General features: G+C 48.1%; 1 protein-coding gene across 1 annotated transcript; it reads right to left on the bottom strand.

Annotated features, from left to right (window-relative positions):
- Positions 1-37,622: 37,622 nt before the first annotated feature.
- PTMS (parathymosin) lies at positions 37,623-100,802 on the bottom strand. Its single transcript, XM_085619836.1, has 5 exons — positions 100,431-100,802; positions 68,111-68,185; positions 67,637-67,706; positions 54,798-54,871; positions 37,623-40,551 (listed from the first exon to the last, which is right to left on the bottom strand). Exons 1-5 carry the CDS (start codon positions 100,473-100,475, stop codon positions 40,495-40,497), a joined length of 321 nt encoding a protein of 106 aa, XP_085475962.1. The 5' UTR covers positions 100,476-100,802; the 3' UTR covers positions 37,623-40,494.
- Between the last annotated feature and the right edge of the window lie 43,377 nt (positions 100,803-144,179).

Below are 144,179 nucleotides of genomic sequence, written 5' to 3'. Positions count from 1 at the left end.
CCAGCAACATGCCTGTCTACTGCAACACCAACGGAGGATGGAGGACAGACAGGCTGAGCAAGTGACGGCGTTCCAGGGGATTCACGATACACTCCGTCGGATGGCCGACAACATGGCCGACCCTCCCTGTGCCAGAAGGCGGAGAACATCACCACCCACAGGGAGGGATCAGGAGGAGGAGGAGGAAACATCCGATGGAGCATCCCAAACGTCGTCACGGCCTGCTTCTGAGGGTCCCCGCAGGAGGGCGGGTCGTCCACGGAAAAGACCGTGAGGGTCGGCGCAACATCACCATCTCCCAGGACACCTGGCCTGGCACCTGGCCCACTGGACCAACAGCATCACAGCATCAAGAGACATTCTCTGCCACATGGCCCTGCTGGTCACTGTCTGACCAATGTTGACAAAGACTGTGGCATGGACTATGAGGATTTCCAATGGCAAGGACACCAACTCCCCTACTGAACTTTGGATTCCAAACTCCCGGAAAGCCCCTCACTTTGTCCCCCCCCCCCCCCAATAATAAATCACATTATGAAGAGTAGATGCCTGCTGGTTGCATTATTACCTAACATGTGTCTAGTAAAGTCTAAACATGCCTGAGTCATCCTTTGTCTTCAACCATCCACACCCTGGGGCCTGAGTCTGGCACAGGACACATGGGTCACAGTGTATTAGGCAAGACAGACATGGAGCACCATACACACCCGTGATGGGCCCAACCAGCTGAGGGGGTGGCCGCACAACCGTGCTGACAGACACATTGAGTACAGCAACAGACATGCGCAGAGGTCAGGGATCATGTCGAGTGTCCTGGGGGGCACCCAGGTATGTGTAGACAGGTGGCAGAACCATGTCCTGCAAGCTTCAGTCCGGTGGATGCAGAGAATGGGGGCCTGGCCAACGTTGGATGCATGGGGATGGCACATGTCACAATACCCACACAGTCATGGACATCATGCCCACTACACAGTCTCAGCCCACACACACAGCTTGCAGCTTGATACATTGACACATAGCCACAATCAGGGAATACCATGCCAGACATGCTGGATGCACCGTGGCAACACACCAGCATTGACTGAGAAGAGGCACCTTGGAGGCATAGGGACACCTTTATTAGTCATGTGTTCGGGAGTGCAGAGGCAACTTGAAGTACACATGAACACATCTTGTGGAGTAACATGTGGGTCCAACACTGGCACCCCCCTTCTGCAGCACAAATGCGTGTTAGCCATGGAACTGGCACACAAGCGTCGGCTAACAGCTAAACACCCACAGCTGCTCACGGAGAGCCTGCCATACACCATAGATCCGCTGATGTGGAAGTCCCACACCATGTCAAGCCAATGCTAACCGTATGTGTCCGAGGGCAGTGTCACACACATTGATGCCATCATCACAATCCACTATCCCATCACTGATGACTGTCAACCAGTCAGACCATCTATTCAGGTGTACCCAGCTGCATGTTGTGTCCCATGCTGATGCTACATGGCTGCAGAGGAACCAAACATCGACAGGGGCTGTGTGCATACATCGTGACCAACTGCCACACCCAATACACCCTTGATGCATCCCTTACCCTATGGAGACTTCAAAACGTGTCCGTGCCTGTAACGCTGAGTCAGCCCACGATGACGTGTCCATGAGGAATAGCAGTGCCCCAACCATGCAACCAGCAGACGGCATGCGCAAGTACCTGGGCAAGAGAGACACACAAGAAGTCAGCCACAAAAAGCACAGCCACTTGCATGTGCATGTACTCGACACATGTTAGGATGACAACATGCTAGGTCACAATAATGACTGGGGAAATACAACCATCACTGGCACCATCACTCCAGTGACACACCCACACACACCTCTGACTCACGTGCCATACATGCAGGTGGACACACACATCACAACACATGCCACACGGGGACAAATGCGTGCACACTCAGACACTGGTACTCACCACTAAGCAAAGAAGTCGCGTATGAGCCGAGTCCGGATGTCCTCCTGCGGCTCCACATCCTCCACATCACTAGCCCCATTGCCAAGCCCTTCGTCCTCCACGGGTGGATGGTCCTCGTCATGTTGATCCAGGATGAGTGGCACAGCTTTCTCAACTGCCATGTTGTGCAGCATACAGCAGACCATGAAGATTTTGCAGACCTTCGCAGGGGCATATGGGAGGGCGCCGCCGGTCTTGTGGAGGCACCGAAAGCGGCTCTTCAGCATGCCAAACATCCTCTCTATCACTCGCCTTGTCCGGCCATGGGCGGTGTTGTAGCGGAGCTGGGCCGGCGTGATGGGGTTGCGGAGAGGTGTGAGCAGCCATGGCATGTTGGGATAGCCAGCGTCCCCTACATGGGAAGCACATGGACATCGTTAGAACTGGTGAAGCGGTCGTGCTGGTAGGCATTGCAAAATACAGGACAGACAGACTGTACCCACCAACAACACATGCTCTTTCGTTGCGCAGCTGCATCATCATTTCAGGCATCCTGCTACACCTCATGATGTAGGCATCGTGTGCTGATCCTGGAAAACGAGCACAGACATGTGAAATCAACATGTTGGACTGACACACCACAAGGGCATTGATGGAGTGGTAGTGCTTCCGATTGCGGTACGCTACCTCCCGTGCGTGTGGTGGTACCAAAGCTACATGTGTCCCATCTATGGACCCAATGACATGGGGCATCCCTCCCAGGGCATAGAATCCACGCTTGACCGCAGTCAACTGTTCAGGGGTTGGGAACTTGATGAAGTCATCCAGGTGAATCAACATGGCCTCTAAGAAATCATGCAGCACACGGCAGAACATGCTCTGGGACATGCCACCAACCTGAGCTATGGTATATTGAAAGGTACCCGTGGCAAGAAAATGTAGGGCTGCCATTACCTTCAGCTGGGGTGTCAGTGCCGTAGGATACCTGTGCTGCGGTTGCAGGTGTGGTGCCAGTCTCGCAGTCAACTCCAGAATCAACCGTCGCGGGAAGCGGTAGCACCGGATCCGATCATTCTCCTGCATGTCAGCCAAGTCCGGCATTGCTCGGGGAAGAGGCGGCGCTCTGCAGTAATTTGGAAGTGACAAGGAAGAGTGAGTGCACCACAACAACAAATCACTTGTACTGAGCACATGTTAATCAGTCAATACACATATGCTACATAGGGACTCAGGTCTGTGCTACATGCCCAGGACACGTATGGCTGCCAGGTGACACTCCTACCAAGGCCCAGCTACACACGGAGATTGAGAACCTCCCCATGCCATGCCATGGGAATAGCTGTGTCCCAGTGCAAGTGAACAGCCAGACGCAACACAGGAGTGACATACGCCCACACATCAGCAGAAGTAGGATGCCGATTGCAGAGACTGGCAGCGGAACACTAGAGCCACAGGTCACATGAGATTACACTAGGACAGCCCACACACCTTGCCATGAAGGTGCACATGTCATGACTCAGCACACAATCATTGTGAGGATGCAGACATGTCCTTGTCACGCTACTCCGTGTCCCATGCATACATGTGCACCTCACATCCGATACCACATGTGGCATGGTGTGCGGAACAGTGTGCCATGTCAATCTACACACAGACACATGTTGGTTGCTGCAACAGCTGCTGCCTTTGAGGGTGCTCCAACATCAACCTGATGGGAAGCCCCCACACATACATGACATAGTCACATTGTGCACCGTGGGTAGTGACAAGGCAGGTGTGGTAACCCCTGTACCGGGCATCAGGGGACACTTCCGTGTGTTGGTGTCCGTGCCATGCCAGTGACGCTCACCCCAAGGGTGCAGTACGACATGCACACATGTCAAAGGAGTCAAGGGCATGCCTGGCACACATTGCACCGTCACACAGTACACCTGTACACATCTCATCATACATCTGGTGCATTCTCCACTCAGGAGTAATGTGCCACATCACAGCCTGTCACACCTGTGCCCCACACATGTAGTACTGCCCAGACAATGCCTTGATGTCCATCCATGGACAGGTATGTCCGCCCTATTCCTACCTGTGTGCCGCCTATCACCACTGTGATGTGTAAAAACCGCCGTACTGCTGCTAAGAGAGCCTGTGTACGTTCCCAAATCACTATGGGAGTGCTGCCGTATGTGTACCCATCGTGATGGCGAGCGTACAGGCATTTGAACGGTCCGTACCACTACGAGTACGCATACGCGAGGACACCCATAGTGATAGGGCCGTACGCACGCATTTACGCTCACTATCACTTTGGGTGTACACGCGTATGCGTACTCATAGTGGTACGGGCCGTACACACGCATGTACGCTCACTATCACTAGGGGTGTCCTCGCGTATGCGTACTCGTAGTGGTACGGGCCGTACACACGCATGTACGCTCACTATCACTAGGGGTGTCCTCGCGTATGCGTACTCGTAGTGGTACGGGCCGTACACACGCATGTACGCTCACTATCACTAGGGGTGTCCTCGCGTATGCGTACTCGTATGGGTACGGGCCGTACACACGCATGTACGCTCACTATCACTACGAGTACGCATACGCGAGCAGACCCATACTGATAGTGAGCGTAGATGCGTGTGTACGGCCCGTACCACTAGGAGTACGCATACGCGAGGACACCCATAATGATAGTGAACGTAGGCACGCGTGTAGGGGCCGTTGCAGTGCATTTGGGGTGCCCTAGGGCCCCGAAACGCACCGTACCTGTGTGTGACGCTGAAAATTACATAGGGGACAAGTATTAAGGCCTACATGCATGCTGGTTGTCATGGAGACCAAGTTCAAATTTTGAAATTGTTCTGGAAGGTGCACAGCAGAAATCAGTTGGAATTCTTCTACTTTGTTGCAATGTGTTTGTGGGGATGACATCATGCAGGAGAATGAAACCGATAGAGAACCCACAGACTGCTAGGTTTGAAGGGATTGGAGGAAACATAGGATGCAAATGTGAGTGACCAATCACTCTGTACTCCTGTGCATGAGATGGGCCAGCAAGGCAGATATAAGGCAGCCAGGTCCCATGAGGGAGCACTTGCCTGCACATCTCTGTATTCCACGACCCAGCTGCTGCTACTGATTCCCTGGAACCATGTCAAGGGCTGTGGAGAGGTCACAGCCATTCACCCTGGAGGAGAACATGGCTTTGGTGGATGTGATCCTCCCACGGTACCCCATGCTGTATGGGCGACCAGGTTATCAGGTGAGTTCAGTGTCCACTGGCACAGACTGTGTCCCTTTTTTGTGACTGTGACTTCTGCAAATGTGTCCAGGTGTGACACACATGCTATGTACTGTAGGGGGGGTCCCAAGGGGGGGAATGCCTGATGTCTCCCAGCAGTGCCCTGAGACAGGAGGGGTGGGTGCAGAGTCCTCCCAGCAGTGCCCTGAGACAGGTGGGGTGGGGGCCTATCACTCCCAGCAGTGCCCTGAGACAGGTGAGGTGGGGGCCTATCACTCCCAGCAGTGCCCTGAGACAGGAGGGGTGGGGGCCTATCACTCCCAGCAGTGCCCTGAGACAGGAGGGGTGGGGGCCTATCACTCCCAGCAGTGCCCTGAGACAGGAGGGGTGGGGGCCTATCACTCCCAGCAGTGCCCTGAGAGAGGTGGGGTGGGGGCCTATCACTCCCAGCAGTGCCCAGAGACAGGAGGGGTGGGTGTGATGCACAGTGTGAGCCTGGATCATTGATTGTGTAGTTGCCCTCATTCCACCTGTTTCTTTCAATGGCACGTACTGCTTTTGGCCTTCCCCCAGAGGATCATGTCCCTATGACAAAGGTGCAATGCGTTGGATGCATACTAGGGCTTGTTGTAAACAGCGAATGTGTTCTAATCTGTGTCCCTGTGACATGTGCCAGGTGTATTGATGTAGTGTCATTTGTCCATCCTCACAGGTAGACGCCTCTGCCAAGGAGCAGATATGGCTGGACGCCGTCAGCGCCGTGAGGAGTGCGGAAGGTCGGAGGCGGCGCATGTCCCAGGTGAGGAAACGCTGGCAGGATATCCGGTGCTGGATGCGGAGGATCGCACGGGTCCTGCTGGGGGACTCACCTGAGAGCCACAAGAACCGCGGGCGCCGCCGTCTCTCCCACATCCAGAAACGTGTGCTGGCGGTGGTCTTTCCTGACTTGGACAGGCGTCTACATGACATGCAGCAGCCGGAAGGGGGTAGGTGCATGTGTGTGTTTGTTGTGTTTCACCAGCATTTGTAAGTGCAATGTTCCATGGATACACTTCCAGGGTTTATGGTGCTGTGCTGATCCTATCCCCCACAGACTTGCTGTGCTCTCCTGCCTCCCTTCCCCTCCTTGCAATGTGTTCCCTGGTCTGTGTGTAGTCGCTCCATCACAAGGTCATGTAGCCTGACACCTTCTACAAGTGTACAATGCCTGCAGCATAATGTGTGGGGGTGGTGTGTAACAGGATTTGGGACCTTACCTGTGCCCTGTACAGTTCTGGACTTGTGGGTTCCATGTCAGTTGGCACTAATGCTGAGTCCAGACATGGGAGTTAGTCTCTCAAGTGTGAGGCCTTACAGTACGCATGTCCTATGTGGTGGCCTGTGACATGATGTGCATGAGTGTGCGTTACGCATAGTGCAGGGATGTTAGCGTGTGTTGCAGTCATTCCCATTCAGGAGCATGGAGTTGTGTGGCCACTACTGTCCCCAGGGGCATTTTTTCCTAGGTATCATGTGTGTAATCCGAATATGTTGACAATCTCTGTGTCTACAGCATAGGTTGTGCTCTGTGCCATTGTCCCCTGGCACCATGTATATTGACGTGCGATGTATTACAAGTGTCCACTGTACAGCCTGACCTGATTTTCCAAGTACATACTCACGGTGGCCATTGCCTGTGTGTCTTGTAGCAATCATCTGATGATGCCCATTTGTACATGATTCTTTGGACAGGCGCACCTTGGGTATTTGGTGTGCAACCTTGATTAGTTGCATCCCATGTGTATTTCACCCAGACTAAGAGATGTAAGTGCTTCCTGTGTCTCCATAGATTTGTCTCATGTAGGGGGTGGGTGGTGCGGCCATGGCCTACATGTCAAGACCTGTCATCTCCTTGCTAGGACTGGCCAGTGTGTGATGTTTGCCTGGACATACACTCAAGGTGCAGTGTGCCAGTCAGGGTGGGCATGTTATCAGTATTACCTATGCTGCATGTGCCTCTTGTTCCTGCCTATGGTCCCTGCTCATCCCTATTTGCTGCCACACTGTGTGGTGCTGATGCAGTGCTGGATTGTCCCCAGGGCCTTGCTCCTCAGTCAAAATTCCATATCATCTCATTTGCTAGTGTGTCATGCTCTCCATAGTTATTCCATGGCTTGGTGGGTAGAGGAACTGTGTATTGCATGCCCTACATATGTACCTTGTTTTGTAGATGTAACTCTTCCTTTGTATCAGGCTATGCACTGTAACCTACGTAGATTTGACTCATGTGACATATGTATACAGGTGTATGATTACTTTCTGTCTCTTCACCCTGCCCACAGCATCGTCGGGGGACACGGAGGGAGACATGGACACAGACGGCGCGGAGGGACGGAGCACCAGTGCCAGCGGTGACATCGGGGATGGCACTTCGAGTGGGACTGAGGCGGTGGAGAGTGAACCCGGGGACCTGTCGACTGGCACAACAGAGTATGAAGCCGACGGGTCCGAGGAGGATCACTCCGAGTGGGCGGTGGCTGCACCACCATCTGACAGCAGCCCTACATCTGGCACCGCCCCCTCCATTGCCATCAGCCGCCTCCCACATGCTCGTGTCCCTTCACAGCGTGCCCGGTCCCCACATGTCTCCTTCCTGCCAGGCACCGCACCCCCTGCCCCTGTCTCCACTGCTGCCGCCAATGCTGAGTCTGTGGACATCCAGCGGCAGTTGCAGATTGGTCAGACTGCGATCCTTAATGTCCTCCATGGCCACAGCCAGGTCCTCAACAACATGGAGGCATACTTGGAGGGCATTCATTCATCGCAGGCTGACCAACGCAACTTGCTGAGGTCCATAGACTCCACACTGACTGCAGCAGTGGGTCTCCTGCAGCGCTACGTCCCACCCCCTACCCCTGCTCCTTCCACAATTCCCACTCCCATGCCTGTCCCACATACACCCAGACGTAAGCATGCACCCACCACAACAGACACAGGCACCACACCAGCAGGGAAGGTCCGCCGCACACCTCCTGACACGCACACACAGGGTGCAGTAGGCACACCCACTGGGTCGGGGGGCAAACGTGTGACACGCAGCCAGAGTGGGAGTCTGCATTCCACCCAATCCACTCCCTCCAAATCCCCTCCCCTCAGCTCTCCTGGCCACATCTCCCCAAAGACTCCTTCATGGCCGCTCTGTCCCTGAGCCCCACAGTGACGCCACCACGCAAGCGGTCAAGGAAGTCCTCGGTCAGGGTGCTTGAGTCCCCCCCCTGTCCACATCCTCCCCCAGTGGCGCTGCGACCCATCCCTCTGACCCCCCCCCCTCCTTGGGGCCTGTGGTTCCTTCGGGTGCAGGGGAGTCCCTGGAGGACCTTGCCAAGGTGTGCAGTGAGATCCTAGAATCCACCTTTGGCCCTGCCCCACCCCCTGTGGTGGAGTCCTCCATCCCTGCACCCAATTCGCCTACCCTTTGCCCTCCTGTCCCTGCGGTGCCTGTTCCTTCCCCCCCACATGATGCCCTCACCCCTGTGGAAGACGACGACTCGTAACTGTGCAGGCAAGCTAGGGGACACGCATCCCACTGTGTCCCCCATCCAGCTCGGACTCCTGGACTGCCCTATGGCCTTTGTTATGATGGGACTTACGTCATACTAGTTTTTTGCTCATGCTGAATAAAGCTATTTATTTTTTTCCCTTGGAACACTACTGCTTTGCTGGTGTTGCTGTTGGTGGGGCTGCTACATGGTTGTGGGTGTTGGTCATGTGTTGGGTGTGTGGGAAATGTAGTAGTGTGCTGCTCATAGGGGGGACCCTGGGATCAGTGTGCCTCACACGGTGTTAGCTACCTTTCTCCATTCATGTAAGCAGTTGCTGCATGGTGCAATTGTCCCAAGGTGTTTTCCTTCGTCTGTGTACCCTGACTTCTTCCCTGCAGGGTGTTCCCAATATTTAGTGCAGAGCTGTGAGTACATTAACTGGGTGTGTGACGGACTCCTTCACCTTGGCACCTGCATGCTGAGCCATTCTCCAGCTGCATCATTCGTGGCATCCTTGGTAGTCATTGTACTTGTGTATGTGGACTATTGACATGACTTCATGTGTAAATGTTTTGTTTTTGGCCCTATGCATGCGTATACTTCCATCCTCGCACACATGTGGTACATGTACTGCAGGGTCTTTGTGCACCTGACTGACATTTGTGGGCATGGTATATGTGACTACTCCACCCTTTGCGTTCCATGGGCACTGCTGGGAGGACTCTGCACCCACCCCTCCTGTGTCTGGGCACTGCTTGGAGGACTCTGCACCCACCCCTCCTGTGTCTGGGCACTGCTTGGAGGACTCTGCACCCACCCCTCCTGTGTCTGGGCACTGCTGGGAGGACTCTGCACCCACCCCTCCTGTGTCAGGGCACTGCTGGGAGTGATAGGCCCCCACCCCTCCTGTCTCAGGGCAATGCTGGGAGGACTCTGCACCCACCCCTCCTGTGTCAGGGCACTGCTGGGAGTGATAGGCCCCCACCCCTCCTGTCTCAGGGCAATGCTGGGAGGACTCTGCACCCACCCCTTCTGTCTCAGGGCACTGCTGGGAGGACTCTGCACCCACCCCTCCTGTCTCAGGGCACTGCTGGGAGTGATAGGCCCCCACCCCTCCTGTCTCAGGGCAATGCTGGGAAGACTCTGCACCCACCCCTCCTGTGTCAGGGCACTGCTGGGAGTGATAGGCCCCCACCCCTCCTGTGTCAGGGCACTGCTGGGAGTGATAGGCCCCCACCCCTCCTGTCTCAGGGCAATGCTGGGAAGACTCTGCACCCACCCCTCCTGTGTCAGGGCACTGCTGGGAGTGATAGGCCCCCACCCCTCCTGTCTCAGGGCAATGCTGGGAGGACTCTGCACCCACCCCTCCTGTCTCAGGGCACTGCTGGGAGGACTCTGCACCCACCTCTCCAATTTCACAATATGTACGCTCATGACATGCACGGATGTGGGTACGCTCCATGCATTCGAGGTGAGGCTACGGGTCGTACTTACACTGTTGGGGTGGGGGTACGCTCCATACGTACGCGGCTGCGGGTACGTGTCGTACTTACACTGTTGGGGTGGGGGTACGCTCCATGCATACGGGGTGGGGGTACGGGTCGTACATGTCCGTCCCCACGCTATGTGATGCTTGTGCGGGCCGTACCCAGGCCTTTGCCACGTGGGTACGAGCCGTCCCGCCATTGTTGGGGTGACGTGGGTGTGGGCTTAGTACGACTCGTACCCACGCTCTTCAGGCGTGGGTACGGGACGTACATGTCTGGTTGTGTTGCAGGTTCGCGTCGTGACGGACTTCCGTTGTGGCGGTCGCTGGCTTAGCTGGACACGCCCCCACCCCCTCGTAGTGACCCGGGCCTGGGAGTCAGGTATGTCCAGGGCATGTGTGCTGTGTGACTTTGGTGGGGGGTTTGTGGCCTGCCCTGGTCCTGCCCCCCCCACGCCCCCCCTTTCCCCCCTCCCTTAGTTGTTCTGACCTTCTGCGGCGTCTGCGTCGGAACCTGTAGAGGAGGTCGACTGCTATGAGGGCCGGGATGACACGTAGGTACGGGTCCATGTCTGTCCGTCGCGTACGGGTCCTCCTTGTTCGCGTCGTCCTGTGTGTCCGTCACGTACTCCTCCTTGTTCGCGTCGTCCTGTGTGTCCGTCGCGTACTGGTCCTCCTTGTTCGCGTCGTCCTGTGTGTCCGTCGCGTACTGGTCCTCCTTGTTCGCGTCGTCCTGTGTGTCCGTCGCGTACTGGTGGTCCTTGTTCGCGTCGTCCTGATTTCCCGGCAGTTTTTGGCAGCCGGAAAATATTCACCGTGCGGGATGACGTCGGTGCGAATCGTAATTCCTGGTTCGTGAATGGCAGGCTGCGAGCGTCCCGACGTCAGGTCGGCGCTTTCCCGGATCGCATTTGTAGCTTTATTTTGTTCGGTCGGGGTTTTTTACGATTCGTACGGAAATGGTGTTCCCGTGCGAATCGTAATTCCATGTTTGTATTTTTGTACGACCGGGTACGCGTCGGACGGAGAATATGCTCCGTCCGACGGTTCGTACCCGGTTTTTACAGGATCGTAATTGCCACCTTAGTATCTGAGCCCATGATTTGCAGTGTGCATGCAGTTCCTAATGCCAGGAAATAGATCACTGTGCTATATTAAAACGCTTGCAACCCATGAACTGGAAGAAACAAAACAATCCCAGTGTTAAAAGCAGTACTCCACTTTCCTATCTCAATAAAATACAAATCTGTGATCTGCGTGTTACACGATGTGCTTTGCAGCAGGCGCATTAATCCTCTCTGCTGCTATATGAGTCGATACTGTGAATGGACACAACACAACATTCTCCCAGAGCTGCATAAACCACCAGAGTCATCTTACTGCTGTTATAATGCCCTCAATATCAGACTACAGGAGGTAACCCATATACCCTGAAGAGACTAGGGCAGTCATATGTATCAAACAACAGTGTCTCGAAAGGGTGTAAATTAACGGTCAGTTACACATAGCACAATTATTTTGCTCAGAATTGGATCAAAGGAGGAGTAAAACCAGGGAGACAAATTGCTTATACAATGCAAATTGTATTTTAGTAAATATATACATTTGACATATTGGCTTCATATAATCAAACGTATGGAAGGCACTACGTTACATTTAATGATATGCAACCCGTGGGAAGCCAATGTCAAATGTATATATTTACTAAAATACAATTTGTGTTGTATAAGCAATTTGTCTCCCTGGTTTTTCTCCTCCTTTGATTCAATTCTGAGCAAAGTAATTGTGCTATGTGTAACTGACCTTTAATTTACACCCTTTTGAGACACTGTTGTTTGTTATAATGCCCTCAACATTGCTGGGCACACAATGATCTCCGCAGCAGGTGTCTTAACCCTGTAAGATATTTAAAATGCAGCCTCTGCTCTTTGTGACCAATAAGGTAATTTAGAACAGGTTTACTGTCACAAATGTCCTTCCTACCAATTTCTTTGCAGCAGATCTTTTTTTAAATAAATTCAGAAGTTGATTTTCAGCCTCTGCTTTTCAAGCTTTACTCTTCGGAACTCCACCCCCTTTACTCTGGCACACGTTTACCCCCAATGTACGGGTTCCTGTAGTACATTTGTTTCCAGTTCCAGCACTGCCTATATATGGTTAAGCCAGTGGTTTGTGCAATGTAAATAAAATATTGACATAATGTGAGAGAGTAAAACAAACTTTGAGAATAGCAAATGTGGTTTTGCACTTTTGAGAAATGTACTTATGCTTATAAGCAGCTCATGGAATGGAAATATAAAAGAGCAGGTGCTCTCTGTCAAAGAGTACCTTTTCGTACTGGTAAGTGCGAGTACTCTTGCGTTAAAACTATTGCACCTCTGCCGAGCAGGGTTGGTACTTTTCCTCTCAAATTAAAGAAGTGCACGAACTCAGGGGCATATTATCAAGAAACGGCGTTAAAATTATCGCCGCTTTAGTGGCAGAAAACTGCCGCTAAAACGGCGATAATGGGCTTGATAAGATGCCCTCGAGAATTCCCATAGAAACCCATGTTCTGGTGTCAACATGGGCTTCTCTGGGAATTCTCTGCGGCATATTATCAAGCCCATTATCACCGCTTTAGTGACAGTTTTCTGCCGCTAAAGTGGCGATAATTTTAACGCCGTGCTTGATAATGTGCCCGATAGTACCTGGCGATTTAAACCACAGCCCATAGGGCAACCCTACAAGTGCAAATATTTTGAGCCCCAAACGCGACCCCCAAAAGTGTTCTGAGCAAAGAACAGATAGTGATCACTAGATGGCAACTAGATGACAACAAGGAGTTCCTCTCCCAAGCTTTCTACCTCATAAAAATGGCATCGCAGATAATACCCTTGCACCAAGATTACCACCGTTTGTGCGATGCTGTGCTGTGTTAGCGCTCTAGTTTTCTGTTCAGTAGTTCATGACATGAGTTGTCTGTAGAGTGCCATGTTATTTATTTAATGTATTATTTTATTTTGTCCTTGTATGCAGGGTCGAAGCTTGGTCAGTAAGATTGGAAGGGGGGGACAGGAGGGCGCTGTGAGCTTCAGATTTTCCAACAATCACGCTGGTTAAAATACATTATATGAAAAGCTGGGCATGAGGGGGGCTTAAAGAGCAGTGGAAAAAGAGAGGAGTGCGGGTTGTTAGGGGGTTCCAAAAACTCAATATTTTGTCAAATAACCATTTTAAGACCTTTAAAACAGAGACAAGAGTGTGTGTGTGGTTGTGTATGTAAATATCCCAGGTGAAACCCGACAGACACCACACCATATCTGACTTAAAGGACCTCTACCCAACTATTTAACAGAGAATACAATTATTAGGGGGTGTAACACCCCAAACCCCTCTTGCAGTTACACCCTTGTTTGTATGTCAGTGCCTCAAGGTTCCATGAGGTGGATTTAGTTGGTACATTATCCAGGAGATGCGTACGAACAAAAATGATCATCACTTTGCTCAGTTTCTCCAAAAATGTTAATTCATAATCCCCTTGGAGATCAATCAGCACCTCTTCGTCTGTGAGAACAGACACTTTGTCGATTTGTTGTGACTGTAATCTTTCTGGAGGCAGGCAGGAGGTACTGCTTGGTGGTGGAACCTTGCAGGGCTATCAGGGACCAATTAGGGGCAAAGGGGCCTACCGCACACTAGCGCTGGCAATAAGGACGCAACCACTTCTTTGCTTCTCTGTGCCGCCAGTCACGTGCCCCGACGTCACCTTTATTTATACTCCCTGGTCCGCGCCCGGCCCAGGGTGTTCTCTGCAACAAAGTATGGTAGGGGCCGTGTGGCTCACTACATCCCATCTAACCAATGGGCGGACAAAATAACAAACTAAAACAAATATTTAACGTAATAAACTAACATAACAAAACAGGGTAATGTCCACAGTATCCCAGCTGCTACTCACAGTTCGTTTGTGGATTGGCACACAAAGTCTTTCAGTCTGGTGCTGGGTTGGGATTTACTTTGTAGCTGGTACCGTTGCCCTGGGCCGTGTGGGTCACTACAGTGACTAGCGTCTAGAGCAGGCTTCTTCGACGAGTAGCTCACGAGCTACGGTTAGCTCACCAGCTACCTGTTAGTAGCTCTCCCGTGTGCAGCCCAGCCCACTAAATTAGAAGATTTTGCTTGGTTGAATTAATATATGCGTCTCAAAATTAAAAGTGTGTATTCAAGATAAAAACATGTGTGTATATTCATTCACAAGCTGATGTGTGGAGAAAATTGGTCTGATTTCCAAAATATATTTAAAGCTGATATTTCCGTGATAAATCTAAAGCCGTCATGGACACCTATTACCAGTATTATTAACTTGATGCCGGAGGCATTGCAGTTTTGTTTATGGCTGTCGTGTATATACAATGTCGAGGCATTCCAAATTGATAAATCCTTTTTCACTTCAATGCAGCCAACCCTGCCCGGTGTACTGTGGTGGTCAGCGCGGCTGATCTTGAATGGGGTGGCCATCCTGTCTGGCCTGGTCACTGTAATCACACTAATAAGATGAGTAGCTCTATATTATTTTCATTGACAATATGTAGCTCTTATTACAGAAAAGGTTGGTGAATCCTGGTCTAGTGGAATAGACACGGATGTGTCCTGTTGACCCAAACCCTCTTCAGCAGTAAAGGTCATGTTATGTTCAGATGCTTTAATGCTCGTCATCCGCTGTGAAAGCAGAAAATTCACATCAATAACTCAAAAATGATTCCTCCTCTTTGGATCTCGGTTATAGCAATATTCCTAGTTTATATACTATTTTTCCTCCTTGAAAGTTAAACCTCATCAACTACTTCCAAAGGGAGCTGCATGGCCACAGGAACAGGCCCTTTATGCAATAGAGTTCAAACCCAGCCTCCCTTGTTTATGTTATGGTGTCACAAACCCACCTGCTATCCTCAGAGAAACATGCAAGATCAAAATATCTAGTCATTCCTTTAGTCCTAATCGTTTAGAGCCTACTTTTCCTGTGCTTTATGTTGCCTCTGGGTGGACATCTAGGAATTACGTTAAAAAGTTGGCAACTAAATTTGGAATTTATTCCTTTTCTGTGGTCCTTCTCAGACTGGTACATTAACCCCTTCCACGTGGGGGTAATTCTCCCGCGGTGCGGGGGGGGGGGGAGGCGGCGGTGGCGCTGTGCTTGTGACGAGCCCAGCTCGTCATGAGGCACAGTGGAGCTGTGCTCATGACGAGCTGAGCTCGTCACGACCCCGCCCACTGATTGATTTTCCCGCACAGGCGGGGAATCAACCACGCGTGGGTGGGCCGCAACGGTTATGACGAGCCCAGCTCGTCATGAGCACAGCTCCACTGTGCCTCATGACGAGCTGGGCTCGTCATGAGCGCCAAAGCGGTTAAGATTTACCGGGTCTACTCAGGGGTAAATGACACCAACCCAGCTATATGGAAGGGGGCATTCTGAAGGGGTGCACATGTCCTTAGACTCAGAGTTGAAGGACTTGCCGAGATACGGTTGAATGTACTGTGCGAGGACACTTGTTATTTAACATTTTATTGCAGGTATTTGTATGGACGGAGAATGGACAAATGGTGGATGGGCAAAGTTCCCAGGTGAGGCATCAGCAGTGCTTAATTTGTAAATGAATAAGTGCCAGGACCCAAAGCTCTGCTCAGAAGCCCAGCTGGTGCATTTAAATGCCAACTCGCTGAATACCAAAACTGTGTAGTCTTAGATTAACCTCAAGCCTCTTTGATCCACTACCAGACACCCCCTCCCCCTTTATTTCCCTCTTACCGGTATCTGCTTATTTCCTTTGCGACCGTTTTTCCATCTTTCCTCTTCCTCTGTCTTTCCACTTTGTGTGTTTTTTCCCTCTTTTACTATCAGCAAATATATGATGCAGAAAAATAAGTGCCAGTCCCCAAAAATAAGTGCTGGTGCCCCCGACATGCAAACACCAGCTCAAATTAAGCTCTGGGAATCAGGAAGGAAAAGGTTTGTGAGCTGTGCCTGAAGGTGCAGCTGTGAGTTTGAATGGAAGGGGAAGGTTGCTCCACATGTTGGTGGTGTATTTGATGGCCTGTCTTCTTCTTTTCTTGCCTCAGTGAACTTCAGTTCCATCAAGTTCTTGCTGTGGGTAAAACTGGGAAGCATCCTTCCTGGAGCAGGATTAAAGAAATCGTGAGAGAAAGGTTTTCAACCACACAAGTCCCTTGGTTTTTGTGTCTGAATTGCTTGTGAGTGACACAGATTGGGTTGAACTTGATGCACCACAGGAGGGCGGCAAGTGATGGCCCTTGACTTGAGGTGATACGGTGGTACTCGTATTGGATCGTGACCGTCCTGAACGAAAGACGAACACCTCTCGTAAGGAGTAGGAAAGCGGATCTCCTCGGTGAGGCATGGCCACTGCCTCTGAGGTTTCCAGATTCCATCATGGCCTTTACTTGTCTGGGGCCGAACCATTCAAGTGGTTCCCAGACCCATCCAAGACATCTATTGGTGTCATGCCTGAGTCCTAATAATACATATGGTTATAGATTGCATTGACTGCAGAATCATCATAGACAAGATCAGGGACATCACAGGCTGGAAGAGAACCTGCCTCTGCCTCCTCCAAAGGAAAGGGAAGCTTGTCTAGGCTAGTGTCAAGCACTTTTAAAGAGGCCCAAAGGACCGGTTAAATCCTCCTTTGAGATTCAACGTGTCCAATGGGGTCCAGACGTGTCCTGGAAGATTTGATTTTCCATTGGAATCCTCGAAGGAGGGTCATTCATCGAAGGCTTATGCTTTTGTTTAGGGTGCTCCAGGATCTACAGGGGAGGCCATACTCGGCCGCCTCAGGTGAATCTGTTTTTTGGGGGTTTTAAAAAAAAACCTTTAGGAAGCAAGGTTCCCACATGGCAGTGTGTGTAGTGAAGGGCAGACCCTCACAGAGAAGTTTTTATTTCTTATTTTGTACCCGTTCTCCCCACAAATGACGCATTGCATTTGTGCTCCCCACAATCCTCCTGAAAAGTGATGGCCTCTATAGGGCATTTGAGCAATAAAAAATATATATACTGACCCTACTTTTTGTAGCACGTGCTGCAGTGCACCTCTGGCCTCTCGTTTTCTGTCACAACAAACCTTCCCCTAGCAGCCCTGTTGCTTGTATCGATTCCTCCATTGTAAAGTGTTCCCATGCTTTGTTAGGTTTAATCTAGTAAGCTGCTCACATACATACATACATACATACATACATACATACAATGAAGCACTTATCTGGCTGCTGCTTCTGCTCTGTAGTGTGTTTTCAATGTCCATACATATATTAAAAGGATACCAGCAAGGAAGGGAAAGCCCTGAAGCAACCTTACATGGGATATCTCTGTATACATATGGTGCTGCGCAACTTTTTACTATTCATGCAAAGCAGCGCTGCACAGAATTTAGTCAGTCTGGGCCGTAGCCCAGAAATCGACATCAGGGCAGCAGAAAAACATTAGATATCCACAGGTGCACAGTGAGTGGCCCCTTCCTGCACAAAACTATAAAGCTCTTGTAAAAGCTCTGCCTTTCAGCCCGCAGACTAAAGGACAAAATCTGGACACGGCTCCTACTATATGACACTTCGATCATCAAACGAATATACATACCCACAGAGCTTTTACAACTCAAAGGACTGGATAATACTGGACCACAGTGAGATAGACCCATGGGCGGCTAATGGAGTCTAAGTCTTCGTAACTGCCAACTCCATTACACCTACCTTTCCTGCGATGCACGCCACACGGCAATATTAATCGCCCTGAAGAAGCCCTTCTTTGGGCGAAACGTGTTGGCTGTTCCCAATGAATGCAAACAAAGCATACCTGAAATAAAGCCACACAAAGACTTTCACCAACGACTTGTTATTGTTTGTTAACTTCTATACGTTGCATCTCTTTACTTGTTAGTCGTTTGTATTGCCTCTCATCCACCCTTCATACATGTTTCTATTTATGGTCAAGGGACAGCTGATCATTTGAGGTGGGCAATATTAGTACACCACGTGACTCATCCAGGTAGTGCAGTCAATCAATCAATCAAGAAAGCTTTATTTGATTGTAAGCAAACAATCATAAAAGCACAGTAGCAGCATTTCATATATATAAAAATTCATATAAAAGCTCATTTGGGCAAATTAATTGAGATTCAGTAAAAAGATAAAGCATTATTAAACTCGACAAGCTTTCCTGGAATTAAAAACATTTAAAGAAGAAACTATTGTTTTCTTTGGCACAAAACCTTTTTCTAAAAAGTAACCATCATAAAAACAGTGTATACATTGTCTAGTTGTTGTAGTGCCAAAAGGGCAGGTCGACATTGACGAAGCCCAAACCATTATAGCACGGGGACTATGCTCATTCTCCTGGCATTAGAGTAAAATTTGCAGAGAAGAATAACATGAATTGTAGTTTGCTTGGAGATATTGTCGCAGGGGCACAACTGTAGGTCTTGAGACCAGTCATTCGCTTTGGGGAAAGTAACAAGTCTATGGAAAGCTCCCAAGCGGAATCGAGTTAAAAGGAACCTGTTGTATTCTCTCTGGACCAAGGTGAGGTAGGGTTGAATATTAAAAGTAATTAAAATCAGCTGGTTGTGCAGGACAGAAGGTTTTGCAATTTCAGATGATAGTCTGACAGTGTCTAGTAGAGACAAGCCCTTTGCTTTTAGTTCCTTCCTAGTTATTTCCCCGATGGCACTGGGATTAGTGAAGTACTCTAGGTAATCAAGATCTTGTAGAAACTTTCGAACATGGCTTATCCATGGAATCCTCAGGGCCCCATCCAGTTTCAGAACATCTAGAATGATGTCTCTGTTTAATTGTGTCTCTTCCTTTGTCCAGAGTCTGTGCCATAACAGCACAGGCTCGAGTTTTATTAGATCTGAAATAAAGGAGAGGCCCAGTTCCGCGTGACAGATACATGCAGAAGTGCCGTTTGGGACAGATAAAATATATTTATATATTTTATACTCTTTGAATAGGAAGCAAGTCAACTGGCCCCCAAACCCCAGTCCCATAAACTGCCACTGAGACACATTTTGCTTTGTGTATTTTGATAAGCTCCTCAGGTGGTCTTTTATCTAGTTTTTTTGCAAAGGCTCTGAGGGCAGATGTAGTACGCAGTAATAGCAATTTTTTCGCAGACGCAGCCTGTGACCAGGAGTCATTGTGGGCAAAAAGGATGCCCAAATATGAAAATTTCTTGGTTACCCCAATCTTTTGTCCTGACACAAACATTTCTTTAGATTTTTGATGCCGGTACTGCAACGCATGAAAAAGTCTTGGAAGAATTGACTTTTAGGCCTAACTCACTCATAAATTTAGTAAAACTATCCAATACCCTCTGAAGTCCTACTTGGGTGCCTGATATCTGCATATAGGATGGCTGGGATTGGTCATCCCGCCACATGGGGAAAGTCATGGTTATCGTTTAAGAGAGCCTCTCCCAAACCGTTTATATATAAATTAAAAAGAAACAGTGCCAGGACGCAACCTTGCCTGACTCCACTTCTGATCGGGAAGGGAGACGAACGTTCACCCTGCACGCCGCAGCGCACGCCTGCATTGGCATCGCTATAAAAACGTTTAAGAAAATAAATAATCTGTGGATCAACCCCCATCACTTTTAAAATTGACCAAAGTTTGTTATGAATCACGCAATCAAATGCGGCTGTGAGGTCAACAAAAACTAAAAATAGGTTCCCCACCTTGGCCCTAGTATATTTGCCTACTAAAAGAGACAGGTTCGAACCCTGCTCGACGGGTCCTACGCCGGCTCGAAAGCCATATTGCAGGTCCGACAGAACAGAGTTCACCTCCGCCCAGTCCTGGAGGCGTTCCAGAATTAATCTGCCTGCTACTTTAGTTATAGCATCCAGTAATCGAATGGGCCTATAACATGCCGGATCTTGTCTGTCCCCCTTTTTGAAAATGGGGACAATAGTTGATTCTACCCAAGTGGGTGGGAAGATGGCTTTAGAACTAGCGTTTTGGACATGTGTCAAAAGGGGTCCCCACAAGGTAGTGTTTGATTTAAACAGATCTACTGGTACCCCGTCAGGACCAGGTGCCTTACCACCCTTACTGACAGACAGGGCCCGCTCTACTTCATCCAAGGTAAACGATAATGCATGAGCTTGGGGAAAGAAATTCAGGTTGCAAACATTCTGGGCGGAACTGTCCGTCATATCAGTGTTTCTCTCGCCCTGATATACTTTACTGAAGTGCTTAATCCATTGCTCCTCAGGTATTGCTATTTCAAGTGATGGGCCATCCTCTCTAGACAAGAAAGGGGCCCTAATAACTTTCCAGAAAGCCGCACTGTCGTTAAGCACTGACACAGAATGTAGTGCATCCCACATCTCCATCTTTATAGTGGCTTTCCTGTCCCTAATTACTTGTTTGTATGCATCTCTGGCCGCCTTTACCTCGGTCTTATTTCTTGGAATTTTATGTAGTTCCTTTTTTAAGTGGGAATAGGCTTGGGTGCACCTAGAGTCAAACCAGCCATAATGGGGGCCCTTAGTGCTTCTACATTTAGTGAGAGACTCTCTAACGGCATTGAAGATAACCTGAAATGAAGCCAAAATATCTTCTAGGGTGGCTATTTCACTCAGGCATGTCTCTATCGCTGGTTTACTTTTACCCACCACTGATTTAACCAGTGGATCTTGATCCACCATAGTCCAACGCAGAGAATACCCATTGAGACTCTTTATGGCTAGGTTATCTAGTAAATGATTGTTCTTTTATTATCTTAAACTTATGTTGGACGGTAGTGTGAACGCCAGGCAAAGAGGGAAGTGATCACTATGGGAATTATCAGACAGATAAAAAGAATGGAAAGTGTGTGCGTGGCTATTGGAAACTAGAACATAGTCAATAGTAGAGCCAAAGCCCCTACCATTGAAGGTTCAAGGCATGGGAACAGGGGTAGGGCACATTTCTTTAGCAAATCCTAGGTAGAGGGAGAAAATAAGCTCGTTGAATCGATCCTCCAAAGCTGAGTGTCAAAAATGAGATAAACACGCCCCTTCGTCATTTAGCGCTTCACATAATTTGTCCCCAGCATTCATGCATAAAGTACAGTTGAAGTCACCATCCAAAATCAACATTAAGTCTTTACTTCTGCCTACATTTTCCAGCATTTTTAACATATTATGAATCACAGCTCTCACTTTGTCCGAAGGAATATTATTGTAAAAGTTAATGACTACAATGGAGTGCATGGAATCTAAGTCCAATTTAACTAGTTGATAGTAGATATCATATGCATACAATGGTATCTTTTTGGAATTTATATTACTCGATATGTATGTGCAAAGACTGCCCTTAGCCCTACCACTCGAGCTACTAACTGCTGGCGTATGATAAGTCCTAAATTCATTCAGATGGACCACCTCCTTAATCCAGTTTTCCTGAAAACACAGGATCTCAAACTGGCTGATAAGTTCTCTCCATAGATGGTTATTTAGCTTGGAGGATATACCAGCAATGTTCCAAGAAAGAATATTGCAGAGGCCGGATTTACCACTCTCGGGATGTTTAACTGTAGCTATCCCGGTTGGATCCTCTAAAATGTAATTAGATGGTAAGGAAATATTTAGAGGATCCAAGGGTTCATCTGGTGGTATATTCTTCAGCTCTAGCTTTCTTTGAACCTCTTTATTATCGCATAAATTGGGGCGACTGTGAGAAGGGCCAGCTGTGCCCACACTGTGGGGGCCAAAACATCGCCCAGCACTATAACCTTCCACTGCAGAGTTTGTAGGTGCTCGAATTCCAGTGTCCAGTCAATCTATGTCCTCCAATGAGCGCAGAGCATCGAAGCGATTAGACACTGGAATCGGGAATCTAGGCTCCCCAAATCCCCTCGAATGGCCTCCCATGAAAGTAGTGCCTCGGGTTTCAAAAGGATTCGATGGTTTATAGAAATAGCCTAATGGTAAAATATGTATAGCACTAAAATTAAGAGGCCCGTTGTTACCCCTCTCCAGGATTGTGCGCACCAGAAGAGGTGAACTAAAAGTTAGCACAACACAATCCCCTTGGAAAGTCTTACCTGAGGGGCCAACCCAGCCATTTTAAATTCAGTGAAAAGGGAATTCCCTATGCCAGTTCTCAATCCCAAAAAGTGAAGTGACTTATTCTTTAACGCTGCCCAATGTTCAAAAGTATTGTGAGGTAAAAGAGGGACATTTGCCAAAACCACTGTATAGGGAGTGAATTCTGGAGGCAAATTTAAAATAGATGAAGGGTAATGGGGGGATTCAAGGAGATCCCTGGGTGCTGTACCTCTCTCTCTCTCTCTCTGTGCAAACCAGGCGACCTAAAAGTCGGAACTCCACTCACTATATCAGAAGAGTTACTGAGGTGTGCCGCGAAAGTTTCTTTTTGAGGGGGGGGCTGCCTAGTGCGAACTAGAATATTTGCTGTGCTTGAGTCTTTATGATTAATAGTATTCCCGCCCTGTTGTTGCTCATTTATGATGTTACTAGAACGGTCAGCCCTCGTGTCTACCTCTCTGCTGTTTAAAGCACAGGCGCTGGGTTTAGAACTATGTAGTAGTGTGGGTGAATTTGTATGACTGACAAGTTCCTCCACCTTGGCTAGCCTAGTTTCGACAATAGTTATTTTTAACAGGATGGGTTCCAATAGGGTTGTCATCATAGTTTTGAGTCTGCACCAAATGTTTCCAACTTGCAAACTGTCGGGAGGATTGTTTAACTCTTTAGAGTTAATACCAATCGTTTGGCCCTCGCTAGGTTCTCTAGACCGGTTGAGATTTCCACTGACATTCCATTTAAACCTGACCCGAGTTTGCTCTGCTTCCGGATGATCCAACTCTTCCTTTTTTATAGGCCTGAGTACTACAGTAGGGGCTATCCTGTGCTTAGCTTTTTGCCCTCTGATAGTTACTGTAGGCCTAGCAGAGCTGAGCTCTAACTCAGAGGATGACGAGGACACAATATCTACTAAAAGGTCTTCTGTAACGTGTGGTATAGAATCAGACCGGGAGAGAGATACCTCATTGTTAATCATCTCACGAGGTTCAGTAAGCACAGGCGTCATAGAGAGTCTAGTATGAGGGGGTACAGGCTCCAGTGAAAACCTCCGCTCCGTAAGTTTGATTTCATTTATGAGCACTGATTGTGCCCTCTAAAGAAAAGCGTCCAGAGTGCCTAATGCCCCTTGGCCTTTATTTACTCTTTGCTTACTCATTGTGGTGGAGTCCGTATGCAGATGAGAGTCTTGTGCCAGCACACCCAGAGAGATCACAGATTTCGGTAATCAAACCTCCAGTTCAAGGACTTCGAGGGGTAGCCCAGCTCGGCCTCTGACGGGGCCTCCCTTGGTCCGGGCTCTGTCCCGCACGCGCCCCACGCCGCGGGTGGAGAGGCAGCACTTTATGCGCGATGGACACGCCTCCCCCTCACTCGGGGCAGCTGGGAAGGGAGAGTTGTACCCTGGGAGTTGCAGTCCTCTCCCAGGGTGATGATGATGGCGCTAGAGCAAACGGGAAATCCAGGGAATCCTGAGCAGCAAACTGCCCCCACACGAGGCAGCACGAATCAGCTGTCAGGAAGGCAAAGAAAGCTGGTATTTTTCAAAAGAAGATGGAAGGTGCACTCTTTAGCCAAGTCAAACATGTGAGTAATTTATTCTGAAAATACTTCTTTTATTATCTCAGTCTTTACAACACGGCACACAGCCAACGCATTTCGTTCCCAAACGTGCCGAAAGGGAACTTCGTCAGGGCTTATTTGAATATGTACGCGTAGTAGCGGTGAATAATAATCCTATACAGATTGTACGTCAAACCCAGATTGAAGGTTGATAAATGTTTAACTTCTCTAAATAGTATCACATACAGGGCGCCACCGAAATATCAGTAGATCCTGACTGATATTCTTAATAAACAGAAGTCACGGAATGGCATAATAACCGGAGGACAACTTAGAGAGAAGTTAAATATTTATCAACCTTCAATCTGGGTTTGACGTACAATCTGTATAGGATTATTATTCATCGCTACTACGCGTACATATTCAAATAAGCCCTGACGAAGTTCCCCTTCTGGCACGTTTGGGAACGAAACACGTTGGCTGTGTGCCGTATTGTAAAGACTGAGATAATAAAAGAAGTATTTTCAGAACAAATTACTCACGTGTTTGACTTGGCTAAAGAGTGCACCTTCCATCTTCTTTTGAAAAATTCTGGCTGCAATTCGCACCCTTGAACGACGGGTGCAGGAAGAGTGTTGCACCATCGTATTATTTTTGGTAATGTGGATTGGTGGAGCTGGACCTTGGTCTGTCGTTTGTTTCTTTTGGTATTAAAGAAAGCTGGTATGAAGGCTGGTAGTGCAGTCTCCCATAACCCGACTACTTTCCTTTTTAGTAAAACAAACCTGACCAAAATCTTTGTAAATGAGTCAGGGTGTTAACGTACCTTGTTGTCCTTGCAGATGATGAAGAATCTTTCACTATAAGATTTCCTATTTTCAGAGGCAATGGTGAGCACCCCCTAGTGTAGGTTTCTACCTGGCACCTGTTGTACTCTCCTACTAGGAGAGGCGTTCAGACAGCTGTGCTTAGTAGACTTTCTCAGGGATGACCCAATAGCTGTCTGAGTTTTTCAATAGTACATGATCATAGCCCAATGTCTCAAATTCCAGAGGAGAAGGGTGGATTTAAAAAACACTTAGCTGGCAGCATGTCTTAAGCTGTTCCAAAAAATTCCCAAGCATTGTTCTCACCATCTAAAATCCCTGGAACCTTCTACCACAGTTCCAGGGCCATTAAGAGAAACGTTTGCTGTTTTTGTTTCACATTTATAACATGGAACAACTGGTCTATCCAGCCAGCTGAGTTCCTAAGTGGTCAAAGGTTTCCAGAATTTTCTAGAGCTCTGAGGTGACTGTGCTTTCTAGACATTACTGCAAGAAAAAGATTGGTTGAATCCTTTTGGAGTTCCCCAGAGCAAGCAAAGTGTTTTGAGATAAAGGTGACCCCCTTGCTTGTTTTATCTTCTGAGGGAGTTGGGTGACCCTGACCAAGTTGTTAATCGCTGTTGTGATTGCTGCACCTAGATTGAAAAGTATTGTGGGGCATATCAACAAGCGGCAGCGATAATTATCGCTGGCCGCCCTTAGCATGAGGAATTTTATCGCCGGCTATCGCAGATAATTATCGCCATGCTAGCGCTGTATTACCAATGCATAGAGCAATGGCGATAATTATTCCTGTGATAGCGATGTTTTCCATGGAACATCGCTGGTTTTCCAGCGATGTTCCATGGAAAACGGCGATATCCTTGTTGATAGGGCTGGGTGGTCTCAGCCCTATAATCCACCACCCATTGACTAACATTGTTTAGTCAAAGGAAAAGCAGGCATAAGGAAAGTAGCGATAACCAAGGTTAGCGCTACTTTTCTTATCGCTATGCTTGTTAGCGTGCCCATTGATAATTGGAGAAATGTCGGTTAGCGACATTTCTCCAGTTATTTTGGGAGGGAACGCCCACTTTGCATCTCATTAGAGATGCAAAGGTGGGCGTCACGGGAAAGGGTGCTAAGGCAAGGATTCACGCGATAGTGTGACCTTGCTGATAAAGCTTTTCGTCCAAAAACGGACGCAAAAGCGGCGACAATTTTTTATCGCCGCCTTGTTGATATGCCCCTGTGTGCGGCCAAAGGGGAGCCCGATTTCATCATTGTCAAGATCCTCTCAATTTAAGTATAAGCAAATGGGGCAAAGAACTATAATTTTAGCAGACAGCTTCCTCAACGTGTGAACTAAAGTAACAATGTTGGACATTAATTAATGCTTTCTTTAAATCTGATAGAAGACTCTATATGATAATTAGGGGCCCAAGGAATCCTTTTCTCCACTTATCCTTGCCATGTCTTGGTTTTGAGAAGGCAACTTCCTTTTTAACCAATGTGTGGCCTTAGTTCCCAGTGCCAAGCTGTTTTAAGAGTAGCAGTATAGAGGCGTGTCTGTGATACCTACAGTCAATGGTTTAGTGATGAATTGGGACGCCGGTCTTCAAACCCAGGTACCCAGGAGAGTTCAAGGCGGTAAGTAAGCATTCTAGGATCGACTTTTGTTCTGTCCTCTTAAGGCCTTGCTTTATTTTCCAATGCGCTAATCATGGTAAATTGGGCACCAGCATGATTAAACAAACAAGAGGTAACAAGGAGAGGGTAACTCAGCTTATGAGAAGGGAATGTCAAATCAAATGCATGTTCCACCACATGTTCGAGATGAACCATCAGTTGAGGTACCTAGATGTTCCAGGTTGACAATAAGTAACCAGCTAATGCAGAGAATGAGGACAAGTGTTTACCCAGAACTTGAAATCTCCTACTAAAAGTGCATGTTGCATTTAAAGGGAGGCCCTTAAATGGCAATCCATTTCCCCACATGCACAGAATGGGTAGAACCCTTTCATACATCAGGCCTAGAGTTTCTAGAAAATGTGCTGATTGTGACAGGAAATTAGCTTTGAAGCTTGGAGGCTTCACACCCTTACAAAGGTAGTAGATTTCAAAGTAAGGAAAGGAGGCTTAGCTACCAGATGTTCTAGGTCTGGAGTCAGGGATGAGTTTAGCACTTTGGTGGTTAACTTCTTTAAAAGCTAAAAGCTAAAAACACACATCCCAGAGCATGTGGAGAGTTTCCATCTTGGTATAAGACACTATTATCCGTGCCGTACTAAGGAAGTTTAATCTCAGCCAGGAAGTTTTCATTTTGATGGACCCCAGTAGACCAAGTATAAGCCCAGGACATTCTAAACATGTCTGTCTAGTGCCTGGTCATCTCTCCTGACCTGCAACCCTTATCTACAAACCCGCCCCCTTAGGCCAGTCACATACAAACATCTTAGCCAATCGGGAGTGGAGGGGAGAGCAAAGATGGGAGGGGGAATATTATTTTGGAAGGAGTGCTCTATCATTGGCCTATCTTTCTAATAGTAAGGTAGCTCTCAGCTTAGGGTCTTGGCAAGACCAGGTTCTTGGCAAGACCAGGTTAGCTTTTCACTCTTTCAGGTCAATAGAATAGGCTCAAATAAAGTGTCGACAATATTATCAATAAAGTGCCCACAGGCAATTTAGTTACTTGCAGAAATCCAGTACAAGATTACTACCCAGCAGTCCAAAGTAACCCCAGGATGAGGAAATAAATATGCCCCCCTCCTCCCACTACCCTCGGCTTCTTTCCTTTTCCTTTCCCTTCCCTTCTGTCCTCTGCTTCATCTCCTTTCCTCACTTGAGTCCAGCTTTCATCCATCCATTCATTCATTCCTTCTTTCTTCCTTCTGCCCTCCATCCTCTCTCGCTTTTTGTTGTATGCCAGGATCCCAGATCCTTTCAGAACTTGTAGAACCTAGAAGAAGGCATCCCTTTAGCAATATGGAAAGAGTGGTGAAGTCCTGGTGCCTCATTTTATCCAGTGCTCCCATTTTATCCTATTCACTTCCACATACTTGAGGTTACGTCACTAAGAAAGTTAGATCCACTCCCTCCTGGCTTCGTTCCTTGTATATGTTTGTACAGTTTCCTAGCACTGTTCGGCAATGAATTAGCTATTCATGCTAAAGTCATATATCTTAGGGCGGGGCTACGAGGCACTATCTAAACCCACAACTGTTTACACAACAAGGCAAGCCAGGGTTGCAGGACCACAGTGAAAGACAGTCCGAAGATCTTCCTTCAGCACCATGGACAGAGCCGCACAGCCCTGGTACTAAAAACAATGATCTTGGACTCTTCAGCACAGCATGACATTGCCAAGAGCTTCCTATTTAGACCTTTCCTTTTCAGAGGTGGTGAGGTCGAATATTCAAGGCTTACCACTGAAGATCAGTTGTGTAATAGCATGTTAACTTAATACAGCCCATGTATTACTGACAGTAAACCAAAATTCTTTGAGGCAAAGTATTTGTAATACTATAAATATTATTCACCTAGTATTCTGGAGTTATAGTCCATGTGTAGACACATGTTGGCAGACACACTTTATGCATTTCTATCAGTGATTAATTTGAGCCCGTAGTTTCTGGTGCTCAGCACCAACAGTTAATTGCCAACACCGGCGATTATGACAGTCTGCCACAAGGTGGCGCTGTCTGGATAATTTAGAGATGACCACAACAACAGTTAATTATGAATTCAATATAAATTAAAACTAACAATTACCTGTCGCCAAAGCCATTCTTATAGCTTTGAGGGTCTGAAATAGTCCGAATTGTCGCACTTGTAGGAGTGTGATGGTTAGTAGTTGTGTTATTACTATCATTGGCAGCACTGGCAGGGGCAATGTGTGGTGCAAGCTGCAGTGGCCTCCTGACGAGAGCCCTGGCACTTCTTTTTTTTGTTGCCAACTATACACTGTATTCTTCTCGTTGGGCAACCACAGCTCTTCGGCACAGTCCTTTGGGCCACTCAGGACAGTTCAGCAGTGTGTGGAGGGCACTTCTGCACTGAACTGCATGAGGCAGTGTCACCCTTGTGACTCCCTCACTCTTGGCAGTAGAAAAGACTCTGTGTCAGGGGTGATTGGGTGCCAGCAGGACAGACCATGCTTTTCAGGATGATATTGGCATCCATCAGTTTCAACCTGAGGCTATGGGCAACTTTGGAGCACATGGACCCACATCCTTGCAGGCACTTCTGGGTGTTCATCATCACTGCAGGCTGTACAAGAGGCAGTTTGGGATCTCAATGCCGATGGCACAGTTGGGGGAAGAGCGAGGAATGAGGAGTAGACCCCACCACCCCGGACTCTGCAGCTGATCCCAACTGCTTCTTTTCTCTCTCCCATTCTCCATTTGTAGCACTGAAGACACAGGCTTACTCGGCCTGTTGAGTAGCCCTCACCTCGCGCATGGATGTCAATTCACCAAAATGCCAAGGGGTAGCAGAAGTGACATCACACACCCTTTGACCCTAATGATATCAAAGGAAAAAAGATCATATGACTGTTGACTCTGAATCTTCCCAGGAAGAGATGTCACTTGACCTTCACCCAGATGGCATCACAATAATTTCCATAATAACTTGGTGATTAATATAAAAACACAATCCACGTTTTTGTTTTGGATACACCTACATTAAAGTGCTTACATGATTTGGGTGTTTGAGTGGCCCCATAGTTTCTTTTTTAAAAAATAGGGTCAAATAATGCATTTTATACCAACATTTTCACATAAATTTGCTAATAGGCCACGGGCTCTAAAAGGGCGCTGGTTAAATATATGCCTGGTGTGCCAAGCCAATGAAATCTGACACTCCCCATGAAAAGTTGCCATGGGTGTCCCTATATGCTAAAAATAACCTCCATTATTCGAGGGCCAGTATTATGTCATGGGCTCCGCCTATATGTCAAAGGTGCCCCCTTATGTCAACAATGAAATAAAATATGTCTGTCCCAGGGTTTTGCTATAAATGATACACATATATCATGGGTGACTCTTATGTTAAATTGTACCTCTAGTATGCTTGGGCTGCATTGTGTCACAACTGTCCCCATTCTATACAGCAGCTGCTCCGCCGCTACGGCAGAGGAGCGTCGCCCCACTGCTTTTGAGCATTGCAAAGCACGAAACATAAAATGATAATAACTGTGTTATTATCATTTTACTCTTCATGCTGCCTTGTGGGCACGGCTGCTGTGCTCTGGGAGCAGGGCAGGTGAGGAGTGGTTTGCCCACTCCTAAGTGCACAATGACTGTTTGGTCTGCCCTATTGGACCGCCCAAAACAGTCATGCTCACTTTCCCTTACAGCCTGCATGGAGAACATGCCCACCCCTCCAGCCCCTGGCTGAGAGCCATGTCACGGTGATCAGACCAATCACAATGCTGCATTGCAGCGCTGTGATTGGTCAGGGGAGCCTGGGTGCTTTCCAATCACAACGATTGGTCAGTGGGGCCTGGCTGTGCTTCCTGTTCGAAGATGAGGAGAGCAGGAGCAGAGACGCACGGCAAGGTAGGTTTAAAAAAAAATTCCACACTCAAGGCCCTCTCTGAATGACTCCCCCCTGTCCGCCACCCTGGAGCCACGCCGGTCGCCACTGCTCCTATACACCAATACCATCCTCCTTCTTGCTAACCCCGGGCAGAGACCTCCGCTCCGCCTGCGGAGTGTGCAGAGATTTGCCTTCTCCGCATTCCGCGGAGACGGCAAATCTCCGCACACTCCACAGCGGAGCAGAGTTGGCCAGCACGCCTCCACCCCCCATTATAAAAAGTAATTAAAAAATAAATGTAAAACCAATTACCGGGCATCCGGCATCCCCGGGCTGCCCTCCTCCTCTTCTTCGCCCTATTGGCAATTTCTGTGAAAACTGTGCATGCGCGCGCACCAGCGCATTTCTCGCAAGAAATGTGCATGCGCAGGCGCGCGCATGCGCAGTTCTCACAAGGATTAGCGAGACGTCAAAGAAGAGGAGGAGGGCAACCTGGGGACGCCACATGCCAGGTAAATGGTTTTAAATTAATTTTTTAATAATGTTTCATTACTTTTTATAATGGGGGGTGGAGGAGGGTGGCGTAGCGGAGCAGAGTTCCACTGAGTTTGTTTTCAACTCTGTGGACCTCCGCATAACCCCGCTACGCGCACTACGCCCGGGGTTACTTTTTGCCAAGATTCACCCCCTATGCAAAGGCTAGAATTCTGCAATGTGTGCCCCATACAAAGAAGTACTTCCAGTATGCCAGTGCCATGCTTTTGCCATGAGTGCCAGAATATTGCCCTGGGTGCCTCTATAAGCTAAGAACTACCTTTGGTATGCAAGGTCAAAGGCAGACTCAAAAGCATAAAAACTCATTCTCACTCTCATTCACTTATACTCACTCACTCACACTGATGTTCACCTATTCACTCTCACTCTATGATCCTCACTCTTGCACTCAGTCTTGCTCATTCAATGTTGCTCTCACTCGCTCTCACTCATTCTCACTCTCACTCTTTTTACTATAATTCACACATACTCCCTCACACTGACTTGCAGTCATTCTCACTCACTGTGACTCATGCATACTCCTTGACATTCACTCTCGTTTATTCTCACTCAGTGCCCATCACTGACTGTCACTTTCGCTCACATACAAACACATACTCTTACACATTAAACACTCTCACACAAACTCACTTTCAACCACAACATACCTTTAAAACATGTTTTTCTTCCCTCAGCTGCCAGAGCAGGCAGCCCGCCTCTGTGTAGGTGTACAACTTGGACCATGTCGTGTGGCACCATATTTTGTTCTGGAGTTGCTTCACTCAGGGTACAGAATGGACCTGCTGGAAATGACCTGGGCCTGGGAAGGTTAACTTAAAGATTCAGGGGCATATTTACAAGGGCATTATCGCCGCTTTAGCTGCACTTTTTGCCGCTAAAGTGGCAATAATTTCATCGCCCTATTAACAAGGCGGCGCTAACATGCATTAGCGCGTGTTAGCTGCCGTTTTTGTAACACCACGCATCTTGCCGATATTCGTCGCTAATGAGATGCAAAGTAGGCGTACCTTCCTGTAATACCATGACAAAAGAACGCGAACAGGACATCGCGTTATTTACAACGCGACCCCGGAACCACGAAGCGATGATGAAAGCTGCGCTAACCGCGGTTTACGCCGGATCCTTACGCCTGGTCAAAACTTGACTTAGGCATGTTTTGAATGGGAGGTGGATTGTTTGGTTACGTCCACACTCCCCTATTATCAAGCTTTTCATTAGCGTGTGAAATCATCGCAGTCTATCGCAGGTTTGTACATCGCCTGGGAGCAAGGCGTTGTAAATATGGCGCTAACACGGCGATGTAAACCAGTGATAGGCGTGATTTGCGATTTATAACACGAAGCGTTGATAATATCCCCCTCAGTTTGATGTGATTTCAACCCAGACAGGTACACTTGATTTTACAATTTATTCTGTCTGGAGGACAAAAGGAAAGATTATGGCAGTATGGGCAGGGAATGGGGAGGACCAGTGGCGTAGGAAGGGGAGTGCGGTTTTAAACACACATTTTTGCCATTTTGTCAAGCCGGGGGTGACAAGAAATTTTCCGCACCGGGTACCACCTGACCTTGCTACACCACGCTACGCTACAGCAACTCTGACTACCAAAAAAAGTATATTTAGCACCCTACAGCCTTACAGGCTACCCCTTCGCTTGGAGTGACCTTGACCTTTGGGAATCTCACCAATCATGTACCCAAACACAAGTCGTGCACCCCACCTACAATTGGTGAATCAGAGGGCACAGTCATGGCGGCTACACAGATTTACACAGGGGGCATTAGTAGGGCGACTCTCCACTTGGATAGAGAGGTCTGTGCCCTCTTTATCAGCAGCCACCAACCATTAGTTGTGTCATGGCAACACCCATGATAAAAGGAGTACCACTTTTAGCACTGATGGTGAGCACCAAATAAAAGCACGCAGAGCCTCTCGGCTCGACTCTCCTGCAGCAGGATTCCCAAGGGCTGAGGGTCAGGGACAATCGACCCTACTCCGGTCAGCGGTCAGCAGCTCTATCTGCTCTCCCCAGTATTTTGCAACAGCCATGCCTCTCCTGTGTCAGCTCTTCTTTGTGTACATTGAGTTCCCAACTATCTCAGAGCTGGCACATGCTCATACGTTACTGTGTGGCCTCCATGTTGACGGTACAAGTCATTACACAGCCTTCTGAAAATGGATTTCATGAAACTGAGCACAAAACAAGGTGAGAGAAACTGTACCACTTACTGGCTGACACCACTCAGGACATGTATCCCTCAGTTTCCCCACAGAGATGGGTAAAGCCCAGGCACTCATCATCATTACCATCCCTCCCTGGCTGGTATCTGCGTTGTCTACTGGTGGACGTGATGACCTCCGGCGTGAGGTAGATCTCCGTGCGTCAGCCTGGCCGGATTATGGTAATGCTCTTCTCAAATCTCTCCTGGCCCCGTCTGATCCCCGGCAGGCAAGGAACAGACAATAGGCAGGAGCTAATCCAGCTTTATTGGCGCCCTCCTTGGTAAACACTGGTATTTAAGACTCTGGTGCTGGTGCTCAGGACCTCCAGGGTTCCCAAGTGCTCCCTCCTTTGTGCCTCTGTCTGTAGATGTTGGTGTTCTTGCCCTAGAAGTTGCTCCTTTGCCCTTAGATGCTCTACTCCATGGAAGAAAACCCTGGATATAACTCACCAGAATGCTGGGGGTAGAGAAAGGGACACAACACACCCTTTGACCCAACAATGACATCACAGTGTTGACCCACTGCCCCACCAGTTGCACCTGAGCACATTTCTTTAGGCTGCTGATTGGCTGATAAAAGTGCAAGGATTGGACACACAGAAAGTGGCTCTTAGATCCCCGCTCAGTTGCTGCTGCTTCCTTAATCACGCCTGAGGCAAGGAGGTAGCAAGAGTGCTATCATATGCTACATTTACCACAATGCATCTGGGTGAACTGTGTGCTGGTATGCCAGCCAGTGTGCTCCTTCCCCCCTTTAGGGGTAGCAAGAGAAGTGCCAGGTGCACCAAAGTGCAAGCAAGGGGTAGCAGCTGCAGCCTTTGGCCTTGTCGAAATGGTATCCAGTGACCTTGTGCCAAGGGCTTTAAGAGTCACCTCCCATCGGCCAGTTCAAAGAAGTCACCGTTGAGCCCTGGACATGCAACCAATGCATGCGCCATCCCAGACCTAAACTGACCATCGCAACAAGTACAGAAGGCTCCTGCTGCTCAACAGAACTAGTCTGTTCATCCCCACAATCTCATGCACTCAAAGAAACCAGAGTCATTTTCAAGAAAGTCAGGGAAATCAGCTGTGGTCTCTCATCCAGAGCAGAATCCCATTGAGTGAAGATGAGTCTCATGGTTATTCTCCTTAGCCTGTCTACAACTGGAGCGTATGGATACGACACCGGGCGCCAGTATCCACGTACCACTAAAACTAGAGTTTCTTCCAGTCAAAGAGACCGTAACAAATTAAACTCTGTCTCCATTTATGTTACCATTGGCTCCCGGGGGAGCCCTCCCTGATTCTTCCTTCTCTGCAGCATTGACATGCTAGGCCTTGAAGCTTTGCCCTCGCCTCCGCTTTGAAGCTGAAGACACCCCTATCGAATTAATGGCTGATTCATCAGACCAGAGGAAGACTTCCTCACTTTGACTAAGGACATGAGGCAACTAAAAGAAAGTATAGGATAAAGAGAACAGAAAATCAGCTGTATTTGAACTGATGGCTGGTGTGTGACCAGTGCTTATTTTGAGCAGGTGGTTTCCAGTGTTTGACACCAGCACTTAATTGTTATCACTGGCACTTATGACAGCTTGTCACATGGTGGCGCTGTTTGTCTAAATTACAGATGAACACAACAGTTGCTTATTAATACATTCAAATTAATAATACCTGCCACTTAAGCAACTCTATTAGCTTTGGGGGCCTGGAATAGTCTGAATTGCCACACGTTTAGGTTGCGATAGGTAGTAGTTGTATTGGTTCTGTCAGTGGAGGCGCTGGCAGGATCAATGGGTGGTGCAGCCTGCAGTGGCATCCTGACTAAGGCACTGGCACTTATATTTTTACAGATTAAGCATTGTGTGTAGCCTTTGCAGGAACCTGGAACGTTCTCTTCCAATTCACTCTCCTACAGACATCAAGTTAATTTGGTCAAGTTGTCCACACACCTCCGGATCTTAGTGAAGCATGGCCTCAGAAGATGGGCACAGAATTCAGCACAATGACAAAATGAGCATGCATACAACTTAAGTTGGTTCCAGTATATCCTTGGGTATATCACACCCAACCTTCATGCATACAAAACTGGACTACACCGGGTGCTGGATGCGGCATTACCTAAATACCCGCTAAACTGCCTTCAGAAGGTGCAAATCCCTACTGGGAAATCATTGCGGATTCAGGAGAAGAGGTCCGCTTAACTTCATTATAAGATGGGAACATGGTCTTCCACCAAACATAAAAATATCTAAACGGGCATGGGTGTCGGTAGAATTGTTTCCAGCGGAGGGGGCATAATTTTAAAAAATTCAAGACCGTGCTGCCGGTATTATGCAGGCAGCGCAACCTTGACATTTTTTTTAAAGGGAAGTGAAAAATCCAGGGGGGGGAGCACCCATGTTAATGGGGCCACACATACAAACCAGTATCAAACCTCCTCTTGGGCAGCAGAGTGAGGTACTTGTTGTGTCAACAACAATCACCATCCAGGCCCCAAAACTGTGGGATAAACCACTATTCCCCTACGGGCAACTGCCCCTCCCCCAAACATATGTCCTCCAGGAAAGCCGCACAGACCACTCCATGTAGCATGATCGGCTGCCTCATTAGAAGCGGATTTACCTGGAAAAATTCAGTTCATAATGTTTGTTAACAGTGCGGTTGCAACCTTTGTTAGAAAAAAATGTCACCCATTTGTTTATGTTTTGCTGCTTTGGAACAAATCCAAGCAAAATTGTCAGGCTTTTCTTACATTTGCTCTAATATTCATTCGTAATTGATTTTCTCATGTATCACATTCTTGTTAACTGAGGGGCATATTATCAAGCACGGCGTTAAAATTATCGCCGCTGCCGCTAAAGCGGCGATAATGGGCTTGATAATATGCCTTTGAGACTTTCAATAGAAGCCCATGTTCACACCAGAACATCGGCTTCTATGGGAATTCTCAAAGACATTTTATCAAGCCCATTATCGCCGCTTTAGCGGCAGTTTTCTGCCACTAAAGCAGCGATAATTTTAACGCTGTTTCTTGATAATATGCCCCCAATTTCTTTATGTTTTTTGCCGTTTTAAGTTTGAGTCAGAAGGGAAAAATACTGGATTTTACTGCTTTTCCCAATATTTTTATCTGCCTGGACTTAAAAATACAGACCAGGCAGGCTAAAAAAAAAAAGCCAAATGGCAACTCTAGTTACAAGAAGGTCTGAGCGAATTCCTGAGCTCAGTCAGTCTCATGGAGATTACACCTTTTCCAGGAACCGCTTCAGGTGTACTGAAAAAAGCTGGGCCAGCAGGCAGTATCGAGCGCAATCCAAGAATACGTGCAAGACCTCCCGCTCACAACTGGGTCACCAGCCACGCCACAGCTTTTCTGAATGCGACAGCAACAAGTTGCAGATTCAGCAATTGTGATTGGTCGCCTTTTCAGTCACAAAAATAGATGCCTGTGTTAGAACCATTCTGATTGGCTACTGATAATAAAGCAAAAATACTGTACAGTGTAGAGAGATGCATGCAGCCAAACACCAAATCCACCCTTTTAGTAACCAACGAGCCACATAATTAAATGCATAAGGGGGCAGATTCACTTTTCGTGACGTACTGGTGGCGCAGGGGGCTCCTCTATATTTACAAGGAGAGGAAAAGCCACCCTGCGTGACTTTTCCTCTCCTCATAAATATGGCCCCTTCACACGCAGCACTTTGCGTTGAAGGGGCGTTCCATGGGTGTTGCTGTGGGTGTTCCCACGCAACACCCAAGGAACAAGACACATCTCCAGATTTACGAGAAATCGTAAATCAGGAGATGTGTATGAATACTACGCCACCCTAGAGGAGGCGTAGTGAGGCGCAACGAGGAGACATTTTTTCATTACTCCTCGTTTTTTCCTCTTTCAATGCGTGCTGCATTCTACAGCACGCATTGAAAGAGGAAAAAGCCTCTTGTGATTGTTTTTGTACAGGAAGGTGTTCTTTCCTGCACAAAAACAATCTCCACACGAAGCAGGCATCCTTGCACCATGGTGCAAGGGTGCCTACGCCTGCGCATAGCTGCAGTTTGTGCGCCAGTGCAGGGGAAGGACAGAGATGCAACATATTCTTGTAAATATGTCGCATCTCTGTGCTTTCCAAACTAACGCAGCACGGCGCAGCAAAATTACTTGCTGCACCGTGCTGCGTTACTTTGTTGTAAATTTGCCCCAAGGTATATAAAACTCGTACCCATGATGCAGCCAGAGGTCTGAAAAATTCTCTCACTGTAACCACGGATGGCTTCATTTGCGTAGGAAGGGGGGTGCGTGGGTGCGGGCCGCCCCGGGTGTCTTCACGGAGGGGGGTGACATAATGGCAAAAATATGTGTTTTAAAAACATATTTTTGCCATTTTGTCAAGTCGGGGGTGACAAGAAATTTTCCGCACCGGGTACCACCTGACCGCTACACCACTGGCTTGATTTACTACATCACTGAATGAAAGTGGGTTCTCCAATCAAATGTAAGATCTCTCAACCCAGAGCATTCCACCAGATGCCCAATCCGAATTGTTCCAATGGACTTCAAAGGCCCCACGCGCCAAATTTGATATTGCAATAAAGGCGCACTTCTTCCTGAAAACCCTTCCTGAGTAACAAGAATAGACATTGTGACAAAAAATAAAACACCAAGGCACATGCAAAGCTCTTTTTCCTTTTTTGTTTTATTTACAGTGCTGAAACAATATATATATATATGATGTATATAATATATATATATCATTACAAAATGCACCTGTGCCTGAATTTACAAAAAAGTGACGATTCAAAAGGTTTGGTCCGTTCGTTAAAAAGGGAGTCCTTCCGGTTTGCGGACGCCAGTCTACGCACGTCCCAGCTATTGTATCTGCTGGAAAAAGGGGTAGAGGGCACAGGGAGTGGTGTGAATATGGGAAATTACAACATCTTATTAAAAACACTCTTCTAATCTCGTTTAAAAATCCTGCTTGTGGAAAGGTGTGAGGGGGTGGTTCATCAAAAGGAGTGGGAGGGAAAGACAAAGATTGACAGAGTCACTCAGATTGGGGTCACTATGGTGTGATTGGAGAATATTACCTCACCAGATATATCTTTACCTACTAATGAGTGAGAATCTACATACACCTCTTGAATACAATAACACAATGAACTAATTTTCCTAAAATTAATCCACATTAGGCTGCAGTCAGCATCCTGATATAACTATTGAAAATAGAGGGCTTTACGCACGCACTTAGAAATGCTGGGGTATTAGCCCCCAAATTGCAAATGTTCCTCCATCATGATTTCTGACTACTGCAGAGCCTTTGCCAGTATTTGCCATATTGGTACGTTCAGTGAACCAGCTGGTTTCTGGATGATAAAGTAGTTTTATATCCAAGTGTCCCAAGTGTTTCTCTTGCCTTCAACATCCCTAATCATAGCCACTTGAGGCCTAAAAATAGCTTGACAAGTGGAGGACATTAGCTTTCCTATAGGTTTTGTGGAAAAGAGAAGTACTGCTGGGTTGTTTCCTGGCAGGCTATTCCTTTCGATCCAGAATGCATTAGATTCTGCTGGATCCTGTACCTGTTGGCCTCACTACAGATGATTACATCTTTGCGTACATCGAACCTAACCTCGCACAGCCATCAGGTGCACGATAGTCATTAAAAAAAAGTGAACTACACCAATGTGCTTGATGCTGCGGTGCCCACATACCAGCTAAATTGTCCCCACATGTACATATTTCTAATAGGATACACAGTGTTGGCTTCAGGAGAAGAGGCCCAATCAGCCCTATGAAGAATAGCCTTGACTCATCGAAGGGCTTGCTCACCAGACCCACAGACCGCCCAGACCTGACTTCTAGTTCTCCAACTGAAGAGTCAGAAACAATATAAAGCATTCAGTTTCTCAGTAACTTTGAAGTATCTTCAAATCTTTAAAAACCTCCTCGCCTGGGCAGGGGGCATTAGTTGGTTCTATGCCAAGGCAAGAATGATACACCCAACTGGGGTGGGTTTGTGAGTGGATCACATTTTGCACAGCTGGTTAGAGAGGCGGTGAGGAGGATGGGGGTGGCAGCTGCATGGACACCGGATTTTAATATTCACTGCATGGTCTCTTTCTCTCAGAAGAATAAGAGAAAGAAGTTAATTATTTAAGTGTGAAGCTTATTATTCTGTGGTGGTGCATGGTATGATGCAGACAGCAGCCTTACAGTAAAGGGAATTTGGTGCAAGTTCTGCAGTAATGAAAATAGTATGGGGTGGAAATAGAACATGTATACACTGGGGTGCAGCTGTACTCTTCCAGTTTAATACATTGAAGTGACAAATGTCAAAAGAAGGTGTTGGACGAGATGATCTCAAGAGAAAATATTTACACAGTTAGCCAGACCTTGGTCAGCCGCTGTGAGGGTGATATGAGGAGTCATATCAGGGGATCGGTGGGTTAGGATTTCAAGGGCTGAAGGATGGGAGTGGCGTGAGTAGGATATTCGGGGAAGGGAAGATTAAGGATGGACGGGTATGTAGAATGTAGAAGGGATGGATGCCATGAGTAGATGTTCAGTTCGGACAAGGGAGTCTGAGTAAGATATTCAAGGTCATTAGACTTAAGAGAGAGTTGGAAGCGCCCTCAGGGATAGGAGGGATTTTTGGCCTTCTAAAGACTAGCATGAGACAGGCCTTCAGCTTGGTATTAGATGGTCAGGAGGATTTGAAGGTGTTGAAAATCCTAAATCATAGAAATATTTGCAACCAGTTATCAGAAGATGCCATCTTTTTTTGGTTGAGGGGAGGAGGCCCAGATGATCTCCACAGTGTGGCTTTTGAGCCTGAAAGCCGTGTAGCTGTCTTGATTTTGTAGCCTCCTCTGTTGCGCCCCTTCCCCCTCTCTCCTGCGACTGTGCATTGTTAGGGGTCTCGCATGCCTGTCTCTCCTTCGCTGATCTGCATTCTTCACCTGCCTCTATGCACTCGGTGCTGCAGTACGCGAGTGTTGGCTTTTCTGGCTCGTATGCTTCTAGGTCCCTCTTCTGAGTTCAGTGCTGTCGAAGTCATTACATTCCCAACTTCCGCCTGCCCGCCCCTGCATGAATGTATGATGGCTGTAACATTCCATACTATTCACAAAATTAACTTCTGATCTCTCTCGTTAACAGGCTGCCCTTGCTGTGGTTCTACCCATTCCATTACAGCACAAATTATGTGTCTGGCTATCCTAAAGGGCTGCCCCTTTGTAGTGGACCAGCTGAGCTTAATCAAACTTTGAGGAGGCTGAAGGGTGGGATGATGGAAGAGGTGTGATGGGCAGGATGGGTTCACAGGTGAGAGATTTAAGCAGGGAGTGGCCTGCGGATGGAACCTACAGGAGCATGGGAAAGCGGTCTGCGGGGAGTCTGCGGATAGGACAGGTGTGGAACCCATGATGGATTTGCAAGGGTAAGAGTTTGGAGATATGGGATAGGAAGTGCTGGAGGGCTGGTGGTATTTTGTGTCAGGAGTATCTGAGAATGGGATGTGGGTGAGGACAAATATGGGATGGTCACACTGCTCAGGCATCGCTGGAGTCCCCGTTCTCTGTCTTCTGTCTTTTTGAGTCCTGTTCGTCCTGTGGAAGGAGAGAGAGAGAAAGAAGAGCATGGGTTAGAGCACACACATGGGATTCCTTGAAGTGCAGCCTCTTTACACGCCCTCCTTCACTGGGAGCTGGGAACTGACCAATGGTGGGCATTCAAGCCTGAATATGCAGTTTGGTGTGTATGGAGGGGGAATGAGTCCCACTTTACATCATGGGCAAGCAGGTGAATGTAGTGTGTTTCTGCTACTATTATAAAGGTGAATGTAAACAGTGTGGATGCTCCTGTTGAGCCCCTTAGGTGGCAGTGGTGGACTAGGCCAAGGGAGTGAGAGATAATTGACTTGTATCCCCAGGAAGGCCATAGCAGTCGTATGTACTAAGCGGGCATGGCCTGCTTGTCAACGTACCTTTACCAAGCAGAAAGATCATTGTAGCTGATGTGCAGGTACAGAATGATCTGTGAGAGTGAGGGAGTCCAATCACTAGCCTCCTATACTCTCAGAATCCAGCTTCCCCTGCAGCCCAGCAGGCACAAAGCAATGCAGATTACACAAGGTATTTACTGCCGGTGCAGAGGCTGTTTTCTGCTGGAAGGGTGCCCTTTTAACAGTACCAAAACCCCTCTGCACTGCTTTACGTCACTTTGAATCCAGGAGGCCATACTGGGGCAAATTCGTTCAAACACCCATTGGTTTTACGAATGCCTGATCTAATGAGATAGCTAGCCTAGGCCTTGCATTGAAAACTAATGCCTACTTGAAGCAGGCATAAACAAGGGGAAATATATTCATTTCTGGACAAATGAAGTATTCTATATGTGCTGCACTGCACACAACATTCTGCCTAAGAATTTGCACTGCAAGTGTGTATGCACGGTACAAACCCTATGCGAGACAGTGCACAGGCATCGTTGTACCCTGGTGTGCGGTTGTGCATCCCTCAAGGCAGCCTGATTAGAGCCCCAGCTCTGGGGTGAGAGCAACAGCAGGCAAATCTTAGTAGATACAGCCCTGTGCAGTTTTCCACATTGCCTCACACAGCACAGCAGATCTGAAGGCTGCACTGCACATAAGGATGCTTAATCTGGACCACTGACTATATCCTTGATCCCGATCCACTGCCTTTTGCTTAGGTTTGCACTATCCAAAAACAACCTACATGCATGCGCACAATGGAGTTTGTTGTGAGGGGACAGGTAGTGAGGTGGGTGCTCTGCACCCCAAACTGTGTGTAACTGAGAAAGGCCTCATCAGGGACAGGTCCCTCCCCCCGGGTAGGACAGGATCTGAGAAGGATGCCAAGAGCTGGGAAGGTGAGCACTAGTCCTCTACGTAGACTGAAGTCTACTGTGACGGATGTCTAGGTGTGGCGAAGGCTTCCTCTCATTGCGCTAGAGCCGTAAAGTCGGGAGGGAGACTCTATAGGTCTTGTTGTTTAGCTTCGGGGAGACGTATCCCCTCTCTCCTTTCTTAGGGTAGAAAGGACCTCTCCACCCTCTAAGACAGGCGAGTATTCACTATATTCCTATTTCTTTGATTTTCAGGACACTAGGCCCGAGCCACTGGCCGTGACTCTTTGGGCTGGCACAATGCCTTTCAGCAAACCCTGAGAATGAGGTAGCCCCAGACCTGACAGGTGAAGAAGTGATGAGGACCCTGGGAGAAGGACTCGACATGCAGATTACCAGCAGGACCACCCAGTGGCGAAACAAAGGCCCTCTCTGCCCCCATGGCCCCCGCAGTGCGGGGGGCCCTGAGCTCCAGGGGCCCCCCTCAGCACAGTACCCTGGCCTGAGAGCTCTTGAGTGAGTCCGGAGGGGGGCCCCTCCATGTACTTTGGAGGGGGGCCTCCTCAATTTTGTTACACCACTGGGACCACCACCTCTGGGAGGGTCATGCAGCAAATCAGTCCTCTACCCTTTGCCTGCGCATCGTGAAGGCAGGTTGGGCAGGCGCCCATCAGCTTTTCCTACAGGTAATTGTCAGAGGTGCCCAGCCCTGTGCCAGTCCCCTGAAGCTGGTATCCTAAAGGCTTGCGCTGCTTGGCAGTGAGGCCGTTGACCATTCCTCGGATTGCTGGGCATGGCGGAAGCTAGGGATACTGCAGAGACAGGTGTCAGGAGATCCTTGGGAGCCAGAGAGAGAAACGATCATTGGGAGTTCATGTGACATCCTGACCCACCTATCCTGCGCCCAGATAATCTTTGAAGCCGTTAAGGCAGGGCGCTATGAACCCTCAATGGAGCCCCGGGAGTGTTTGCCTAAAATGGGAGGTCCAGGTGGGCTTAATACCTTTGCATAGAGATCCCCTGTCCGGTGCAGGTATACAGACTGCATCCACACTTGGAATCTTCTGCGCAGATGAGTGTCTGACACATCTTCTGCCGTCGATGGCTGTTTGCGAGGGAGGTGTGCGCATACACACGCACACACTGACACACGCACATGCCTGCAGCCACACACCCATCCTCCATGCTTGGGACCATTATCCTGGTGCTATCAAATATCACAGGATGCACCATTCGACTCCTACCATAAGTAGAGGGAACTACTTCATGCACCGTGGTCCTCACACAGAGGGAAGCAGGAAGTACCAAAGAGCTGCATCTGATCCGGAAGAGGATGTGTATGCGCGCGCTCCTGCGTGCGCCTGCGCTGTCTGCAGAACCATGTGATGTCTGACATTCTAACCACTAACGTGAGGGGGGGGGGGGGGGGGGGGGGGGGGGGGGAAGGGGGAAGGTTACCATGACTGACAAAGCCAGCTTGTGTTTACATCTGTCTGTGCCTGCCTCTGGCCAGCCAGTGTTCATGCCTTCATGGCAACGTCAGTGATTGTAGCTGAGGCTGTGACTAAGTGTCTGCGTATTTGTGACTGTCTATTTGTGGGTATCCTTATCTGCCGGGCTGTTTATGCCTGTCCGGTTCTGTCTGTGCCAGGTTAGTTCAGGCAGAGGTGGAACAACAGAATTTAATTCACCACAGCTCTAAAAAGCAAGGCTGCTGGATAAGACAAGTCGGAATCATTCTGTCTACCTCGCCGCAGACTTGAGTGTCTCAGCCTGCCTGTGACTCGGTCTTAAGCTTATGTCTGTCTATGTCTGTCTCCTGGTGAGACCTCTTTCAGCCCCACTTAGACCTCGGTGTAAAGTCCAGAGTTGGCACCCTTCCTTGGGCAGGGGCTGAGGTCAGGTGGCCCCTGGATATGATCCTCTCTCTGACCACAAATCCCGAAATGGAGCCCTGGGGGTCAGGCATGACGAAGGACAGGGCGCCAAGGAACGCGCCGGTGATATGGTAATAACACGACACTAATACTACTAGTTCCCCGTCGTTACCTGGTTCTGCATTACAGGATTTCTTAAGCAGGTGAACCGAAAAAAACATACATTAATCGGGTTAACACAATTTCCTTTCTAGTGCATGGGCGTAGGAAGTGTGGGGGACGCGGGATATATCCCCCCCCAGATTTTGGAGTGGGGGGGACACGGGGGACAAGGGTGGGGGGATGAGGGGACAAAGGAATTTCCCCTCTCCCTTCTGTTATCGCAGGGCCATTAGCACGCGAAAGCGCTACCTAATGGCCCTGCACTTGACCTGCCTGGAGTCAGAGGCCACCCGCCCTCTGCCTTTTGTTATGCTGCAGGAAGGCTCAGCCGTTCTGGGAAGGGCAGAGAACGGAGAAAAAATAAACGCTGTCTCTTTTCCTTCATGGCAAGGACCGTGTCCACTACTCCTGATCTGCCTCTGGCGGCTGCCCTCCTCTCTTTATTCCTCCATCTCTTTCTGTCTCTGTCTCGCTCCTGCTTACGTGCTGATTTCAAGAGGCAGCTCTTAAGGTACTCTCTCTTGCCTCTCCTTTTCTTTATTTGCATACATGCCAACACTCCCGATTCAGGCGTGAGACTACCGATTTGAAGGCTAGTCTCCCGCCTCCCGATTCCTGCAAGCAAAAACCCGATTCCTCGGGGGTTTCAGCTGACAGGGCTTGGTATTGTGAAGCGTGCTAATTCTTCCGGCAATAGTCAGAATGGCGATGCAGGGGCTCTAGAAGGGGTGAAAGACCAACAAAGCCCCATTAACAACCGAATGGTCTTTTAAACACCTGTGAAGTACTGGGGGGGGGAGGGGTGCTGTGTGTGTGCCCAGAAGCTGTTTCAGCCCGGGCTGACGGAGGAGGGTGTATGCACTGACCGCAACCTGCCAGGCCAGTGCACAACTCTTGCATCCCCCTCTTTCTCTGCCTGCCATTGCACTCCATGCTTCTGAAAGGTGATAAAAAAAACACACGTGAATTTGCTTTCAAATGTCCGATCCTGCAGCAGCACACTACCAAAGTCCATACATGACAGAAACCTGATTGAAGGTCCCATTCTCCCGATTTTTTGGGGGATTTTTTTTTAAATCTCCCACTTTGCTCTTCTGAAATGTTGGCATGTATGTATTTGTTCCCCTGTGAAATTGATCCAAAAAAGGCTGAACACTTTGGCTGTAAATGTCCTCATTTTCTGACCGTTTTCTATTGAAAAGAAAAACCTCGGAATGGAGAGAAAAAATAGTTAAATACCTAAATAAAGCAATACAGAGTGGACAGCAGACAGGCCAGACTGTTATTTACACCCACACACATTAGCGCCACTTTACAGAGTTTGCCAGTAAAAGCGCTACTTTATTTTTATCTTCTTTCTTTGAACAACATTGTTTTCCCAGGGTGGGTAAGTGCGCCATTCCTAAAGGGACTGCAATACCTGGTTGATGGGTAGAGTGGAAACGTTTAATATGATCGTTTTCAACTTTTTAATTATTTTAGCTTATAAAATGCGGCTCTGTGTTTGGGGATGTGGTCTTTTTTAAACCAAACTGCATACATTTTGAAAGGATATAAGCAATGGACATTGAAAGGGGTCCCTTCCTGGTCCTGTAGCCATGTCTTGAACTTTTCAGGCAAAATTACTTACTGATTTCTGAATAATGAGTTTAAAACCGTTAAGGTAACCATGTTTTTTTCTGATTACAGTTCACATGTTTTGCTTATTCTTGCATTCCCTATGAGTGTTTGCTTTTTCCAGGGTGTTATTCATTTTTTTTCAGGCAGCATTTTACTGTTGTCTAGTGCATAATTTGAATTTAGTCGCAGCACAATTGAGTTGTGCTGAAGGCAGTGCGAGTTTCTCTCAGTGGGGCAGTATGGTGTTCAGTGTGGGAGAGAATGTGGCACTCTGGCCAGAGCTGCTGAATTTGGAACTGAGGGAACCATGTTCAGACCTTCATGACCAGTTCACCATACCACACTCCTGACAGATCTTATTCCGATGCTACACCTTAGAAGGCCCGATAGACCTTAGAAGCCCAGGTGTCTTAGCGCCCGCAGTTGGACCTGTCCACCACAATCCATACTGCAGTTCACTTCCAGTCTTACGGGCAGGCATATGAAGAAGCACATCCTAGATCGACAGTGAATCTGTCACTGAGGTCACAAGACCCTTGAGGCCAGTCCACCTCACCCATTGGTACCTCCATTGGCCTTTTTCCAGCACTAGCAGTGCAACTTGCCAGGGGTTGGCAATGTAGGATTTGCATGCACACCAAACTTAGGGGGTGATTATAATGGCAGTGGGACCGCCACGTCAGCCCGTCGGTGGCGGTCCCACCGCCATTGGTGACCATAATACAATGGCGGGTGGTTACCTGGCGGTCGGAAAGACCAACCATCACGCACCCGACGGGCTTCTTGAGCCCGCCAGTGTGGTGGAGGGGCTCGTGGTTCCTACAATGCTGGTGTTGCCTACCATGCACCGCAGCAGGGATTACGATGTCCCTTACCCGCCAGCTTATCAATGGCGGTTCACCTGCCATGGAAATGCTGGCGAAAGGGACATTGGGGGCCCGTAGCAGGCCCCTTTACCCCTGGCCCTCAGACATGGGTCCTGGGGGGCATCTATGATGCCCCACAACATATCACTGCACCATGTGGCAGGCACCGATATATTTAACATGTTCCTTTTTTTTTTACTTTGCGGCGGATGATGCAGCCAGCAGCACCTGCTGCAATGTAAAAGATAGGCACTGCGAACACCGTAGTGGCAGTCGCATCGTAATGCCTATCGTGGGGCCTCCACCTTGAAGGCCAGCGGTCCCATTCCCCGATTCTATGGCGGTGGTACTGAAGTCCGCCTGCCATCGTAGTCAGCCCCTAAGTTTGCATTTTATGAATATGATTCAGCGGGAAATAAATTGATGTTTGCAATTTAATTGACTTTGGTTGGCCTCTTATCTATGAGATTTCCCTGTTGAATGTGCCTTTACATTATACATTTTTGGTTGTATGAATTGATTTCATACTACACTCTCCTACAGGTATTAATTTGAGTGTCATTAGGAGTGTCTGGGACCAATTGTTTTCTTAGGAATTGTTTTCTTTACTAACCTTTGCAAAGGGCCCTAAACTTCACAGCAACACAAGTCACATTTCTTTTAGTAATTTGGGATCCGTTTGAGCTACAAAATTGTTTTGGAGGAAACCGTTAGATTATGCAGCAGATGATGTATTATGTGGCAAATATGATACAGCCATAGTTAAGTGGAAAACATTTTTCCACTTAATTTTGCCCCAACATTTTAGTTGATTAATTTGTAAGTTCCCCAAACCCAAAAGTCGAGTTTGGGCACAATTTGCATTTTAAAAGCAGGCCTATAACACAGGGCTACTTTTAAACTGACCTCAGGCTTCAGCAGTGCACACATGCAAGCGCAGCAAGGGCTGCTGGCCTCTAAACTGCCATGCCTTATTATATTCTAGGGACTTAAAAGTAGTTCTAATCCCCCTGCCCTATTATGTACTAGGGCCTTATAGGAGAGGTCATGCCAATCATAGGGGTACCCTAACCCATTGTGCACCCTAGTGTATGTAGGTGTTTTCATTGTATTTTTAAGTGCCTCTTTCAGAATAACACTGGCTGTTTAGGCAGAGGCCAGGGTCAGTCAGTCAGGTACCACCAGTAACAGTCAGCAAAAAGTTGGGGAGTGCCCAGGGCGGCTTTGCAACACTAGAGAAACACAAACTCAGAATGTAAAACATAACACCATGGTTGGGGGGTTCTCTTCAATAATCAGAATTGATTTCTATCCTAATGAACCCATTTTCCAACATTAGGATAGGGAAAGACTGGGGAAAAATCATAACGTTCTAATCTATACATTGAAGTTTTTATGCAGCTCTTTGATGACGGTTAATAGCTCACTGTTCAATGTTAGGATTTTAACTTATAAACTTCAAATACCAAAAGAATATCTCAGACAAAAGCAGTAACTCGCTGACCTATTGAATTAAAACTTTCACTAGACAAGCCTTCGATCTCTCTCAAAAAAAGAACATTAATCACCAAAGTTATCTTCACATTTTTATTGTTGCCTGAAAACTGCTGGAGACCAGGAATGCAGCAGCAGGTACTTTTCAAACCCTAATGCACTTGCAAACACGACACCCCCACCCTAAGTCAGCGGCCTTTGTTTGCTTTGTGCATTAAGATGCAAGATTCATATATATGTTTTTTTTAAACATTTGGTCTCATTACTATATGAATGTAAATAACAATAAAACATACATGCAAACTGTGACTACATGCCTGCTTTTCTCAATATTTCACTTCGAAAGTATGCGATTGTATTTGTTTAACGGGCGGTGATTTGTATAGGGTCACTGGAAAGTGCACAAGGATGTCCCTGTCCCCCCCAGAATTTAGTGTCTCCTACGCCCCTGTTCTAGTGATACATATTCTATGTCTGTCAGTCTGCCTGAGCTGCCGGAAGCGACCTTCAATGAACAGAGCCAGCGGCAGGCTCGCGCCCTTTGAGGAGTTGAAATGCTGGCGGGTCTCCACAACCGAAGCTCTTGGCAGCAAGGGTGGAGCTATAGGGAAGGGAGACCAGTTTCTATTTGAAGACGGAAGATATGCGTGGCATCTTAATCTACAGCATGAAGAGGGATGTAGCTGTTTGCAGACACAGCGCAGGGGATATTGAAACAACAGAGGGGAGGCGAGAGGCATTAGGAGTGGAGGAGCAGCGGGTTGGACAGATCAGAGATCTATGGTGAAGGGATGAGACAGGGGCATGGGGTGGTTGGTGTCCTGAAGGGACACTGGACCCGTGGAGAGTAGGAACGGCGGGTTGGGCAGATCAGAGATCTATGGTGAAGGGATGAGACAGGGGCATGGGGTGGTTGGTGTCCTGAAGGGACACTGGGCCCGTGGAGTGTTGGAGCTGCGGGTTGGACAGATCAGAGTCCTATGGTGAAGGGATGAGACAGGGGCATGGGGTGGTTGGTGCCTTGAATGGACACTGGGCCCGTGGAGTGTAGGAACAGCGGGTTGGACGGATCAGAGTCCTATGATGAAGGGATGAGACAGGGGCATGGGATGGTTGGTGCCCTGAAGGGACACTGGGCCCATGAAGTGTAGGAGCAGCAGGCTGGACAGATCAGAGTCCTATGATGAAGGGATGAGACAGGGGCATGGGGTGGTTGGTGCCTTGAATGGACACTGGGCGCGTGGAGTGTAGGAACAGCGGGTTGGACAGATCAGAGTCCTATGGTGAAGGGATGAGACAGGGGCGTGGGGTGGTTGGTGCCCTGAAGGGACACTGGGCCCGTGGAGTGTAGGAGCAGCGGGTTGGACAGATCAGAGTCCTATGGTGAAGGGATGAGACAGGGGCATAGGTTGGTTGGTACCCTGAAGGGACACTGAGCCCGTGGAGTGTAGGAGCAGCGGGTTGGACAGATCAGAGTCCTACGGTGAAGGGATGAGACAGGGGCATGGGGTGGTTGGTGTCCTGAAGGGACACTGGGCCCGTGGAGTGTAGGAACAGCGGGTTGGACAGATCAGAGTCCTATGGTGAAGGGATGAGACAGGGGCGTGGGGTGGTTGGTGCCTTGAAGGGACACTGGGCCCGTGGAGTGTAGGAGCAGCGGGTTGGACAGATCAGAGTCCTATGGTGAAGGGATGAGACAGGGGCATAGGGTGGTTGGTGCCTTGAAGGGACACTGAGCCTGTGGAGTGTAGGAGCAGCGGGTTGGACAGATCAGAGTCCTATGGTGAAGGGATGAGACAGGGGCATGGGGTGGTTGGTGCCCTGAAGGGACACTGGGCCCGTGGAGTGTAGGAGCAGTGGGTTGGACAGATCAGAGTCCTATGGTGAAGGGATGAGACAGGGGCGTGGGGTGGTTGGTGCCCTGAAGGGACACTGAGCCCGTGGAGTGTAGGAGCAGCGGGTTGGAAAGATCAGAGTCCTATGGTGAAAAGATGAGACAGGGGCGTGGGGTGGTTGGTGCCCTGAAGGGACACCGGGCCCGTGGAGTGTAGGAGCAGCGGGTTGGACAGATCAGAGTCCTATGGTGAAGGGATGAGACAGGGGCATAGGGTGGTTGGTACCCTGAAGGGACACTGAGCCCGTGGAGTGTAGGAGCAGCGGGTTGGACAGATCAGAGTCCTATGGTGAAGGGATGAGCCAGGGCATAGGGTGGTTGGTACCCTGAAGGGACACTGAGCCCGTGGAGTGTAGGAACAGCGGGTTGGACAGATCAGAGTCCTATGGTGAAGGGATGAGACAGGGGCATAGGGTGGTTGGTACCCTGAAGGGACACTGAGCCCATGGAGTGTAGGAGCAGCGGGTTGGACAGATCAGAGTCCTATGGTGAAGGGATGAGACAGGGGCATGGGGTGGTTGGTGCCTTGAATGGACACTGGGCCCGTGGAGTGTAGGAACAGCGGGTTGGACAGATCAGAGTCCTATGATGAAGGGATGAGACAGGGGCATGGGATGGTTGGTGCCCTGAAGGGACACTGGGCCCATGAAGTGTAGGAGCAGCAGGCTGGACAGATCAGAGTCCTATGATGAAGGGATGAGACAGGGGCATGGGGTGGTTGGTGCCTTGAATGGACACTGGGCGCGTGGAGTGTAGGAACAGCGGGTTGGACAGATCAGAGTCCTATGGTGAAGGGATGAGACAGGGGCGTGGGGTGGTTGGTGCCCTGAAGGGACACTGGGCCCGTGGAGTGTAGGAGCAGCGGGTTGGACAGATCAGAGTCCTATGGTGAAGGGATGAGACAGGGGCATAGGTTGGTTGGTACCCTGAAGAGACACTGAGCCCGTGGAGTGTAGGAGCAGCGGGTTGGACAGATCAGAGTCCTACGGTGAAGGGATGAGACAGGGGCATGGGGTGGTTGGTGTCCTGAAGGGACACTGGGCCCGTGGAGAGTAGGAACAGCGGGTTGGGCAGATCAGAGTCCTATGGTGAAGGGATGAGACAGGGGCATGGGGTGGTTGGTGCCTTGAATGGACACTGGGCCCGTGGAGTGTAGGAACAGCGGGTTGGACAGATCAGAGTCCTATGGTGAGGGGATGAGACAGGGGCATGGGGTGGTTGGTGCCCTGAAGGGACAGTGGGCCCGTGGAGTGTAGGAGCAGTGGGTTGGACAGATCAGAGTCCTATGGTGAAGGGATGAGACAGGGGTGTGGGGTGGTTGGTGCCCTGAAGGGACACCGGGCCCGTGGAGTGTAGGAGCAGCGGGTTGGACAGATCAGAGTCCTATGGTGAAGGGATGAGACAGGGGCATAGGGTGGTTGGTACCCTGAAGGGACACTGAGCCCGTGGAGTGTAGGAACAGCGGGTTGGACAGATCAGAGTCCTATGGTGAAGGGATGAGACAGGGGCATAGGGTGGTTGGTGCCTTGAAGGGACACTGAGCCTGTGGGGTGTAGGAGCAGCGGGTTGGACAGATCAGAGTCCTATGGTGAAGGGATGAGACAGGGGCATGGGGTGGTTGGTGCCCTGAAGGGACACTGGGCCCGTGGAGTGTAGGAGCAGTGGGTTGGACAGATCAGAGTCCTATGGTGAAGGGATGAGACAGGGGCGTGGGGTGGTTGGTGCCCTGAAGGGACACTGAGCCCGTGGAGTGTAGGAGCAGCGGGTTGGAAAGATCAGAGTCCTATGGTGAAGGGATGAGACAGGGGCGTGGGGTGGTTGGTGCCCTGAAGGGACACCGGGCCCGTGGAGTGTAGGAGCAGCGGGTTGGACAGATCAGAGTCCTATGGTGAAGGGATGAGACAGGGGCATAGGGTGGTTGGTACCCTGAAGGGACACTGAGCCCGTGGAGTGTAGGAGCAGCGGGTTGGACAGATCAGAGTCCTATGGTGAAGGAATGAGACAGGGGCATAGGGTGGTTGGTACCCTGAAGGGACACTGAGCACGTGGAGTGTAGGAGCAGCGGGTTGGACAGATCAGAGTGCCATGGTGAAGGGATGAGACAGGGGCATGGGGTGGTTGGTGCTCTGAAGGGACACTGGGCCCGTGGAGTGTAGGAGCAGTGGGTTGGACAGATCAGAGTCCAATGGTGAAGGGATGAGACAGGGGCATAGGGTGGTTGGTACCCTGAAGGGACACTGAGCCCGTGGAGTGTAGGAGCAGCGGGTTGGAAAGATCAGAGTCCTATGGTGAAGGGATGAGACAGGGGCGTGGGGTGGTTGGTGCCCTGAAGGGACACTGGGCCCGTGGAGTGTAGGAGCAGGGGGTTGGACAGATCAGAGTCCTATGGTAAAGGGATGAGACAGGGGCATAGGGTGGTTGGTACCCTGAAGGGACACTGAGCCCGTGGAGTGTAGGAGCAGCGGGTTAGAAAGGTCAGAGTCCAATGGTGAAGGGATGAGACAGGGGCATAGGGTGGTTGGTACCCTGAAGGGACACTGAGCCCATGGAGTGTAGGAGCAGTGGGTTGGACAGATCAGAGTCCTATGGTGAAGGGATGAGACAGGGGCATAGGGTGGTTGGTACCCTGAAGGGACACTGAGCCCGTGGAGTGTAGGAGCAGCGGGTTGGACAGGTCAGAGTCCTATGGTGAAGGGATGAGACAGGGGCATGGGGTGGTTGGTGTCCTGAAGGGACACTGGGCCCGTGGAGTGTTGGAACAGCAGGTTGGACAGATCAGAGTCCTATGGTGAAGGGATGAGACAGGGGCATGGGGTGGTTGGTGTTTTGAATGGACACTGAGCCCGTGGAGTGTTGGAGCAGCGGGTTGGACAGATCAGAGTCCTATGGTGAAGGGATGAGACAGGGGCATGGGGTGGTTGGTGCCCTGAAGGGACACTGGGTCCGTGGAGTGTAGGAGCAGCGGGTTGGAAAGATCAGATTCCTATGGTGAAGGGATGAGGCAGGGGCATAGGGGGGTGCCCTGAAGGGACACTGGGCCTGTGGAGTGTAGGAACAGCGGGTTGGACAGATCAGAGTCCTATGGTGAAGGGATGAGACAGGGGCATGGGGTGGTTGGTGCCCTGAAGGGACACTGGGCCCGGTGAGAGTATAGGAACAGCAGGTTGGACAGATCAGAGTCCTATGGTGAAGGGATGAGACAGGGGCATGGGGTGGTTGGTGCCCTGAAGGGACACTGGGCCCGTGGAGTGTAGGAACAGCGGGTTGGACAGATCAGAGTCCTATGGTGAAGGGATGAGACAGGGGCCTGGGGTGGTTGGTGCCCTGAAGGGACACTGGGCCCGTGGAGTGTAGGAACAGCGGGTTGGACAGATCAGAGACCTATGTTGAAGGGATGAGACAGGGGCATGGGGTGGTTGGTGCCCTGAAGGGACACTGGGCCCGTGGAGTGTAGGAGCAGCAGGTTGGACAGATCAGAGTCCTATGGTGAAGGGATGAGACAGGGGCATAGGGGAGGTGGTGCCTTGAAGGGACACTGAGCCCGTGGAGTGTAGGAGCAGCGGGTTGGACAGATCAGAGTCCTATGGTGAAGGGATGAGACAGGGGCATGGGGTGGTTGGTGCCCTGAAGGGACACTGGGCCCGTGGAGTGTAGGAACAGCGGGTAGGACAGATCAGAGTCCTATGGTGAAAGGATGAGACAGGGGCCTGGGGTGGTTGGTGCCCTGAAGGGACACTGGGCCCGTGGAGTGTAGGAACAGCGGGTTGGACAGATCAGAGTCCTATGGTGAAGGGATGAGACAGGGGCATGGGGTGGTTGGTGCCTTGAAGGGACACTGAGCCCGTGGAGTGTAGGAGCAGCGGGTTGGACAGATCAGAGTCCTATGGTGAAGGGATGAGACAGGGGCATAGGGTGGTTGGTGTCCTGAAGGGACACTGGGCCCGTGGAGTGTAGGAGCAGCGGGGTGGACAGATCAGAGTCCTATGGTGAAGGGATGAGGCAGGGGCATGAGGGGGTTGGTGCCCTGAAGGGACACTGAGCCTGTGAGGTGTAGGAGAAGCTGGTTGGACAGATCAGAGTCCTATGGTGAAGGGACGAGACAGGGGCATGGGGTGGGTGGTGTCCTGAAGGGACACTGGGCCCGTGGAGTGTAGGAGCAGCAGGTTGGACAGATCAGAGTCCTATGGTGAAGGGATGAGACAGGGGCATGGGGGGGGGTGCCCTGAAGGGACACTGGGCCCGTGGAGTGTAGGAGCAGCGGGTTGGACAGATCAGAGTACTGTCGTGAAGGGATGAGACAGGGGCGTGGGGTGGTTGGTGCCCTGAAGGGACACTGGTCCCGTGGAGTGTAGGAACAGCGGGTTGGACAGATCAGAGTCCTATGGTGAAGGGATGAGACAGGGGCATGGGGTGGTTGGTGCCCTGAAGGGACACTGGGCCCGTGGATTGTAGGAGCAGCGGGTTGGACAGATCAGAGTCCTATGGTAAAGGGATGAGACAGGGGCATGGGGTGGTTGGTGCCCTGAAGGGACACTGGTCCCGTGGAGTGTAGGAACAGCGGGTTGGACAGATCAGAGTCCTATGGTGAAGGGATGAGACAGGGGCATGGGGTGGTTGGTGCCCTGAAGGGACACTGGGCCCGTGGAGTGTAGGAGCAGCAGGTTGGACTGATCAGAGTCCTATGGTGAAGGGATGAGACAGGGGCATGGGGGAGGTGGTGCCTATAAGGGACACTGAGCCCGTGGAGTGTAGGAGCAGCGGGTTGGACAGATCAGAGTCCTATGGTGAAGGGATGAGACAGGGGCGTGGGGTGGTTGGTGCCCTGAAGGGACACTGGGCCCGTGGAGTGTAGGAGCAGTGGGTTGGACAGATCAGAGTCCTATGGTGAAGGGATGAGACAGGGGCATAGGGTGGTTGGTACCCTGAAGGGACACTGAGCCCGTGGAGTGTAGGAGAAGCTGGTTGGACAGATCAGAGTCCTATGGTGAAGGGACGAGACAGGGGCATGGGGTGGTTGGTGCCCTGAAGGGACACTGGACCTTTGGAGTGCTCAGAGCCTCATTTGAGTTTCTCACCTCGTCCTCTGCCGACCTCTTCACTGCATGACTTTCATAGTCATCTTCCTCGTCTTCTTCATCTACGTCATCATCTGAAAAAATACAAACTGAGAAGTAAGGGGACGAACTTTGGCACAGACACAGAAAAAACAAGCATTTGCAATGCAATAGGTCTCGCATTTACGAGAGTTTGAGCTATTGGCAATGCAATAGCTTAAACTCTCGCAAATGCTAGACCTATTGCATTGGAAATATTTTTTTGTTTACTAGTGCCCATGAGGCGCTTTCACATTTATGGAGGCTGCGCCACTTTTTTTTTTTTTTTTGGTACAAGCCCCCATGCCGCGGGTTCACTTTAATAGCGGCCGCACACCTTTCCTTAGACACGACAACAACAAAAATATTTGCAATAGGTCTCGCAATTGCGAGAGTTTAAGCTATTGACATTTACAATGCCAATAGCTCAAACTCAAGCTCTCCTAAATGCGAGACCTTTTGCATTGCCAAGAAGCGGCCGCCATTTTCCCGGCTGCTTGGAAAGTGAAAGCACGCATGGCACGTTGAATGTAAGGAAAGCACGTCGTGCATGCAGTAGGGCAAAACCCATTGAAGCAAATAGTGCTTACAGACTAAATAAAACACACCGTGCAGCAACAGGAGTAAAAGGGGCAGTCCTCAAGGGAGGTTTCAAACGAAGACAAGGCGGAACTAAGGAGGGACTAACAAGGCGATTAAGGACTCAGAAGCCAGCATTTACAAAGGACAATGACACAAGACAATGAAAAATATGGGCGGAGCTTTAAATCCCTAACTCAATACAGCATGCCTCGCAGAGCAGTGCATGCGCTGCCCAGGCTCGACCTAAAAAGGATGTGTGAAGAGAGGAAGCAGTGCAAGCTTCCCACACATACCACTGGTGTATCCCAAGCAGGGGTACATGCGTCTCTCACACGTAGAAATGATGAGGGCGAGGGCAGCAGCAGCCTCCTGAACTGCATTGCAACGTAATTGCATTTATTTAGCACTTACTACTCCTGATGAGGTGTTGAAGCGCTTTATTGCGAGTAGCATGCAACTCTGCGACCCAGGGTCAGTGAATAATGTAGTAAATTTGTTTTGGATAGCGGGTTTAGTATTTTGTTCTCAAAAAAATACAAACACATAAACGCACACAAACTCTAGTTTCAGTGTGGCAGCAGCTTACATGAAGAAAGGGTCCAGCAGTACCAGGCTTCATTCACACCAGGAAAAGAGGCAAAGCCAGGGCAGCAGCTAACATCCCTCACACACAAAGCATTCACAGCCCATGGAGCTGCAGTGGAAACATCCCTCGTACCAACAAGCTGCAGAGTGACACCGATGCTCTCCTCAGACACAGAGAACAGCAGACACAGCAGAAGCACCACCTTCCCTCTCACAGAGGCAAGTGCATGACAGGCAGCAGCAATGTAAGAGTCTCTCCCTCTCTCCCTCTCTCTCTCTCTCTCTCTTCCCCCGCCCCCCTGCATCCTGTCTTGTCCCCTCACCCCAGTGCAGCAGGTAAAGTGGCAGAAGGACCAGTGGTAAAAGGCCCTCTGCACTTCTGTTCTGGCTGCATTTTACAGGAGACCTAGGGTGATGGCATTTGCTTTTCATAGTATGTCCCATGACACCCTCCCTGCCCACGACAAAGGTTTCCCCAAGACAGAAACCCACAGCTTTAGAGGAACCAGAGTCGGTGGCCAGGATGTGCCTAAATTTCAAAAGCCAACAACATGCCACCGCCTTGTGACATACCAAACGATACAGATGACCATTCGCCATTCTGTGCATCATTCACAACGCTTCGTGGGGCAGAGTTCAGCTTTACCTGCCAGAGCTGACTCCAAGCTTTGTACCTTCAACAAACCTGCGGTCGAATCACAAAACATGAATGTGCCACAGCAACTTGGAACAGAAGCCACATAGCGGTGCCACCTCCCAGGTCCTTGGAAGAACCAATATCCACTCCCAGATCTAATCCAAGTCATTTGAAGTTCATGGAAAACGAAAAACTGTCCATTCGAGGAAGCTTTGGTGTATGGAAGCCAAAAAGAGAGAAAGCCGTTACTTACAAAAACCCAAGCCCACAACCCTCCCCCACCCCCTTCGGGAACCAGGGCCCAGGACACAGTATCTTACCATGGCAAAAATATCATTAGGTAGCATGGAAAGACCATCCTGAGGTGGCATGGAAAGCCCGCCCTGAGGTCGCATGGAAAGACCATCATGAGGTCGCATGAGAAGATCATCATCAAGTGTCATGGCAAGATCATCATGAGGTGCCATGCCAAGATTATTGTGAGGTAGCATGGCAAGACCATCGTGAGATGTCATGGCAAGACCATCGTGAGGTAGAATGGCAAGACCATTGTGAGGTAGCATGGCAAGACCATCGTGAGGCAGCATGGCAAGAGCATTGTGAGGTGTCATGGCAAGATCATAATGAGATGTCATGGCAAGACAATCATGAGATGTCATAGCAAGACCACAGTGAGGTGTCATGGCAAGACCATCGTGAGGTAGGATGGCAAGAGCATTGTGAGGTGTCATGGCAAGATCATAATGAGATGTCATGGCAAGACCATCATGAGATGTCATAGCAAGACCACAGTGAGGTGTCATGGCAAGACCATCGTGAGGTAGGATGGCAAGACCATCATGAGGTGTCATGGCAAGACCACAGTGAGGTGTCATGGCAAGACCATCGTGAGGTAGGATGGCAAGACCATCATGAGGTGTCATGGCAAGACCATAGTGAGGTGTCATGGCAAAACCATCGTGAGGTAGGATGGCAAGATCATCATGAGGTGTCATGGCAAGACCATTGTGTGATGTCATGGCAAGACCATCATGAGGTGTATCGTGGCAAGATCATCGTCATTGTGAGAAATCGGTGCCAGACCGACATTCACTGACCCCCAGTATGCCCACCCTTCACTGGGTCACCAATAGATATTACTCAGGAATAACACAACCAACTTCAAGAAACTCACACCGAAAAGTAACACAATAAACATATGCCATTCTCTAGTTTCTACCACTTAGAAGCCCATGATGCTTGTCGCAAATTTTCTGACTAGAGCCTGGACTAGGGGAGGGGAAAACCAGCACAGAGGGTGAGCATTGGAGTGAGGTGGAAAGAAGTGCATGAGGTACAAAGCAACATGAAGCATTGGAGAGAGTTTAGCAAAGGTGAGAAGCACACAAGCAAGACCTTACAACATGAGGGAGACACCAACACGGGACGGGGGTGGGTATTTGGCAGAGCGTGTGAAGCACATGAGGGAGAGAGCTGGAAAACACATGCACTCTCAGTGAGTGCTTAAACAAAAATAAAAAATAAATTAGTTCCCTACAAGTAAACTGTGGAAGAACAGAAACCAGCCAATCAGAGTGATGGTAAAGAGGCTACAAGCACCAGACGGACACACTGGAAAAAGAAAAGCCATTGAATGCAAATGAGAATGACATCAGGCAACCAATGGCATGCAATGGGTGGGCTGTACGCTCTTGCAACTCCTTGAAAAGACCATAATAGGCCTAAACCAATCAGTCATTTGGGCTCATCCGTTTACACAACCACTCAGTGTTTCTCTGAAGGAGTCTTTGCCGATCTTCTGGAGGAAACCTCACGTTCCCCACAAGGATACCGTCGCAGCTGCTGCCTAGACGCAGTAGTGGGGCAGGTGGGAGGGAAGGGGTGGGGGGAGTGGAATCGGGTAAAAAAAACTACTTACCTCCCGGCCGGCCAGCTGGCCGGCTGCCCCTGCCTCTCCTGTGTCCCGTCCTGTCCTCCTCCTGGCTTCTTGTGAGAAGCAGGAAGCACCCGGGCTCTCCGCATCGTTGTGATTGGTCTGAGCGCCGTGACACGGCTCTCAGCCAGGGGCTGGAGAGGTGGGTATGTTCTCCTTGCATTACAGCCTGCATGGAGAAGGGGGAAAGTGCGCATGACTGGTTTGGGTGGTCCGAGAGGGCCGACCAAACAGTCATTGCGTAAAGGAGTATTCTGCCACTCCTCCCCTACTCTGCAGCCCCGCCCCCTCACACACACTGTTGGCGATGCTCCTCCATCTTAGCAGAGGATCCGCCACTGCAAGGACACAGGCTGTGCCAGCAGCAACATCAACAGTGTGGCTGTGCCTCTGGAGGCGGTTGTCGGTCAGTGCCTCTGGAGGCGCTCTCTTGCTGTGTGCAGTCAGTGCCTCTGGAAGCGCTTTCTTGCTGTGTGCAGTCAGTGCCTCTGGAGGCACTCTCTTGCTGTGTGAAGTCAGTGCCTCTGGAGGCGCTCTCTTGCTGTGTGAAGTCAGTGCCTCTGGAGGCGCTCTCTTGGTCTGCCTTTAGAAGAGGCGAGGCACACTCAAAACAGGGTGGAGTCAGACACCGACAGTGCAGGTGTGCAGTCAGTGCCTCTGGAGGCACTCTCTTGCTGTGTGCAGTCAGTGCCTCTGGAGGCGCTCTCTTGCTGTGTGAAGTCAGTGCCTCTGGAGGCGCTTTCTTGGTCTGCCTTTAGAAGAGGCGAGGCGCACTCAAAACAGGGTGGAGTCAGACACCGACAGTGCAGGTGTGCAGTCAGTGCCTCTGGAGGCGCTCTCTTGCTGTGTGAAGTCAGTGCCTCTGGAGGCGCTCTCTTGCTGTGTGAAGTCAGTGCATCTGGAGGCGCTCTCTTGCTCTGTGCAGTCAGTGCCTATGGAGGCGCTCTCTTGCTCTGTGCAGTCAGTGCCTCTGGAGGTGCTCTCTTGCTGTGTGCAGTCAGTGCCTCAGGAGGCGCTCTCTTGCTGTGTGCAGCCAGCGCCTCTGGGGCGCTCTCTTGCTCTGTGCAGTCAGTGCCTCTGGGGGCGCTCTCTTGCTCGGTGTAGTCAGTGCCTCTGGGGGCGCTCTCCTTGTCCCTCTTTAGAAGAGGCAGGGTGCCCACGCAAGGGTGGAGTCAGACATCGGCAGAATGGAGGTGCTCTCTTGCTCTGTGCAGTCAGTGCCTCTGGAGGCACTCTTGCTCTGTGCAGTCAGTGCCTCAGGAGGCGCTCTCTTGCTGTGTGCAGTCAGTGCCTCTGGAGGGGCTCTCTTGCTCGGTGCAGTCTGTGCCTCTGGAGGCGCTCTCTTGCTGTGTGCAGTCAGTGCCTCAGGAGGCGCTCTCTTGCTGTGTGCAGTCAGTGCCTCTGGAGGCGCTCTCTTGCTGTGTGAAGTCAGTGCCTCCGGAGGCGCTCTCTTGCTGTGTGAAGTCAGTGCCTCTGGAGGCGCTCTCTTGCTGTGTGAAGTCAGTGCCTCTGGAGGCGCTCTCTTGCTGTGTGCAGTCAGTGCCTATGGAGGCGCTCTCTTGCTCTGTACAGTCAGTGCCTCTGGAGGCGCTCTCTTGCTGTGTGCAGTCAGTGCCTCTGGAGGCACTCTCTTGCTCTGTGCAGTCAGTGCCTCAGGAGGCACTCTCTTGCTCTGTGCAGTCAGTGCCCCTGGAGGCGCTCTCTTGCTCTGTGCAGTCAGTGTCTCTGGAGGGGCTCTCTTGGTCCGCCTTTAGAAGAGGTGAGGTGCCCTCAAAACAGGGTGGAGTCAGACACCAACACTGTGGGTGTGCAGTCAGTGCCTCTGGAGGTGCTCTCTTGCTGTGTGCAGTCAGTGCCTCTGGAGGCGCTCTCTTGCTGTGTGCAGTCAGTGCCTCTGGAGGCGCTCTCTTGCTGTGTGCAGTCAGTTCCTCTCGAGGCACTCTCTTGCTGTGTGAAGTCAGTGCCTCTGGAGGCGCTCTCTTGCTGTGTGAAGTCAGTGCCTCTGGAGGCGCTCTCTTGCTGTGTGAAGTCAGTGCCTCTGGAGGCGCTCTCTTGCTGTGTGAAGTCAGTGCCTCTGGAGGCACTCTCTTGCTCTGTGCAGTCAGTGCCTCAGGAGGCACTCTCTTGCTCTGTGCAGTCAGTGCCCCTGGAGGCGCTCTCTTGCTCTGTGCAGTCAGTGCCTCTGGATGCACTCTCTTGCTCTGTGCAGTCAGTGTCTCTGGAGGGGCTCTCTTGGTCCGCCTTTAGAAGAGGTGAGGTGCCCTCAAAACAGGGTGGAGTCAGACACCAACACTGTGGGTGTGCAGTCAGTGCCTCTGGAGGCGCTCTCTTGCTGTGTGCAGTCAGTGCCTCTGGAGGCGCTCTCTTGCTGTGTGCAGTCAGTGCCTCTGGAGGCGCTCTCTTGCTGTGTGCAGTCAGTTCCTCTCGAGGCACTCTCTTGCTGTGTGAAGTCAGTGCCTCTGGAGGCGCTCTCTTGCTGTGTGAAGTCAGTGCCTCTGGAGGCGCTCTCTTGCTGTGTGAAGTCAGTGCCTCAGGAGGCGCTATCTTGCTGTCTGCAGTCAGTGCCTATGGAGGCGCTCTCTTGCTGTGTGCAGTCAGTTCCTCTGGAGGCGCTCTCTTGCTATGTGAAGTCAGTGCCTCTGGAGGCGCTCTCTTGCTGTGTGAAGTCAGTGCCTCTGGAGGCGCTCTCTTGCTGTGTGAAGTCAGTGCCTCTGGAGGCGCTCTCTTGCTGTGTGAAGTCAGTGCCTCTGGAGGCGCTCTCTTGCTGTGTGAAGTCAGTGCCTCAGGAGGCGCTCTCTTGCTGTGTGCAGTCAGTGCCTATGGAGGCGCTCTCTTGCTGTGTGCAGTCAGTGCCTATGGAGGCGCTCTCTTGCTGTGTGCAGTCAGTGCATCTAGAGGTGCTCTCTTGCTGTGTGAAGTCAGTGCCTCTGGGGGCGCTCTCCTTGTCCCTCTTTAGAAGAGGTGAGGCACCCTCACAAGGGTGTAGTCAGACACCGGCAGCGTGGAGGTGCTCTCTTGGTCTGTGCACTCAGTGCCTCTGGAGGTGCTCTCTTGGTCTGTGCACTCAGTGCCTCTGGAGGTGCTCTCTTGGTCTGTGCACTCAGTGCCTCTGGAGGTGCTCTCCTTCTTAGCCTTCAGCAGAGAAGAGGCGCCCTTCACCAAGGGATGGCGTCGGAGACTGCCCTCTCCTGTGATGGGGTCTCTGGGACTCTCAGTGCCACTGACACAGAAGCTCACTGATTGTGCCAGTCACCTGGGTGGCCACTGCCAGCGCATCCTCAAAGGTCTATGTGATTGTGAGCCTCTGTCAATAATGGGATGCAGGCAGAAAGGTAAAGATGCTGCCTCGTTTCCATGGAGACATCAGACCTCCATGCAAATGGGGGCTGGCCCACATATATGGGGCCAGTGTGATTTGTGCGCCTGCGTAATGCGCGTTTCTGAATGATTTACGCAATCGTTTCTGCGGCCCCTTCAGTGATACAGAAGTGGACTTGGATGCGAGGAACAGGCGCACTTATTGATGTTCGGGCCGCAGAACTGCTGACGTGAGTTCCCCAAACACAGATCTGATAGAGAACAGGCAGGTTCAGGACAGGCTAACCTCACACATACCTCATAGAGAACAGGCAGGTTCAGGACAGGCTAACCTCACACATACCTCATAGAGAACAGGCAGGTTCAGAACAGGCTAACCTCACACATACCTCATAGAGAACAGGCAGGTTCAGGACAGACTAACCTCACACATACCTCATAGAGAACAGGCAGGTTCAGGACAGGCTAACCTCACACATACCTCATAGAGAACAGGCAGGTTCAGGACAGACTAACCTCACACATACCTCATAGAGAACAGGCAGGTTCAGGACAGACTAACCTCACACATACCTCATAGAGAACAGGCAGGTTCAGGACAGGCTAACCTCACACATACCTCATAGAGAACAGGCAGGTTCAGGACAGGCTAACCTCACACATACCTCATAGAGAACAGGCAGGTTCAGGACAGACTAACCTCACACATACCTCATAGAGAACAGGCAGGTTCAGGACAGACTAACCTCACACATACCTCATAGAGAACAGGCAGTATCAGGACAGGCTAACCTCACACATACCTCATAGAGAACAGGCAGGTTCAGGACAGACTAACCTCACACATACCTCATAGAGAACAGGCAGGTCCAGGACAGACTAACCTCACACATACCTCATAGAGAACAGGCAGGTTCAGGACAGACTAACCTCACACATACCTCATAGAGAACAGGCAGTATCAGGACAGGCTAACCTCACACATACCTCATAGAGAACAGGCAGGTTCAGGACAGACTAACCTCACACATACCTCATAGAGAACAGGCAGGTCCAGGACAGACTAACCTCACACATACCTCATAGAGAACAGGCAGGTTCAGGACAGGCTAACCTCACACATACCTCATAGAGAACAGGCAGGTTCAGGACAGGCCACCCTCTCACCCAGACATGACAGGGAACAGGCAGTAACAGGACAGGCTACTCTCACACACAGACCTGATACAGCACAGGCAGTATCAGGCAGGGACATATTTAGGATGTTGGGGCCCTGGGTCAACCGTATGAAGGGCCCCCTGTTCTTAACAGGTTGAATTTATGATCCAGTTTCAGCTCTTTCAGGCCCTCTTTGGCCAGGCCACTGACAGTGCACAGGCACGCTCATCGACATTTTAAATGAGTTTACATCTAATATTCAGGGATAATGATGTGTGTTTTCAATATTGTAGCACAGCAGCAGCTCACTAATTTTGCAAAGAGTCTCGCTGACACCCTCCCATTTCTCATTTGTGTCGTCCTGTTTTAATCTAAAAGTACCTTTTTGATGGGTGTCGCATGAAACTTAAACGAAACATTTTTCTTCAAAATGTCTGTATCACCCACACTAAAATAAATTAAAGGAAAACTGTATTTAAAACAATCTGTTTAAGAGTTACTGAAGGTCATCTGGGAAAGACTCTCTGCAGAACAGAGCTGGCTCTATGAGGGCCCCCCTGAGAGGCTGGGACCCTGGGCCAGAGCCCACTTTGTCCATGCCTTAAAACGTCTCTGGTATCAGGACAGGCTACACACACCGACCTGAAACAGTACAGGCAGTATCAGGACAGCCACACTCACACATAGATATAATAGAGAACAGGCAGAATCAGGACAGACTACACTAACACACGGATCTGACAGAGAACAGGCAAATCAGGACAGGCTACACTCACACACAGACCTGACAGAGTACAGGCACTATCAGGACAGGCTACACTCACTCACAGACCTTACAGGGAACAGGCAGAATCGGGTAGGCAACACTCTCACACAGACCTGACAGAGTTCAGGCAGTATCGGGACAGGCTGCACTCTCACACAGGCCTGACAGAGAACAGGCAGTATCGGGACAGGCTGCACTCATACACATACCTCATAGAGTACAGGCGGTATCAGGACAGGCTGCACTCTCACACAGACCTGACAGAGAACAGGCAGTATCGGGACAGGCTGCACTCACACACATACCTCATAGAGTACAGGCGGTATCAGGACAGGCTGCACTCTCACACAGACCTGATAGAGAACAGGCAGTATCAGGACAGGCTATACACAGACCTGATAGAAAGTCGCCCCCATTTACCCAACATCCACCCCCCCCCCCCCCCCCCCGGTGCTGAAAGCCAGCACAGACAAAGGACACAAATAAAATGATAAAAATTTTGTTATTATAATGTTATCATTATCCCTGCAGGCTGCGAGCCGAGGGAGGGGTGTGGCCTCCCATCCTGATGCAGCAGCACCTGGAAGGAGGGGGGGGTGGTGGGCACTGCCAAGTGCTCATGGTGGTTTGGCCAGCCCTCTGGGGCCTCTGGGGCCGGCAAAACCGTCATGCTCACTGAGCCTTTCTCCACGAGCTGCATTGTACAGCTGGGTGGAAAAACCAACACAGGCTCCCAGTCTCTGTCTGAGCGCCGAAATGAGGTGCTCAGACCTATTCCAGCACTGCTGACAGCATGTGAGCAGTGCTGGGATTGGGAGCTAAGAGCATGCACAGTGTGCAGCAGGCTCCTGACAAAGACGTGAGGATCAGGAGCAAGTGGCGGCCATCGGAGTAGGTACGCTTTATTTTCTTTATACATTTTTTTGGGTGTGTTCCCCTCCTCCCGCTCTACCACCTTGCAGTACGAGTGGCCGCTACTGGAGAACAGACAGTGTCAGGATAGGCTACCCTCTCACACAGACCTGATACAGCCCCATCAGCTGCAGTGCATGCTTCCACTGCACAAAGAACGAGTGCATCATAGAGAGCCGCCATGCAAGCTTCCCACACATAGAACAGATAAAGCAAAGGAAGCAGTAGTGCAAGCTTCCCACACACACAGAAAAGGCACTGCACAGGCAGATGCAGAACACATTTGTGCACACATTACAAATACCGCACATGCTGCTGCAGGTCAAGTTTCTTTCAGCTGTAGCACACATAGAGCACAAAAGGGATCATTGCCAGCTCTCATATCCACAGAAAAGGTACAGCACAGCAGCATCGGGATAAGCTTTTCACACATGCATTAACTACAACAAGAGTAGCTGCAGCTAATGTTTTCGTACAGAACACGTAAACATATGTACCAATGCAAGATAAGTTTCCCTTGTAGACAAAAGGTGCAGTGCACAGAGATGTAGGATGTTTCCTTACAGATAACAAGTGCAGCACATAAAGATATAGGACAAGCTTCTCTCACACAAGGAACAGGTGCGGCACATAGTGCTGCAGGACAAGCTTCTCTAGCACAGAAACCAGGGGCAGCATGTACAGCTATAGGACAGGCTTCTCACACACAAGGAACAGGTGCCGCACATAGTGCTGCAGGAGAAGCTTCTCTTGAACAGAAAACAGGGGAAGCATGTAGAAATGTAGGAGAAGCTCCAGTCATGCAGAAAATAGATGCAGCACATAGTGATGCAGGACAAGCTTCTCCCACACAGAACAGGCGCAACACATAAAAATGCAGGACAAGCTTCTCTTACGCAGAGAACAGGTGCATCGCATTGTGAAGCAGGACAAGCTTCTCTTACACAGAGAACAGGTGTAGTTCGTAGTGATGCAGTACAAGCTTCTCCCACACAGAACAGGTGCAGCACATAGAAATGCAGGAGAAGGTACTCTCACACAGAAATAGGTGCAGCACTTGGATGATGCAGGACAGGCTTCTCTCACTTAGAGAACAGATGCAGTGTGTAGGGATGCCAGACAAGATTCTCTCACACAGAGAACAGTTGCAGTACATAGAGAGCCAGTACAAACTTCTCTTACACAGAGAAAGGTTCAGCAAGTAGTGATGCAGGACAAACATCTCTCACACAGGCAACAGTTGCAGCGCATAGAGATGCAGGACAAGCTTCTCTCACGCAGAGGACAGGTGCAGCTCTTAGACATGTATAACAAGCTTTCCCTCACACACAGAACAGGTGCAGCACGTAGAGATGCAAGGCAAGCTTCTCTCACACAGAGAACAGGTGCAGCGCATAGAGATGCAGTACAAGCTTCTCTTACACAGAGAATGTTGCAGTGCGTAATGATGCAGGACAAGCTTCTCTCACACAGACAACAGGTGCAGCGTGTTGAAATGCAGGGCAAGCTTCTCTCACACAGAGAACAGGTGCAGCACATAATGATGAAGTACTAGCTTCTCTCAAACAGAGAACAGGCGCAGCATGTACAGATGTAGGTCAAGCTTCTCTCACACAGAGAACAAGCAGTGCATAGAGATGTAGGACAATCTTTTCTTAAGCGGAGAACATGTGCAGCGTCTAGAGATGCAGGATAGGCATCTCCCACACAGAGAACAGGTGCAGTGCCTAGAGACGCAGGACAAGCTTTTCTCACACGGAGAACAGGTGCAGCACTTAGAGGTGCAGGACCAGCATCTCTCACACACAGAACAAGTGCAGTGTCTAGAGGCGCAGGGCAAGCTTCTCACACGCAGAGAACAGATGCAGCACGTAAAGGTGCATGACAAGCTTCTCTCACACAGAGAACAGTTGCAGCCTCTAGTGATGCAGGACAAGCTTCTCTCACACAGAGAACAGTTGCAGCCTCTAGTGATGCAGGACAAGCTTCTCTCACACAGAGAACAGGTGCAGCACCTAGAGATGCAGGACAAGCATCTCTCCCACAGAGAACAGTTGTAGTGCATAGAGATGCAGGACAAGCTTCTCTCCCACACAGAGAACAGTTGCAGCCTCTAGTGATGCAGGACAAGCTTCTCTCACACAGAGAACAGGTGCAGCACCTAGAGATGCAGGACAAGCATCTCTCACACAGATAACAGTTGTAGTGCATAGAGATGCAGGACAAGCTTCTCTCCCACACAGAGCAGGTGCAGCACGTAGAGATGCAGGACAAGCTTTTTTCGCACACAAAACAGGTGCAGCGCATAGAGACATAAGACAAGCTTCCTTCACAAAGAGAACAGGTGCAGCACGTAGAGGTGCAGGACAAGCTTCTCTCCCACACAGAACAGGTGCAGCACGTAGAGATGCAGGACAAGCTTCTGTCACACAAAACAGGTGCAGCGCATAGAGACATAAGACAAGCTTCCTTCACAAAGAGAACAGGTACAGCACGTAGAGGCGCAGGATAAGCAACTCCTACACAGAGAACAGGTGCAGTGCCTAGAGACGCAGGACAAGCATTTCTCACACAGAGAACAGGTGCAGCGCCTAGAGATGCAGGACAAGCATTCCTCACACAGAGAACAGGTGCAGCGCGTAGAGACGCAGGACAAGCATTTCTCACACAGAGAACAGGTGCAGCACCTAGAGACACAGGACATGCTTCCTTCACAAAGACAACAAGTGCAGCGCGTAGAGGCGCAGGATAAGCAACTCCCACACAGAGAACAGGTGCAGCACCTAGAGACGCAGGACAAGCTTCCTTCACACACTTCCCACGACAGTGGTTTTTAGGTGAGGCCTGAAGGAAGGGCATGAACTACACCTCCATGCCCATTCAAGCCTTGGCCTCTCTCCCTTTTCTGCCCCACAGCAGGGCTGCCTTACCGTCTTCCTCCGGGTCATCTTCTTCCTCGTGGTGCTCTTCGTATTCGTCCTCTGCACCATTCTCCTCCTCCTGCAGAAGGACAAACAGATGCGAGCTAGCGTCAAGGGCTTGAGATGACAAACCCCAAAACATAAGAAGACGGATGGAGGTTAGAGGGTGAGCAGATGGGGCGGTATGCCAGCCAGAGAGGCTATGCAGGCGACTAGGGTAGGAACGGAGAGAACCTCTCATCGAATATGAGCTCTCCATTCAAATGGATTGTTTTGAGATTTTAGGTCCTTTATAGAGATGTGCTCAAACCCACCGCGGAAATCGTGCGCAAAATAGATTTTCGGAGGGCCCCAGAAGAGGCATGCATACACGTAGGTATTGCTACAGTCTTAGAACTACCTTTGTCGCTTTTAATTAGTGGCCCAGAGGGGTGGGGGCCCCCTTGAAGCAGGGGGTGTCTGTAGGGTGGGGGGTCTTCTCACCTCGTGGGGCAGCTGTTTCTTCTTGTCTTTCTTGCTGCTTTTGTCTGCCACCTTCTCCTTTTTCTCTTTCAGGTCCTGGATGAATGAGAGAAATATATCGTATGAGGTACAGAGTGGGGAGAGCAACAAATACATGGACAATATCCGGGTGAGATGCAAGAGAGAGAGAGAGAGGGGGTGAGGGAGAGAGAGAGAGAGACTCTGTGTGAGGTGCACAGAGCTTCAGAAAGGGTAGCAGGTAGAGAAGAATAAATAGGACAGTATTGGGGTTAGATACAAAACGTCAAAGAACAGAGGGGGAGGATAATGGTGGAGGGGGTTGTATGAGGTGCACAAAACTTCATAAAAGAAAGACAGGAAAAGAGGGATGAGAGGTGGGGTGTTGTATTAAGCATCATTCAGAGTAGGCCTGGGCGGTGAACTTTGCTCCACTCACGGAGTTTGCAGAGTTTTCACACAGTGGAGTTTTTCGTCACTCACACTCACCAGAATTAAGTTGGCGAGTGCAAGCACAGAAAATCCAATGCTAGACCACCCCCCAGCGAGATTTTTGAACGCGGGTGGTTGCGGATCGTTGCTACTCCTCATGTTGAGAAACCTTCCGTTCGCGTTGAGGAAGCTGCCACTCGAATACTCGAGCAGCAGAAAAAAGCAGCACCCTCTTGTGCTGCATATAGTGCCGTTCGCGCTGATTTTCCAGCACAGGACAAACACCCAGCACTAAACATCAGCGCGAGCAGCACAACCTAATGCACTCCTCCTCTTGTGGAACTCCACCTATAATACATATATATTGTGTGAGGTAGAAGAGGAAAAGGGATGCAATGAGGTGAGGTACTGAGCTTCACTGGCGGATAGAGCATACAGAGGGGAAGAGGCTGTGTGAGGTACAAGCAGCCACAGACAAGGGAGGATGGAGAGGGAACAGTAGAAGATGTGGGATTGGGGCAAAGTAAATCAGAATGGAGAGGGAGGAAGAAATAGTGCGAGGTACACAAGGCTGCAGAGGGTAAATGGGCCCCAAACGGGGGAAGACATTGCTCTCTGTGAAGAGGTGGGTCACACACTTGCTCTGTCCCAGGGAGGGCAGGATGCAGATGGGCAAATGGTCAGTGCCCTCTGAGGACCAGACAGGTAAAACAGCCCTCTGTGTATATCTGGGTCACACGTACCGTGTCTCACAGAGGGCAAGACAGGCATGACGGACCTCTTTGTGTATCTGGGTCACACGTACCTTGTCTCACAGAGGGCCAGACAGGCATGACTGACCTCTGTGTGTGTGTGTGTGTGTCCGGGTCACACGTACCTTGTCACACAGAGGGCCAGACAGGCATGACTGACCTATTTGTGTATCCGGGTCACAAGTACCTTGTCTCACAGAGGGTCAGACAGACATGACTGACCTCTGTGTGTGTGTGTATGTGTGTGTGTGTGTGTGTCTGAGTCACACGTACCTTTGTCTCACAGAGGGCTAGACAGGCATGACAGACCTCTGTGTCCTACCTAAATGGAACACAAGCAACCCAGGACTGGTTTGTACTGATTGGGGCTTGTCAGTCGGGTGAGGCTTAAGAGTGGCATAGTGAGCTCCGGAACCATGCCTGGGCATACCTGTCGCACTTACGGCTTCGTGATGAAGTACACAAAACAGTGACACCCCTCCCTTTGGAGCTGGGGCACAGCTTCTTTTGCCTCACAGAGGGCACAGATTCACGGGTGTGTGGTGTGGCTTTGATCAGATCATTCAGAATACAAACACATCTGGCCGGAGAGGCTGGAAGAGGCCAGGACAGAACAGAACACATGTTGCAGGAGTGGGCACATGGTGCCAGACACTGCACGTGGTGCAAGACAGGTGACATGGTACCAGACACTGCACGTGGTGCATAAGAGGTGACATGGTGCCAGACACTGCACATGGTGCAGGAGAGAACACATGGTGCAGCACAGGGTACATGGCACAGAAGAGGGTACATGGTGCAGGACAGTGCACTTGGTGTGAGACACTTTGGTGCAGGAGAGGACACATGATGCAGGACAGTGCACGTGGTGCAGAAGAGGGCACATGGTGCCAGACACTGCACGTGGTGCAGGACAGGGCACGTGGTGGAGGACACTGCATGTGGTGCAGGAGAAGGCACATGGTGCCAGACACTGCACATGGTGCAGGAGAGAACACATGGTGCAGCACAGGGTACATGGCGCAGAAGAGGGTACATGGTCCTGAACAGTGCACTTGGTGTAAGACACCGTGGTGCAGGAGAGGACACATGGTGCAGGACAGTGAACGTGGTAAAGGACAATGCACGTGGTGCAAGACACTGTATGTGGTGTAGGAGAGGGCACGTTGTGCAGAAGAGGGCACATGGTGCCAGACACTGCACGTGGTGCAGGACAGGGCACGTGGTGGAGGACACTGCACGTGGTGCAGGAGAGGGCATGTGGTGCCAGACACTGCACGTGGTGCAGGAGAGAACAAATGGTGCAGCACAGGGTACGTGGCGCAGAAGAGGGTACATGGTGCAGGACAGTGCACTTGGTGTAAGACACCGTGGTGCAGGAGAGCAAACATGGTGCAGGGCATGAAACGTGGTGCAGGACAGTGCACATGGTGCAAGACACTGTATGTGGTGTAGGAGAGGGCACGTTGTGCAGAAGAGGGCAAATGGTGTAGGACAGGCCACGTGGTGGAGGACAGTGCATGTGGTGCAGGGCAGTGCACATGGTGGCAGGACAGTGCATGTGGTGCAGAAAAGGGCACATAGTGCAGGAGAGGCCATGTGGTGCAGGAGAGGGCATGTGGTGCAGAAGAGTGCACATAGTGCAGGAGAGGGCATGTGGTGCAGGAGAGGGCATGTGGTGCAAGACACTGTATGTGGTGCAGAAGAGGGCACATGGTGCAGATGGGCACATGGTGCAGGACAGGGCACATGGTGGAGGACAGTGCACATGGTGCAGGACAGTGCACGTGGTGCAGAAGAGGGCACATAGTGCAGGAGAGGCCATGTGGTGCAGGAGAGGGCATGTGGTGCAGAAGAGTGCACATAGTGCAGGAGAGGGCATGTGGTGCAGGACAGTGCACGTGGTGCAAGAAACTGTATGTGGTGCAGAAGAGGGCACGTGGTGCAGAAGAGGGCACATGGTGCAGGAAAGGGCACATGGTGGAGGACAGTGCACATGGTGCAGGACAGTGCATGTGGTGCAGAAGAGGGCACATAGTGCAGGAGAGGGCATGTGGTGCAGGACAGTGCACGTGGTGCAAGACACTGTATGTGGTGCAGAAGAGGGCACATGGTGCAGAAGAGGGCACATGGTGCAGGACAGGGCACATGGTGGAGGACAGTGCACATGGTGCAGGACAGTGCACGTGGTGCAGAAGAGGGCACATGGTGCAGGAGAGGCCATGTGGTGCAGGAGAGGGCATGTGGTGCAGAAGAGTGCACATACTTCAGGAGAGGGCATGTGGTGCAGGACAGTGCACGTGGTGCAAGACACCGTATGTGGTGCAGAAGAGGGCATGTGGTGCAGAAGAGGGCACATGGTGCAGGACAGGGCACATGGTACAGGACAGTGCACATGGTGGAGGACAGTGCATGTGGTGCAAGACAGTGCGCGTGGTGCAAGACAGTGCGCGTGGTGCAAGACACTGTATGTGGTGTAGGAGAGGGCACATGGTACAGGACAGTGCACGTGGTGCAGGACAGGGCATGTGGTGTAGGAAAGGGCACATGGTGCAGGACAGGGCATGTGGTGCAGGACAGTGCACGTTGTGCAGGACAGGGCACATGGTGCAGGACAGAGCACATAGTGCAGGAGTGGGCATGTGGTGCCGAACAGAGTACGTGGTGCAGAGGAGGGCACGTGGTGCAGGACAGTGCACGTGGTGCAGGACAGGGCACATGGTGCAGGACAGAGCACATAGTGTAGGAGAGTGCATGTGGTGCAGGACAGTGCACGTGGTGCGGGACAGTGCACGTCGTGCAAGACATTGTATGTGGTGTAGGAGAGGGCACATGGTCCAGGACAGTGCACGTGGTGTAGGACAGGGCATGTGGTGTAGGACAAGGCACATGGTGCAGGACAGAGCATGTGGTGCAGGACAGTGCACGTTGTGCAGGACAGGGCACATGGTACAGGACAGGGCACGTGGTGGAGGACAGTGCACATGGTGCAGGACAGTGCACGTGGTGCAGAAGAGGGCACATAGTGCAGGAGAGGCCATGTGGTGCAGGAGAGGGCATGTGGTGCAGAAGAGTGCACATAGTGCAGGAGAGGGCACGTGGTGCAGGAGAGGTCACGTGGTGGAAGACAGGGCATGTGGCACAGGACAGTGCACGTGGTGCAGGACAGGGCATGTGGTGCAGGGGAGGTCATATAATGCAGGACAGGGCACGTGGTGCAGGACAGGCCATGTGGTGCAAATGAGGGCACTTGGTGGAGGAAAGGGTACGTGGTGCAGGAGAGGTCATATAGTGCAGGACAGGGTACGTCGTGCAGGAGAGGGCATATTGTGCAGGACAGGGTACATGGTGCAGGAGAGAGCATATAGTGCAGGACAGGGCACTTGGTGGAGGGGAGGACGCGTGATGCAGGACAGGTTAAATGGGGCGAGAGAGGGCACATGGTGCAGGAAAAGGCATGTGCAGCAGGACTGGGCAAAGAGTGCAGAACAGGACAGGTGGTGCAGGAGAGGGCACAGATTGCAGAACAGGACATGTGGTGCAGGACAGAGCACAGTATACGAGCGCAGGGCAGGACTGGGCCATGACCCTGATGCAGGAGAGGGCCCCTGCGGCAGGAGGTGTTGACTGTCTTTCTGCTGAAGGAAATGACTTGAACTCCCATGTAAACACTCTAGACTGCCCATGGGGTAATGGTGAGCTACCAGCTGCAGTAGAAAGGGGTCCCTGAGGAACGAGAGGGGACAGCTGAGGGGCGGGAGTGAGGAGAGAGAGGAGAAGGGAAGAGAGTGCTGCAGAGAGGTGGGAGAGGGCAAGTGCCGGAGAGAGAAGAAAGACAGGGAGAGAACTGCAGAAAAATGAGGAGACACAGAAAGGAGGGGTTAAGGTGGGAAGTGGCCAGGTAGGGGAGAAGAATGCGAGGGAAAGAACTGGCTAGAGGTGGAAGATGGAAGCAGAGAAAAGGGAAGAATGGAGGGAACTGTAGGCAAAGGCAGTGCTTAATTAGAGACGGTGGTTTCCGGTGCTCAGCACCAGCACTTAATTGTCAACACCTGCGCTTGTGACAGTCTGCCACAAGGTGGCACTGTCTGGCTAATTTAGAGATGACCACAACAGCAGGTAATTATTAATTCAAAATACATTGAAAATAGCTACAACCTGCCGCTCAGGCCATTCTTAAAGCTTTGGGAGGTGGGAATAGTCGGAGTTGTCACACTTGTAGGAGTGGGATGGTAAGTAGTTGTGTTGTTACTATTATTGGCGGAGCTGGCAGGGGCAACAGGTGGTGCAAGCTGCAGTGGCCTCGAGAGCCCTGGCACTTATTTATTTTTTACAAATTAAGCACTGGATAAAGGTAAGGGGAGAAGGTATGAGAGGAAAGAAAAGGAAGAAGTTACAATTATGGAGGTGAGAGAGAGGAAAGAATAGGTGGGAGAAGGGAGATGTAGGGGAGAGGAGAGGAGAGGAGTAGGTGGTAGAGTGGAGAAGGAGAACCTGACTGTAGAAAGGTGAGAGTGTGGAAGGAGGAAGAGAGAAAAGAGAAGACGAGGATTAGAACTTCAGAGAGATGGGAGGATGGAACGAAGAGTGGAGAGATGAAGAAGCGAAAGGAGCTAGGAGAAATAAAGGAAGGAACATAGAAAGAGAAGAAAGAGGATGGCTAGAGGGTTATTTGAAAGGAAAAGGGAGGGCAGAGTTGTCGCGACATAAGGAGCGGGGATGCGAGTGGGTTTGGAGGTGGAGAGAAGACACGGAAAAACTCCAGGAAGATGTATTCATTTCTGGCTTGCATTGGGGCAGTGGGGTTTATATAAAAGAGGCGGTTGAACACAGCAATACACAGGGATGCTAAAAGTCTGGGAAGAACCAGACCCAGGGGACGTTTGGTTTGGCCGGCACACTCTTGCCTAATTTCTGGCAGCGGTAGCAAAAAACCCGAGATTACCTTATTATGCCACATACGACGCGTAATTAAGATTTAGTTTAGGTAAAAACCTAACCATAGGAGCAGGGAACAACACGAGAAGAGACCGCGACCAGCTGTTGTTTACATCGTGCGCGATTTTGCCTTTTTTTGAGAGAGAAACGCACCTCAAAATGGACACAAGGGGGCATTCTGTGCTAAAAATAATGCAGAATGCCGGATTTACATTTTGAGTGATACAGTGTAATTTTGTGTAATTTTTTGCGGGCATTTTGCGTAAATTCTGCAAAGGAAGTTAAGCAATTAACACTCAGAGCTAGTTGAATCCCATCAAAAAAATTGACAAATTGCACAGAGTGTGGTGACGAGGAGGCGATGAACACCCTGGGAAACCAAGAAGCAAGTACACACATCCTTATGCAAGAGGCGCACGTAACTGCCGGGTATCAGCCAGTGTGGTGCCCTGGCACTGGGGCACCGGGGTAATGTGACTTATCTAAAGTTCCATTGGGGGGGGGCTCTTTTCAGCAAACACGAGGTGCAGAAAGGTGGGGTTCCGAAAAAGAGCTCTGGGGTATACTTTCACAAGCCATCTGGGGCTGGAGAGGCGCTCTCTACGGGAGGGAGGGTCTGAAGGGGCAGCTGCTAACACCCCCACTCCCTGGAAAGTGGTAATCCTGGCATAAGCTCTAAGAGGATCACCTGAAATAGACGAGGCGACTGAGCAGGTTTAGGCCTCAGTCCCCCAGTGGCCTTCTGTCCCTGTCTGACAACTCAGCTGCCCATCCCTGCCTGCTGTCCATCTGTGTCTCTGTGTGTCCTTGGGTCTGTCCGTCGTTGCCTCTTTCGCCCCATTCCTCAGCCCCTTCTGTCCCTGTCTGACAACTCAGCTGCCCATCTCTGCCTGCTGTCCATCTGTGTCTCTGTCTGTCCTTGGGTCTGTCCGTCATTGCCTCTTTCGCCCCATTCCTCAGCCCCTTCTGTCCCTGTCTGACAACTCAGCTGCCCATCTCTGCCTGCTGTCTATCTGTCTCTCTGTCTGTCCTTGCGTCTGTCCATCATTGTCTCTGTCCCCCCTTTCCTCAGCCCCTTCTGTCTCCCCCTGATAACTCACCTATCCATATCTGCCTGCTGTCTATCTGTCTCTCTGTCTGTCCTTGCGTCTGTCCGTCATTGTCTCTGTCCCCCCATTCCTCAGCCCCTTCTGTCCTGGTCCCATCTGTCCGTCTCTGTCTGCCGTCTAACCATGTCTCTGTCTGTCCTCACATGTCCATATTTGTCGCTGCACTCCCATGCGTCAGTCCCTTCTGTCTTTGTCTGACAACCCACCTGAATGTCAGTGTGTCCCTGTGTGTCTGTTGTTCCTTACACCTGTTCATCACTGCCACGGCCCTTCCAGCTGTCTGCCCCCTGCTTACTTGGTCTAACAACCCATAACTGCCTGCTCTATCACTGGCCATTCCAATCTCTTTCAGCCTGTCCTGATGTCTGTCCATCCTTGGCTCTGTCCCTTTGACTGACAGCCTCCTTTGGTCCTGGTCTGACAGTCCATTTGCCCTTCTAGATCTGCCTGCCTATGACGTGTCTGTCTGTCTGATTTTACATCTGTCCATCCCTGTTCCTTTGGGTGTCTGCTCCCTTCTGTTGTGTCTGAAAGCCCCCTACCGTTCTATGTCTGCCTGCCTCATTACACTGCCTATTCCCTTCTCTGTCTGCCTGTCCTTGCACCTACCTCTTACCCTCTCACAGCCCATCTGTCATTCTCTGTCTGACTGCCTATTACCACTGTCTATTCCTGCCTCTGTGTGTCTATCTCTGTATCCAGTCAGCTTTGTCTCTGTGCTTCCTGTTGTCAGAGCTCTCCATTCCATGTCCAATATTCACCGGCCCCTCTGTGTCTGCTTGTTCCTACCCCTGTCTTCATTGTCTCTCTTTATTCACCTGGCTGCCTGTCTCTCTCCCTGCCTGTCTCTCTCTGCCCCTGCTGCTGTTCCCCTGTCTGTCTGTGCCACTCTCTGTCTGTTCCAACGGTCGACTCTTGCGTCGTTCAATCCTCTGGCTGTCTGCCCCTCAGCGCCTGTCTCTTTCTGACCTTCGCTCTACATGCCTTTCTTTGGTGCTGTATGGTGTGTTATAATATAACGTATGTTACAAAGATTTATTTAGCACGTGTTTGGGCATTAGTATGGCTTCACAGCCATGTTGTGTTTTCATAGCTTCCTACGACGACCAATGTCATTCTGTCCTGTCCGTTTCTCGTCCATTCCTCTATGTCTATCTCGTAATCTCTCTGTTTGCCTCTGATCTGTGTTCTGTCTCTCTCTTCCTCTGTTTGTCTGTGGTTCCACATACCTGCCCTCCTTCTGTCCGTTCTTCTCCTTTGGTTTGCTGCCTGTACGTCTCTTTGCCCATATGTCACACTCTGTTGCCATCTATTCTAACCCTTTCAATGTCCCTCTGTCCATCTTCCAGTGCTTAATTTGAACCGGTGGTTTGCGCAACTCTGCACCAGCACTCAAATTCAAACGCTGGCTCTTATGGTAGTCTGCCAAATGGTGGCGCTGTTTATCTAATTTAGAGATCAGCACAACAATACTTGTTTATTAATTCAATATACATTTAAAATGGCTAAAACCTGTCGCCCAAGCCATTCTTATAGTTGTGGGGTCCTGGAATAGTCTAAAATGTTACACTTGTGGGTGTATGATGGTTAGTAGTTGTGTTGGTACTGCCCTTGGCAGCGCTGGGAGGGGCAAAGGGTAGTGCAAGCAGTAGCCTCCTCCTGACAAGGGCCCTGGCACTTCTGTATTTACAAATTAAGCACTGCCATCTTCCTTCTTGACCTTGTCTGCCTCACTGGCTGCCTGTTTGCATCTGCCCCTGTCTTTGTAGTCCTTTTCATTCCTGTCTGCCTTGATGTCTCTGTCTTCTGCACATCCTTTTTTTAATCTTTTCCCCCCTCTCTCATTTGCCCACAATCCCGCCTGTTTGTCGCTCGCTGCCTATTGGTTGCAAGCTCTTTCACCCTTCTCAACCATGAGCATTATGTAGAGTTTAGCGGAGGGGATACTCTGTCACAAACATGTAGATGTACTTTCCTCGTACTAAAAGTGCATTATAGCAAAGGACACTAGAATTATGCAGCAGGATTTGACCAAATTATGCAGTAAGAAAAGTCAAAATATACAATCTAATTTGGCATATTTTGAAGTAGTATTACTGCACTATTTTGCCATTTTTACACGTTAATACTGTACGGACACAGGTTTCACTGCATTAATATCAATTTAACACCTAAATACAGCAATCAGCAACTGAAATGTGACCTGTCTCACCATGATTAAAGGCCTTCCATACGTGTGGTATCTTGTCTAGTAACTTTTGATACATTTGAGCTGGAAACATTTTTGTTTGTTAAAATCTGCAAATTATATAGCAAATGCTGATTTATGTGGCAATGCGGCACATCCATAATAAAGTGGAAAACACATAGTGGAAAATATTGTTGACTCCCATAATTCCAGTGATCTTAATTATAGCCTATGTCAATTGTAATATGTCAGACGGGATATCTGGCATGGTTTGACGTAGTATCCCAGTACTTAATTTGCAAAAGAATGAGTGCTGGGGCGCAAAGCTTTACTCAGAAGCTTGGGGTCGGTGCTAGCTAAAGTCAAGGTGCTGAATACCAAGGCTGTGTTGTCTTGATCCACCACCGGACACTCTCTGCCTCTTTAAATTCTATTTTTTTATTCCTAATTTCTCCCTTTGTCACTGTTTTTCTGTCTTTCTCCTCCTCTTCCTTTTAACATTTTCTGTTTTTCTCTCTTTTGCTCTGGATGAAACTCTGTTGAGGAGAAGTAAGTGCTGGCCCTCAAAAATAAGTGCCGGTGAGCCCCACCAGCAAAAAACAAACAAAAAAAAAACAGCTTAAATTAAGCACTGAGTGTCCCATCTGCAAAACTCAAACAAGGCCCTGTGCCTCTTAATCCCCTCTACCTGTCTTCTCACCTCCCTTTGCCTCTTCATCTCTATCTGCATGCCTGTAACTCTTCCAGCTGGCTCCAGCTGTGCAGGCAGGATAGCTTTCCAGGGGTCAATGGCTGAATTCTCCTCTATTGTCCACATGCCCTGTAGTGCCACATGCAAAATGTACTTCAAGATCTCTAAGGGACATCACATCCCACTGATTAATAGGGGGGAGGGGATGACTGGCCTAGCAAAGGTGCCAAGCACCCTAATACAGGCTAGGAAAAAAGGGCCCACCTGTTGTACAGTAAAGACAACCATAGCTGGTGTTTATGGGTTCTCGCATTCTTGGACCCCGAGGACTCTGCACTTGTTACGCTAATGACAGCTCCCCCTATCTGCAGGCTAGGAACCTTCATGCCTTGAGGTTTAGAAGATCATTTTTAGGCTTTAGTTGCCTGTTGTTGTGTCCAATAACAATACTGACAGTGGACTTTGGGCCAGGCCACAGCTTATCATTGGTTGGTTTTTATGTCAGTCTCATTTGCTTCCTAGTGGGTGGTGTTAATTCCTCCTGTTGTGTATGTCCATCCCCTGGAGCATAGCTTAGCAGCCTTCATTGAATGAACTGTATCCTTTCATTGTTTACATTCAGGGACCTACTTTTTTCTTTTGCTTTCAGCACTCCGTTGGAGTGCATGTATCTCCCCCCCCCCCCCCCAGATCGTTTAATGGTCACGCACCCTTCCCCGTTCCCATTTCTTTCGACCTGTGGGCTCCTCTGTTACTTTCCTGCTGCTCCCTCCTCACTGCGGGCATCTGTGGCGTTGACGTATATTCCCCCCACCCTCTGGTTACCCTCACCCCACCACTTCTTGTTTTTTTAAATTTATTTCAAACATTTTATGGTTAACTTTTTGGGACAGTCTGGTAGCAGCAACTTGCTACGGGCCACGGCTTTCCCTAAATAAAAAGGTTGCCACTGTGTCATGACGTACATGTACACGTGTATTTTATGAAGAATTAGTACAGGGATGAGAGCCTTGCACCTCATCTCATTGCAAACCTGGTGGGAATACCCTAAACTATTTTAAGGAAAGGATCTGGATCCCTGCTGTTATCCAGTAACATTCATCTGCAACTCCCGACTAGCAGTCGAGTCCACCTAGGCATGACCAGACTGGCCGTAGGGGCACCGGGTGTTTCCCCGTGGCCCGGAGGGATGAGGGCTGGTTTTGTACCCGTAGGGGTGGTTTTATTACTGGGGGGTGGTTTTGCAGCAGTGCCGCAATAGCGGCCCTCTGTAAGAAAAGCAGGAGCGGAGCTTCTCACTAGCTCCCAGGGTAGGTCGGGGAGCAATCTGGCAGGGATGGTTGCTGTTCCCAGTCCGGCTGTGCACCTAGGTGGTACCTACCTGCCTTGGTGTGGACAGGTCACTACTGATGAGGCATGCTACAACAGGATGTGGGTGAGGAGACCTATCAAAATACCCTTGGATACCTTCAGTGACTTTGAAGGTAATAGAGTGACTTACCCCTCCACTGGACTGTAGCGCTCTTGGCGTGATATGTATTCTTAGAGAGGATGTGCATGGGTCCCTAGACTCTCTCTCATTGTGTGTATATATGGTAATGCCATAGAGCAGTGGGAAAGTGAGGCATTATGAGACCATAGTAGGCACATACTGGGACAAGGACATGCGGTAACAACAGAAATATAGGGGCAATTAGGTAATCTTACAACAGATGCAAAACAAAACATGCTAGAAGCATGTGAAGGGGAGCTACAAGAATGAAGACATCATCAGGGCAAAACATGCAGCACAGAGGGAAAATAATATGAGCAGGAGAAATATAGGAGTGATGACATCGCCAAGGCAAACACTGAGTATCGTAATATGATCGAGGGATCTATTTTGGACTAAGGACAGCATTACAATAAAGATACAAAAATATCATGCAGTTACGTCAGCGGAGAAGAGGTAAAACATCACAAAAGCAAAACAATATACACGAAAGCATATAGCGGTAATAACGGGGAGGAAATAGAGAAGCAAGATATGATCTGGGGAAAGTTGCAGTGCAAATGGCGAGCAGTGACCCCTGTAGGATGTAAATGGAGAAGAAATTATATCATCAGTAAAAGTATGGCTAAAAGGACAGGTAGCGACCCCGCGGGATAGAAACGGAGAAGCAATGATATCATAAGTAAAAATTTAGCACAAAGGGCAACAGTGACCCCTGTAGGATGGAAATGGAGTAGCAATGATATCATGAGTAAAAATATAGCACAATGGCCAGCAGTGACCCCTGTAGGATGGAAATGGAGTAGCAATGAAATCCCACGTAACAAGCATTGGCATAGCCAATAGGTCTTGCCTTTGGGACAGTATAAATGTTTGGTCATGCAGCTTATTATCCTGGGTGTAGTGGCATCGACAAAACACAAGAGCATGAGCTAGAAAGAAGCCGCTATGCACTGTCAGTACTTCGTTCACAATAATTTACTATGGGGATAAAGGCACAGACAGGAAGGGGCCGGGACAAAAACAGAGGCATAGATAGTCATACGGAAAGGACTGGGATAATAGAGGGACAGACCCAGAGAGAGGAACAGGCAAAAAGATGGCAGAGGGCCATAGAATGAACACGCCTTTGAGACAATAGAGCTCGTTAATAAGACTTGTTGTCAAGATTAAAGAGTATCAGGTTTGTGAATTTACGACCCGTGTTTTATGTAGGTTGTGCGCAGGAGGAACAGATTATCCGAAGCAAATAAAAGCATTCCCCAACCAAAGTCACTACATGTAAAAAGAGTGGGTAGCTGCTCCATATTGTTGTAGAGGGAGGAGTGGGGGAATGGGATGGGATAACGAAGCCAGATCCAAGAATCCGAATGGAGTGGTCCTGGTAGGAGAAATACATAATGGTTTGGAAAAAAAATATCCATAAAACTCTCACTGGATCCCAAGAGCAAGAGAGCATCCTTAATCTACAATACTTTGTGGCGCAGGCATTACACATTTATTTTACCTGAATCTTCACTCTGGGTAAATAGCTGAAATAGTAGAGTTGCTTAAAATGGGTAATTTCAATATATTTAGCAATAGCTAATGTGCCAGCCCAGCACCCCTGACTTTACGGTGGATAAACCGGACAGTCAGAAAGAAATCTGTACAAAACAGACCAATGGAATGTTTACAACCCCCTCCCCCCCCCTGATTACTTGATGAGCACATTTCGCACATTTCAAGAAGCTGTCAGTCGTCCGGCGGGAACCCGTTTGTTTTTCAAAAGATGCTCCCTCATGGCAAGAAATGGCAGGGAAGCCTCGAGCGAGGTGTGAGTCAAGCCTTTAACACACCGGAAAATACAATTTATACTGTTGAGCGTCAAATAGAAAATTGGAGGTACATCTCCAGGCTGAGGACATATGATAATAAGATTTTTTCTTTTCTTGGTATAAATGTTTGTTGGGTTTTAGAGGGTCATTTTGTGGTTTTTATGAGAATCAATTTCAGTAGTGAAAGGCCATCTATTTACCTTTTTGTTTATCAATGGGTACAAGTAAACAAAACATGAACACGAACAAAGGCGAACAAACAAAACAAGAGCACTTAAAAAAAATGAAGCGTGGGCGGCCGTAAACCTTTTTTTTATCAACTAGGTACAAGTAAATAAAACACTAACACAAGGAGAGGGAAACAAAAGGAAACACGAGCCATGAAAAAAGATGAAGCGCGGGCCGCCGCAAACCTTTTTGTTTATCAATGGCTACAAATAAACAAAACACAAACAGAAGCGAACAAAACTAAACACGAGCCGTGAAAAAAGATGAAGTGTGGACAGGCGGGTGCAAACTTTTAGTTTTTTTAATCAACTGGGTTGGCCGTAATATAAATGCTGCCCAAAACATAAAGCGCAGTGTACGGAAGTGTGTTTCACTAGTTGACGGCTCGGAGAAGATTCAGCAAGCGTGAGAGAGGGAGGCATCTCACAGAGAGTGCACGTCAGTGATTCTGAAATGGAGGGACGACCAGGAGGAACCGGGAGTGCAAAGCGAAAGCTTTAATAAAATACTAAACTGGCGGCAGCAAAAGCGGATCCGTCATGACTCTGAAAGCACACACAACACTCTACCTCCTCCAAAAAGAAAACAGACGCGAGGAGGGGCCATCTCACGCTGTATCAGGAGGACGCGCGAAGGCCATGAACGAAGTGTGATGGTCAACAAAAAGGTTCTCTTAGTGAAATCACTAGGAAGGGAACTAAACACACAAAGGAGGGACATTTAGAAAAATGCACCAATAAAAAGGATGCATTTAAGACAAGCACAACAAAGAACGAATGGCAATAGAAGGGCGTGCTTAAAGCTCATTGACTGAATACAGCATGTCTTGCAGACAGCGCATGCGCACTGCTTGGGCTCGACCCAAAAATATAGCACAAAGGGCAGGTAGTAGTGACCCCTGTAGGATGGAAATGATATCATAAGTAAAAATATAGCACAAAGGGCAGTTAATGACCCCTATGGGACAAAAATGATAGCATAAGCAAAAATATAGCACAAATGGCAGGTAGTGACCCCGTGCAGGATGGAAATTATATCATAAATAAAAAATATAGCACAAATGGCAGACAGTGACCCCCTGCAGGAAGCAAATGATATCATAAGTAAAAAAATATAGCAAAGAGGGCAGGTAGTGACCCCGGCAGGATGGAAATGGAAAATCAATGATATCATCAGAGTTAAAATACAGCATAAAGGGCAGGTAATGATCCCTGGAGGATAAAAAAGTAGCTGTGGTGATATCAGCACAGTAAAAATACACCACACAGGTGGTAGTTAAATGAACAGGTTGAAGTGCCAGAATGAAGACTCAAGATACAGAACGAAGCGCAAGTCTTCAAATGAACAGAGGGAAATAAAGGCATGAAATCAGAGAAAGATATTGCACAATAAGGCAGGTACTTTTACTGGGTATAAAATATAGGAGCAATTGCCTCACCAGAGTAAATATATAACATGAGGACCAGGAGTGACATCTGAGAGTAGTAGAAAGAGTGATTAGTATAAGATTAAAAATAGAGCATGATGGGCTAATAGTGACATTACGAGGGTAACAATACAATATGACGGGTGACAGTGACATCACAAGGCTAAAATAAAGCACATAGGACATATTGTGGTATCACAAACATAGGCATTTTAATGCATAGGCAAGTAGGCAACTGCTCAGCACCCCCCCCCCTTCCAAGAGTTCCCCATGTAAAGTGACAGAGGCATTCACAAGACTCACACTCTCACACTGCCCTGTCTCTTTCTTTATCTTTACAGCTCGTCTTCACTCTCTCTTTCTTTATCTCTGCTGTCTAGCTATCCTCCCTCACCACTCTCTGCCTTTCTATCTCCCTCTCTTATCTATTGCTCTATGACCTCTCCTCCTTACATTGCTCACTCATTTCACCTCTCTGCTTCTCTATACCTCCTTGTAACTTATTTTTGCCTCCTGATGTTTACCTTCCACCTTTATAGCACAAATATAGCACACATGTCAGGTAGAGACTCCCTGCTTCCTTCTTTTTCTACTTCACGTTTCTCTGCTTCATCCATCTCTACTGCTCTGTTTTGTTGTATTTCACCTACATCACTAATTATTAAATCCTGCCCTTCTTTTAAATGCCTCTCTTTTCTATCTACCTCTCTCTTCTACAACATCTATGACACCTCTCCCTACACCCTCTACTTCTCTTTCCCTGACTCAACTATATTTCTGTCTTATGTCTCTTGCTTTACTTCACCTCCCCCTTCCATGGTACTCCTCTCTCGCTCTTCCTCTTGCTTTATTTCTATGTTCCTACCCTATCTCTCTATCTTTACTCTTTCTATCTCACCTTTCAATGCTCCACTTCTATCTACCTGTCTCTCACTCCCTCACCTGTCACTCATTTTCCGCTGTAATTTGCATTTCTACTTGACTTTCTCTCTCTCAGCCCCCTACCTCAACCCTCTCTTTTTACCTCACTACTATGTTTTCATCTCTTCTTCATCTACCCCAACTATCTTTACCTCCTGCCAGTGCTTAATTTGAGCTGGAGATTTCCGGTGCTTGGCACCAGCACTTAATCGTCAACACCAGCACTTATAGCACGAACTCAACAAAAAGGTATTGGAGCGCTTTTCATGAGTACCAGTTAGGTACACATTCATCTTTTTTAGGCTCGGGGACATTAAGTGATTTGCCCAAGATCAAAGGATGTTGAGTTGACCCTGAGTCTCGAATCTGGGTCTCCAGCTCCAAAGTCGGCTGCTCAGGGTGTTACGTCACATCCTCTCCCCACTTGTAGGATTTCATGGTTAGTAGTTAGCTCTGTTATAGGCTGTGCTAATAGGAGCCATTTGCTGGTGCAAGCAGCCTCCTGACGAGAGTCCCGGCGTTTCATTTTTCACGAATTAACTACTGACCTACCCTCTCTATTGCTCTCTGTCTTTCTATACCTCACCTCCATCCCTCTCACCACTCTCTCTGCCTAGTCACTTTACATCACCACTTTCTCAATCCCAATTCTTTCTCGAGCTCATCTCACTCTAGCCCACCCCTCTCTCTCCCCACTTAATCTCTCAGTGTTCCTCACCTTTTGTTCACAACCTTGCCTCTCCACCTCCCCTCCCTCTTTCAACCTCTGTTGAATTGGTGTAAATCCTGGAAGCAGTACTCTGATATTCCATGCTGCACCGAGAATGCCTGCCTGTCGTGAAGGATGGGGGGAGGTTATTTGTGTTTACAAATTCGAATTTCTAGCACAATGAAGCTAGAACTTCAAGTGCTTTGTGTATTTGTCTTATTGTAATATTATGCACTAGTCCACTAAACATCCACCGCACCACCCTTACTGTGTCTTTCCTGCAATGCACAGATAGGCTGGGCTCATATAGATTTCCGAGGGAAATGAGACAAAAATCTGGATTCAATCGCAAGTTGATTGTTTACGGGAAGCATCCTTTACCCAGCAGTATTTACAACGACCAGCCTTTACAAAGGAGTCAGTAACCTGCATGCGACGTTACCATGCGTTACTTTACCACGCAAGTCGCTACAACGACTTGCTGTAGGGGTGTGTTGTTGGACTGGTGTTTGATTTTTAATTCCAACACCTGCCCTACAGTTGCATAGACTGGAGTTGGAATAGTAATTCATACTAAAGCAAGTCGTTGTAACAACTTGTGTGCTAAACTCACGTAGAGTACTGACTGTGTTGTAAAGGCATGCGGGGTAAATGCCTCCGGAGTTTCATCACACAACCCTTGTTTAAGCTACCTTTTGGTACTAGTTAGCTAGGGGGCGTCGGGTGGATTGAGCTTTCCTCTGTTTTGGTGTGCCGCTGTTTATGAAATTTTAGCATTTTCTTCGATATTGTTTAGCATCACAACGACTTAAATTAACTGAACATTGCTAAAAAAACGTAAAATTTGGAACGGGGGCCCAAGATATATCTTTCCCAGGACCCCAAAAAGTCTTAAGTTAGCACTGACCACGAGGGTAAAATGAGCACAAAGGTTAGTGACATCACACTGGTAAACATACACCACATATGACAAATGGACACATCTTCAGTGTAAATACACACCACAAAAGTGACATTGTCACTGTTAGCAGACAGACCAAGCATTGGCATAGCCAATAGGTCTCGCCTTTGGGACCTTATAAGTGTTTAGCCATGCAACAGTTGCATAACTAAATACTTATAAGGTCCCAAAAGCGAGACCTATTGGCTATGCCAAGCGGCCGCGAAAGTGAAAGTAATCACGGTCAAGCGCGGCGCGCGCGCCCGCACACATGCACTGTAGCCCTAGGCTGGCCTGGTAGCACTTTTTGGAGCCCTCTCAATAAGTCTCGCCAGACCAGCGCATGCGCTGGGTCAGGCGAGACCTAATAAAGGACAGAAAAGGATACGAGGGAAATAATACGACATGAAGGATGGATGGTGACATCATCAAAGTGCGCGAGTTGTAGGAATGGCAAGTATTAACACCATCTTTGTAAAAAGAGAAGATAGTGACATCAGCAACGTAAGTTTACAGCATCGAAAGCAGGTACAGATATGACCAGGGCACAATACAGCACGAAGGGCAGATTGTGATACTAGCAGAGTAAATATAGAGTACCAGGAGCAGATAACGAAATTACCAGGGAAAAACATACAGAACAATAGGCAAATAGTGGCACTGCCGAAATAAACAAGCATTGGCAACGCCAATGGGTCTTGTTTTTGGGATCTATTACTTTTGCCAATGTGTTTTAGCCATGCTGCATAGGATCCCCGATTCGGTGCGGCATGCTTTAAGAATTTTAAAAAGCCTGTCATGCGGCTGCCCACATGATTATGTAGGCATGCACACCACGCATGTGCGTACCTACAAAATTATGCATGTGTTTTTTTTCTGCTCGAGTTGGATCAGTGATACAGAGGAATAAAAGTGCAAAAGCATTGTGTTTAAGGTGGGACAAAGCAAGCAGAGGTGAAGGGGCTGAAGCAACATGGAGGATGCGGGTGGGGAAGAAGAAGCAACGGACAAGGGAGCAGCGTGGCGGTGCAAGGGGTAAGCATATGGGCGAGCAAGCAATGGGGAAGAACAGGGGTGGTGAGAAGCAACGGGCGAGACAGGAGGGTGTAGGTAGGGGGAAGCATCATGGAGGGTGGGAAGGAGAAGGAACGGGTGAAGGAGCGCTGTGGAGAAGGCGGGGGAGACAGGTGAGAAAGAAATGGGTGAAGTACAAGAGTCCAAGTGCTACATGAGGTGACAGGATGGAACGCAGTGACAACGGAAAGCAACAAGGAGTGCCTGGAGAGAAAAGCATATGAGGGAGAGAGCCAGGGCCGGACTGGCCATAGCGGGCACCGGGCAATCCCCCGTGCACCGCACGCGTGAGGGCCGGTTTTGGGCCCCTGGGGGGCGTTTTTGTTACAGGGCCGTTTTTGCAGCATAGCTGCAAAATCGGCTCTGTAACAAAATCGGCCAAAAACCGGCTCTGGGAAAGAGCTCGGCGGCTCCCCCAAGCCCAGGGGGGGGCGTCAAGCACTTTGCCAGGGCCGGTTTTGGTTCCCAGTCCGGCCCTGGAGAGAGCTGGAGAAACATGCAGTCCCATGGAGTACTTAATGGGGGGAAAAGCTGTGCTTGGAAAGCAAGCAATAGGCGTATAGAAGGCAGAGTGTGGAAAACAACAGCATTAAATGCGATGGTCAAGATTCAAATACGAATAAGAAGCAGACAAGTGAGAGTGACAGGAAAGCCAACCAATGGTAAGCAATGGGCGGGCTACAAGCACCTGTATGTTCTTGGTAAACCCATAGTATGTCTTAGTCTCACAACAGGCAGCAGCGCTGTCGAGGAGGCAAGAACTAAGGCAGATAGAGGCATCGCCAACACAACATGAGCAGTGGATAGAGACAAAGCAGAGGAAACATGCAAAAGGAAAGTCAAAGTCACGTCAGCAGAGGAAACATGGAGAATAAGAGCAGAGTGTGTGAGGCATCCAGTCATACCATCTGGGTCGAATACAAGGCGAAGAGCCAACAGTCACGTGACATGTGTACAAAATACAGCTCGGAAGGAGGACGGTGAGAATGGGGGCATATTCGAGGGCACAACAGCAGAGGCAAGACCAGGCGAAGCATTCAGAAGAAAGGGCAGAAAATGACTTCACCAGAGAGGGCAGCTGGGGACATCAGCAGAGGACGCGTGCAGCATGAACAGACAGTGACATCACCACGGTAGGCATACAGCGGGCACTGCAGACGAGGCTGTGTGGTGGACAGACAGCACGAAGGGCAGAGAGTGACATCCCCGGGGAAAAACAGGCATGAATGCATGACATCACCAGGGGGGAGAGGCAGAAGGAACGTCACATAGTGACTTCAGCCAGGAATAAATACAGCACGGTGGGCAGATACGGACATTAGCAGGAAAGACACAGCACGAATAACAGACAGTGACGTCACAATGGTAAACATGGAGCGCGAAGGGCAGTAGTGACGCCAAGATTGGACAGGAGAGTAATTAATCCACATTAAAACTATGGTACAAAGGACAGATGGCAACAACATACAGCAAAACAGATGACAGTGACATCACCAGGGTATAATTACCATCAGATAGGAAATAAAGCGACACAACACAAGCAAAAATACAGCACTAAGAGAGGATAGTTGCGTCACAAAAGTATTAGTGACGTCATAACATTAAACGTAAAGCACAAAGGTCAGGCAGTGACATCATTAGAGTAAGCCTACGGTACGAAGGACAGATTGTAACATCATAAGTGTAATCATATATAGCAAGGAGGCAGATAGTGACATCATACATAAACATTATTTCAAAGCACAAGAGCGACCCATATGTCCTTGTGAACTGGGTATTTTGCAAAAAGCAAGAACAATGTCCACAAGGAACTTATTAAATTTGCCACATTTGTCAATAGAGAGCAAAGAAGTACTCACAACTGATTAAATCAACAAAACTTTCCAAATAAATTGAGAACTGCAAAAATCAATTAACATAGATGCTTATGAATTAATACTGGAGAAAACCTGGACAAGTATTTACTTCAGCCGAAGTAAATGTCGTTTATTTCATTAACATTTTTTGCAGTTCTCAATTTATTTGGAAAGTTTTGTTGATATAATCAGTTGTGAGTACTTATTTGTGAGTACTTATTTGCTCTCTATTGACAAATGTGGCAAATGTAATAAGTTCCTTGTGGACATTGTTCTTGCTTTTATCATATACATAAACAGCACGAGGAACAGATGTTGACATAATGAAAGTAAGTACACAGAACGGAGGGTAGATAGTAACATCAAGGGAGTAAACATACACCCCGAGGAGTTCGGAGTGACATCACAAAAGGAATTACACAGCACGAGGCGTCGGTTTTACATCAGAGTAGTAACATTGATCGGAATTCGGACACGTTTCTTTACACGGCTCCTCCGGCAGAAACACAGACGTCTTTACTGGTCCCTTCTCCCTGAATCAGTGTTTAATTTGAGCCGGTGAATTCCGGTCTGCAGCGCCAGTGCTTAATTGTCAACACCCGTGCGTGTGACAGTCTGCCACAAGGTGGCGCTGTCTGGCTAATATACTGATGACCACAACAATAATTTAATTATTAATTCAATAGACATTAAAAATTACTATTAGCTGCCGCCCAAGCCATTCTTATAGCTTTAAGGGCCTGAAATAATTCGAATTGCCAAACATGTAGAGATGTTAGTAGTTGTATTATTACCATCATTGGCAGCATGGCAGGGACAGCAAAATGTGGTGCAAGCTGCAGTGGCCTCCTGACGAGGGGCCTGGCACTTATTTATTTACAAATTAAGCGCTGTCCTGCAGCCTGCACCATCGACAACCTCACTTCTCAAAAATGTGTGCTCTGGTGACATGGACATTTCTGAAGGCCTGCTCATCCTCCTCCATCCCACCACTTATCTCAGCCAATAGAAGGCCTTCAACCTGCACATTCCAGGTAAAAGGTCAAAGTGCATGACCTTGGTTATTGTCCAATAATGCCCCCTCGGGATTCTGGTGACATTGACACACCACCAGATCCTATGAGTGCATCGAAGGGCCGTGTTACGTGGGTACGTACGCTGCATGCGTCACATATCACGTCTATCTCCTTGTATCCAGGCGCGCGGCTCTGCGCGACCTAATGCCGTGTTCTCTCTTTTGGGCTAATCAGCATCTCTCTGTGCACAACCAACCTCGAGCCCAGGGGGCTGCTGTTGTTTTCTTCAAGCTGAGGGAATTCAGGAGGGAGATGAACCAGCTGAGCTCTGGTCCTCCACGCGCCTTCCTTTCCCTTCGAGTCTCTTCTTTCCTCGCTCTCCCATCCATCTTCTCTCCTCTTTCAACATCAGCTCCCCGGCCCTCGAGCCCCGCCGCCACCTCCCCACAGCTCTCAAAACGCTCCACTGGAATGCGCCGGAGAAATATTTGGAGGGCGCACAGCAGGACACTTGCTGAGTTTTTATTTTGCAATAAAGTAGAGGAAAGCGAGGGTCACACGCGAGATATGTCTGACCATTTAACACCCCCCACCCATCTTCCATTCTCCCATCCTTGTCTCCAAATCCCTTTTTCTGGCCATCTGGTTGAACTCCCCCCACCCTTCAGTCCCCAGAGCTCCCCCTTCACCCTCCAGCTGTCCCTCCTCCTCCCGCCCCCGCCCCTTCTCTCTAAATTCAGGTCACTGGATTCTATTGTCAAATTAAATCTCTCTTCCCATCTCGCTTCCGCCATCTCGTCATATGCCCCATCTCCCCCCTCTGCCCCTCTCCCCGCTGCCCCATTTGCTCTCTATCAAGGGCAAACAGGAGGCGAGAGGCCTGTGCATGGCATCTCTGTGCAGGAAGGCCATGAGACTCTCTGGGAGGTGAGATGTCTGTCGCTAAAATCTCTGTGCGAATATGGCTGTCCATTTTATAATCAAGACATTTTCATTTTACTAAGATTGTAGATATACTTATATGGGCTTTTAGCCAGCCCTCTTCATCCATTGGTCTTCGATTGTGTCAATCATATTTGTCTTCCGCACACTGAAGGATGCAGTATGGGTCAGTGGGTCAGCCCACTTCAGCCACTGGCACACGTCACTGTAGGTGATGACTTTCTGCTTTTCACAAGGACCACATTCACGCACAAGACCCCTTGGGCGCCAAGGACTGCTATGCCAGTGTGTACTTTTTGACACCAAAACATTATTTTTGTTTTTAGCTATTTTATTTTCAGGTTCACACGACTCAGCTGCTCCCCAAATTTTGCAATATGTATGACAAAAAGAAACAAGCATTGCCAAACTAAAATGATGACAACCAATACCAGACCTCCTGGCCTTGTTAATGCTTCTCTTTAAAACGTGTGAGGTACCAACAAAAAATGTATGCCAGGAGGGAAAGCCTGCTGCCAACTCTCTGTCTAAAGTGAGAGACCTCTCCCACAAATGACCCCGAAAGGCACAGTGCCTCTCTTTAACCACAGTGCGAGGTGTGATGTGTGTCACTCGCATCTATGCGGGGTGTGAGTGTCACTCACTGGTTTATATGGAAATATAGAAGTGCTGGTGCTCACTGTCCAGAGTACCTGTTGGCTCCTGAGAAGTGCCAGTACTCTACATTTAAATGTATTGCAGCAGTGCTGAGAAGTGCACATACTCTACTATTAAATGTATTGCAGCAGTGCTGAGAAGTGCCGGTATTCTCCCATTAAATGTATTGCAGCAGTACTGAGAAGTGCAGGTTCTCTCCCATTAAATGTATTTCAGCAGTGCTGAGAAGTGCTGGTAGTCTCCCATTAAATGTATTGCAGCAGTGTTGAAAAGGACAGGCACTCTCCCATTAAATGTATTGCAACAGTGCTAAGAAGTGCAGCTACTCTCTCACTAAATGGACTGCAGTACTGCTGAGAAGTGCAGGTACTCTCCCATTAAATATATAGCAGCAGTGCTGAGAACTGCAGGTGCTCTCCTATTAAATGTATTGCAGCCGTGCTGAGAAGTGCCTGTACTCTCCCATAATATGTATTGCAGCAGTGCTGAGAAGTGCTGGTACTCTCTGATTAAATGTATTGCACCAGGGCTGAGAAGTGCAGGTGCTCTCCAATTAATTGTATTGCATCAGTGCTGAGAACTGCAGGTGCTCTCCTATTAAATGTATTGCAGCCGTGCTGAGAAGTGCCTGTACTTTCTCATAATATGTATTGCAGCAGTGCTGAGAAGTGCTGGTACTCTCTGATTAAAGGTATTGCACCAGGGCTGAGAAGTGCAGGTACTCTCCCATTAATTGTATTTCAGCAGTGCTTAGAAGTGCTGGTGTTCTCCAACTAAATGTATTGCATCAGTACTGAGAAGTGCAGGTACTCTCCCATTAAATGTATTGCAACTGTGCTGAGAAGCGCAGGTACTCTTCCTTTCAAATTAATGAAGTGCAGGTACTCAATACCAGGAGAGGATTTACCTATTTAAAGCACTGGGTCAATTAAATCTTCAAGGGAAGGAGGGACAGGCCTCAATTTCTCTCCAGGGGATGAGATCTATCAGTCAAATCTATGTGGAAGTAGGAGGTCTGTCCCTAATTTCTCTCTTGAGAGGTGAGTTGAGTCCTTGGAATCTTTTTGGGGAGCAGAAACTTCTGTCCCTAATTTCTCTCTGGAGAGGAGGGAGCTAACATTGGAATCTTTGAAGGAGCAGAGAAGCCTATCCCTGATTTCTCTCTGACAAGAGAGATCTAACCCTGGAATCTTTGAAGAAGCAGAGAAACCCGTCCCTGATTTCTCTCTGAGAGGAGAGATCTCACACTGGAATCTTTGAAGGAGCGGAGAAGCCTGTCCCTGATTTCTCTCTGACAAGAGAGATCTAACCCTGGAATCTTTGAAGAAGCAGAGAACCCCGTCCCTGATTTCTCTCTGAGAGGAGAGATCTAGCCTTGGAATCTTTGAAGGAGTGGAGAAGCCTGTCCCTGATTTCTCTCTAACAGGAGAGATCTATCCCTGGAATCTTTGAAGGAGTGGAGAAGCCTGTCCCTGATTTCTCTCTAACAGGAGAGATCTAGCCTTGGAATCTTTGAAGGAGTGGAGAAGCCTGTCCCTGATTTCTCTCTAACAGGAGAGATCTATCCCTGGAATCTTTGAAGGAGTGGAGAAGCCTGTCCCTGATTTCTCTCTGACAGGAGAGATCTAACCCTGGAATCTTTGAAGGAGCGGAGAAGCCTGTCCCTGATTTCTCACTGAGAGGAGCGATCTAGCCCTGGAATCTTTGAAGGAGTGGATAAACCTGTCCCTGATTTCTCTCTGTCAGAAGAGATCTAACCCTGGAATCTTTGAAAGAGTGGAAAAGCCTGTCCCTGATTTATTTGTAACATGAGAGATCTCACCCTGGAATCTTTGAAGGAGTGAAGAAGCCTGTCTCTGATTTCTCTCTAACAGGAGAGATCTAGCCTTGGAATCTTTGAAGGAGTGGAGAAGGCTGTCCCTGATTTCTCTTTAACAGGAGAGATCTCACCCTGGAATCTTTGAAGGAGTGGAGAAGCCTGTCCCTGATTTCTCTTTAACAGGAGAGATCTCACCCTGAAATCTTTGAAGGAGTGGAGAAGCCTGTCCCTGATTTCTCTCTTAACAGGAGAGATCTCACCCTGGAATCTTTGAAGGGGCGGAGAAACCTGTCCCTGATTTCTCTCTAACAGGAGAAATCTCACCCTGGAATCTTTGAAGGAGCGGAGAAGACTGTCCCTGATTTCTCTCTGAGAGGAGAGATCTAGCCCTGGAATCTTTGAAGGAGTGGAGAAGCCTGTCCCTGATTTCTCTTTAACAGGAGAGATCTCACTCTGGAATCTTTGAAGGAGTGGAGAAGCCTGTCCCTGATTTCTCTCTGAGAGGAGAGATCTAGCCCTGGAATCTTTGAAGGAGTGGAGAAGCCTGTCCCTGATTTCTCTTTAACAGGAGAGATCTCACCCTGGAATCTTTGAAGGAGTGGAGAAACCTGTCCCTGATTTCTCTCTAACAGGAGAAATCTCACCCTGGAATCTTTGAAGGAGTGAAGCCTGTCCCTGATTTCTCTCTAACAGGAGAGATCTGGCCCTGGAATCTTTGAAGGAGTGGAGAAGCCTGTCCCTGATTTCTCTCTAACAGGAGATATCTCACCCTGGAATCTTTGAAGGAGTGAAGAAGCCTGTCTCTGATTTCTCTCTGAGAGGAGAGATCTAGCCCTGGAATCTTTGAAGGAGTGGAGAAGCCTGTCCCTGGTTTCTCTTTAACAGGAGAGATCTCACCCTGGAATCTTTGAAGGAGTGGAGAAGCCTGTCCCTGATTTCTCTCTAACAGGAGAGATCTCACCCTGGAATCTTTGAAGGAGTGGAGAAGCCTGGCCCTGATTTCTCTCTGAGAAGAGAGATCTTGCCCTGGAATCTTTGAAGGAGTGGAGAAGCCTGTCCCTGATTTCTCTCTGAGAGGAGAGATCTAGCCCTGGAATCTTTGAAGGAGTGGAAAAGCCTGTCCATGATTTCTTTCTAACATGAGAGATCTCACCCTGGAATCTTTGAAGGAGTAAAGAAGCCTGTCTGATCTCTCTCTAACAGGAGAGATCTAGCCTTGGAATCTTTGAAGGAGTGGAGAAGCCTGTCCCTGATTTCTCTTTAACAGGAGAGATCTCACCCTGGAATCTTTGAAGGAGTGGAGAAGCCTGTCCCTGATTTCTCTCTAACAGGAGAGATCTCACCCTGGAATCTTTGAAGGAGTGGAGAAGCCTGGCCCTGATTTCTCTCTGAGAAGAGAGATCTTGCCCTGGAATCTTTGAAGGAGCGGATAAGCCTGTCCCTGATTTCTTTCTAACAGGAGAGATCTAACCCTGGAATCTTTGAAGGAGCGGAGAAGACTGTCCCTGATTTCTCTCTGAGAGGAGAGATCTAGCCCTGGAATCTTTGAAGGAGTGGAAAAGCCTGTCCCTGATTTCTTTCTAACATGAGAGATCTAGCCCTGGAATCTTTGAAGGAGCGGAGAAGCCTGTCCCTGATTTCTCTCTGACAAGAGAGATCTAGCTCTGGAATCTTTGAAGGAGCGGAGAAGCCGGTCCCTGATTTCTCTCTGAGAGGAGAGATCTCACCATGGAATCTTTAAAGGAGCGGAGAAGCCTGTCCCTGATTTCTCTCTGAGAGGAGAGATCTAACCCTGGAATCTTTGAAGGAGCGCAAAAGCCTGTCCCTGATTTCTCTCTGAGAGGAGAGATATCACCCTGGAATCTTTGAAGGAGCGGAGAAGCCTGTCCCTGATTTCTCTCTAACAGGAGAGATCTAGCCCTGGAATCTTTGAAGGAGTGGATAAACCTGTCCCTGATTTCTCTCTTAGAGGAGAGATCTAACCCTGGAATCTTTGAAGGGGCGGAGAAACCTGTCCCTGATTTCTCTCTAACAGGAGAGATCTCACTCTGGAATCTTTGAAGGAGTGGAGAAGCCTGTCCCTGATTTCTCTCTGAGAGGAGAGATCTAGCCCTGAAATCTTTGAAGGAGTGGAGAAGCCTGTCCCTGATTTCTCTCTGAGAGGAGAGATCTAACCCTGGAATCTTTGAAGGAGCGGAGAAGCCTGTCCCTGATTTCTTTCTAACAGGAAAGATCTAGCCCAGGAATCTTTGAAGAAGCGGAGAAACCTGTCCCTGATTTCTCTCTAACAGGAGAAATCTAGCCCTGGAATCTTTGAAGGAGCAGAAAAGCCTGTCCCTGATTTCTCTCTGAGAGGAGAGATCTCACCATGGAATCTTTGAAGGAGCGGAGAAGCCTGTCCCTGATTTCTCTCTGAGAGGAGAGATCTAACCCTGCAATCTTTGAAGAAGCGGAGAAGCCTCTCCCTGATTTCTCTCTGAGAGGAGAGATCTTACCCTGGAGTCTTTGAAGGAGCGGAGAAGCCTGTCCCTGATTTCTCTCTAACAGGAGAGATCTAGCCCTGGAATCTTTGAAGGAGTGGATAAACCTGTCCCTGATTTCTCTCTGACAGGAGAGATCTAACCCTGGAATTTTTGAAGGGGCGGAGAAACCTGTCCCTGATTTCTCTTTAACAGGAGAGATCTAGCCCTGGAATCTTTGAAGGAGTGGAGAAGCCTGTCCCTGATTTCTCTCTGAGAGGAGAGATCTAGCCCTGGAATCTTTGAAAGAGTGGAGAAGCCTGTCCCTGATTTCTCTCTAACATGAGAGATCTAACCCTGGAATCTTTGAAGGAGCGGAGAAGCCTGTCTCTGATTTCTTTCTAACAGGAAAGATCTAGCCCTGGAATCTTTGAAGGAGCGGAGAAGCCTGTCCCTGATTTCTCTCTGAGAGGAGAGATCTAGCCCTGGAATCTTTGAAGGAGCGGAGAAGCCTGTTCCTGATTTCTCTCTGAGAGGAGAGATCTCACCATGGAATCTTTGAAGGAGCGGAGAAACCTGTCCCTGATTTCTCTCTGAGAGGAGAGATCTCACCCTGGAATCTTTGAAGGAACGGAGACGCCTGTCCCTGATTTCTCTCTAACAGGAGAGATCTAGTCCTGGAATCTTTGAAGGAGTGGAGAAACCTGTCCCTGATTTCTCTCTGAGAGATGAGATATGTTTCTGAAATCTCTGCTGGAGGGGAGAGGTCCAATGCTGATTTCGTTGTAGGAGAATGGATCTGATATTTCTCTTGATTAGTGGTCTCCCCGGGCTTCTGTGAGAGGTAAGATGCCACATTACTCCTGGCCGCCCAGCATCACATCACACTACAATACAACACACCTACGCACCCCCTCACACAAGTCTCAGCAACAAATATTTAATGATTGTCCTTCCTTGGGGAATCATAACAGTAGAGGACAAGAACCTATCTTGGTGCCCAGACTTCTCCATGGCACTCTGACGAATGTCATCTAATCTATGGAGAGGGAAAGAGACAGTGATGTGTCGAGCAGGCAGGGGGTGCAACGGGGGGCCAGCTGGGGCTTGGAGACCCACGCAGAGCGAGCTTGGCAGCGTGGGGGAGAAGCAGCTCGCAGGTGAGAGTGGTGCGAGCAAGAAAACACATGCACCCCCAGAGAATGCTGAAATATAAAGAAAAAAAAGTAGTTTCTGAAAGTAAGCAGTGGAAGGATACATGTTACTCAGTCAAAGGGGTCCTGAAGAAGCTATGCTCCAGGGAAGGGCAAGCATAAGAAGTTGAAGGAACAACCATTGAATCAGAAGCAAGGAAATGAGAACACAAACCAATAACAAGCAATGGATCAACCAAAAACCCACTGTCAGTATTAGCATTGTGCATACAACAGACAAGCTTTAGCTGTCTGTGGGCAGACCAAGAATAGAGCCCACACAGGATGTGGCATTCTCAGTGATAGCACCACCAGGCGGCCTGGAGATCTGCCCACTCTACCTCAACAAGTAGCCAACGGCACAACAGACACCCCCATCTCTGCACACTTGTGCGAATTGGTGACTGGTGGCAGGACCAGCCAGGCCCCCGCGGAGAACTCCTTGACGACCAACACCAACCAGATGCTAGCGGCACTGGGGACGGTGAGCACATGGAAACCCAAAGCAAAAATATACACCAACCAAAAGAGGCTGAAGCTAACAGAGGCCTGATTCTATATGAGACGATAAGGTGCAACATCCTCATCACCAAGGGGCTCACTCACAACTATGAGGAAAAAGATATGAGTTGAGGGAGAGGGCCACAAGAGCAGATCCCCTGCAGAAACTAGCCAGTTAGAAGTAAGCCAGCACCAAACTGATAAATGCCAAACCGCGCCAAGGTTCCACTGGTGATGGTGGGTGGTGAGCTAGGTAAAAACTCTAACATACCAGAAGGTAAACCTGCCTACAGGTGGCAGGTGGTAAACCTCCTATAACTGGGAGAAGATAGGTCTGGCCAGGTAGAAAATGGCAGATGGGTGCTACACAAATGCCAACAAATAACAACAAAAATAACCCCGTCTGTGAGAGGCAGAATCAAGGCCCACCCCTGCCTGGAAGAGGTAGTCTATTTCTGATTGGTAGATAATAGGCCTGTCTTTGATTGTAGGCAATGAACAGTAGACCACAGAAGATGCGCCCAGCTTCAATTGATAGAAAATATACCTGTCTCCGATTGGTGGAAGATAGCTTGGTGTGTGATTGGTGGAAAGTAGGCCCATCTCCGCTGGTAAATGATAGGACTATCGCTGATTTATAGAAGAAACACCTGCCTCCAATTGAAAAGCCTATTCTGTTTGTCAGAAGATATGCCGATCTCCAATTAGCGGGGATAAGCCATTCTCCAAAGGGCTTGAACGTAGGATTTCTTCTGATTGGTAAACAAATGGACATGTGTTCCATTTATAGGACACAGATCACAATCTAAATGACAGAAGTGAGGCCAGCCTCTGATTGGTAGAGATAGCTTCTTTCTGATTCGCCCAAGAGACGTTTCCTATTGTAGCCAATAGCTGGGAGCTTGCAGCACAGTACCTGGTGAAGATAAACCTATCTCCTGCTGCAGCAAGATATCACGGTTTCTGGTTTGTGAAAGATAAGCCCACCTCCATTAGTAGATTATAGCCTTGTTTTTGATTGGGAGAAAGCCTGTCTCTTGCTCATTGGCCAATCACTGTTTGGTAGAAGGTAGACCTGTTTCCAATTGGAAGAGGATAGGCCTTTTGCAATTGGTCTAGGGTGGATACACTGCCTCTTAACTGGCAGCACCAGATGGGTTTCTTGGATTGAACAATTTTATGTCTGTCTGTAAATGGTGCAAAATAGGCCCGTCTCAAAGAGACAGAGGGATTGTAGAATTGTGGGTAAAATGTTACTTCAGCTTCTGAAAAGTTACTTTGGAATGTCAGCTGTAAGGAACACGTGTACACATAGTATGGCCTGTGTTTTGCCACACTTGGCCTACTGTTATAGGGGTCAATAAAAGATACCAGAACCCAGAGTTCTTGAACCCCCAAAGAGAGGAGTAGAGGACCCCAGGGCTTTAGGTGGAGCGGAAAAACTGAGGGAGTCTTTCCAAGGGGCGTGTCCGATGTAAATAAGGGCGTGGCTTAAAACACTTACGCTAAAAATCTGTGTTAAGCTTAGTGTGCTGCTTCTGTCATTGTATCCAGATATATAATACAGAAAATAACATTACAGCTACAACAAGCCAGGACTCTTGGCTTTGTCAATGGTTGTTAGGTGCATAATATAAAAAAGCAACAACTATGGCTTCGTTGTGGAAAATATTGAAAATGCTTCAGATCTAAAATGATGAAACTATGAAAGAAATAGAACAAGCTCCTTTGAAGTTACATCAAAGGCAGTGATGGGTGGCCCTGCTGCAGAGGTAAGATTGCTTTTTCCATCCTGAGGGTGAGGGCAAAAATGGAGACCCATCTCAGCACCTGCTTTATAAAACTGCTGTCGCTGAGCACTGGCAGGACCCGGCCCACTTAAAGCCCTGGAGGGGCCTGTCTCTAGCGCGCCAGCTTAATTCCCTGTCCAGTGGTTGGACAGAGTACCAGAATCCTCGACCCTGATTGGACACCCTATTCCCGCTTTTTACCGGTGGCACCCCGCGGGCAGGTGAGGCGTGAGCCAAATCCTCACCTCATAACACCGTCTGGAGCAGCCTGAGAGGATTAAGTCGATGGCATCTGTGCCCTCTCACCAATCCTCCCACCCGTCCAGGCCACCATGGCGCCCCCACTCTGACCTACTAGCACAGAGACGATCGATTAAATTGATAAGGACTGATTTAGAGTACCATGCCGCGTCTATTTTTATTCTAGAATCCGATTATCTGCGCTCACCCCGTGTGATCTTGGCCTCCTGCTTGTTTTTGTGGCGATGTTCAGTTGCTCCGAGACCTGAAACCTAGTGTTGTCATGACAGGGAATATGAACACTCAGGGGAGAGGCCTGGGCAGGTGTTTGGAGCGAGGGATGGAAGAGAATCGAGGGATGTGCTGGGGGTGGGGCTGGGTGAAAACACCGGAACGAAAGGTGAGATGGAGGAGAAATGGAAACAGCATATGCGATGAAGTCTTAAACGGAACGAAGTAAACAGGAGGAAGGTGAAGAGGAGGCCGGTCTGGTGGCTCAGTTGACTAACGGGTCCACTGTAGGGGCCTGTGTTTGACCTCATGGTCAGAGATTCAAATCCCAGCGGGTCCATTCAGCCTTTCATCCTTCCGAGGTCGATAAAATGAGTACCATTGAGTTGTGTAGCAATAAACATCTGTTATTCAGCGCCAAGATACCCGTTGTGGTGAACGGGCGCTTTACAAATACACATATTATGAGGGAGGGGGCAAACGATCAGGGAAGAAGGGAGGTAAACAGAGGAGAGACTCTGGGGAGGGATTAACACTGAGGATGGGAAGGTAAGATAACAGGAAGAGGAGACCGGAGGCGGGACACTAAAGAGCCGTGGTGAGAGCGAAGGTAAGAGGGGAGGTGGTGCGAGAGGCAGAAGTGAAAACCAGGTACAGCTGAAGGTTACGTGAAGGAGATGGGGCGGATGGTGAGAGGAGAGAGAGTGAAGGTGGCGGGCAAGGGAGAGTAGAGAGAGAGGGGGCACAAGAGGAAAGACAGGATGGGGAGAGAGGGAACTGGAGGAGACCATTAGCTAAAACGAGGTTGAAAGCAAGAATAGAAGGGAACAGAAGAGAGCGACCAAAGCACGGCCTGGCACGCCACCCCATCTCGAGGGCAATGCCCACTTCCTCAGCCTTACCTTGGCACTGACCTCCACCACAGCATCGAGAGAGGAGTCCGACATGCTCGCGTTCTACGCCACGGACCACACGGTGCGAATGCCCTGTTCCCTGTCCTGGGTGCCCCGGTCGCTCCGATGCCAGGGGGAGTCCGCACTCTCAGTGCCTGGCGCTGCCTCGGATCCTGGGCAGGGCAGCGTGCCGGAGGCGATCACCTGGGGTTACCTGTCGAGGGATCTCTGGGAGTCTACTCTCTTCGGCGGGGGCTGAGGGAAGGGCAGCACCGAGAAGTCCCCCTGCAGGGTTCACTGGCAGAGGAGGAGGCTGCAGACGGCGCCTGGAAGCACGCACGGGGAATGTTGGGCGCCTGGCAAAGATCCGAGCAGGGTGCTGGTGACAGCTGGGAGGGCATACTATTTATATGGGTTTAATCTGCCAGGGAGGAGCCGCGGGCAGCGTAGGGGTCCTCCCGTGGCAGGGCACTGGTTGGTCTGCCTTCCTCCCTCTCCTCCTCTTCCTCGGCTCCGCCCACCAGCCTGCCCTCTCAGCTTCAGTAGCAGGAGGAGGATGGGCACCGCGTCCCTGGCAGCCAGCTGGCTCCCCTCAGCACCCGGGTCATGCTGCCAGGGGTGCCCGTCACTCGCTGGGGTCTGGGGGTCTCAGGTTCCTATTGAGGGGCGGGGCGGGAGACGGCGGGGATGAGGCGCGTTTGTCCGCCTGTAGCACTTTGAAGCCCTTACAGGAGATTTCCATTAAGCCTCAATCCCGACAGACCCCAGCCTCTCTCTCTCTCTCATAATCCTGCCCACCCTCTCACCATCCTCTGTACCACCTCGCGCCTTCAACTCCCTCTCAGTAGCCAGCGTTCTCTTTCTCTTCTTTTTCATACCCATCCCCTTTTCACTTCTCTATCAACACCTTTTAGTTCTCAAACTCTCTCATTACACTGTCCCTTTCTCCTTTGACCCTTTCCCATGCTCCTCCACCGCAGTTCTCTCTTCATCACCCTTTCCACTACTGCCCTCTCCTTCACCCTGTCTCTCCTCTCCTCTCCTCCTCCGTCTCACTCTGCACCCCATATCCACACTCTCTGTTGACTCCTGCACCACTTACCTACAATCCCAGGTCACAATAGCTGTGCATCTTTTGTGTTTATTTTGCCATAATTGCTGTGCGTTCAAAACCAGAGGTCAAATGTCAGACTATGTCTTCGGACAAATTGCTACTTATTCTTTTAACATGGAGATTGGTGTTCTCTCTTCATTCTCTGTTTGCAAAGTGAGAGAATTTAGTAAAATGGACTATCGGACAATCGTGCTGGGGTACTGGGAATAACAAAGGAAAGGCTGTAGAATGTAAAAAAAATTCTAACCCACAGCAAAATGTAAATGCCTGTAAATGTACTGTACAAATATTTCAAAATAAACCAGCAGTTCACAAAGCACGAATGAAACACGTTTGTGTAATTCTGAAGTGTGATGGAAACAAAGAATGTAATTGGATCAAAACAAATCAATACACTTGGTGGTGCACAAATGATAAACATTTGCTGAAACCCAATATCCACACATTACCGTTGGTGCGCTGTATAGTTTTATTCTTGCAATTTGCCCTATCTCCAGGGTCACCCCTACATTTTTGGCTTCACCCCTCCTATTTTTCTGAATTTGTTTTTGTGGGATTTTAGGTTTTAGGACTCTGTGCACTTTACCACTGCCAGGCAGTGCAAAAGTGCCTGTGCTTTCTCCTTTAAACGTGTTGAAATTGACTTACACACTTTTTTCACATTCAATTTACTTGTAAGTCTCTAGTTAAGTGGAACTACATGTACCCCGTGCCTGTAAATTAAAAGTCACTAGTGGGCCTGCAGCCCTGATTGTGCCACCCATTTAAGTGGCCCTTTAAACAATTCTCAGGCATGCCATTGTAGCCTGTGTGTGCAGTTTTAAACTGCAACCCCTCCCTGGCAAAAAAAACTTTTTGCCAGACATAACCCTTCCTTTTAAATACATATTAGTCACCTTTAGAGTTGGCCCTAAACAACTCAGAGGACATGGTGCAATGTATTTTAAAAAGTTGGACATGTACATTCAAGTTGTACATGTCCTGGTAGTGAAAAACTCTCACATTCATTACTGCAAGGCCTACCTCTCCCATACAATAACATTGGATTACCTTATTACATTTAATGAATTGTAGAGTTTGATTGGGAGCAGGTAGGAAGGTCATGTTTGGTGTCCAAGGAATAGTCATTTAAAACATTTTTTAATGGTAAAGTCAGATTTTGAGTCACAATTTGGAAAATTGTACTTTTAGTAAGTTGGCATTTTCTTGTCCTCTCCATTTGGTACTGGCGACCCGTTCCTGGTTCACATGACTGGGAGTAGTTGGCAGTTGGCCTTTGTGTATTCCTCCCAGACAGTATCACAATGGAGAGTCTGGGTGTTGGCAGGATGGGCCATCTCTGGCAGAATGGGGGGTTGGAGCTGTCACCTCCCACACTTGCACTTCAAAGGCACTGACTCAGCTCACACATAAAGTACTTCACATTAGCCTATTGTGCCCCCAGACAAAATGGGACAAGGACAGAGAGGCAGGGAATTCCAGACACCTCTGTAGAGGGAATCTGCAGAAGCATATCCCACTTAAAAGTATGCACCAGGTAAAAAAGGGGGACCCTCCAACCCACTCTTCAGCTCATTTCTGGACCCGTGGTGGACTGGTCGGCTGCAAGAAGGACTGCCCAGCTACTCATCTGCCCTGCTGCTCTGCCTGCTAGAAGGACTGCTCTGCTGCCATTCTGCCTTAGGAAGAAAGACTAAACCTACACCCTGAACCCAGGACCACCAGAGAAACTCAGAGGGTTCATTGCCTGACCTCCTGTTCTCAGCTAGAGAGACACAATAGGCTCCTCTGTGTGAACGCAACTAGACGCATCTCAATGCATGACATCGCATCGCAGCTTCTGTTCGGTGGCTTCGCAAGAACCGACCCAGCGTGACGTATCTCAAAGCCGACAAATGGCCCAGCTAGACACAGCGTGACACATCATGATGCATCTAGTCGCAAGTCCTCACAGCACCAACAGCTTCGTCGGCTTCGAAGCAGTGCGACGCACCACAACCCCTGCATCACAGCTCCCGATTGGTGGCTGCACCAATGATGCGCAAAAGAGAACATTGCACCGCCAGCTCCCGTCAACGGCTTCTTGATGCCCGTACCACGCAGACCAATGCAAGGACTTCACATCTCGATGCCCAGGACACAAACAACTTTCAACAGCGGACTGAACTCAGTCCTGTATCCTGTCCCTGCTCCATTATGGTGGGCCTGACGTTGTGTTAGCCATTACGACCAGATAACCGCAATTGGTGCTTTTTCTAAGCGCTATTTTTTATTGAAAACCTTTAAGTAATTTTTCTAGTTTGGTGTGGGATTTTTCAGGTATCGTGTTTTCACTTTATTATTGTTTGAAGCGCTGCATATATACTTTACTTATTGTCTCTAAGTTAAGCCTGAGTGCTTTCTGCCAAGCTACCAGAGGGTTAAACTCAGGTTTTATGGGGTCAGCTTGTGTTTCACCCTGACAAGAACTGTGGTTGCTGATTGAGTAGGTTTTCACTCCCATCAACCAATAACTCAATTTCTCACATTGGTGTTCAATGGTGGGATTCAGTACTTGTGTTTGTGCAGTGATTTTGTGTAACACTCAGGGTCAGCTCCTCTATTAGGGCGGAAGAGCGCCACCCCATTGCTTTTTCGAAGTGCTAGAAGCACAAACATAAAATGGTGTTTTAAATACTATTTTATGTTTCTGCTTCTCGTGCTGCGAGAAAGCAGAAGACAGGGGTATGCCTGGTTGGGGGTGGGCGGGAGGGTATGCCTTGTTGGGGGTGGGCGGGTGGGCGGATCTGGGAGGAGTGGCTTACACCACTCTGAGTACCCTAAAGCAGTCATGTGCACACTACATTTTCTCTATGTAGGCTGCATACAGAAAATGGCCTCCCTGGGCACTGTCCGCGACTCGGCACCAATCACAATGCTGCCATTGCAGCATTGTGATTGGCTTACAGGAGGGGAGGGAGCATGCCTGTTCCTCTTTCTGTTGAGGAGCAGGAAAATGCGGGTCCCGGCCCAGGACCAAAGGTGGCACGGGACCCAGTCAGGTAAGTTTTTTTTTTATTTTAACGCCCCGCGCAGTAACCGCTACATGCCCAACCCCACCTGCGAGTATTGCGAGCCGCGACTGGTAACACTAACATCTCAGATAAATAATTTGATACCAATTCAAGCTTTTTTAAAATTCTCCTTGATTGACTCTTTTGATTTTTCAAAATTCACTCTCATTCTGCTGGTAGCTGTTCCCATACCTGCAAGATTTGGGCTCAACAATGTGGATAGCTCATGGAATTCTGTAAGGAAATTCCAGACACCTCTGTAGGGGGAAACTCCAGAAGCTTCTCCCACTTCAAAATGGGCATCAGGAAAAACAAGCATTTGTAATGCAATAGGTCTCGCATTTGTCACAGTTAGAGCTATTGGCGCTGTAAATGACAATGTCGTTTACCTGTGTGTTTTGGTTTGGAGTGTAGTAGATGTATACACAGGGACGCAGCTGCAGCACTGCCTAGGCTACTCAAAATGTGGGAATTTCAGATGGGACCAGAGTAGCAGCTAGCAGCACAGTATGGAAGACTTAAAAGGAGGAATGAGCAACGGGCCCAGAGTAGCAGCTAGCAGCACTGTCTACAGGAATTAGAATGAGGAATTACCACTGAGACCAGAGAAGCAGCTAGCAGCACTGCCTAGAGGACTAAGAATGAGGAATTACCGATGGGGCCAGAGAAGCAGCTAGCCGCACTCCCTAGAGGACTAAGAATGAGGAATTACCGATGGGGCCAGAGAAGCAGCTAGCCGCACTGCCTAGAGGACTAAGAATGAGTAATTACCACTGCAAATAGAGACACAGCTGCAGCACTCCCAAGAGGACTTAGAATGTGGAATTACCAACAGGACCAGAGAAGCAGCTAGCAGTACCGTCTAAAGGACTTACAATGAGGAATTACCAATGAGACCAGAGAAGCAGGTAGCTATTAGGAATTACCAACGGGACCATAGGAGCAGCTAGTAGCACTGTCTAGAGGACTCGGAATGAGGAATTACTGACAAGACCAAAGATGCAGCTGCAGCACTGCCTAGAGGACTTAGAATGAGGAATTACCAACAGGACCAGAGAAGCAGCCAGCAGAACTGTCTAGAGGACTAAGAATGAGGAATTAACACTGTGACCAGAGACACAGCTGCAGCACTGCCTAGAGGACTAAGAATGGGGAATTACCACTGGGAACAAGGACACAACTGCAGCAATGCCTAGAGGACTTGGAATGCGGGATTACCACTGTGACTACAGACACAGCTGCAGCACTGCCTAGGTGACTTAGAATGAGGAATTACTGACAGAAACAGAGTAGCAGCTAGCAGCACTGCCTAGAGACTTAGAAATCGGAATTACCGATGGGGTCAGAGAAGCTGCTAGCAGCACTGCGTAGAGGACTAAGAATGAGGAATTACCACTGTGACCAGAGACACAGCTGCAGCACTGCCTAGAGGACTTATAATGGGAAAGTTACTGACGGGACCAAAGAAGCAGCTAGCAGCACTGTCTGTAACAGAGACCTAGTTGCAGCACCTCCTAGAGGACTAAGAATGAGGAAATACCACTGGGAACAGAGACACAGCTGCAGCACTGTCTAGAGGACTTAGAATGGAGGAATTACTGACAGGACCAAAGAAGCAGCTGCAGCACCATGTAGAGGACTTATAATGAAGAACTACTGATGAGACCAGAGAAGCAGCTAGCAGCACTGCCTAGAGGACTAAGAGTGAGGAATTATCACTGGGAACAGAGACACAACTGCAGCACTGTCTAGAGGACTTAGAACAAGGAATTACAACTGGGACCAGAGAAGCAGCTGCAGCACTGCCCAGAGGACTAAGAATGAGGAATTACCACTGGGACCAGAGAAGCAGCAGCAGCACTGCCCAGAGGTCTAAGAATGAGGAATTACCACTGGGACCAGGGAAGCAGTTAGCAGCACTGCCTAGAGGACTTAGATTTAGATATTACCGCAGAGGCGGCTCCTCCGCTAAAGCGTAGGAGCGTCATCTCGCTGCTCTAAGAGCAGAGCAAATTAAAGATAAAATGATAATAGCAGAACATTAGTATCATTTTATTTTTAGTCTGCCTTTAAGCTCCAAGTTAGGGCGGGCGGGGCTCGCGTGACGCCAACAGAGGGAGGAGTGGTGGCTGCACCATAAGTGCGCATGAAGGTTTGGCCAGCTGGCTTGGGCCGGCCAAACCGTTGTGCGCACAGTGCATGTTCTCCACCAGCTGTACTGTACAGCCTGGGTGGAGAATATGCACAGGCTCCCAGTACCTCTCTGAGTGCAGAACCACGGCGCTCAGACCAATCACAACGCTGCTGTAAGGTAGCCTCATGATTGGCTAGGGGGAGTCTTTGAGCCTAGGTGCTTCTGTGAGGCAGGGTACACAGCAGACGGAGGAGAGGCGGTGGCTGGCGACCAACAGGTAAGTCTTTTAAAAACACATTTCTACCACCCTGCCCCAGCGCCACCGTCCCTTACCAGCCACCACTGAATTACTACTGTGACCCGAGACACAGCTGCAGCACTGCCTAGAGAACTTAGAATGAGGAATCACCACTGGGACCAGAGAAGCATCTAGCAGCACTGTCTAGAGGACTTAGAATGAGGAATTACCACTGTGACCAGATACACCGCTGCAGCACTCCCTAGAGGACTTAGAATGAGGAATTACCACTGGGACCAGAGAAGCATCTAGCAGCACTGTCTAGAGGGCTTAGAATGAGGAATTACCACTGTGACCAGATACACCGCTGCAGCACTCCCTAGAGGACTTAGAATGAGGAATTACCACTGAGACCGGAGAAGCAGCTAGCAGCACTGTCTAGAGGACTTAGAATGAGGAAGTACCATTGGGAACAGAAATGCAGTTGCTGCACTGCATAGCGGACTGAAAATGCGGAATTACAACTGGGAACAGAGACACAGCTGCAGCACTGTCTAGAGGGCTAAGAATGAGGAATTACCACTGGGACCAGAGAAGCAGCTAGCAGCACTGTCTAGATTTACAGCCGTTTACACAAACGAAGAACCGGAGCACCGAGTGAGTGAAACATAATTAATGCTAAAAACAAAAGATTGTGTGAAAGGGAGTTAGCGAGTAAAGTAACATTTCTACCATTTTAACTTTGCGACTGCTCAACTCGCTGTTCAGTGACCCAGACTCTGTAGAACATAAGTGAAAGCTAAGGTGCGAAGGGGAGAACACATGGAGAAACGGTGGGTGGGGGAGGAAAGCAGTGACACTGGTCAGCTGTTCGCATGTGCAACTTTCCAGAATACGAGGCAGGCAATCGGAAAAAATAGTGCGGGAAACTAACTGAAATGGACAGACGCTAAATGAGCCCTGTAACAGGGCCAGTCGCTATGGGAGGGAACAGCAGACCAAAAGGAGGGACACATGGGCATGATTTACCATTCAAAAGTAAGATTTTAGAAAGGGACAACAAATGACAAGAGATGGGTTTGCTTGAAGCCCATGTACTGAATATACCATGCCCCGCAGAGCAGCGCATGAGCACTGCTAGGCTCGACCTAAAAAGGGGACTGTCAGACCCATTCTTCAGATTCCTTCTGGACCTGTGGAAGACCGAGAGGAAGGATTTCTCTGCTGCCCTGCTGCCCTGCTGCTCTGCTACAAGAAGGACTGACCAGCTGCTCTGCCTGCAAGAATGACTGCTCCTCTGCACTGCTGCCTGAGGAAGAAGGAGGTAACAGACACCTTGAGCCCACGACCACCAGATTCAGTCCTCGGGCTAGTTGGCTGGCCTCCTGTTCTGAGCTATAGGAGCACAACAGTCTTCTCTGCGCTGACGCAACTCAACACATCTCGATGCATCACTCAACACAGGACTGCGCATCACAGCTTCAGTTCGGTGGCTTTGCAAGCACCGACCCAGTGCAATGTATCTTGATGCCAACAACTGAACCTGCTCAACGCATCTCAGTGCACCTCGATGCAGGACCACGCATTGCAACTTCTGTTCGGCAGCTTCGCAAGCACCACCCACGTGATGCATCTTGATGTTGACAACCTGCCCGGCTTGATGTATCTCGACTCAATGTGACACATCTCAACACAAGTCTCACAGCACCAGTGGCTTAACCGGCCTCAACATAGTGTGATGCAACTCAATGACTACATCACAGTTTGCGATTTGTGGCGTCATCGGCACCGATGCAGCACGACTCATCTCGACGCATCTCAAGGCAGGACCTTCCACTGCAAGCTCCCATCGAAGACTCCTTGACTGCCGTACAGGCCAACACAAGGACTTTGCATCTCAACGCCCAGGACTCAATTACTTTTAAAAGCGGACTGAACTCCTATATCTGGCACACGCTCCATTGCGCTCAGCCTGACTTTGTGATTTGAACCTGATCCCCCCAAACCCGATAACCGAATAAAGTTTAATCTGTTTTTTCCAGATTGGTGTGGGATTTTTCTTGTGTTGGTGTTTGCTTTGTTACTGTTTGAAATGCTGCATATATAACCACATTGGCTTTAGATTAAGCCTGACTGCTTTGTGCCGAGCTACCAAAGGGTTAAGCACAGGTAATTTGGGGGCTGCTTGACATGAATTGTGGTTGTTGCTTGAGTAGGGTTTCGCCCCCCTCAACCAATAACCCAATTTCTCACACTTATCAGTAACACCTCATTTCTCTGCAAACCTTAGGGCCATTGCATTGGAAAGTGTGCTATCTGTAAATGACAGTGCAGTACCCCACCATGCCATAGAAATATATTTGCAACAGTGTGCTCCAAAATACACCACTGGCTACATACCACACCCTTACAACTCTCTTGCAGAATGGGCGTGGCTCCTTTGCTATACTTGTTCTTAGTGTTACACTTGGATTTTTCACAATCGTTATGACAACTCTGAAAATTGTTCCAGCACTTCTGCCCTGTCCCCTCTATTTCAGGCTTTCCATCATGTCCCTCAACCCTCTGTCCATCATTTTAACTTTCACCTTCCCTTTATGCCTCCCTCTCTTCCCTCACCTCCCATGTCTCTCTCCCCTCTCTAGTCGCGGCCTCCCTTACCAGTACTTCCTCATCAATATCTCCTGGTTTCCCTCCCTCGCCTCAACTCCGTGCCACTCTCTTCTCTACCCTACTTCCTGCCCGTCTGTCACTGCCTGGCACTACACACTCCAACAGCCTGTGCCCCCAGTGTGGACCTTAGACCTAAAGGAAAGTGCCATTCAGACCCATTCTCTGGGAGCCACCACATTTGCTAACAAGGGGTCAACCCTGTTCACACTCAAGCATTGCTATCTTTAGGGCCCCATGTGCTGAACAGCACAACTTAAAAACCAGTCAGCATTGGTCCTAAAACTAGAGGCCCCTTTACAGGCAGTGAGAATACTTGTAAGTGCAATGGGGGGGAGACAGCAAGTTCCTGAAAAATGCCTTCAAATCGAAAAGAAATAAGGGCAAGCCATGATATGGAAAACATACCTACTCACACTTTCCCCATTACCCAGATCTGTACAGGTGATTGACACATAGTCCCTGCCTGAAGAGTGGCTCCCTTCCAAGGCCGGGGTAGGCACTATGGTGAAGGAGCAACAGGGCGCACACACTAGGAGAGTGCACTTGACAGGTGGGTGAAGACGGGGGAGGAGGGTTTCAAAGAGCGGGGTGCTGCACCCATAGCCACCACCAGTGGTGTAACATAGGCCCCAGCAGCAACCGCGGTGCGGGGGGGGCGAGCTCCAGGGAGCCCCCTCAGCAGAGTACCCTGGCCTGAGAGCTCCTGACTGAGTCCAGAAGGGGGGGGCCCTATGTATTCTGCAGAGGGGCCCTCAATTTTCATTACTTTATTGGCCACCATGATCTGGAGCAAGGATCTGATCAAGGCAATAAGCCTTGTACAAACCGAAGACCAGAAGCTAGCTGGCAGCACCGAGGCACTTGGGACACCAACTCGTGCCACAGACAGAGCCAGGAGTACCATGAACTGAAGCGGACAGGCACGCACTGCAAGGCAAGACTCTGTCCTAGTGAGCGGCAGAGAGAACATACCAGGGGGCTGGCCAGACTCTACTAATCCAGCCCAGAACCCGAGATGGCTGCTGTACTCGCAAGGACCAATCAGGACTGAACTGTGGTTGACCAAGCTTTAGTCTCTGCCAGCATGATATTGACCACACCCTGGAAAGTGGACCTGATATTGTACGTGACTAAGAGAATCGAGTTGAGGCAAGTAAAAGCCCAGCTCTCATGGGACATTGGCCTCAAGAATATCTGCCAGAGGTGCACTCCAGTCTGGACCATTGTGGGGGTGAGGCAGGCCCTTGCAGCATCAAGGAGACTAGACACTTGTCAGTTCTGGACAGGGATTCATTGCTCACTTTTGTTACCAGGCTCAGGTTCAGCATCCCACAAAGCCACTTTGATCCCTCCTTTGAGTGAACAATCATCACCAGGCTCAGTCTCGGTTTCAGGAGGACATAATCACTAAGGCTGCAGCATCCCCTGGAATTTAGCTGGCACCTTTGGGGGATCCGGTTGGAAGAGGTTGTGCTGTCCGCATTTACATTTCTGGCAATCGAAGCACCTGGCATTTTTCCATTTTTTAAATCTCCCACAAAATACACACTCTACATTTTAAGCTGGATTCAAGCAATATTCTCCCAGATCCGTTTTTCAGAGGGACATTAGTTCAGCCATTGTAACTGACTGCGTATCCTGATATCTTTATGGTACCCTTCTGTCTTTTTTAACCTCATTACAGTTGCTTCTTTGTTTATTGTCATGAAGCAGACCTGCAGTCTTAGGACCACAGGGCCGAAACCTCAGCTTTTCCTGTGTTGAGCTATAACTTTAAATTTGAATAAAAGCAATACACTTTTCCTGGGTTTTCTGTAACAACGATATTCTCCCACCTGTGTCCAACTTGTCTTCTCACTTTCAAAATTAAATATCACAGTTTGAACGCCGAGCACCTCAGCACTGCTCAAAATGCAGGTCACTTTGTGTAACATGTTATTAAGTTGTAATAGAGTTCTTTGCTGAAAGGGAGTGGCTCCAGTCACTATTATTTCAAATGGTTCTTTTATTTTTAGTAGCTTGTGCACTCAAAAGACCATTTGACTGCTTTTTACTTTGAGAAAATGTCATTACTGTCGCTATTTGCCTGTTGTTTTCAGATCACTGGCTATTTACAAGTGATTGATTGTGGAGAATTACAAATTAATCATGTGCACCTTTGTTCTGATGGAGACTTCTAACCGCACAATGTGCTTGGACTTCTTGCGTTTCTTCATGGATTTTAGTAGGTGACAGGGCCGTTTCTACCATTAGGCAAGACTAGGCGGCCGCCTAGGGCAGCAAAAGGGGGAGGGCGGCAAAAAACATGAGTTTGGGAATATCGAATGCATTAATTCCTCTAGCCTGGATGACAGGGGGAGAGAGTGATGGTAGTAAAAGGGAGGGGGCGGCATTTTTTAATTCTCACCTAGGGTGGCAAAACACCTAGAAACGGCCCTGGTGGGTGAAGAAGATCGGTCACGGGAGAAACCGTGAGAGCGGGAGTGGGACCTAGCTTTATACCTTGACCTATCCCGGCACAGGCCCTTGCCGTGCTACACCAATAAGAGCTTAGCTTCCTGATCTCGAATGGCCCTGGGGTGCACCAAGGAGTCACTGCAGGCCTTAGAGTCGTGGTTCGACCCTCGGCACCACAGGCAACCCACGTGTGGGTCAGTCACAGACACTTGTTTGCTACATTCGCCGCAGAGTTGAAACATTGTAGGCTTGAGAGGTGACACAATTAACTTGTACACCAAAGAATTTAGACCATTTATAGCCTCAATGAGACGAGGGATAGGTCTGAATCAGCAAATGGCATGAAAAGAAAGGAAGTGTTGTCAGTGAGTACAGGTGGCCCCTATATAGGCATGCGCATATCACATCAGGCATGGAATGACATCGACATAGTGCCTCTGGCGCAACCTCCTGGTAAGCAGGTGTATTGCCCCAAAATTTCCAGAATCAGTATGACGTCTGGGGCAGTATTCAACAGGCGAGGAACCTGTGGAGAGTCTACCAGAAAAAGTGTTACTGAAGGTAAGTAACTTATTCTTCAAGATACATTTTCATGCCAAGATTTCATCATGGTGCACTGGGAGACCTATGTATGGTCCAGCTGGATTGGTGGAATACACTCTGTGTACAAATCACAACATATTCATGCAGCCAATCAGGATGAAAGGGGGTCGGTGATAAGAAGGAATGGAAAACGGAAAGTGAACAAAAGGCAGAGGACAACGTTCTGTTAAAGCTGATGTCCATGGACATTCAAACAAGGAATACGGTGAACAGAGTGATGAATTATAGCCAATGTCCAATCCAATTCAAAGGAAAAAAACACTTTTAATGGCATGTTGTTGAACAATGTAAAATACAACTATTGCTTCTGTGGGAGCCTGCTGGTGCTGAAGAAATCAGCACATATTTTGTTGACTTCTCCTCCCTCGAGCAGGGATCACAGTGTGGGGGCAGTGAGTAGCAGCTGTCATCTGGTGATGCTCGTTTTCACCTGTGGCGACCAAGCGCTTCCATCAGCGCCAGCACTGAGTGAGTGCAGCTATCATCTGGTGATGCTCGTTTTCACCTGTGGCGAACAAGCACTTACATCAGCACCTGCAGTGAGTGCAGCTATCATCTGGTGATGCTCGTTTTCACCTGTGGCGAACAAGCACTTACATCAGCACCTGCAGTGAGTGCAGCTATCATCTGGTGATGCTCGTTTTCACCTGTGGCGACCAAGCGCTTGCATCAGCGCCTGCACTGAGTGAGTGCAGCTATCATCTGGTGATGCTCGTTTTCACCTGTGGTGACCAAGCGCTTGCATCAGCGCCTGCACTGAGTGAGTGCAGCTATCATCTGGTGATGCTCGTTTTCACCTGTGGCGACCAAGCGCTTGCATCAGCGCCTGCACTGAGTGAGTGCAGCTATCATCTGGTGAGGCTCGTTTTCACCTGTGGCGACCAAGACCCTTACATCAGCGCCAGCACTGAGTGAGTGCAGCTATCATCTGGTGATGCTCGTTTTCACCTGTGGCGACCAAGCGCTTGCATCAGCGCCTGCACTGAGTGAGTGCAGCTATCATCTGGTGATGCTCGTTTTCACCTGTTGCGACCAAGACCCTTACATCAGCGCCAGCACTGAGTGAGTGCAGCTATCATCTGGTGAGGCTAGTTTTCACCTGTGGCGACCAAGCCCTTGCATCAGCACCTGCAGTGAGTGCAGCTATCATCCGGTGATGCTCGTTTTCACCTGTTGCGACCAAGACCCTTACATCAGCGCCAGCACTGAGTGAGTGCAGCTCTCATCTGGTGAGGCTCGTTTTCACCTGTGGCGACCAAGCGCTTCCATCAGCGCCAGCACTGAGTGAGTGCAGCTATCATCTGGTGAGGCTAGTTTTCACCTGTGGCGACCAAGCCCTTGCATCAGCGCCTGCAGTGAGTGCAGCTATCATCTGGTGAGGCTCGTTTTCACCTGTGGCGACCAAGCGCTTCCATCAGCGCCTGCACTGAGTGAGTGCAGCTCTCATCTGGTGATACTCGTTTTCACCTGTGGCGACCAAGCGCTTACATCAGCGCCTGCACTGAGTGAGTGCAGCTATCATCTGGTGATGCTCGTTTTCACCTGTGGCGACCAAGCGCTTCTATCAGCGCCTGCACTGAGTGAGTGCAGCTCTCATCTGGTGATACTCGTTTTCACCTGTGGCGACCAAGCGCTTGCATCAGCGCCTGCACTGAGTGAGTGCAGCTATCATCTGGTGATGCTCGTTTTCACCTGTTGCGACCAAGACCCTTACATCAGCGCCAGCACTGAGTGAGTGCAGCTATCATCTGGTGAGGCTCGTTTTCACCTGTGGCGACCAAGCCCTTGCATCAGCACCTGCAGTGAGCGCAGCTATCATCTGGTGATACTCGTTTTCACCTGTGGCGACCAAGCGCTTGCATCAGCGCCTGCACTGAGTGAGTGCAGCTATCATCTGGTGAGGCTCGTTTTCACCTGTGGCGACCAAGCCCTTGCATCAGCGCCAGCACTGAGTGAAGCTCTCATCTGGTGATGCTCCTTTTCACCTGTTGCGACCAAGACCCTTACATCAGCACCAGCACTGAGTGAGTGCAGCTATCATCTGGTGAGGCTCGTTTTCACCTGTGGCGACCAAGCCCTTGCATCAGCGCCTGCAGTGAGTGCAGCTCTCATCTGGGGATGCTCGTTTTCACCTGCGGCGACCAAGCGCTTGCATCAGCGCCTGCACTGAGTGAGTGCAGCTATCATCTGGTGATGCTAGTTTTCACCTGTGGCGACCAAGTCCTTGCATCAGCGCCTGCAATGAGTGCAGCTATCATCTGGTGATGCTCGTTTTCATCTGTGGCGACCAAGCCCTTGCATCAGCGCCAGCACTGAGTGAAGCTCTCATCTGGTGATGCTTGTTTTCACCTGGGCGACCAAGAGCTTCCATCAGCACCTGCAGTGAGTGCAGCTATCATCTGGTGATGCTAGTTTTCATCTGTGGCGACCAAGCCCTTGCATCAGCGCCAGCACTGAGTGAAGCTCTCATCTGGTGATGCTTGTTTTCACCTGTGGCGACCAAGCGCTTCCATCAGCGCCTGCACTGAGTGCAGCTATCATCTGGTGATGCTAGTTTTCACCTGTGGCGACCAAGCCCTTGCATCAGCGCCTGCAGTGAGTGCAGCTCTCATCTGGTGATACTCGTTTTCACCTGTGGCGACCAAGCGCTTGCATCAGCACCTGCAGTGAGTGCAGCTCTCATCTGGTGATACTCGTTTTCACCTGTGGCGACCAAGCCCTTGCATCAGCGCCTGCAGTGAGTGCAGCTCTCATCTGGTGATACTCGTTTTCACCTGTGGCGACCAAGCGCTTGCATCAGCTCCTGCACTGAGTGAGTGCAGCTATCATCTGGTGATGCTCGTTTTCACCTGTTGCAACCAAGACCCTTACATCAGCGCCAGCACTGAGTGAGTGCAGCTATCATCTGGTGAGGCTCGTTTTCACCTGTGGCGACCAAGCCCTTGCATCAGCGCCTGCAGTGAGTGCAGCTCTCATCTGGTGATACTCGTTTTCACCTATGGCGACCAAGCGCTTGCATCAGCACCTGCACTGAGTGAGTGCAGCTATCATCTGATGATGCTCGTTTTCACCTGTTGCGACCAAGACCCTTACATCAGCGCCAGCACTGAGTGAGTGCAGCTATCATCTGGTGAGGCTCGTTTTCACCTGTGGCGACCAAGCCCTTGCATCAACACCTGCAGTGAGTGCAGCTATCATCTGGTGATGCTTGCTTTCACCTGTGGCGACCAAGCCCTTGCATCAGCGCCTGCACTGAGTGAGTACAGCTGTCATCTGGTGATGCTCGTTTTCACCTGTGGCGACCAAGCCCTTGCATCAGCGCCGCTCTGAGTGAGTACAGCTATCATCTGGTGAGGCTCGTTTTCACCTGTGGCGACCAAGTCCTTGCATCAGCGCCTGCAGTGAGCGCAGCTATCATCTGGTGATACTCGTTTTCACCTGTGGCGACCAAGCGCTTGCATCAGCGCCTGCACTGAGTGAGTGCAGCTATCATCTGGTGATGCTAGTTTTCACCTGTGGCGAACAAGCACTTGCATCAGCGCCTGCAATGAGTGCAGCTATCATCTGGTGAGGCTCGTTTTCACCTGTGGCAACCAAGTCCTTGCATCAGCGCCTGCAGTGAGCGCAGCTATCATCTGGTGATACTCGTTTTCACCTGTGGCGACCAAGCGCTTGCATCAGCGCCTGCACCGAGTGAGTGCAGCTATCATCTGGTGATGCTAGTTTTCACCTGTGGCGACCAAGTCCTTGCATCAGCGCCTGCAGTGAGCGCAGCTATCATCTGGTGATGCTCGCTTTCACCTGTGGCGACCAAGCCCTTGCATCAGCGCCTGTTTCTTTCTTCAGAGGTATCTTAAGGCTGATGCCTGTCGAGTGTTCTTGATTTCACAGGCATGAAAGTGACTTTCTGCAGGGAGGCAGACATCTAAGGTGCCTTTCAGTTCCAGAAGTGGTTTGATAATGCTGAAACAATCAGTTACTATTGTATTAACAATAACAGCCACATTGTTCTGCGGCTCAGCACGGGCTGGAAGCTGTTGAAAAAGCACCTAATAAGGCAAGATTAGTTACTGCATTGAACAGCTCTTTTCTGCTTCTGAAAGTTTAGCTGTACCCTCATCATCAATGACTGACCTTTTTTTATAAGATATCCAGTTTGTGTGTTTGCACGTGTGCAGCTGTGTTTCACATGCACAGTCCCATACACTAAAGTGTAAAACAATCCCACAGATTGAAGTAACACCCAGTTTCAAGAAACACAACCAAAACTCTAGAAACTGCAGTGAAATGCAGTCATAGGGAGATGAAGAACTATAGGCCAGATGTACGACCGTATCTAGCAGTCGCAAATGGAAAATCGGGTCGTTTGTGACTGTTAAAAAAGGTTGTACCATATACACACCCTATTTTGCAAGTCGAAAACCTATTACTGACTCACAAAATAGGGTTTGTGAACCACTATTAGGAAGGGGCGTGTCAAGGGCGTCCCTTCCTAATTGCGAGTTGCAGGGGGATGTATGATACTTTTGCGACTGCAAATGAGGTCACAAAACAATAGCAGTTACCACCAATTTCAAATTGGTGGTAAGCCCGTAGCAATTGTTTTTGGCAGTGAAAATATTTTTTAAGCTCCCTTAAAAACTGAAAAGAAAGCTTTTCATTTATTTCTTTTAAACTCATCCCGTTTTCCTTTAAGGAAAGTGAGCTGTATTTGAAAACATATTTTTGCTTTATTTAAAAAGCAAACACAGACATGGTGTCCCCAGCAGGCCACCATCCCTGTGATTGCAGCCAACTCCCAGTGGGTCGCAAATTGCAACCTGCATCATGAATATTGATGAGGCAGGTCATTTGCGACCCCATTGGCAATCACTAAATGTGTCTAAGACAAATTAGTACATTCCGTTGAGAGTCGTAAAAATTCGCAATTTGCGACTGGCAAAACGGAATAGTCGTTCATCTGGCTCTATAACACTCAAGAACAAAAATACAGGCTGAAAATAGTGGGCACAAGTTACACATTTACTTTTGCCACCTATCTCTCATTTTGTAATTAGTCCTACATGCTAATAGGTCACTTTCAAGTGTCCACTCACAGGTGGTCACAGAACGACCTGCCAAAGAACATTATTTAGGCAGGTCACTATCTGAGATGCCCTGTGATTGGCTACCAGCACAGGGATGGTGGCCTGCATGGAGCAACAGTCTCCCATTGCTGTGTTTGCATTCCTAAACCAGACCTTTTTTTTAAGGCAACTCTTGTTCCCTAAAGGAACTGGTGCTACTTTAAACAATGTTTCCTGTTTGGGAAAACAACGTGGGCCCACTGCCTGCGCACCCCCTCCACAAGTCGGTCCCCCAAAACAGGTTTGTAAAAGTAATCACTGCTAATCAAAAGTGAGGCACAGGTAAATAGTAATTTTTATAGGCGGATCCTATGGTTCCATGAAAACAAAGGGATGCTAAGATGGAGAAGTGACGTTGACGCAAGTGATGTGGTTGATGACAGCAGTGCAAACTTGAACAATCTAAATCAGTGATGACGGGCACAAGTTCGAAAATCTTCATTCCCCATCCTCTAAAATTTCAGTTCGTTGTAGTTCCAATTGGTCAGAGATTAGCCCAAGGAAAATTGCAGTTGAACTCAGCTTCTCCTCCAATGCTTTAGCTAGCTGCTGGATTTTGTAGAGAGACAGTCCTACTCCAATGCCAGGAGACAAAATGGCAAAGAAAGAGCTACTCTTGGAAATCGCTCTAGGAAGTCAATTGCAGAGATTTGAGCTGGAGCTTGTCCTGTTGCAGGTACAACCAGGGACGTAGCTTCATGGTAGGTGTTTGGGGTATTACACCCCCTAAAAATGTATCATGTGGTAAATAGTTGGTTAGAGGTGCTTTCATTCGGGTATGGTGAGGTGTCCGTTAGATTTCACCCAGGATTTTTACATGGCCACACTGACAAAAACACACACGCACACGCCGGCTCTCTCATTCTCTCCCTCTGTCGCTCTGTCGCTCTCTCCTTCCTCTCTCTCTCTCTCTCGCTCTCTTTCTCTCTCTCGTCTTTGTTTTGAAGGCCTTAAAACTTGGTTAGCTTGACAAATAATGTGTTTTAAGTACCTCCTCCTTTCACTGCCCCTTAATATCCCCGCATGTCCTGCTTCTCACATAATGTATCTTAACAAGATATGCCAGCATGATTCTTGGGATATAAGAAGCTCACACTCCCAACCCCCAAATCTTACTTTTTATGGTTTAGAGACAAATCATCATTTAGCACGATTTACTTTCAGATGAGGACCCCCGTCTCCAGAATAATTATGGATCAATATGGTTCCACAACTCTTTGCAGGTAAGCTTGTTTGACTTAGCTATGTGATATAGGGCCACTCAGTGACCCCGCTACTCATGTGCACAACCCTCACCTACATCTCTTAAATCATTTAGGTGTGGAACAAGGATGTGAGAAAGTGGCTCTGTATATACTGTTCCTTAATAGGTACAGGGTGTACAGAGTGCACAGTCCCCCAGGGTTTGGCAGAGGCTAAAGTTAGATATAACCTTACTCTCTAAAGTGGTAGCTTGGTCGAGCAGTAAGGCAGTATCAGAAGATAGTGTAAAGCATTTGTTGTACACACTCAGTCAGCAAATGGTCTCACACACTCAATAACTGAACTCTAGGCCAATGGTTTATGTATAAAAAATATATACTTCTTTTATTTTAGAACCAACACTTGGATTTAAAATATACTTTCTCAGAATGAGATGTTTCATATAAATACTTTTGCAATATGCAATTGACTTTTGTAAACAGTTACAAGTGGTTGCAATAGGCAACTCTATTTTAAACACAACAATGCATTGAGCTCAATGGAACATTCAAGTTATTTGCAACAGATTACTTTTTGGATTACTTTTGGAATTCCAGGACTGGATCCTAGATTCAGTCCTGGGGTCAGTACTCAGAATCAAGTGATGAAAGTCGACTTAATTACTGTAATGATTTTTAAACAATACTTAGCTATTTTAAAAGTTGACAGAAAATATTTCAAAGAAAATAGTCAATGATTCCCTATGGAAGAAAATTCAAGTTGCAGGTACAGTATGTTCTCGTTACTTTTGTAATCCAGTACTGGGTGCCTAGACTCAGTTCTGGGACCTTTATCCAAAACAGGTAAGTAATTACGTTTTCAGATATTATACGATTTTTGAAGAATATTTAAAGATTGCAGAAATTGAAACTTAGAAGAAATTTCACAGAAAAACAGTCAATGATTTCCTATGGAAGAAAATTGGGTTACGGGTAAGTACAGTTGTAAGTATTTTTCAGAGTCAGTGCTGGGCACCAAGATCTAGCACTGGGAGCTCACCTAAGAGCAGGTGATTAATTTCGTTTTCATTACTCGGCTGATTTTTGGTGAATATTTTAAGATTTGAAAAGTCCACACTTAAAAGAAATTTCAGGAAAAAGCCAGTCAATGTTACTCTATGAGGAAAATAGAGTTATCGGTTTAAGGGTAAGTACTCGACTGGCAGAGTTGAGGTTCTGGGCATAGACTCAGGGGTCCCCCAGGGTCAGGTAGGTACAGTTGGTTCACCCTCAGCGACTCTAGGGCGGCCGGGTGCAGAGTGAGTTAGGCCCAATGTTATCCTATGAGGGATAGGGGGGCCTTGGTTGGTGGCTGCTGACTGGCAAGCCACGCAGCTGTGAGAGCTGGGCTCCTGGTCACTTACTCAGGGCAAGTGGGGAAGTAGGTAGGTGTAGAGGTTTCACTTCCAGGGCCACTCGGGCAGCTGGGTGCAGGGTACTTTTGAGCCTTCGGGCGCTCAATTGATTTCAATGGGAAATCTCCGGTTTGGAAAAAGACTGCAAGCTCGGGGACGAGGATTCTTCAGGTGCCACCACCACTTCGAGAGGTAAGTTGGAGGATAGGTAGGTACCCCGGGATTGGGCACAGGGGCCACGGGGCGCCGCGTGCAGGGGTGCCTTTTGGTGTCGGGAAATCTTACCCTCTGTTGATCGCGGTTGGGGGGGGCACCTTGTTCTGAGGCTGCAGTCTCCTTCAGGAGTGTCGAGGGAGGTCCTTGGGTGCCGGACTCGGGGACACAGTCGCCGTGGGGTCGTCCTCGTGGTCTTTGTCCACTCCGGCACTGGCCAGGCTTGGCTGGTGCAGAGTGTGCTGGGTTCGCGGTTCCGGGCTGCTGCCAGGGATTAGAGGTAGGTTTTGAGTAGAGCCTCTACTCATGGGAGTCCCAGGGGCTTAGAGCCAAAAGGTAGCCAGGTCCTCCGGGGTTTGTGAGGTTGCTGGCCACAAGAGATGCCGGGTTGGAGCAGGAGCAGGTTCGAGGGTCGACAGGCCAGTAGGGCTGGGGCCAAATTAGTTGGTGTCTTCCTCTTTTTAGCAGCTGCAGGGCAGGTCTTCTTTCTTCTTGCTCTTCTTTGTAGTTTTGAATCTGGAATCTGGGGAAGGAAGGTTCAGGGTGCCCCTAAATACTAGATTTATTGGCGTTACAGGTAGGTGAAAGGCAGGCACCAATGGGTCCCTGTCCTGGGGTGGGTACACCCCTATTCTGCCACTCTCCTGTGGGAGGGGGGCAGTAGCCTAGTCCTGATAGGGTAGGGCTCCCCATCTTGAAGATGGCGAGAGCCCGGAGATGTGCTTCGCCTCGCCTCCCCCACCTCAGGGGTGGGGTTGGCAGGCTGGCACATCCCCTGTCCTTATTTGGGGTTTCCGGCCAAAGCTTCCTGCCAGAGTGGGGGGTTGCAGTGGCCTGGGGAAGCTCACAGAGGCGGCATGCCTTTGAAGCTTCCCCCTGCCCATCCTGGGGGAGGAGATTTAGCACCTCGCCCAGGATGTGCATTGTTGCAGGCCCAGGAGAGCAGGGGCTCTCCTACCCAGGGGTCCAGCAACATGTCTGCTGGGTGGCAGCCTAGGCAGCCTCAGAGCAGACGTGGATTGTAGGTTAGGTTTAAGGGGGCACCTCTAAGATGCCCTCTGGGGTGCTTGGTACATTAAATCCCACACTGGCATCAGTGTGGGTTTAATGTGCTGAGAAGTTTGATACCAAACTTCTCAGTCTTTAGTGTTGCCATTATGGTGCTGTGGAGCTCGTGTTTGACGAGCTCTCAGCACCATGTACTCTTAAATGGCAGCACTGCACTTACAGTGCTCAGGAATGGACCTGGGCACTGTAGGGGCACAGGACTCCTGCTCCTGTGCCCACACCATTGGCATAAGGCACCCAGCTAGAGGGGTGGCTGATGTATGCCATGGCAGTGTAGGTGATGGGCATGGCACACAGGGATGTGTGAAAAATATTGCAAGTAAAAGGATCTTGCTACGGAGCAACCTTCCCCGGGTGCTAAATGCAAATTTTTATCAGTTTATCCTTATATACAATGCTTTTTATTGTAGCGAATGATCATCAAAAAACAATTTCGTTTTGCAAACAATATTTACAGCAACATAATAGGTTTTTCAAACCAACATTTAATTATTGTTCGAATCACAATAATCATTTGCTCATTGTAATTTATACATAGGTCAAAATTTTAGTTATGTTCATGCTTGCCCAATGCATTTCGGGCCATGTAGTGGCCCTTCTTCAGGGGCAGATCTGAAATTAAGATAAAAGTACAACAATAAATCCAATCCTATCAATTGCATCAGTGCAGACAACGGCTACAACATTTCATAAATGACATATAAGTTACAACAATGCATCTCATTTCTTCGTGGTTTAATGTTTATACAGATTGTTGAAAATATGTGATTAAAATCAGAACTAGGAAAATCCTTAAACGATACCCTTTTAGAGCCAAATCACCCAAAGTGATAAAACAATACACACGAACGTGTGTATGTGTGAGAAACCAGAAATAAGCGTACCTGATGACCATGTATTATACGCACTCTATAAAGCGAGGGAGAGAAAAAAACACATACTAATCCAAAAATTCAAAAAACAACACTGTACACTAAATACACACCGATTTATAAATAACCTTAATTGCACTGACCTTGGTGCCTGACAACCTTTCAATAACCTTTTGAAAGCTGAAACGCGATAACTCGAGCTCGGGCAGAGATTTCTAAAAAAAGATCCAATCCCCAAATTAACATCAACACGATGCACAACTACGCAACTTTAATTGCTCTGCATAACCAATAGAGCGTCCGCTCACCTTTTCTAGAAGTCTTCAAAGTAGACGTTGCTAATAACCACGATGGAAACTACGCTCATCTATCGGTGTAATACATCTCCTCCGCGTCTACCATATAAGGAACTGTGATCACTGGCAGCGAAAAGGGACAAGACCTTTCAGCTCCAAACATTAACGCGCGCCATTTTGGAATGGTCTTTCTTAACATAAGCACCCAAATGCTATGAACAACCTCTATAGTGACTTGTATACCGGCGTATATGAAACAGAATAACTCCAGTCCACGCAACCTTAAATCCAAAGCCTAATTGGATGTGAAAAAGGAAAATGAATAAAGAGACTAAAAAAACCACCTCATGAGTGAACTACAAATAAAACGTGAATGATAGAACAGTAAGAATAAGTGAAGAAAGACGTTCTGATATCAACTGCTGTTTTTTGCTAAAAATCAGTCTGTATGTCTCCAAGGATGTACAATACACATTTAGTTACAGAAAACATCCTAAATCTACTTTCTCATTGATCCCGTGCGGATCTTGAGTGTTCAGCTTTTTTATCCAAAAAATCTCCCTTTGTAAAAGTGTTTTTGTTAAGTTTTTACCAGGGGTTGGGACCATTTTCTCTATCACTTGGAATTTGAGTTGTGATATGGAATGTTTACGCAGGTTCCAATGAACTGCGAGACTGCTTTTGGGGTTGGCATTTCGGATCGTGCTTTTGTGCTCAGAGATTCTTGTCTTAATCTTTCTCTCTGTTTTGCCGATATACAAAAGTCCACAAGGACATTTTATGGCATAGATCAAGTTTATTGAGTCACAAGTAGAGTTGTGTCGCAATTTGATAGTTTCCCCTGTAAAGGGATGGTGTACCTCATCTCCTATGATAACATTGTTGCAGTGCACACAGTTCAAGCAGCGTTGCGTCCCTTTGTATTCCATTCCGTCTGTTCTGAGTGTGTTAGAAAGAATTTCTTTGATGTTTTTCGACCTTCTAAAAGCAAATAAAGGTTTTTCACGAAAAAGATCTTTGAAATCTTCCTCATTTTGTAGCACATCCCAACGGTTCATTAGAATTCTTTTAATTTGTCTGGATACTGTAGAATATGTGGAAACGAAAACTTGACGGGTTAGTTGTACTTTGGGTTTGGTTTGCAACAGATTTTCTCTACTTTTTTGCTCCGTTTTGATGATGGCTTCTTGTAGAATGTTTTCCGGGTACCCTTTAGATGAATACCTTTTCTTCATGCAGTCAATATTTTTTCGAAGCGTTTGTTCGGTGGAACAAATCCTTTTGGCTCTCAAGAATTGTGAGTAGGGAAGATTATACATCAGATTTGGTGGATGGAAACTTGAATATGATAAGGCGTTATTTTTGTCTGTGGGTTTGTGAAAAATTTCCGTATGGATGGCTCCATCTGTCATCTTAACCATTACATCCAAGAATGAGAGTGAATTCTCACTGATGTTGCTAGTGAATTGTATGTGTTCATCCTTAGTATTTAATTGTGATATCTTAAGCTCCAATTTTGCTGTGTTGTTTTTCCACATGATGAAAATATCATCTATGTATCTCACGTACATCATAAGATTATCCATCCATTCTGGATCACTGTAAATGTATTGGTCTTCAAAATACGCCATGTAGGTATTCGCGTATGCAGGTGCTCCTGCAAAACCCATTGATGTTCCTTTGAGTTGTAGGTAATACTGGTTATTCCACTCAAAATAACTATGGTGCAAACAAAAGTGTAACATTTCCAACAAAAAAACTTTATCCGTCTTCAAGGTTGTTTGTCTCAGTAAGGCCCATTCTACTGCTTGCATCCCACCCTGATGGGGGATGGAAGTGTATAAAGATTTTACATCCAGCGTGCAAAGTACAATATTATTGGTCATCTGTACTTTCTGAAGTTTCTGCAAAAAATGAGTAGTGTCTTTTATGTAAGATGTCCATTCCTGGACAATGGGTTGCAAGAAATGGTCAATATATTGTCCAATGGGTTCGAAAATGGTTCCACACCCCGTAACAATAGGTCTAAAAGGTGGATCAAAAAGATCTTTATGGATCTTAGGTAGCATGTATAATCCGGGTTTACTTGGATTTTCTTTGGTCAGAAATAGACTTGTGTTCTCAGTGATCCATCCCATATCTATAGCTTTGGTGAGAATAGTATTCAAGGTAGCAGACAATTCATTGATGGGGTCACCATCAAGCAGAAGATATATGGAGGTATCTGAAACATGTTCTGATACTTTTTTGGTGTAAAACGATTGGTCCATGACAACAATGGCTCCTCCTTTATCGGCTTTTTTTATGTTGATGTTTACGTCATTAGCTAAAGTTTTCAGGGTGAATCGTTCGTGTTTAGTGAGATTGGTTTTAGTATTACGTTTGACATTTATCCTGGAAAGGTCATTTTTAACCAGGTTCTCGAAGGCGTCTAAGATTTTATGCGACACCGGTGCCTGAAACGTTGATTTACGTTTGAATTCTTCAAATTCCTTTTCTCTTTGATTGTAATCTGTGATGTTGAATGTTGAAAAAAAATACTTTAAACGAAGAGTCCGCATGAATCTGAAAAGTGTTATTTCATTCTCCAAAGTATTGGTCTGATATGTTGGGACAAACCCTAATCCTTTATTGAGAATCTTGATTTGGTGATTAGATAATTCTTTTGAAGATATGTTGACTACTAAGTTGTTTTCTGGCTCCTCAGATTTTGTCTTGATCTTTCTTTTGCTTCTCCTGGTTTTCCTCCCGTTTTTCCTGGAGGTAAGTTGCTGTCCGTAGCCTGAGCTAAAAAAGATTTAGACGTGGAAGGATGTACATCAGTTTCTTCCATGGGTGTAGCATGAGTTTTTTCTCGTGGTTTCTCTAAATTGGGCGGTGGTCTATTGATGTTTGTATCAGTGTCAGTTGCCAGACTTTCTTCAGATGAGACTATGAGACATAGATGATATTTTCATCATGTGGAAAAACAACACAGCAAAATTGGAGCTTAAGATATCACAATTAAATACTAAGGATGAACACATACAATTCACTAGCAACATCAGTGAGAATTCACTCTCATTCTTGGATGTAATGGTTAAGATGACAGATGGAGCCATCCATACGGAAATTTTTCACAAACCCACAGACAAAAATAACGCCTTATCATATTCAAGTTTCCATCCACCAAATCTGATGTATAATCTTCCCTACTCACAATTCTTGAGAACCAAAAGGATTTGTTCCACCGAACAAACGCTTCGAAAAAATATTGACTGCATGAAGAAAAGGTATTCATCTAAAGGGTACCCGGAAAACATTCTACAAGAAGCCATCATCAAAACGGAGCAAAAAAGTAGAGAAAATCTGTTGCAAACCAAACCCAAAGTACAACTAACCCGTCAAGTTTTCGTTTCCACATATTCTACAGTATCCAGACAAATTAAAAGAATTCTAATGAACCGTTGGGATGTGCTACAAAATGAGGAAGATTTCAAAGATCTTTTTCGTGAAAAACCTTTATTTGCTTTTAGAAGGTCGAAAAACATCAAAGAAATTCTTTCTAACACACTCAGAACAGACGGAATGGAATACAAAGGGACGCAACGCTGCTTGAACTGTGTGCACTGCAACAATGTTATCATAGGAGATGAGGTACACCATCCCTTTACAGGGGAAACTATCAAATTGCGACACAACTCTACTTGTGACTCAATAAACTTGATCTATGCCATAAAATGTCCTTGTGGACTTTTGTATATCGGCAAAACAGAGAGAAAGATTAAGACAAGAATCTCTGAGCACAAAAGCACGATCCGAAATGCCAACCCCAAAAGCAGTCTCGCAGTTCATTGGAACCTGCGTAAACATTCCATATCACAACTCAAATTCCAAGTGATAGAGAAAATGGTCCCAACCCCTGGTAAAAACTTAACAAAAACACTTTTACAAAGGGAGATTTTTTGGATAAAAAAGCTGAACACTCAAGATCCGCACGGGATCAATGAGAAAGTAGATTTAGGATGTTTTCTGTAACTAAATGTGTATTGTACATCCTTGGAGACATACAGACTGATTTTTAGCAAAAAACAGCAGTTGATATCAGAACGTCTTTCTTCACTTATTCTTACTGTTCTATCATTCACGTTTTATTTGTAGTTCACTCATGAGGTGGTTTTTTTAGTCTCTTTATTCATTTTCCTTTTTCACATCCAATTAGGCTTTGGATTTAAGGTTGCGTGGACTGGAGTTATTCTGTTTCATATACGCCGGTATACAAGTCACTATAGAGGTTGTTCATAGCATTTGGGTGCTTATGTTAAGAAAGACCATTCCAAAATGGCGCGCGTTAATGTTTGGAGCTGAAAGGTCTTGTCCCTTTTCGCTGCCAGTGATCACAGTTCCTTATATGGTAGACGCGGAGGAGATGTATTACACCGATAGATGAGCGTAGTTTCCATCGTGGTTATTAGCAACGTCTACTTTGAAGACTTCTAGAAAAGGTGAGCGGACGCTCTATTGGTTATGCAGAGCAATTAAAGTTGCGTAGTTGTGCATCGTGTTGATGTTAATTTGGGGATTGGATCTTTTTTTAGAAATCTCTGCCCGAGCTCGAGTTATCGCGTTTCAGCTTTCAAAAGGTTATTGAAAGGTTGTCAGGCACCAAGGTCAGTGCAATTAAGGTTATTTATAAATCGGTGTGTATTTAGTGTACAGTGTTGTTTTTTGAATTTTTGGATTAGTATGTGTTTTTTTCTCTCCCTCGCTTTATAGAGTGCGTATAATACATGGTCATCAGGTACGCTTATTTCTGGTTTCTCACACATACACACGTTCGTGTGTATTGTTTTATCACTTTGGGTGATTTGGCTCTAAAAGGGTATCGTTTAAGGATTTTCCTAGTTCTGATTTTAATCACATATTTTCAACAATCTGTATAAACATTAAACCACGAAGAAATGAGATGCATTGTTGTAACTTATATGTCATTTATGAAATGTTGTAGCCGTTGTCTGCACTGATGCAATTGATAGGATTGGATTTATTGTTGTACTTTTATCTTAATTTCAGATCTGCCCCTGAAGAAGGGCCACTACACGGCCCGAAATGCATTGGGCAAGCATGAACATAACTAAAATTTTGACCTATGTATAAATTACAATGAGCAAATGATTATTGTGATTCGAACAATAATTAAATGTTGGTTTGAAAAACCTATTATGTTGCTGTAAATATTGTTTGCAAAACGAAATTGTTTTTTGATGATCATTAGCTACAATAAAAAGCATTGTATATAAGGATAAACTGATAAAAATTTGCATTTAGCACCCGGGGAAGGTTGCTCCGTAGCAAGATCCTTTTACTTGCAATATTTTTCATTCATTCCCAGGGCCTGTTGAGACAGTCAGCCCCTTTACGGAAGCACCCCTTTTAAAATTTGAGCATTTTTCACTTATCATATTGTGTGCCTTTCATACACTCACATAGACACAGGGATGTGTGTCATGTCGACGTTGTTTTTGTCTTTTTTTTTTTTTTTATTAGAACTTATAAGGCGCAACAGCTACCCAAAAAGGGTTTCCCGGCGCCGCGATACAGCAAGAAAACAATATTTAGGACCAAAACAGGCTAATTGAGTTATAGGTCGAAAAGCCAGGTTTTAACATGTTTATGGAACCTGTCATAGTTTTCCTCCTTTCGGATGAAAAGGGGGAGGGCGTTCCAGTGGGAAGGACCAAGGAAGGCAAAAGATCTGCCACCCATTCTTGCCAGTTTAAATCTTGGGATACAAAAATTTGAAAGTGATTGGGAACGAAGACTACGCTTTGGATAGTAGAGCTGGGCTAGAGATAAAAGATAGTTTGGAGCTGTGCCCGCCTTGATTTTAAAACATCAAGGTCAGAGCTTTGAAGCGAATTCTGTTTTCCACCTTAAGCCAATGGAGTTTCTTGCGATGAATCGAGACCCCAGAATTTTTCGGGATTTTACAGAGTAGACGGACTGCAGCGTTCTGAACAAGTTGCAGACGATTAACTACCACTTTGTTAGAGCCAAGAAACAATATGTTACCGTAGTCAAGCCGAGAAGTAATCAAAGCATTGACAACGGTCTTCTGAGTAGAAAGGGGTAACATCCATATGATTTTCCGTAACCATTTAATAATGGTAAGACAAAGACCCACTACTTTGTTGGCTTGTTTACTCATAGAAAGAGTACTGTCCAGAATAAATCCCAGGTTACGAACATGGGTCACTGGGGAAGGAATTGTGGCCAACTGGTCAGTCCAGTGGGAAGAATTCGACAACTCATGCCGTTTACCCAGAAGAAGAACCTCCGTCTTATCTCCGTTTAACTTTAGTTGATTGCTGGTCATCCAATTCAGGATGTTTTGCAGCCCCAACTTAAGGGGAGAAGGGGAAGAAGGCCGGGGCTCTGAGAGAGAGAAAATTATCTGGGAGTCGTCGGCGTAGGTCATCAGGGCGAGTCCAGATTTTTCAGCAATATCAGCTAGAGGTCTCAAATAGATATTGAAAAACAGCGGACTCAAAATAGAGCCCTGTGTTACGCCATGGGAGATTTCAAAAGAGTCAGAGCAGGCTGTGGAGGAATTTTTTTGAAAAGACCTGCCGCTCAAAAAGGACCGAATCCAGTCCAGTGCCTTGCCACGCACTCCATTCCTACATAGTGCCTTGATAAGGATTTCATGTGATATAGTGTCAAAGGCCGCGCTTAGGTCAAGGAGTACAAGCGCGACCGTCTGACTCTTATCAAGTAGGCTTCTGATGTGTTCAGTAACTCCAAGGAGAGTGGTTTCCGTAGAGAAACCGACACGAAAACCCGATTGTGAGGGGTGCAAAAGAGAATTTTTTTCCACAAAGGAGGCTAAGGTCGAATGAACATGTCTCTCCAGACATTTGGAAAAGGCGGGGAGCAGAGAAATGGGTCTATAATTTGACAGACACTCAGGCTCAGCATTGGTTTTTTTTAGCAACGGTGTGACCATGGCATGTTTGCAGAGGGTCGGGACAGATGAATACTCTAATGAAGTATTAAGCGTGTTGACAATGACCTCCAGAGACTGGTCATCTAGTAGTTTAAGGATTTTCATCGGGATAGGATCCCTCGGGGAGCCAGACTTGATATTTTTAAGAATGGATTTCATTGAGTCGACCGTGATGGGAGGCCATGCTGCTAAGATGTTATCACCCAGAGAGGTAAGATCACAGTCGATAGAAATGGGTGACACAATATTATTGACGGAAACGTCTCTGATAATTTTCTAAATTTTTTCCACAAAGAAACAGCCAAGATTCTGACATTGTTTCGCGTCCAGTGGGGGAGGAAACGCTGAGGTGTGAGCTCCAGCTAGGTCTTTAACTAGATTGAACAGAGTCTTCGATTTGTTAGAAGCCTCCATAATAGAGCGAGAGACAAAAGAGGCGCGCGTTTTAATACAGGCTGAATGGTATAGGTTTCTAGCCTTATGATAAATGGTTTTAGCATCAGGGTCGTAATCTTTACGCCATTTACGCTCCAGAACCTTACATCTTGCTTTTTCCCTATTTAAAAGGTCATTAAACCAGGGGGCAGGAGGGCGGTGTCTGTTGACTTTATTAGCGATGGTGGGTAGACAGTGATCAGCAGCCTCACGGAGCCATTTATCAGTGTCTTCAGCCAGGCGGTTTATATCATGAACCTTCCTGGGGGGGTTTGAGTGAAGTGTCTGGTTTAATTCCACTAGATCCAGTAGCTTCCAATTTTTCCTCAATGTGGCCGCGGCATTTATTTTAGAGTGAGCAGTAGATGGAAATGTGATGCTCAATTTAGTAAGATAGTGATCTGACCAATAAGTAGGAGAAGTATTAAGCCAATGGAGTTCTGTCATATTAGAAAAAACGGGGTCAAGTAAATGCCCCTTATTATGGGTCGGACCCTTGTTTATTAGTGCCAAATTTAGGGCCTTTAAATCGTCTAGCAGGTTGACACAAACTGCAATAGACTGGTCCTCCAAATGTAAATGAAAATCACCAATAAGTGAAAAAAATTTTGATGCCATAAAATATGGGGTAATGTGATTAGCTAAGGAGGACACCCATTTAGACGGATTTCCAGGCGGACGATACAACAGTATACCAGACATGGTAAAGTTCGAATTTAGGGAGATTTTAAAAAGTCCTGCTTCGCACTCTGGGATATTGATATGTTCTAATGTACATTTCAATTTCCTAGCAAAAATGATAGCAATCCCCCCCCCCACCTGGTTAAGGCGGTCAATCCTAGTAATCGCATAATTTGCTGGGAGGGCGGTCGCCACATCAGGGCCCGTACTCTAGTGCAGCCATGTCTTCGTCAGAAAAAGAACGCTGGGGTTAGCCTCTATAAGGAGGTTGAATATGTCCAAACGATGCTTAGGAAGTGAGCGACAGTTTGTAGTATACAGTACGTATTCCTTCGCCTCTGCAACACAAAGTAGTTTATGTTTTCTACGCCTTCTAACTGGATCAGGGAAGGGTTGTAAGATGGCAGTGGAGAGTTTGCATTTCTTGCAGGCCGTACCCCCGTTAATACGGAGATTAAGCAAAGTGCAACATGGGTCACGGAGAGGGCGCAGCGCTCGCAGTTCCGCGGAAGATCTTACCAGCCTCTTGCAGGCGGGAGGAACAAAGTCCTCTGCCCCATGCCCCGTACTGGCCCGGACGGGCACAGACGGGCTAGTCTTTGGCGTGTCTTCGGCGTGCTGAGGGCGTGTCCGCTGCGCTCCTCCGCTGCGCATCCAGGGAGTGCCCATAGTTATAGAAAGAAAGGGGCGTGGCTATCAGAGAGGGGCGTGTCCCTGTGCCTCGCACCCAAACACTCAGCCTGCAAAGGCAGTGTGTGTGTGTTTAAGGGTACAGGGCCTCTAAGGGTGGCACAAGGAGTGCTGCAGCCCTTAGAGGCCTTCCCTGGCCACAAGGCCCTGGGTACCTAGGGTACCATTTACCAGGGGCTGACATGTGGCCAGGGTTTGCCAATTTGGGTTTTGTTTGTTTTAGGGAAGGTACATAGGCCCTGGGCACCTGATTGGCAGGAGTCCAGGGCACACTCAGTCAAAGTACATTCAGCAATTCAGCAAAAAGTGGGGGCATACCATGCAAGAAAGATGGCACTTTCTCACACACCACATACGTAACTTTGGTTGCCCATCCCTGTCCTGAGGAAGACCCGCAGGTCGAGGCCAAAAACCCCTCTCTGTGCCCCAAGTCGGGTCGAAACGTCGACGCCCACACCATAAAAGCCTGGGCCACAACCCCCCAATCCGATCGTGCTAAATGACGATTTATCTCTGAACCTTAAAAAAAATTGTAAATAGACTTTGTGTATAATTGATTCGGCGTGGCCAGGACTACCTAGGCTGATATCCTTTATCAGTCCTATTTTTGAACTGTTCTAATTTTCTTCTTTGAGCACTCTTTCCAGTTTTTTCACTAGAGCACATCTTTCTGCACATTCCTTTGGAGCAACACCTTTTTCTGTCCGTCTCACGGTTCCTTGAATGCAGTAAGATATCTACTGTCAGTGCAATAACGACAAAATAAAAATATGTGTTATTTTTTAATCCTTTGGTTGTTGCACATTATTAAGTTGATTGTTTTGATTACCTAGAGCTGACAACCGTGCATGCTCAGACTTGTATGAAAAAGATTACTGCAGATTAGAGTTATACTTTCTAAAGAAAGGTTTTAGGACCATTGTTTTCTGTATCTACTAACTCCCAGGTCCAAGACTTTAATAGGGTTACCCCATTATCTTAATGACCGGGTACAACATAAGCAGGGCACCAGGATCCAGATCGGTCCTTCGGAAAACAGGCAAATGTCCTATCACTACAGATGAAAAAGGTGGTAGGCAAATTACAGGTGTGACAGCGTGTGTAGAATCACCCTGAGGGTGGTTCAAAAAAGGGGACAGTTCAAAATCAGCTCGATCTGGGTGGTGCAAGTCGCATTCTCAACAGCGCAGAAAGGTGCCACAATTTCTAGTTTCACGACCTAGCCCAGAAGCAGCAGCCAAGTGAATAGCAGCGGATGAGATTTGCTGATCAGGGCAACAGAGATCCCAGTAGAGAGACAAGTGTGCAAGGTAGAATTGTCAAACTCAGTGGGGAAACACCCATGCAGGTGAGTTTCAAGGCCTTGTTCATCAGGGACAGGAACAATGGACACTTCTGCTTTGGAGTCAGAGGGCAAATTGGCACAAATTTAGTACAAAGAAAGGTTTGCTTGTATTGCTCCAGAGAGGGCAAGAAAGTATTGCTACAATAGATCAAACATTAGTTATGAAAGTGGGTGCCTTTGCCCTTCCAAGCACAGCCACACTGTGAGCCAACCAATGAGGCTCACAGCAAAGAGAACCAGCCAGAATCATCATGGTATCAGGTAACTAGGAGGTTTACCACTACCAGGGTCATAGACTGTGGAAGTGGGTAGCAGGAGGGGCTGAATTACAGTACCATCTGTTCAGCTGGCCAGCAACAACAGGAGTTCTTCCTGACATTGGATTAGACACATAGTGAATTGTGTCGCAGGTTTCAAACCTTCCAGACAGGCAGGAGCAGATGAAGAAGCAGCCTGGTTGACAGGTCCAAAGTCCTGTGGTTTGGTGGTCATCCAAGATCATAATGTTCACTAGCTCCATGCTGTGATCTGGTCTGAAGCCAACTTTTATTTCAGCCAGGGGCTTATTTTTCTCAGAGGACCACTGCAGGCTCACAATCGTCGGTTCCAGCAGTTGCAACAGATATGGTAAGTTAGATACGGGTCCATCACGAGTCATGTTTAGCGGGTCAGATTGGAGTTAGAATAGTCATTTTGCCTTTCCCACCCCAAATATATGCACTCACCTACTTTCATTGAATTTGGAGTTAGAGCAGCAAATGTGAACCCCTTCCCCAATAAAAGCATTTTCAACAACAAAATGTGGAGTTGAGTTAAAATAATAAATCTAACTCCCCCCCAAATATGTGCATTTTCTGTATTTTAAGTGGGTCTACGTTAAAATAATAAATATGAATTTCACCCAAATATGCACTTTCTCCAAAAAAAGTGCGAAAGGAGTTAGAATTGTAAATCTTACCCACCCCCCCCCAAATATATGCACTTTCTACAATTAAAGTGTGAAAGGAGTTAGAATTGTAAATCCTACCCACCCCCAAATATATGCACTTTCCCCAATGAAAGTGGAAGGGGAGTTAGAATAGTGAATCTGCCCTCACCCACAAATATGTGCAATTTCTCCAAGAAAGTGGAATTTGAATTAGAATAGGTAAACTGGCCTTCCCAATTATATGCACTTTCCCTAATGATAGTGGGATTGGAGATGTAATAGTAACTCTGACCCCAACTACATGTACATTTGTTGGTAAATTGGAATCCCCAAAAATGCATTGTGTCCAATGAAAGTGGGATGATGATATTTCCCTATTTTAACCTGTTCCGTGCTCACGTCGGCGAGCACTACCTTCCAGGTGCTGCGCACGACCATTGACCGACGCAGCCCCGCCCACCCTTTAGAACGCCCGCACCGCGGCGGAGAACGGGTTAAGCGGGTTTGGCGTTCGTATAGTAAATATGACCTGACAAAAATATGCTCTTTCTCCAATGAAAGTGGAAATGGAGTTAGAATGGTAGATTTGCTCCCAAAAATATGTACTTTCCCAAAATAAAAGTGGAGTTATAGTTAGAATAGTGAATTTGAACCTTCAAATAAATGTGCTTTCCACAAAGGTAGTTGGTTTGGAGTTAGAACGGTAAATCCAACAGCCCAAAAATATGTACTTTACAAAAATGTGAGTGAAGTTCGTTTTAGAACAGAAAAACGTACTCCTCAAAATATAAGCATTGTCCAAATGGAAGTGCTTGGAATCAGCAGGGCGTCCAAAGTTTTAGAATGACTGCACATCAGCTTATGGTGGCTGGGACACCCTGTGTAACAGGTCAGCCTAGGTCAAGGGCGAGACTTCTGGCTCACAACAGGCAGCAGTAGTGTTTAAAATCATGAAGACACTAGGAAGCTCATAAAACACACAAAAGGTGATGTGAGGAATGCTTGCGATTTGTCTAACCTCTGGAATTTGCTGGGGTTAGCATTTCAACCCATCAATCTTTTGCCCACCATGCCATCTCAGATTAGACTCAGACATATGCAAATTAGTCTTTGTAGTTCTCCAATAGGAACAGTCCAGCAAGAACTGCCAAGACAGGTCCTCTATGAACCTGATTAGAAGCAAACCAAGACCATTTTTTCTCTTATTGGGGCTCATCAGTTGGGTGTAGCTTGGTTCCAGTGGCACAGTGAGCAAGGCATACACGTCTGGGCATACCCTTGGCCACTCAGGGTGTTACATCAAACACACAAAAAGTGATAGGAGAAATGCATAAATTTGTTTAACCACTGGCAATCACTTGGGGTGGCATACCAACTCATTGTTCTTTTGCCTACCATGCCACCTCAGGTTAGATCTAGACATATGCAAATCAGTCTTGGTCGTGCTCAGATAGGAACAGACCAGACGAAACTACCAAACTGGGTCCTCTCCGTACCAGAACACAAGTAACCAAAGACTGGTTTCACCCTAATTGGGGTTTGTTAGTTGAGTGTAACTTGGATCCAGTGACACAGTAAACAAGGGACCCATGCTGTAGTGTAGTTCCTATATCCCTGATAGGCTCTGCGCATTGGAATAATATGCACTATAGTTTTGACATAGGACTGAGGTCAGTATGTCTCTATCGAGTACATTAAACTTAATTACTTGTGTGTGCCAGCTAACTCAGAGGTCACTAGAAACTTCTCGAATAGACAAGAAGGGAATAGTTTCTGATAAGCGCATAAACATGACAACTTTGTTTACCTTAGAGTCGGAACAATCTCAGAACCGTGGAAACAATAGATAACAGTTTCACTCAGTCAATCGTGCATGCTTTGTTTCTACAGAGTTACACAGACATAGATAAATGGGCGTTTCAATTAAAAGGGTTTATTGAACAGTCTTATTTCTCATTAGAGAGATATGAACTGCTACAATCGTAAGACACGATGCAAAGTACAATACGTACAGGGTTAGCAGTACGACAAAATAATACCGTAATAGCATGGTTTGTAGGTATGACATATATTTATAAAATACATACATAAATAACACAGGCTAAAATGTGAATACTCATCTGATGCTTCTAATTAGTTCTACCCCAGTGTACCTAACCTAAGTGTAGTACGAGGTAAGAAGTAGGTGCTGTTTTCTAAAGTATAGCTAGCTATAGTTTTAGTTTTGCCAAAAGTTGGCAAAAGTGTCTCTAAGTTCTAGTCTGCTCCATACCTTAGAATGTGTGAGGTTGGAATCTCTTTCCGGAACTCGATATCTAACACCCCGCAAGGGGAGTCAGAAACACTGGAGCTGGATTCTCTGCGAGGAGGATGACAGCGTCTGGTCAGTGCGTCAGGTGGGAACTCGATCTCCTTCCGAACTTGTCGTGGCGAACCGCAAGTAGACAGTCGAACTGGACCTTACCGGAACCGTGTTTTGCCAGGGCAAGTGCAGGTATATTTATACCTTGAAGGTGTTTAGGAATGCCTGTTTTGACGTAAAAGTCGGGCATCGGAACGTCATGAATGAACACCTAAGAAATAGATGTTCATGCATAATAAATGAGTTCTTGGAGAAATCAATATCCAGGCAAGGGAAATTATTATTATTATTATTATTATTTCGCGATTTTTATTGCGCAAACAAATACCCGAAGGTGTCTCGGCGCATTTGACAAAAACGAGAGACCAAGCCGCAGGATTACTGATTGAACAGCCATGTCTTTAAGAGCCTACAAAAGCTTATCAAATTGGGGGCAGTTTTTATGGTGAGCGGCAAAAGGTTCCAGAGTTTAGGTGTGGCAACCAGGAAGCGCCTGTCTCCCCAGGTTGCCGTTCTGGTGCGAGGTAACGGAAGCAGACAGGAGTTGGCGGATCTCAGCTGTCTCTTGGGGCTATACAACTGGAATGCTTCAATCAGAAACTTTGGACCGACGCCATGCACTGCCTTATAGGCAATGCAGAGGGCCTTGAATTTAATGCGGCCCTCTACTCTTAGCCAATGCAGGTGACGAATGGCTGGAGTAGTTGGCTGGCGGCGGGGGATGTCAAGAAGAATTCTTGCAGCAGCATTTTGTATGGACTGCAACTTAGATAGAACGAGTTTCTGAGTATTAAGGAAGAGGGCGTTCCCATAATCGATTTTAGAAAACACTAGGGTAGAGACCAGGGTCTTCCCAACTGAGGTGGGAAGGTAAGGCAGTATTTTCCTAATTTTCTTTAAAATAAAGAACGCAGATGACACAACCTTGTTGACATGAAGGTTGAATGACAGCTTGCTGTCAAAAATGACTCCCAGGTTTCTGGCCTTATCAAATGGGACAGGAGGAGAGCCCAGCTGGTCAGGCCACCAGGCAGAAGACCAAACCGGGGAGAGATTACCAAAGGTCATGACCTCGGTTTTGTCCGAGTTAAGCCTCAGACAGTTGGAGGACATCCAGGTACTGACAGCAAGCATGGCGCTTTGGAAATTAGCTGCCACCGCTGGGCCGTCCTTGTGTATTGCCAGAACCAGTTGGGTGTCATCTGCGTAGGATGTAAGTCGCAGCCCATGGGCCTTTATTACCCTCGCTAAGTCTGCTACATAGATATTAAATAGCGTTGGACTTAGCGAGGAGCCCTGTGGGACTCCACAGGGGAGTGCAGAGACAGGAGAATAGAAGTTACCCAACTTCACTGTCTGGGTACGGTAGGCAAGAAAAGATGAAATGAGATTTCTAGCCATACCGTTTATCCCCAGGGCTGTGACACGGTCGACCAGAATATCATGGTCGACCGTGTCAAAGGCTGCGGACAAATCCAGCAGAATCAGGACAGCCGCACCTCCCTGGTCCATAATGGCTCTAATCTCATCTGAAGCTTTTATTAAAGCGGTCTCAGTTCCATGACCTTTCCTAAAGTCAAACTGCGTTTCGTCGAGAAGTTGGTGAGTATCGATGAACTCTGAGAGTTGTTTATTCATCAGAGATTCGCATATTTTGGCAGGAAAGGGGAGACACGCTATTGGTCTATAGCTGGCCAGAGCTGTGGGGTCCAGGGAGGGTTTTTTCAGGAGAGGTTTGATCACGGCCTTCTTCCAAAGATCTGGATAGTGACCAGTTTGAAATGCGGTGTCACAGATTTTCATAAGTGAATAAGAGATCACCTCGCTAAGGTTAGCCATCACTGAAGGAGGGCAGGGGTCTAAGGGGGAGCCAGACTTGGTAGTAAAGAGAAGTCTGCTAATTTGATCTTGCGTAATGGGAGCAAAGGAAGAGAAGGGATCATGATCGGTGACAGGTTCTACACCACTGCAGACTCTGGATCTTGTCTCTGCGTTCCCTGCAAAGGATGAGTATATATCTGCTACCTTAGTGGTGAAAAAGCTGGACAGAGCATCACAGAGAGACTGAGAGGGTTCGACCCCAGGTCCCGTAGAGGGGGTGGACAGGGTGGTGACCACTGAAAACAGCTCTCTAGCAGAGTTGCTGGCATTCTCGATTTGAGCCGAGAAAAATGCACTTTTTCGGGCAATGATAGCCTTTTTGTATATTGTCAGGGCGTCTCTGTAGGAATGCTTGGCTATGGGGCAATAAAATTTCCTCCAGCGCCTTTCTAAGTTCCTGCAATGTTGTCGGTGGAGCCTAAGCTCTTCGGTATACCAAACCGCCGAAGGGGATAATCTGTTAGGTCGCGTAAACTTCTCCGGCGCCACCTGATCAGCAGCATTCCGAATCCAGTCTTGGAAGTCGGAGGCTGAGAAGACAGGATTGGCTATCCCCATAGGAAAGGATAGTGTCAGGATATCTGCCATCTGATGGATATCCGCATTTTTCCAAGCACGGGTCCCTAACCTAATTCGTGGCCTGGAAGGGGGAGGGTTAGCGTGCCGGGTATGGATCCCAAAAATAATGGCCCTGTGATCTGACCACGTAAGAGGAAGAATATCCAGTACAGAGATGTCTGAGTTGTTGGTAAACAGACCATCTAGTATGTGCCCCGCCTGGTGTGTAATTCCCTTCACCAATTGTTGAAGTCCTAAGGTTAGGAGATCCTCAATGAGTTGAGTGGTTTCGTGGTTGCCCTGTTCTTCCAGAGGGAAGTTAAAATCTCCTAAGATCATGTATTCCGGCGAACTTATGATAAGATCATTAAAATCCGAGAGTGTGGCAAGGAAAGAATTTCGGGGCCCAGGAGGTCGGTATAGCAAAATTCCCTTGAGGGCTTGTTTGTGATTAATATTAATAGCAAAGGTGGCTGCTTCACAGTTAATGGACTGTATGGGATCGAGTGTAGTGCGATAGAGATTCTTGTAAATGATAGCAAGTCCGCCACCTCTTCCTACATGTCTATCATGCCTAGCGACACTATAGCCCTCAGGGGTTGCCAGACAAAAGTCCGGTCCTGAACCAGCATCTCCCCAGGTTTCAGTGGCAAAAAGGAAGTCAAGATCATGGGCGAGAATAAACTCGCTGATCTGTAAGCTGTGACAGGGAAGGGAGCGCGTATTAATGAGCGCTGCTCGATAACCATGGGGCTGAGTGATATGCAATTCATGAAAAGGTATATTGCTAGGGGGGTCTAAGGCAGAGGAGCCAGGAAGACGAGGTTGCGGAAGTTGGTATTGACACCCAGGGCACGGGGTGGGGGTAACGCCAACTGCAGTGGAGAGAGGCCGAGTAATGCAATGTCGGTCGGAATGGCCAGGGTTCAACTGTCTTAGTTGCAGGGAAGAATAGCATAGTGGAGGGCCAGAAGTTATGGCCCTGGTGTGGAAATATGGATTTTTATGATCAGTTATGTCCCCTATCTTGGACCCCAACGGTTTCATGTATAAATCACAAGTACATGTATGTTCCCTCCAGTTCCAGTTATGAAGACGCAAATACATGTGCGTCCACCGTTAACATGTCCTCTTTCAGATCCGCCATCAATGGGCCGGATATTCCATTCCTAAGTACGAAAGGCCACCGGCTTTATATGGTTCACTTATGCTATTTTTCAGTCCAGGCGAGTAGGCCCTGATTCTGCCATCAAGCCTTTTCCTGCCTTCTGCCTCTGAAAGCTCCAGTCTGAGCTCGCATCTGTATCCATGAACTTTGTCCTACTCCCTGCGCGGCTAACGGTGCCTGACTCGACCTGTCTGCTTGCCAAGAACTGTATTTCACCTTGTGATTATCTGCTCCGCTCCCTATCCAATGCATTCCTGTCTAGTAGTTTAAGTAAACATTCTTCCAGCTACCGAGCAAAAGGCCCGGCTTCTCTGTCCTCATGCAAGTAATTCATAGCCCTGTTACCATGGAATATTCCTACCCCCTCGCATTTAGTGTAGACACTTAGACGCTTGTACACGCACTCACAGTCAGTATAGAATAGATTTTGTTCGAGAGACCTTTCTTTTTGGATAACACAGTTCTTTAAACATAGGATATTAGATATGATTTGGGATTAGGTTGACATAACCCCAGACTTTTGTCTCCACATGTAGAGCTAAATGTCAAGTCCCTTTCTCCCTCTAGTTGCACGTCTATCACACGTCATGCGACTGCGCACGCATCTCTGCCAAATATTTCTGCTGACATTGCAGGATTCTCCAGGTATCCACCCACACATGACAAATTACCCATTATCATCAAGTGGACGCCCACATGGACGCCCACCTTCACGCCTACTTACACGCCCACATGCTCTTATCTCATTCTCTCTTGCTCTTTTGCTTACGTACAATTGAGAAATGTATATATACTGTACTCTGTGAATAATGTTTTGAGAATATTGAGAATACTTTTGAGCCCCTTTCCAGATCCAATTTTGGTGATGGAAATATTCTCCCTTTGACTCGAGTTATTGGAATAAATCCCTTTATGAACCTGATACCACAGACTCAGCCTCTTGCTTTATGCATGATCTTATTGATATTATGAAATTATGAGAGCGTGATATTTTATTTACCACACTGGGCCGAGTCCGGTCGCGGACGGGCGCAGACGGGCTTGCCTCTGGCGCGCCTTTGGCGCGCCTGCGGCGCGCCCGCTGCGCGCGCGCGCTGCACACTTGCATGACTCTGTGTTTTATAGTCTCCCCGTCTGAGAGCGTAAATGCACGTTGCAAGATGGCGCTCAAAGTTTAGGATCTAGACCGATCCAAGATGGCGCTCAAAGTTTAGGATCTAGACCGATCCAAGATGGCGCTCGTGACTAGGAAGAGAGAGAGAGAAAGATCCTGCTCAAGCGGCAGGTGAGTGAATTCTGATTTTAAATGAGGGTATGCGGTTCAGAGTGCAAATAAAAACACAGTAAACACAGTAAAAGACACAATAAACACAGTAAAAGACCGAAATCCGGTCAGTGAACTAGCAGCAACGAAGAAAATATTAGTATCAGCAAATGTCCCTAAGTAGGCAGCAGCAAGTACCCATGGAACAGGTAGTGGCCCCGTTACAACTGACTCCTGCGGCTGAGGCTAAGCGTAATGTCAAAAACAGCTGCGCGCTTGCATGACTCTGTGTTTTATAGTCTCCCCATCTGAGAGCGTAAATGCACGTTGCAAGATGGCGCTCAAAGTTTAGGATCTAGACCGATACAAGATGGCGCTCAAAGTTTAGGATCTAGACCGATCCAAGATGGCGCTCGTGACTAGGAAGAGAGAGAGAGAAAGATCCTGCTCAAGCGGCAGGTGAGTGAATTCACCCTAAAGGCTTAAGAGTCTGGGTTTCCAAGAACTCGTTGTGACGTGGATTGATGGATGTTGGTGACCATGCCTGTATTTGGTTAGCATGGACAATGCCTAAATAAGGGCTGGATTTTCTATGCCTAAATAAGGGCAATATGAATTGTACCTATATAAGGGCATAAATTGGGAAACCTAGATACGGAATCTAAATCTACACACAACACCCACTCCAGTTTCGTATGAACGACATTACTAAATCCCAAACATATTAAACATATCTAAAAGAGAGTATCGCATGATTAGCTAAAACATGCTGCAACATATCTAAAAACATATGTCATAAAAATGCATTACAAAACCATTGCTATGCATAAGGTGCTGTACATATTAAAAACAATATTTCATTCTAAGCATATGTGTGCATTGGAAATGCTAAAAAGAATGAACCAGAAATATATACACATGATAAAATGGCTCGTTTGTACAGAAGAAAAGGGTCCGAAACCATTTCATATCAGGTTAACACAAATCAATTGTTGATGTGACAAGGTGGCATAATGTCCCTGGAAGATTTTCAAAGAATTCTGTTCTCTATGAATAGTTCTACTATAAGCAGATCACTGTGCCAAAAAATGAAAAAATACAAATTTGGAAAAATAAATTAACCATAGGAAAAAAGTTCCAAAGTTAGTCCCTTGTCTTGAAAAGAATGAAGGCCAAATTCAGAGTCTCATCGGAACACTTTGTGCCTGAATCAAAAGTTAGTGTGTGGGCCTGGAGAAAACATGAAATCTTCTAATCCTGTAGACAAAAAGTCGTCTATCGTTGTAGGTGAAAGTTGGAATATCTCATTTAGAAGATTAACTGCACATAGATGTGAACCATCGCATTCAGCATTGGTTGCATTAGCAATGTTCGAATCGAATGTTACCTGCGTGCCTGATGTTTCTTCTCGTACCTCAGCAGTAGCAATTTGCGTCTGTGAGATCTCAATGAATGCCGTTATTGGGATTGGTAGCCGCTGGGAACAACACAGAGCATGGGCCGTTACCGGGTCCAGCAGAGTATCGATATCCGTAGGCATGACTGATGGGAGTGTTAGACAGATGTCTAGCAGCCATTCTTCACCGCAAAGCAGGCAGCGTAGAACAGGTAAGATGCAATCTTGCCAGATTGGTCTGAATGACAGAAACCATGTGGTGTTTAATTCTCGTAGACGAGGTAAACCCAAAATTTGGACGATGCGCTCACGACACTTCATCTCCAATAGGGCTCTCTCCATGGTGAATTGGATGTCGCTGGTGATTTGGCTTGCCATATCGTAGCAGTAGGAGCAAAAATAGGATACCTGCAATGAGTGCTAAAAGGAGCAACAGTCCGCCAAACACAGAGTGCACCAAGTTTGGAAATATGCCGAGGACTGCTTGAAAAGGTGCTAACAGTCCTGCACATACGTTCTTAAATAAATGTATAATACCGCTCGTATCAGACATGTTTAAGATACGGGCTAACATTTCTGAGAAATGTACAGCGCAGTTTGTATACAAAAGGGTATGTATCTCGGCAGAAGTCCTTGCGACTTGTAGATCATAGGTTTCCCTGGCCGAGGTCAGTGGCACTGTTTTCTGTAAAAGAATGGCTTTCATTCTGCTTGGAGTATCAATTCGTATAGAAGAGATGTTCAGTAAAGGCCATAAAGGCGACTCCCTGGCCGTGTCTATTTGTGGAAACAAGACTTGCATACAGCAAGTGACCCTGGATGTAACCGTTACTAGATATGGGATACCTGGCAACATGCCACAGCAGCTGTGATCATTCAACATGAGGTAACTTCCCTTCGAATGTAGTCCAAAAATTGGATTAATCACTGCAGTTGGTGAGCCTTGCAGGTGACAGGATAAGTTTGTAGTGGAACCATGGCAGGCCCCATGTAAATTATTACCCTGACAAAGGAGAGAACCTCTTGGTGCGTGTTCACAGTTTTCACTGCTAAGAAACACTTCACATTCCCCACTTCAACATCTATGTGTGTAAGGTAAATCCCAGGATGTCTTGATGTATCCTTTACCCAACCTTTCATATCTGCCTACTGGTATATGTTTTAGGCAATACTGAAAACGGAAAGTTGTAACAGTAATTTTACCATGTATGATCCACTCAGTAGCTGGTTTTTCTGCCACCATGAATGGTGATTTTTCCAGTTTTTCAATGCTCACCACAGTGTAGTCTGCTCCCCTTTGTGCCAGTTTGATCTGAAAACAGTGACGTAGTGTTGAGTAAATGCCAAGGCACATAGCCTGCATGCAAGTTTTGTAGCGTCCAGCCCAATAGCATGATAGAACGTAGCTGAGACTGACCATGTGGCAACATGACCAAGTCTTGTTCCATGATGTCTATGACAGAAGACACAATGCTGTCCCAATTAATATGGACGACAGAGTCGTTAACCCATTGTCTACTACAGAGAGAGTTTTCTCTAAATTAATACGATCAATTTCTTGTATTCTTTCTGCAGTCTCTGCTTGGGTAACCTTCCATGCTTCATTATAAGCAGCGTATATG

The sequence above is a fragment of the Triturus cristatus genome, chromosome 7 (assembly GCF_964204655.1).
Source record: "Triturus cristatus chromosome 7, aTriCri1.1, whole genome shotgun sequence".
Taxonomy (NCBI): Eukaryota; Metazoa; Chordata; class Amphibia; order Caudata; family Salamandridae; genus Triturus; species Triturus cristatus.
Note: the sequence above shows the minus strand (reverse complement) of the source record. Positions and strands in the feature narration are given on the sequence as shown.

Excerpts from the sequence above, each read along its gene's own strand:
- PTMS (XM_085619836.1), bottom strand. The coding sequence starts at position 100,475 with ATGTCGGACTCCTCTCTCGATGCTGTGGTGGAGGTCAGTGCCAAG. Across the intron at positions 68,186-100,430 it reads TGGTGGAGGTCAGTGCCAAG|GACCTGAAAGAGAAAAAGGA; the intron begins GTAAGGCTGAGG and ends TCATTCATCCAG. Across the intron at positions 67,707-68,110 it reads AGAAACAGCTGCCCCACGAG|GAGGAGGAGAATGGTGCAGA; the intron begins GTGAGAAGACCC and ends GTCCTTCTGCAG.